At 37.1% G+C, this 128,348-nt stretch overlaps 3 protein-coding genes across 12 annotated transcripts; all 3 read right to left on the bottom strand.

Moving 5' to 3' along the window:
* Positions 1–25,794: 25,794 nt before the first annotated feature.
* Positions 25,795–57,821, bottom strand: NUCKS1 (nuclear casein kinase and cyclin dependent kinase substrate 1). 3 transcript variants are annotated; one of them, XM_026715669.2, is made up of 8 exons: positions 57,573–57,821; positions 46,253–46,302; positions 44,867–44,972; positions 35,592–35,644; positions 35,119–35,268; positions 32,741–32,893; positions 31,498–31,647; positions 25,795–30,541 (listed from the first exon to the last, which is right to left on the bottom strand). In XM_026715669.2, exons 1-8 carry the CDS (start codon positions 57,587–57,589, stop codon positions 30,342–30,344), a joined length of 879 nt encoding a protein of 292 aa, XP_026571454.1. In that variant the 5' UTR covers positions 57,590–57,821; the 3' UTR covers positions 25,795–30,341. The 3 variants fall into 3 exon arrangements, with proteins under 3 accessions (XP_026571454.1, XP_087785527.1, XP_026571455.1); XM_087929401.1 differs by having other exon boundaries at positions 31,498–31,644; XM_026715670.2 differs by lacking the exon at positions 31,498–31,647.
* A 10,831-nt stretch (positions 57,822–68,652) lies between these two features.
* Positions 68,653–82,552, bottom strand: RAB29 (RAB29, member RAS oncogene family). Of its 3 annotated transcripts, none has more exons than XM_026715613.2 (6): positions 82,199–82,552; positions 81,904–82,084; positions 76,670–76,741; positions 74,613–74,794; positions 72,377–72,498; positions 68,653–71,803 (listed from the first exon to the last, which is right to left on the bottom strand). In XM_026715613.2, exons 2-6 carry the CDS (start codon positions 82,028–82,030, stop codon positions 71,683–71,685), a joined length of 624 nt encoding a protein of 207 aa, XP_026571398.1. In that variant the 5' UTR covers positions 82,031–82,084; positions 82,199–82,552; the 3' UTR covers positions 68,653–71,682. The 3 variants fall into 3 exon arrangements, with proteins under 3 accessions (XP_026571398.1, XP_026571400.1, XP_087785520.1); XM_026715615.2 differs by having other exon boundaries at positions 82,370–82,552; XM_087929394.1 differs by having other exon boundaries at positions 69,311–71,803; positions 81,904–82,117; positions 82,199–82,538.
* Positions 82,553–87,123: 4,571 nt separating this feature from the next.
* Positions 87,124–123,887, bottom strand: SLC41A1 (solute carrier family 41 member 1). 6 transcript variants are annotated; one of them, XM_026715541.2, is made up of 12 exons: positions 123,727–123,886; positions 121,004–121,325; positions 120,001–120,898; positions 113,174–113,281; positions 107,502–107,573; positions 106,085–106,229; positions 105,851–105,997; positions 102,234–102,381; positions 100,707–100,786; positions 98,427–98,561; positions 96,093–96,241; positions 87,124–90,257 (listed from the first exon to the last, which is right to left on the bottom strand). In XM_026715541.2, exons 3-12 carry the CDS (start codon positions 120,373–120,375, stop codon positions 90,072–90,074), a joined length of 1,545 nt encoding a protein of 514 aa, XP_026571326.1. In that variant the 5' UTR covers positions 120,376–120,898; positions 121,004–121,325; positions 123,727–123,886; the 3' UTR covers positions 87,124–90,071. The 6 variants fall into 6 exon arrangements, with proteins under 6 accessions (XP_026571326.1, XP_087785523.1, XP_087785521.1 ...); XM_087929397.1 differs by having other exon boundaries at positions 120,001–120,257; positions 123,727–123,885; XM_087929395.1 differs by having other exon boundaries at positions 120,001–121,325.
* Positions 123,888–128,348: the final 4,461 nt, after the last annotated feature.

The following is a 128,348-nucleotide window of genomic DNA, read 5'->3' as shown; positions in this document are numbered from 1 at the left end:
ACAAGGTCATTGGACAGACTCATTTTTGCTGAGAACAACATGATGCCAAGACCTCTGCATAGCAGCTTTTCTGTTTGTTTCCAAAGGAGAAACATTTGATGAAGGTAACATGGGTAACATTTGAAACTCTTGAACTTTGTTTACTTAAGAGCTTGCCAAGGTGTATGTGTAGGTGTGTATGCACACATGCATGAGAGAGGAATGATTAATGAGTGTTCCTGAGAGTGTTCCCATTTTTCACCGTCCAGTCATTTCTCAAGTATTGTGTAGTCTCACAGGCTACCGGCATTCCCATGACATCCCAAACAAAGTCATCCTTCTTTCAGTCTTACTCAGATCAGCCAAAGAAGCTGCACAAGGTTGGATCGATATGCAACAATAGAAACAACAGCAGCACCCAGGACTCCTTTGCAACAATAAAGTCAATTTAAAATATTGCAAAAGTATAGTAGAAAATCACCTTGATAAAGAAGTAGAAGAAGACCCTCTTTTGTCCAGAAAAAAACTTTCAGGAAATTACTAAATATTACCAGTAATTAATCCTAGTTTGAAGTTATTATACAAATACTGATCTGATTATCTGTCTTCTGCTTTTAAACTGTAGAAGTCTCTATTTAGTCGGGGGTTTCTATGTCTGACAAAGTTTCAGTGAGTCAGGCAATCATGGCTGAGACCTCACAGGTTTGAGTCTGTCTTCCAAGTGCCAATTACAGTGATAAATGAGCAGCTTGTTTCAGCTGTATTTAGACTAGCATTGAAGTCAATTTCACTCTGTAGTCCATTTAGATCTTCATGCAGCATGAGTTTGTGTTAGTCCTTTATCCAGACGTGAATGCAGGCATTCCCCAAACATCTGTGTGACGAACTAGATATTTGTACAAATATTCACAAATAAAGACACAGATGTAGAGATGGAAACATCTGTTCTTCAATTAGATATGCATTTGTTGATACGCAACTCATTTGATAATCCAATTTACAACAGTTTATGACAAGCCCCAGACACTTTAGTGACATATGTAAAACTTTTTGAATGTGAAATATTATTGCCCTTTTTTATTCAGTATCACATGCCTTGCACTTTTTATTTCTTTTGTATAGTTGTACAAGGCCAGCCTTATTTGGAACACTGGACACATGTTCCATGCAAACTGTATGTCTGTCTGCCAAGTCAAGTTCAAAATTACTAACATGAAGTTTATTTTCATAAGTATAATGTAGAGAACAGCCTAGTAGAAATCAGAATGTGTATAATGATTTAAAAACTAAAGGGCTATTGTTAATTAGCTACTGCTTTTAAATAATTGCCACATCAGGAAGAAGAAAATTTTTCAAAAAGAGTCCATAACTCCTTCTAATCATGAGTTCAAAAGGTGGATGCTGGCAGGAATGGAGCCAAAGCAATGCCAAACAAGAGCAGGTATGAACCTGCTTGAAAACTTGAGGTTTGCAGGAATACCAAATACCCTAATGTAAATAAATAAGTCCATGAAGTAAAACATATCTTCCTCCTTGCATACACAGCCTGGGTATAAATTATGTAATGCTGTGCATCAACTGGAGAAGAAAATGGCTGAGGAGGTGAAATTAGATGGAATGTTTTAACTTAGAGGTTGCCATAGTTGGCTTATCATCCCTAAGCATTAAGAAACATAACTCTTAAGAGGTGAGATGATACTGAAACATATGTTTCTAGTCTAATGTACAATGAGTAATAACATCACAGTGAAGACACCTGTTCTATACTGTTGTAAAATTCCAGCAGATATTTTAGCCATCTCTATCAGTCATAGTCCAATTGACTATGCACAACTACTTTTGACAACTTTTTTCATGTATATCCTGAATTACGACCACAAGTATCCAAGTTCAATCAGCAGAAACTGTTCAATAATATATTAGGAATCCCAATCTGAGGTAATCTGTTTCTGTTTACTGTTTACCTTAACAACAGAGATGTGAAAAAGAGAACTGTTTCTTTTTCTTATAATTGCTTGTAAAAAAATGATCTGTTGGAATCAAGGAAGAGGAAGGGCAACTGCCACATCAGCTGCATCTCCTGATTAGATTCTTTTACAGATTTTCCTTCTATGATCTAAAACTGAACTGAGATTGAGATCACTTAGCCATCGGTATGACAATGTCTGCAAGGATGTGATAAAGACTGATAATGTCTCAGTCACTAAGTAATCTAGCTTTGAAAGTGTTCTGCAAGAGGAATGTCTGTCTATGGCTTCAAAAGTTCAAAAGCTGGTGCAGTTGAGCTGCCCTTTAGAATATTCTCCATGCAGTTTTCTTGCTCCAAGCAATGTTGTCCAAGCTATATGCTCTGCCAGCCTTCCAACTCTTGGCCATTTGGACACACTAGCTGAAGAGTCTGGAGTTTAAGTCCAACAGATCAGGAGAACATTAGGTTAAGGACAATTGTCCTCCTTGCCACATGTCACAGAAGCTTAACACTGAAAGAGGACAGCTACACCATTAAGGTCTATCTATTTGCTCTTGCTCACTGCAGGAATGGAAATTAATGTATTCAGGAAGAGAGCTGCCTGACCTTCATTTGAAAACATCCAATGAAAGGGGAGCATATCACCTCTTTATATTTATCTCAACCATCATGCTGCTTTATTTGGAAGTTTTTTCTAATGGTCAGTCAGAATCTTCCATTCTTTAATTTTAAACTGATTGATTTATGTCCTATACTCTGCAAAGATTGAAAACAGGTGCTGACCACTTTTGTATGACATCCTTTCCAGTATTTGAATATTAAGGTCATATTCTCCTCTTCTTATGATTATAGTCCCAGCTCCTTCAAGTCTTACCAGTTTCTAGCTTCACTAGTCAGAATGTGTGATTGTTTGCTTGAATCTTTCTTAAACTGTAGTGATACAATATTCTGAATGTGGCATGGCCAACAGATAGCAAAAGGTATTATATGTCTCAAAGCCTGGAAATATCTTCCTTTTCATATATATTGATATTCAGTCTGTCATCAACAATTCTTTTAAGATATTTTTATACCCATTATTATCAAGCCAGGCAGCCCCCAACCAATAACAGCAGATATTAATCTGTTTTCTAAGAGGAGAACTTTTGAAGTTGTCCCTGTTAAATTTCATTCTCTTATTATCTACCTATTTCTTCCACCCTTTGAAGATAATGTTGAATTTATTTTGGTTATTCACTATCCCACTCATATTTGTGTTATCTCCAGGTAGAATAGACATTTATTCTACCTTTCATTGAAGTCATTATTAAAAACATTGAAGAGCACAGATCAGAACCTAGTAACCAAAAACAGTTATCACAAAGCAGATTATTATTTCTTTACTTATGCAACAAATCAACTGATTTATCTGTACTAGTGTATCATGGATCTCAGCCAACTACACAGATGTATTTCCTGTATAAAGATAATACGTGAAGCCAGAATCAAATCATATTAATATTGGATTGCATAAGCATTGTTTGTTTTGAAAAGCTGCCAAAAAAAAAAGGTACTGAAACCCATCAGACTATAGCAATCTTCTCAATCAGGTTGCTTCTACAGGATGATTTTTGAATGCTGATAATATACTGTTCTCTTCCACAAATCAGGCAGAAGCAAAATTAAAAGTACTGCACCCAGAATGTATTTAGTAAAGTATTAAATAGAGCCAGTCTAGTGCAGTGGTTAAGGCACTAGGCTAGAAACCTGGTGAGACAGTGAGCTCTAGTCCCACTTCAGTGACAAAGGCAGCTGACTCCTTGGACCACTTACTCCCTCTCAGCCCTACAAGGAAGTAATGTTGCCAGCAAACACGGACTAGAAGGCACACACACAAAATTAAAAAGTACTATATTTTCCTCATTATTCCAGACATGCTCTACTCTTCCAGCAATATTCTAATATATATTTTTCTGACTGAGTCTCATTCAGAAATTGTTTTCTCAATCCTTATCTGCAGCTTTAGTGGCTTATCTGTGTTCCTGGTGTCTTCCCAACTGTGTGAGTTTTGCCGTGCTTTCAAGTCTGAAATTCTTGCTACTGCCTTGCCAAACTAATTACTTCAGTTTGGCTTGTTTGGACTTAAGTTACAGTTTGTGTTTACCCTGTTTTGGATTTAATTTTCTGCAGTCAAAGGCTGTGCCTGGGAGAGTTTTTTTCCAGCCAGAAGGTAACCTGGACATTGGGGGCAAAGTTGGAGATAATAAAGAGACTCTTATTGATTATCTGACTGTGTTGCCTTTGTACCATACCCCGGGTCATCACATTGCTTCAATATTGATAATAAAAAGTACAACAGTCTTAATTTCCCAGCACACAGGAAAAGGAGAACATTTCATTTTCATGTCAGAAAACATGATAATCCTGATTCTTTGCAAAATGCCAATTAGGATCAATTCAGGCTCAGAGTAAACAAGATGATCAAAATTATTTAGGGGATGTTCCATGACTGCATTTCTATTTCAAGCATTTGCAGAAAGACTCAGTTCAAATCTGAACCACTGTGATGGGAGAAAGAGATTTACTTATTCTCTATACTACTTTTTAAAATTATACTCCACCCCACTGCCAGTGGTTTCTGCTAGGGAAAGCATTATACAGTAGCTACCTAAACAAATAGCAATGGGATGGCAACAAGAGGGAGGATGATTTCATTGCAAAAATGGGAGGGAGAAAAGTAACTATAGCCCTGATCATGTTCTTAAAAAAAAAGAACACTGAACTCTCAACATTTTGTCTCTTCATGTCTTTAAAATTATGTCATCATAAGAGTTCATCTTTAACCTCAATATCATTGATTCCCTTGTGTTTTAAATTTAAAATAAATCATTTTTATTATGATTAAAAGGAATAATAGGAACCATACTTAGATAGCTAGATTTCCACCCGAGGTATTTTTGCAATTCCTGCTATGGGGAAAAATGGGTTAATGAAACCAGGAAATACTTTAGAAAAGCAAATAGAGTTTTGGACACACTGCTCATTACCTCCTGAGAGGATGTTCTAGGCAGGGCTGCTCTGGGTGACTATTTAGGTGAGGAGTTGAGCTGGTTCAGAAGAATTTCTTCCCTTCTCCTGTCAGGAACAGATATCCTGGATCTTCTACTTGCTGATGTCTCTATTAGCAGCCTTTGTGTAAGAGTCACTGGAGACTCATCCTGAATCTTCAGTTTGTTTCCAGTAGCTATTGTGAAGCATATTTATTACAGATGTTCAGAACTGCTCTTTACTGTGATTTCCTTAAACAGCTACATGTATTTTATAAGCTATTTTTAACAAACACACCCCATGATACAGACAGCAGGGAACTTGACAAAGTCAGAGTAAGCATCTGAACTATTAAGCTTATCTGCTCTTGTTCTCTAAACAGGAAATGTAGATACAGTGCAAGAATTTCTCTCCATTACAGAACTATTTGGGCCAAGTGTTCCTAACTTTCCTCCTCTCTTGCCTATTATACACCAGCTCAGTAACATGACTGGGTACTTTTTCTACAATAGCATCAAATACTTGAGGTCATTGCTACCTGAGTATCTGTTTATAAATCTATTTTTAGCAGTTCTTTTTAAAAAGTTATAACCAAGAAGAGATATTCTTATTAAACTCCCGAGCATCCAAAAGAACCAGTTATTTCCAGGAGCTAAATCCAGAAGCTTACTCAGAAATCCCATTGACTTAAGTGGAGCCTACCTCTGAGCAAGTTGCCATGATTACAAACATGGCAAAATCTGAGAGAGCATTGTTGGAATATGCACAGTCATTTTTACAGGTGACAAAATGGAGCAGAGAAATGTGCATACATATAATGCTATATAATGTATAATGCTGGCAAAGGAGAGAATAATCATGGGTGGGGAGGGAATAAATGATTTCCTTCAGGAAGATTTTGACTGGCACAACATACAGCATTTCAAAGCCATTTTACAGTACAGTACACAAAAAGTAAAGAAAAATGTAACATTTTAAATAGTTTAAAAACAGCCTCTGCTTCAGGAAAAGAAAGATGTTTCTTGGAATGGATTCAAGCTGAATAGGAGAAAAGGAGGTTTCATTTTCCTAGTAAGTAATGGATACAGATAATGCCCATTTCTGCCACACTTGTTCCAGAAATCAATTAAAACTATTTTTGAAGGAAGAATCATGAATCATTTTCTTTCAAATAATCTCTTTATGAAATGTAACATTTTAGAGAGAAAAGACTGGCTCTACTATTCAGAAAAAAAATATATACTAGCACCTCAACTGTTCCCCCTTGAATCTTCAAGTCCTATAGATGCTGTGAATAGTGCACCTTTCTTTCTAATTTACTTGCACTGTCAAAATAGGGTCTTACAGATACTTTTTTGTCTGGGTCATAAAGAGTTTGAATAACTTTGTATTAGAAAAAGAAAATATCACCCTTTAAACCTTTTTGACCCCAAGATTTAAATTGATTGCTCAGCAGTGCTTGAACAATGCACACGTGGACCTCAATACACTAACCAACTAACCAACGGCTTCTCCTTTCATATTAAACTGCTACAGCAGGGCATGGTGTGAGCTGGGCTGTTTCAGTTCAAAAGCATGTTTTAACATTTTAAACATTATTATTAAACAAACATTATTATTTTTGGCCAGCTCACAACTTCAGACTAATTTATACTGCAAAGCTGATGTTTTCTGATACATTTGTTTGAATCCAATTGAAGTATGATAGAGCTATTTGTAACCCTAAGCAATACTACATTAATAATACATCACATGTAGACGTAATGTGGATTGTATGGCTTAATAATTTAGTATATTATGTGATCTTACCAATCATACAAAACTGTAGTTTATGGCTACATATTGTGGCTTAATCAAACTATAGCTAAACAAAGCATTTTTTAAACAAGGCAACCTTTTGATGGCTGAAGACTGCCTTTTTTGATGTGCTGAGAGCTGGACAAAACACATTAAATACAACTGATTTAAGAACAGATTTCAGTTGTTCTGCATTATATATGCTTTTTTTTTCTTTTCAGCCAATGACTAGACAGTCTCTTATTCTAAACTGTGTTCAGAACCTGTTCTCAGGTTCAGGGGATGGTACCCATAACAAGCAACTAACTTCATAATTGAGAACCACTTTTACTGTAACATCTCCATTCATACTGTGGGGTTTCCTGGGATAGTCTGCATTCACCATCCTTTAAACCTACAATGGACCTTTGCCAGCTGAACTGTGGAGACTCCAGGGAAATGCAAAAGTTGGCACTTTCTATCAAGTTAAAAGCTAGAGCTGGTTTTCCCTGGGAGGTAAATTAAGTGCTACTGGACCATGGCCAGGCTGAAAAATGCCTGGCAGGGATGGTTGAGAAGAATGCAACAGGATCTCTCTCTTTTTTGTGGGTAGTAAGCAAATTATAATATTGTATTACATGGTTTCTATATTTGTCACTCTTTATTACCACCCTGGCCTTATCTTCAACAGGAAATGTTCTTCCTTGGGCCAGATGATGATAACTTCATTAATCAGAGACCTTTTACATATAAAATATATAAGCACTACAATAAGGAGAAATATAATAAAATTGAAGGGCGTCAAGAGTTCTCTAAGATAAGTTAGTAATTCTGTTTGCCATATGGGAGAACCTATAAAATAAAATTGTTTATTTTGGGTTTGTGATAACCAAACTTCATATTTAATGGGTTGTCCATCCAGTTCTATTGAGGAAAATGCAATAATAAATCTTAGCTAACAAGAACGGAATTTTCTTAAATAAATTCCACATCAAGATCGATGGAGCATTTTAAAAAGGTTTAAAAGTTTGCTCTGTCCAGTTGTGACTGACTCAAGGGGGCAATGCTTATCTCCAGTTCTCAGTCAAGGGAGCCTGCATTGTTCGAGGAACCTTTCTGTCATAGGTGACCAACATGAAAATATAGAACACAGTAACCTTATTTGTGAATAACCTTTAATGGATCTAGCCAAAATTAACTTTAAAAAATGTTTATGGTTAGAGTAATTCTTTTATTGTAGAAATGTAAATTTACATTATGTCTATGTTCTCTCTTAGGTACATCATTCTTCCAGGGGGAAGACGAGAGAGAATTTCAAAACCAAAAGTAAGTACTTTTTATACCTGGTGGGAGGGGAATGTACAGTGATGCATCATGGAACTTGTATGTTTAACATAAGGGGCAGCAGTATCAATGTTTTCTTATGTAATAAAGCAGTTTGACATTTTACCTTAACATTACTGACAAAGCAGTACCTATTTATCTATTTGCATTTGTGTGCTTTTAAACTTCTGCGTTGGCAAGTAACAAAGGCTCATGCCATTGCGCAGTACTAGGATCTTAGACTTGGCTGATGGCTTTCCAACTGACAAGCTCAGCATCTTAAGATCAATTCCTGAACTACAACATGAGGGGGAGAAACCAAAAAGCTAAGATGGCAGCCACAAGCCAGGTAAAAAAGGGTGGGGCTCAGGTTATCTGTTTACGCCCATCATCTTGACCATTTTGTCCTCTCCTGAGGACACCCTAACCTCTAGTGTTAAATGTAATACTAAAATGTCTATAAACTTTGTTTTATCTCATGCCTAATCCTTCCCTTGATGTATCATGTTCCACATATTGTTTGGGGAGGGGGGATGTGATCCGTGATTCTGACCATATTGGGGGGCATAGGGAATCACCAGAACTTTACATTAGTAAAATCCTCCTCTAAATTCACAGGACTTTTTTACACAACCATTTAATCAAAGACAACGACTGCTAAGTAGAGTTGGTTGAAAGGGCATTTTACTTATTATAAAGTTTGGTTGAGGAACACTTAACCTCTGTAAGCAACAGCCCTAGTCTATTGGTCCTATGCCTCTCTGTGAGGTCCCAAAAGATCAGTTGCAGGCCCAGCTTTCTTAGGAGAAACTTATTTTTGTTCCTGAATGTGTAGCAACTCACACACTAAACAGCAGAATGTTATTGCATAACACTATAGAAATACTAGATTTAATAATAGATTTATTGACTAACCAGATAAACCTGCTCCTCTGGCTAGCATTTTTATTGATTGTGGAAAGATGTCTAGCATTTTTGCAAAGACTTTTAAAGAATAAAAGACCACTTGGAAGATTTACTTTTGCCTTGTGGGAGAGCAAGCCTTTTGCATTTTGTCCTTTTGTGCTTTTGTGGGCTGAATTCTTAACCTCCAGGGTTTTGTTTTCAACAGAGCATCACATGCTATGACCCATGTACAAACCCATCTGTCACAGCTGACAGTATTTCAATGAGAGAATGAAGCTAACATCTACTTGCAAAAATAACAATATTCAAAGAACACCTGCTCTTTGCAACATATTGACATATCAAAGCATCAGTGTTTTGGGAAGCTTATTATCTACATGAGCTTTGCAACATGTTGCATGAAAGGTCATATGCACATATTTTAATAAACAAATAATATATTGAGAGGTCTAGGAGCAATTAATATCAGTTAATTCAGAGAAGTACAGCCAACTAGGTTCCTTCCAAAGAGAAACAAAATAAAACACTGGTTATAGAGTGGGAAACATGGAAGAATTATCCATGAAGCTGATATGTTTTGAATCTCTGTAAAATGTAACACATATAACAAAATGATTACAGAGTAAATACCTCATTAGAAGTACTCAGCAAATTCATAATTAGAAGTACTCAGCAAATAAATTCTAAGTAATATCTGTTTTTTTAAAGCGGTCCTATGCAAAGTTGGACTAAGTCTTTGCCAACATAAGGGCACTTAATCTTGTGATTAGACCTAGCATGACCTCTGGATTTGGATGATTTTAATTATCTTTAAGAAGCATCTTAATCATAATTTCAAATGGTTTGGAATCCATTGTAATGGATTTAGTCACCTAAATTACCACCCAGTATGACATCAAATCGAAACACAAGCCTTAATCTGTGGTTAATTTCTGCTTCTGAGATGTTTAGAACAACTATGATAATAAGCTATTGTACTGTAACTGCTGTATCTGCTTATCCCCAATGTTCTGGCTTGTTTTACTTAAAAATATGTTTTTTAAGTTTCAGGAAGTATTGGCTGGCTAGTGCAAAAAGGTGACTGGAATAACAACCAAATAGATGGTTAACCAGCAATTCACACACTGGCCACAGTTTGCCATTTTGTCTGATCCCAAGGCACTGTGTAAATTGTTTACTCATTGTTAGCAATAGACTTGCTTTCCTTTGTTGTGAAACCTCACCCACTGAATTTCTCAAGCAATTATAAGTAGCTTTTTTAAATAGTTGTGAATTTATCAAGTATAATTAAGTCACTATTAGGGCAGATCTGGCAAACAACTTTAGTGTTGAAAATATCTTATTGATATAGAATAACACGAGGAACAGAACAAGACATATTATAATAGTTTTAGTCAAATCAACACTGCATAGTTAAAAACACATAATGTTCCTGTATGTACAGTGAGATCATTATCATTAATTACTATTTAATTGGTTTTAAATACTGTAAAAATATCATATCTTATATAAGAACTTTTAAAATAGTTGCAGTTTTATTACAATAATTTTATTGGAAAGGATGCTGCCATCTACCACCCTCCACCCCCCAAAACCCCCAGCCCACTGAAGTTTAATAATAATAAAAGGCATACTTTGGCTTGAAAACACTATAATGCCTTGCTGGAAGAAATGTTTAAATTTGTAGAATTCAAGTCAATTTGCCAGACTGAGTTGAAAGTATATTGAATAGCAATGGAATTTAGGCTTATATACTGCTCCCTAGTGCTTTACAGCACTCTCTAAGTGGTTTACATTGTCAGTATATTGACTCCAACAATCTGGATCCTCATTTTACCAACCTTGGAAAGATGGAAGGCTGAGTCAACCTTGAGCTGGTCAGGATTGAAGCCCTGGCTATGGGCAGAGTTAGCAGGCAATACTTCATTCTAACCACTGCGCTACTATGGCTCCTGGATAATATCAATGTATGTACAAGAATGCTTTTGTTCATGTTCCTGAATACTTCTGCTTCTGGTTCAATCAGAATTAAAGACAAGGATTCAAGGAGAAAGAAAATATGCTTGTTCATTATTATTTTTTACCAGTGAGAACAATCACCATTGAAAAGTCAAGCACTATCGAAGACCACTTTGAAGCTTTTTAAGGAACTTACATGAAGCATTCTAAAATGAGGATTACACCACCAGTTCTAGTCAGCTTCAAAGACAGCAGATGAAAGATATCTGAACACCCATACCACCACCTGCACACATTCCTACCCACAGTTCATAAGCAATACTCCTACTTTGTTTCCATCTCCCTGCTCATCCTTTGCCATAGAGAGACACTTAAAACATTAGACCATGGAAATGCAGCCATGAATTTGCTAATAAAACTTGAGACAACATTTTTTCCTGCTCACACAAAGCTCTCATGTCTGCTTGTGCTGGCCTGGCATGGGAGAAGAGTTCTACAATCATGGCAAATTGCTCCCCTTGTACCATCCCTTGGGTGGAAAAGGATTATAATGAAGAAAGCCTAAATAAAACATGTTGTATTAGCTATTGGGGAGTAATTTAAAACAGAGTCCACACTGTGCTGGACAAATGACCTTTTTTTATTTTAACAGAACTCCATTCTCCATTTGAAGAGATGTCTAGTCAAAGTCTGACTTGAAAGTTAGGAATTCCAAGAAAGAAAAGAGGAAATTACCTATCAAGAGTCAATAAGAGCAGCTGAAGAGGCACATACTTGACCGGTCATAATTTTGCCAGCTAAATTGAGATGGACTATATTTCTATTTAAATAATTGGAATTATTAGCTTTGATACTATGAATCAGTATCTATCCACACTCTAAACAAAACTATCTTATTTTAAGGTAATCAATTTCTTCTTTATTAATGATGCATTATTGCATTATTGATTACAGGCTGTACAGATGACTGTGTTCAAGGCAAAGGTCCTGGATGCATCTTTTCTTCTCCTGGTATCTCCTCTAAGCATGCGACAGAATCACTTTAATTGTTTCGTGAAGAGCTCTTTTAGTTTCCTTTTTTAGTGGCTTCATAAAATAAAAGGTTAGACTTGGAAGGAAATGTGCCGCTTTCCATGTATACTTTGGGGAGAAACAGACTGTAGGCAGTTCTCAATTTACAGCCATTCTTTTATCGACTGTTCTAAGTTATGATGGCACTGGGAAAAAAACAGTTACAACTAGTCTTCACACAACTGTTACAGCATCCCCATGGTCACAGGATCAAAATGGGAGTGTTTGGCAACCAGCATGTATTTACAATGGTTGCAGTATCCCAGGGTCATGATTCCCATTTGTGACCTTCCTAGCTTGCTTCTGACATGCAAAGTCAGTGGGGGAGCTGGATTCACTTAATGACCATGTGATTCATTTAACAACTGCAGTGACTTAACAACAGGGGCAAAAAGGAATCCTCAACTTACAGCAATAATTATTGGGTGATGGCTACTACAACACTCATTTTCTTCCTTCATCATTATACTTCTGAGTCTCTTAGAACCAGCTAAAGTCAAGCTCTTGACGTGCTTAGAAGCATTAGAATGACATTTTAAACTACTCACTCACAAATAACCACTTGTCCCCCAAATCTCACCCTCCCAATGTGTGAGTAACACCTCTCAGAATTACCAGCCAGATTTGTCATTTTCATTTCTTTCTTTCCTTTCTCACTTGATGTTGTGTGCTGCCCAGATTGGGTGAGTTATAAATAATGAAAAATAATTTAATAATATTTTTTTGTATTTTCAAAACAAAATCCATATCCCCACCAGATAAAATGCAAAGAAATGGAAAACTCTTTTAACTCTTTTCTGCCAACCAATCAACCAACCATATTTTTGCAGCTGAAAGCTGGTAGCCCCAGTAATGTAGTATAGCTATAGGGTCCTACTCATTTCCCATCCCAAGGAGAACATTTCAGGTGCTCTCTTTGCACAGTTGCAATGTTAGCAACAAGGCCCTCCTCAACCAAATAAGCAGGTGGGTCGCCAAGCCTAGCTTTTTACATGTTTAAAAGAAGGGACATAGTATACATTTCCAGTTAAGAAGACACCCTGCTATTAAGAATGACCTTAAATGATCTTAAATGAGTCTTAAATGATCTAACAGTATGTTTGTTTAGCCCTGCAACAAACAGCTGGCATCTATCACAGCCTAAAGAACTAGGTTGGGAACACAGATACCATTTCTCTGCTTTAAAAGAAGATTTACAATTCCAGGACTATTTACTTGCTTCCTATACATTCTCCTGTGAGTTTCCAAAGCAAGATCAAGGTGGCCTGGGTCTGCCTTGCACTGGCCTGGGCCTTGAGCCAATCCCACATGCAGGGACAGGCCTCCTCCTCCTCTTTGCCTTCTCACATAGCAGCTGCACACAGCAGGAGGCAAAACAGGAGTCTTCACCAAGAAAACATATATTAGAGCCAGTGGTTTACTTTGTACCAGGCATTTTATTTGGCCTCTTTTGAAACAGATAGCTAAAAAGAGGCTGAATGCAAGAGAAAAGGCAATAGAGTCACATCCCGAACAATAGCAAACCTCCAGCAAATCAGTTAGCTGTTGCAGCCCTCCAAACTAGCTTGTTTCAAATCCTATCTTGAGGACGCTCCAGTGGCCCATCTGAACAGAACCAGAAAAGCTGCTAAGACTTTGCGTTATGTTCCAACCTGGTTCTTCTTATATGGAGAAAATGCAAGGGGAGAGCTTGCGTTTTGAAGGAAGGTGGCGGAACAAAGAGGGATTTTTCAATCACGGCATCTCACTTTTAAAATGTATTCCATCCACATTTATTTCTGTAGCCTTTTAGATTTGTCAGTTAGTATCACTTGGCTTTAGGCCGATGCCTGGTTTAGCTCCAAGAGATTTTCATTGGTCTGATTGTAGCTGCAATTTAGATGATAAAAGGAACGAGCAGTATTTTCTTTTATGTGGATGGGTGATATTTAGTTGTAGCAATGCCTGCACTTTCCTTAATAAAACAGAGAGGGGGGAAATGTGCAGCAGATACGTGTAATTTAGACCTTAAATTAATTTAGATGTAACTTAGACCTTAAACTAGTCAACTGTGACATAATTATATCTTTTCTTCTCATATTATCAATTATGATTGACGTTATTGTCACTTTGTCTCCAGGGACTGAAGATGGTGTATACATGCATACCACGACTCCTTCCAAGTTTTCCTCACATCAAAAACCCTCTGAAAGAGGTTAGCCAAGAGAGAACAACTGCCTCGGTCATAAAGGAGGCCATCTCACCAAATGCCTATGTCTTCTCCTGTCTGTGTCTGCTTCCAAATGTCATAAAATAAGAAATGAAAGTCTGGATGTGCTTGATGCACTGTAACAAGTATATCAACTCTTGCCATCAATTTTCCTCTTGGGTGGCCTGTCTTCTTCAGGAACCTCTAGAAAGGTTGCAAAATGTTCATAAATAACTGTAGCTGTTAGAAACCAATTAGCTATGTAATGGAAAGTGTGGATGACCTTGGAAAATGAGAGGAAGAAATGCTGCTTAGGAAACAATCAGACAAAAGAGGCAGAAGCCCCCAGTAGCTTAATGGTCAGTAATGGATCAAGCAGTTAAAAGTGGTGGTGGGACGTTTGTATATTCTGAGGTGGGAACGATGGCCCTTTTATGACTTGTGGACTTCAACTCTCAGAATTCCTGAGCCAGCCAGCTGGGAGTTGAAATCCACAAGTCATAAAAGGGCCATCGTTCCCCACCTCTGGTTAGACTTGCAAAATTCTGTTAATATAGCCTCAAAATAAAGTAGAACCAGTTCCTCAAATGATGGTTCCTGTCTGGTTTACCATGTAAAGCTGGCATCAATCTTGCAAGTCTGAAAGAGTGAACTTCTTCTTTAAAAAAAAAAAAATCCTTTATATTCTTCTTACCTGTACTCTTCTGATTCCTTCTATATAGCAGAGACTGAACATAATTATAACTATTAGAATTTATTTGCTGCCATATTATTTTCTTTACTGAAGTATGATGGAAAAAAATATGATTGAACTTTACATTTTTGGAAGCATGAATACAAGAGACAAGACGTATTTTAGTAGCATTCTTAATAAACATTCTTTTTCCTAGAAAATGCTAAAGCATTTCATTAGATTAACTCAAGGACTTGCATGCAAAATTAAAATCTAAATTTGTAAAATAAATACTTTTTAGTTTAGGACTATGTAAGAAGCCCCATAAATAATGGTTGATATAAATGGACAGATGTGTCATGTTTCCAAATGACCTATGCATTAAAGGTCCTATAATCAAACTATTTATGACCTGTACAAGTAAAACACACCCAGGATCATATCCTATTTAGCTGACCATTGATAACATGTTTACATAATTCAAAACAAGAAGCACCATAGGAATCAGGAAGAGAATATATCTGAAGTATAAATTCAGTACATAAAAATGGAAACTGCAATGAGAAATAACACAAAGTAATCTGCATTCTTGCTTCTAATTCTGGCCTTCCTATTTCATTAACCTGAATTTATTCTACAAATTCTGGACACAAGTATAAAGTTTGCTTCAGGTAAATATTACGACTCTGTTTACTTGATTCAGTGCAAACATTTCATAGTATGTTTACCCATAAACCTTTGACCATATAAGTAGGAAATGATTGCAGAAAAATAGGCAGCACATGATTATCAGCATGTTGTTTGGAGCCAATTTTATTAAATCTTTGATGGACATTTTGAAATGAGAGTGAAAACTGCAATAGGCATAAAGAGGTCACATAAAAAGTGGCATACATGTAGTGCCTTTTGTTACATAGATGTGTACATTTTTAAATATGTAAACTGTCAAGTTCTCAATAAGTTTTTATGTTATACAAGACTAAACAAACCACCACCCCAAGTTATTGAGTTTAGAAATAAAGATTTTGCTGGGGTGCAAGAGGAAAAATGAGTGGATTTGCACAGTTGGAATCTGCAAATTGTGACAGTCCTGGCAGAATGAAGGACTGATCTGCTAGCTCGATTAGTAGTGAAATGGATTTTACTTGCTCATAGAACTTTCCCAGGGCAGTTACTGTACACAAAGTCCTTGTAGGTGGAACACTGAATGCTCTAAGAAATTTTTGGACAACAACTAATTTAACTAAATGAACTGGGGATCTATGGCAAGAGATATAATTTAAGTACTTTAAAAAGTCCAATGATTTATTATTTTAGAGAATACCCTGAGCTCAGGTTCATAAAGCACATGTTTTGTTTGGAGAAAGTCCTGGATTTTATCCCTTTAATCTCTAGTTTAAAAAGTTTTAAAAGTATCTGTTGCAATTTCTATGGTTTTGAACAAATAAAAAACAAAAAGAAACCACCCAAAATGGTTTCTCCTTTATTGTAGTATTTCTTGTTCCATCGTCCGTGTTTATTTTTTTTACATATTTCTTCATTACTTACATGTACACTACCTGATGTAGTAATTAAGATGGTGTGCAACAAATTGGGTTCTAGCCCTTCCTTTGGCACAAAAGCTGGGAGACTTAGGGGCAATCACTCCCTCTTAGGCTCTGCAACATGGTTAATAACAAGCATCCTCCTTACAAAATACATTGATAGCTTCATGGAAAGAACTAGACAAAGGCAAGTATAGGAACTAGACAAAGGCAAAAAAAAAAAAAAAAAAAGACTCTAACACCATGGAGAAATGTTAAGGAAAAGCAACAACTTCCTAATCACAGGTCTGACTTTTAATATTTCCATAGATATTACATGCACCAATGAGGAGGAAGGGAAAACAAACTATTCTTTACTTAGTTGAATATTTCATTTCCCCCCAAAAAATTCTTATCTGAAATTATGCAAATGTCCTAATTAAGGCAACTGCTATTTTCATATCAATTGCCTACAAGAAACAGCGATAGCAATGCATTATTATCCCCTTCATCTTTAAAGACTGTTCTGTGTTGCATGGCACCTACCTTTGCTGTGAAAAATATTAGGAATTGTTTTAAATCAATACGTAAAGAACCTTAGAATGAACACTTCATACATTTGTCTGAAACTTTACTGCTCTCAGCCCCTGTGTGTCAAGGTAGACTAGACTAGGAAGGCTAAAACTATTTTTTGAGGTTGGCTATAATAGAATCTTGCAATTATGCTGTATCTCCCCTTCCTTCTATTTCAGTGAATTAGGGAGGCATCTGCCTAAGTCACCACAAAATACAGCATTATCTTACTCTGGGGTTTCATTAAGTAATTTTGTTAATATTTAATTAAGTAAATGATATATTTACTTAAATAATCTATACAGTTAAACTACATCAGTTTTGTCCTGATCCCATTTTTAATTTTTGTAGCTCCAGCATGTTACTTAAATATCAAGCATGGCTTTTGGCATTGTGTGCATGGGGACTGAATGTAGCTTCTGTTGACCATTGTAATCAAACTAAATCCACCTTCTCTCATATGTGGTCAGGGCATTTTTCAACCAGACCTGTTTCCTTGTGCAAAGGGAACTGCCAAGGAAGGGAAAGATTAATATGATAAATAAGCACCAAAAAAAAAGCAACATATTTAATATAACATTGCACTATGAAATTTCCAAAGATTCTGCCCATGCACTATGATCTGATAGTGTAGACAAGCTCCAAATCACCTCAATTAAATAATGTCATCCATTTGTCTGGTTGGGAGAAATCCATTTTGGTCTTCATGTATATGCGCGTTTAGCATTCTTTTTAGCCTGCTTGCTATAATAGAAATAAATATTTTATAGTCGGTGTTTAACAGTGAAACCGGCCTATAATTGTTTATATATCAGGGATCCGAATCCTCCTTCGGGATCAGTGAAATCAATGCCCCCCTCCATGAGTCCGGCATCCTGGCTGCCAATAAAACATCATTAAAAACTTCCACCATAAGAGGTCCAATTTGTTCTGCAATTGCCTTGTACAGCTCCCCTAGAATCCCATTTGGGCCCGGGGTTTTGTTCTTTTTCTGGTTCTCTATTGCTGATTTCAATTCCAACCAAGTGATGTATTTATTTAATAGCTCTACCATTTCTTCCCCAATTGCTTTATCCTTCACTTCATCTAAATAGCTTCTTATTCTATCCTCATTAACATCTTCCTTTTTATATAAATCTTCAAAACACTTATGGGCAATTTCTTTTTTCTGTTCTATCTCCTGCTGTATATCCCCCTTACTGTCTATTAGCTGATATATCAATCTCTTTTCTTTCCTTTTTTTTAGCTTATAAGATAGCCATCTTCCTGGCTTATTAGCTTGCTCGAAATAAGTTTGTCTAGTCAGATTCAAATTCATAATCATTTTCTCTTGTTCAATTAAATTCAGCCTTCTATCCTTCCAAGGTGGGTAAAATTGTTGGGGGAAATATGCTGACTCTGTAAACCGCTTAAGAGAGGGCTGTAAAGCACTGTAAAGTTGTATATAAGTCTAAGTACTATTGCTATATCCTGGTTTAATGCAGCGTTACACCAGTAATAAAAATTCAGGAGATAAAAAGGACAGCAATAAAATTTTTGGCTGCTCTCTTGGAAAAATAAATTATATAAGAGCCCCACAGAACATTTTCAGTGAATGCTGCTTAAAATATATATTTAAATAATCAGTCAGAATAGGCTAATTTTTGTAGACTATGTAATGTGAAGCACTAACTTTTAGGAAATATTGGTATTTGTTGAATCCATTTTTCCTTCCACTTGCACAATATTTTGTGTGCCATTGTCTGACAAACAATCCCTAAAGCCCATCCTTAAAAGTTGTCAAGGTATTTTTTTTCTTCAAATACTTCACCTTTTTCCTCAAGTGTACATGGTTATGGGTAAACAATTCAGTTACTGTTTCATCAGTCTAAAACATGTTCCAAAACTCTCAGATTTATCAAGGTTTTCTTTTGTATACTTTAGACAATGACTTTTGTGATTAAGTTGAAAAAAGTTTTTCTCCATGAAGAAAACAGCATTACTGTACGTGAACCTTGGGTTATTATTCTAGTGTCAGTTAAATTGTTTAGGTGGTTCTTTGGAGTGATCTATAAATTCTATTTTGCAAATCTAACCTGTTTTCAGGCAATTCTATCGAATTCTTAAGAGTTCTTTAAGCTAATGCCACACATTAATTTGGAGTCAGACAAGTAAAGGTAAAGAGAGAATCCTGATAAATAATGATCTAACATACCTCCAAATCTACTCCGGAATATTTACAGAGGGCAAGGGAAAGGTTTGGGGATGGTTTCCAAATATTTGAATATCATTTCACTTCTGTGGGCATATCTCAAACATACAGTGCATGCAAGAGAATTCAAGAATATTTCTGAGCTGTAAGAATTCTGTATAGAAGAATGCAGAAACTTTTCAAGCTTGAAGATGAAGACAAGGCTCTTAGCTGGCTAGAACAAACTTATGGAAGCTTTTATTTCTGCCAAAGGACATACTAAAAATTATTGACTGAAATACATCCAAACTTTTGCCCCTGCCATATTCAGTGTTTTATTTTCAATCTATTAACAACTACTGTATACCTAAATAGTAAGTATGCATTCAAATCAGAAAATTTAACTTGTACAATGTATATGTTTTGTTATTTAGTTCACATAGGGATACAATGAAACATAGCTTAATCAGAAATATGTTAATTATCTTACAAATTTAGCAGTAATAAAAAAGAATATGCCGGTATGTAGCTTAGAGTTGAATTTTTGAGTCCTTGGTGCTCTTTGTGCTTATTTCCTTGCAGACATTTAATTACCCCATTAGGTAAGTTACCTAGTCAGGTAATCAACTATCTGCATGAAAGCAAACAAGCCCAGAGCACCAAGGACTCCATAAATTTAGAGCACTCTACTAATCCTCAGGATAGAGAAAGAACTATGCTGGAACAAGCATTTTACTTCCTAAGGCTCTGAGATTCTAAGTGTCTCTGCCCAAATTTTACATACATCTTTACAATCTCAGTGTTTCTACTACTTCTGCATCTGCATGAAATTGCTCCCAAAGCAAATGACCTTTTCAGATTTGTATTCAAAGATTGGATACATATACCATTCAGAAACACTCTATTGTCTAAAGAACTATTCTCCTATAAAACTAAAAATTGACATTACGATATTACACCAAACAATCATTTCAATACAATAGCTCCAGCAAGTGACTGCATGTTCTTAGTTATAGGCATCTACTTATGCAAGCACACCCATCATCTAAACAATGCTACCTGCTTAAAATTATGCTTATCAGAGGTTGTGCAACAGCAAGGCAGATTGAAACAATGAGCAAGTTATGTAAAAAGGAAGAAAATATCCATGCAGTAGATTAAAGAAATTAAGTGCACAAGTAATTAACTAAAATCATTACCACTAGCAAATTAGGGTAAGGAAAAAACACAGTAGTTGGATTACAATTGTTATATACCATTTGTAATTATACGAGGCACATTAAAATAGGCATAAATTTAGAGGAAAGATCCAGATCCACTTTGTTTTTAAACAATTGTGATATAAATAACTCACAGGCTACAAATTTCTGGCTATATTTTAATTAGGAGCTGTAATCTTTAATTAATTTTCACTTAGTTTATCAGTTATCCATCAAAGACAATTATAACTTACCCACAAAAAAAAATCAGCTCCTGAATCAGCTCTATTTTCAAGACCAATAAAATGCAAGGTTTATTTTTCTGCGGCTTTTGCCTGATATTATAAGGCATATTTCCCCCTCTATTTCAATGTTTGAGTAATCCATTACTGCATGCAAACTTTAACCTAGTGATGCTATATGCATACAGTACTATCAAACATGAAAGGATTTATGATCAAACACAAGCTGAAACAGCAGATGCAAGGAACTGGAATACTTACAGATTTCATGAAATGGAACTAAGAATTTTAAGTTGCCGGAACATAAGCACACACACACACACAAATATATTAGAAAACTGAACTACAGTTCTTGAGACTTTCTAGAGTATGATGATGTTCTGAAGTAGAAGTATGCCCTCTGCTGCTTGATCGGCACACAACCTAGGATGGAAACTCCTTAAGTTGCTTGTGAATGCATGCTCCTACTAACCAGAACAGAAATTTAGAATTAAGTTTTAATTGATTGGATCAAATTCTATTTTTTTCAGTTACCAATTGTTTTGTAGAAATAAAATAGATAAGTCAAAAATCTCCCAATAAATGAAATTTGAAATAATGGATTTTTTAAAATTAATTTCCATGTCTACTTCATCTCTCCTCCCTTCCAGTTCTATCCTCATCCCCACCCCCATAAACAGCTATGCTTGGTCCTTGTTGAAGTATCTGTGGCTTCACTTACCTGTTTTTCTTTGAGGGGAAGGGTTTTCAGTAAAACATCTTGCAGTACTATTTTGACAAATTACGAGCTCACCTTCATTATTGAATGTCAAAAGTAAGTGGTAATCTCATTTTCGACTCAAACATAGTATTTCATGGAACACTAACAGGAGATATTTTATTTCCTTTCTGTTATTATTTCTTCATGGTAGAATTCAAAGTTTGTAATATAGTAAGTTAAATGTATAGTTTACATTTATTTCAATGGGGAAAGAGGCTCTTGTTTTTTAGCTATAGAATCATATGAGGGAGCTTCTGAAAAGCATTGGTTATGCAGATGAAATGGAAAAAAAGAACTGTTCGAAAACTTCTCTGAAATGCATTTACAGAGAATTCAGAAAATTCCCATATACTGTCCAGAAACAAACCATCACCTTTTTGGTAAATGAGACTTTTCGGTAAATGAGCAAAGCCGTTTAGGACAGGAAAAATATACAATTTATCATTTTTCAGCAATTAACATTTTAAAAGAACTGTATGTTTTTCAAAGTGAGGATGGGGTAAAAAGAAAACAAACCAATTTAATATAAAAGTGATATTCTGTTGTTAATGTACACAATTACAGCTATCTTATTTTTTATAATGAAAGTGAGACTATTGAAGCTAATTTCCCAAAGTTGGTTCAGTTTTGTAGGTGTACTTGTAGCATATTAAGATACACAAATTATCTTCACTTCAAATTGTAAATGAAGTGCTTAATAATCTGACAGTTGAGCAGAATATCATGACAGCTTAAAATACAATCTCATTTTATCAGATCAAAGAACAAGGGAACAATTGCATAACTGAAGCATGTATATCCACTTTATTCTAATATGGTTTCAGAAAAATTTAAAATGAAAATTTAGGAACAGGGAGCCACAGGGCTGGAAGGGACCTTAAATCTATGTAAATGAAAATAAATGGCTTAAGTCATGGCTATGAACAGCATGGTTTAAAGAAAGGACGGGCAGTCTATGTGCTGGGTGATCTCTCTTGCAACTCGCTATGGCTCCCAGAATGGATAAAACCATATTTAAAAACTTTATCCCTGTTTTTTGGATGGGAGAGTAGTTTTAACACTTGCAGAACACAATGGCAGATGTCTTAGAAACAGGCATTAATGTCAACCCAATACACATAGTTGTTGGGGTAAAAATGGAAAGTAGGAACTTATTCCACTCCATTTCGAGTTGTACAAAATAAAAGTGAGATATAAATCTAATAAACTAAGAACTTAATAAACAGATCATTATTTTTAACTTCCTCTCCATTAAATTTACAATTTTGCAAGACACAAAAAAGAATGTGGTATACTAGCTACACCAAATCTCAAAACTATATTATTAAGCCAATTAGTTGTTTAACTTGAATTACAGGCATAATCTTGTCACCATACCACTGAGTTACCTCTACAGATGAACTGGATTCTCTGGAAGCTTGCAAAAATATCTTTTGTCATATACAAGCAGAAGTGTCCTGTTTATCAATGATTACTTGATCATGAATAGTATACTGAAATATGCAATAGATATACAGGAATAAGTCCAGACGTATTACCTTTGTTCTTGTGCTAAGTAATATTTATTTTCATGAAGGCTAATTTAGAAAAAAAAAAGATCACCAGAAAAATGATTTGTATACAGGTAGTCCTTGACTTACATTTGAACGCCAAATTTCTGTTGCTAAGTGAGACATTTGTTAAGTGGGTTTTGTCTAATTTTATGAGCTTTCTTGCCAGTTGTTAAGTGAATCACTACAGGTGTTAACTTCATAACATGATTTTTAAGTAACACTGGCTTCCCAATTGACTTTACTTGTCAGGTTGCAAAAGGGGATCATATGACCACAAGACTCTGCAACCTTTGAGTTAGTTGCCAAGCGGTCATATTTTGATCAAGTCACCATAGGGATACCGCAATGGTCCTGTGAAAAAGTTATAACTCACTTTTTTCCCTGTTTTAACTTCGATCTGTCACTAAATGAATTGTTGTAAGTTGAGTACTACTTGTATATTGTAAGATCCTCAAGAAATCAAAGTTGCTAATCTTTCAAGATTTCTCCATGAAATGTTCAATTACACTGATTCCAACACTTTCAAATAAGTAGTATAAATCAAAAGGAATTACAAAAATAAGATGGAACCCTCACATATTTGATTACAGGCAATTCTTTGGCTAGTTCAGTGACAAGTTCAGTGACTATTCAGTTATAATGTCTCTAAAGAAGGGCGACTTATCACCATTCCTCAGAGTAGTGGCCATCAGTCACTATGGTCATGTGATCAAGATCTGGCTACTCAATGCCCAGCTTTTAATTACATCACTGTGAACTGATGTTCCCGACCATGAAGTCAATGGGGAAACCACCAGTAAGTCACTCCTGATGCTTTTTCACCCAACTGAATTCCATAAAGCCCACCCCCAGCACCCTACCTGCCCACAGCTCTCAACCCACTGGCTTGCTTGCCTGGGATTCCTCCCTCTTACGGCTCAATGACCCACATAGTCCTGGGATTACAACAGCAATCGGGACTGTGGGATTGACGTTACTGAACAAATTGGTTACATGTTATACTTTGGTTGCATTGCTTAGCGACCGAAATTCCTATCCCAACTGGTGTCATAACCTGGGACTACTTACACTTTTGAAAAATCTGTAACCCAAAATTCAGAACATCTATTGCAGCTAAGGAAATCAAATTTAAAAAGGCCAAATGATGTGTAACAATGGGCATGCCAATGTAAGATAAGCTTCTAATTTACTGCAATAAATGAATTTAGTCACTAAAATAATTTACTTTTTTGGTTGATAAATTACTCAAATATTGATTAACAGAATAAATAACTCATAAACAAATCTGGAAATGCAATAAATCAGTTTTTCATACTTGATAGCAATCTCATAGATCTCAACAATTTTGAAAGACAATTCAGCTCAGTATAAAACACATATGGACTTGTACAACATCCTAAATGTGGATTTTCCATAACGTAAAGATTTAAAATATTAGATTTTGACTGATTCATTATAAGAGTAAACAAATTAGAAACTCCTATTGTTTATTCTAATTGAGGGTTTTTATCATATAAGTTGTCTTTGCTAAGTATTATTTTCCTTTAAAAACAGTTAATCTGGTTATATAGCAATATTAATTTAATGATTGACACTTACAAGTTTCACACTTGTAAGTGTATACAGTTTGTATATCTTAATATTCTTTTACTTTTTTCTTGGTTGCACTTTTAATTATGTACTAAAATAAAAAAAATCCACAAAAAACCCACAAAATTTAGGTACCCACTATAGCCACAGAAATACTTTCCAAAGGGGGTAGAGTTTTAAGAAGCAAAATACTCCCTTAACTGATGCTTCTGTAAAACTAGGAGAACCAATTGTGCTACTTCAAAAAACAAAACATACATCTTCCCGTTCTGATAACATCATGTTGTGACAACCCTTAGCCTCCATGGCTACACATAAAGAATGACTGACTAATCTTAAATTACACAAAATGCTTTAAAGTCATAGAGATATACTTTTCAAGATACTTCTGTTAAGAAACAGCATCATGGTTGTAAAAACATGTCATTAAAACTAATGGCTTGTATCCAAATGTTACTGAAAGAACTGAAGAGTTTATTATTAAAATTCCAAATCTGTTATTGATTCAGAATTTTTCAGTTTTAAAATTCCAAAGAATGAAACATTTGAATAAGTTGTAAGCAAGTGTTCTTAGATTCATAAAATCTTGTAGTCTCTAGGCAAAAACAATCTTGTAGCTTTTAACAAGAATTTAACAAGAATCAGTTTGTTAGTGGCTGGCTTTGCATCTCCTAACAGTCATCTTGTTTCTCCCTTTGGACAATTTAAATACCATCCATTCAAAACATCAATGGAAAAAAACTAGTTAAATATTTGAGGAATTCTATTTTTTTTACATTTTCTACGTATTTCTTTAAATATATATTTTCAATAGTGTTGACCCCTAAGACTGGTCTATATGTCAATGTGTAAGTTAATGATTTACTGCAATTTCATTTTCAGTTTGATCTAGTTTTTCAGATTATGATCATGTGATTCCCATGGGCAAACTTACAATTGTATAAGTAGTTATAGTTTCCCAAGTATTATCAAATACTGGTTTCCCAAGTTTTATCAAATCAAATCAAAATTATCAAATTTTGATAATTCCAAGAATTATCAAAAAGCCTTAAACACGGAATATAAAAATAAGTGTTAATACACAACTTATAGACTTTTACTGACTTTGAGAAACAAATTGATACCTGGCATATACTAGCCCTCCCCAAAACGGTGTCCTCCAAATGTATTAGACTACCGGTTTCATAATTCCTTAGTCAGCATGACCAGATATTGGGAATTATAGTAACTGAAATACAACTTGCGTAGAGGGTGCCAAGTTGGGGTAGGCTGGTATATACAGTAAAGAGCGGAAAAAACACAGAAGGCATTGGTATGGGTTATAAAAGCCCTTTTATAAAGCCATTTTTAAACAAAACCAAAAAGTTTACAAAAGAAAAAAAGATACAGAAGAATAAGTTGCTTAATATATTCAAAAAACAAAAACAAAACAAAAAAGGGAAAGAGAGAGAGAGAGAGGAGAGAGAAAATAAGGGGGACACAATTCCAACATGCTGAACAATAAAGGGTTCTTTTCCATGTTCTCTTTTAATACAAAATACAAGCCAAGGGTACACATATTTAAAACAGAGCTCAATAATTGATATGCAGTCCTGGGAACCCTTCAATAAAAAGCAAGGCAGGAACTGTTTTTTTTTTTTAAATTGCAAGTACATACAGACTGGAATATGTAAAATTAAGTAGCACGAAAGACTGTCACACAATTCTACCAATGCATGTTGCATCTATAATTCACGAACATGGTCAACAATATCATGTTCACTTAAACCCCCCTCCCTTTTAAAATTCATTTTTATATAAAGCATTACTATTACATTCAAACTGACCCTTAGTACCATGCTGCAGATTTCATTGTCAACAGACTGACAACTTTATTGGTTATCATGACTGGTGACCTCGGTACCACATTTGAATGTATGCTTTCCATTAATCCAGACAGACTTAGAACCCATCAAAGTAGCTAATTCCAAGACAAATATCCAAGGTGTTTAATTCCATCAATTTCTATCTGATATAAATTTGTTTCTTTGTAAAATGTGGGAACTGTTAAGGTTTGACTGTGCCATGTTCCTGATAAACAAATTATGTAAAACTCTTATATACAATTTCTGTAATAATTGTTTCTCCAGCAGTAAACCACGAATTTCTAACACGCATTAAGTTGTTAGGCTGACATCCATGCATGCGTACACACATGCGCTTTCATTTCCACTCATACAAGATACTTGAAGGATTTTTATGTTATTGTGGCTATAGCAAGTTCTGCCCCAATGCTGTATTCTCAATTAAAAAATCCCTACCCAGGTATATAAAATGTATGCACAATGGTATTTTATCATCATACCAGACATGCTCTAACTGATGGAACCATTCCACTGTTTTGAACAGCACATTTGGATCAATATTTTTTTTAAAAAAGGTTAACACATCAAATCAAAATGTAGTGAATTCTTTAATAGACTCAAAATAGAGAAGCACTTGCTTTAAATGTTAGAAGAGTTTTTAACTGAAAATAATGGAAGTTCTTCAGCAAAGCAGTAAATTGAAGAAAGTGGGAAACCAAATGTCAGCTTAGTTTTGCTTATAAATCCTGGGCCCTGAAAATCACTTTAAGAATATCCATACCTAGCTTTTACACTGTGCATTTCACACAAGAGGAGTTAATCCAGATTCCAATTGTAATTAAGGGGGTGGTGGTAGTGGAAAGAAAGGAGAGTTTCGGTAACAAGAGGATCAAGGTTGAGACCAAGCCATTCAGATTCAGAAGTTTAATCAAGTTAATTGAAAAGGGGAAAGAGTTAAATCTCCCCCCCAAATACTAATATGATTTACCAAATACCTAAAATCATGGGAATCGATTTCCTTTTATTTTATAAAATCATGTGTCAACATTATGATTTGTTATAAAAAATAAACACTCCACAGAAAAATTACATAAAGCAAAAGCACCAATTTCTACAGCTCATAAATTTCCAGCATGTTATAGCATTTTTTTCTTCCTTAGCTCTAGTTAAGCTGTCTCATATACTTAAGTAATGCTTTAAAAATCAGTCTAAAAGTATTAACAGTTTCAGTATTTGGTGCAGGCAATTACAATTGAGTATATTCAACATTTATATCACATCAATCACCCAAATGCATATACATTTCTTTCCTTCCCCCCCAATATATTTCAACATGATTTTTTAATATCAGATCAAACCAGCCATTATGCTCCTGCATTTTGTTTGATCTGTGCTAGAATATTATACCTAAGAGAAGTCATCACAAAGAGTGTATCTAAATATTATCCTTTTACGGTGTGCAAGTTATTTCTTCAGTATTATAGCCACAATTACCTGTTCAGGCCTCAAAGGTAATGTGTAAACACAAACCTCTCAAAACTTGACTGAAATTTTATGTATACCCCTGTTGCGATCACATTTATATATGAAGCAATAACTTAGATACACTAAACGTATTTGCTTTTGGTTTTTCAGCAAATGCAAGAAATACTTAATTAAAACTACATCAAAAAAAATCTGCCATTCCCAGGATGCAACTAATATAGTGTGATTAGCACTCACTGGAATATACCTATTTGTTTATCTGGCAACACTTGTTCTATGGAACAAATAAACTAATATAGCTGTTGAATCCCTAGAATACCTCACATAAAAGCAATATGTGCAGAGAGACAGAAGACTGCAAAATAGAATGAAATATTTAAAATATTACTTTGCTGCTGTTATGTGAATAGGGGAAAAATTAATGTTCAGTCTCTGGATTATTTATCAAATGGAAAAAGGCCAAACTATTATCTGAATTAAAAAATTTCAGGAACCTTGAAAATATTTTTGTCCAGGAGTTAAATGCAAGGATCGGTGAAAGCACAGCATTTGATTTTGGATTAAGAAATCAAATTGCCATCATTTATCTTTAAGAAAAATCTAAATGGCAACCTAATTCTTATTACACACAGTTGTATCTGTTAGCGAAAGCACAGAAAGAAAACAAATGCATATTATATAAAACAAATCTGAATCAGCAGCAAAAATATATATTGCTGGCTGACCATAATAATTAAGAGGTAATCACTCCAATACCTGCACATTTGGATCAACTGCATATACTAGGTCACCAAGTATTTAATTTGTAGGATGTGATAAGTCTGTTTTGAACTCAGAATTTGGACATAATACTTAGCTAGAACCATTCAACATTTAAATATCAATTAAATTGGCAAAAATTACTCTGTCCAGATTAGCTTCTGTCCAAGGAGAAACTCAGAGGTGGTGTTCAGCAGGTTCTGACCAGTTCTGGAGAACTGGTAGTGGAAATTTTGAGTAGTTTGGAGAACTGGCAAATACTACTTCTGACTGGAGATTTTACAGTATCCTTCCTCTGCCATGATCACAGAACCAATAGTTAAAAAAATATTGAATCCCACCACTGGAGAAACTCAAAGCATTTTCACTTTCTAGATATTGTTCAAAAATTATGAAGCCAACAAAGGTGTCTAGATCAAAGGTATCACTTCAAGTCAGGATGAGCGTGTATTATTTTGCTAAACAACCCAGATTTATATTTGAAACAATTATAGACACAAGTAGCATTGCTTTAAATAAAAAAGGGTGGATAAGCCAAGTATTTTTGAAAGACAAATTATACTTTGTTGGGTTTATGAGTATGTATGTGCATGTGAGAAAGAAAGAGAAAACCAGAATTATGCATCATTTTCACTTTGGCTTTGTCATACTTATTAGGTAGACCTAGACTAGAAGAGAATATTTTTGGGTTGCTATCCACTTAACTTTTTATAAACTTACAATATATAAGCAGAAATATTACAGTATATAAGCATAAGATACTAAAATGTTAATTCTGGCAGGATTGCTGTATCAATCATGGACTTCCAGTTTACACCCTGTTTCTTGTTTAGCTTGGGTATCCAGCTTCTGCTAACCAAAAATAAGGCCTGGTTATGAACCAGCACTCACTCTTCAGAAAGGGAAGTAAACACGTTATAGAAACAGAGTATTCCAACTTTGTGAAATATGAAGGGAAATATATTTAAATCAATACCCAGTGGTTAAAAAAGATACTGTGTAATCACTCATTCAGTGCATTGCTCAAAAATTTTAAAGCAGTTATTCCAGCTTCCAGAATTTCTCAATGAAATTAAATTTTATGGAAAGAAAGCAGAAAAAGCACAGAAATTTCAGAATAAGCTGGAAGGATATTAATGCATTTTGGCCAATAGAAATGTTGTGCTAACAAAGGATATAAATGGTATGAACAGGTATGACCTTCTCAAAGCCTGGAACAGATCAGACTAAATTATTACTAAAAAAAACCCTTGGCCACTAAGATAAACAGTGGAAGCCAAAAGATTCAAAGTATTAGAATTTGCAATGCTTAATAGAATTCAAAATAATTCAGGTATAAAGGATGGATTTATGCCAACAAAAATGCTATATGCAATAATTATTGGTTTTAAATTCAATTAAGCAAATTGACTTCTCAACTTTGGAAAATCTATTCTATTTGTTAACAATGATCTCCAAGTGTCAGCTTCAATCTTATTGCTTAACAGCTGTAGTAAGCTTTCAAAAATATATCTTTAGTTAGCTGTTAATTTAAATCTAAATGGCTTTCAGATTTGTTGGGGAGAACGGAATGGCCAATAGAGACTGTGACATCAAAACATAAAAGGTCTTCTTTAAAAAACAAAACAGAAGAATTGTACTATTAAAACAACTAAAGTAAAAGTGGCATTTACAGCCCAATAGTTAAGCCACAACCAAAACCATGTTCTACCCCTAAGTATATCCTCTTTTCCTTACTCTCTCTCAAAAAAGTTTCTCTCCCACACCACTGTTTAATCTTCACCAGACGGGACTTCATCTTCAGACCCTTCATCCCCAGATTTGTCTGGAGGAGGACTAACTGATTTCTTCTTTTGTGGAGGACTTTCGGGTTCATCATCATCATCTTTGGGGGATGGTGTTTTTTCTTTTGATGTCTTTGAAGCTGTGGAACGACCTCCCTTTCCTTTGCCCTTTACCGGACTAGGTGTAACTGAAGAAAAGCATCAAAACAATAGTAAAATATTTGATTATTACATCATGTTTTAATGGTTAAGATGCCCATACCCCAAATCAAAGGGATTTGTATTTATTAAATGTATTCATTTATTCAGTTTATAAAGCTGTTCATCTTGCTATTCAAAGCAACTCTAAATACTGCTTTCTAATCATCTTATAAACACACTAACTCTTGAACAGAGCCAGCACTATTATGAAAACATGCAGGATCCTTATTTAGCAAAGAAGTTGAGCTCATACTATCTATATTTTAATAGTAAAGTACAGGCAGCCTGTAAGTAATTTTTCTGGCACTAACTGTTGGTTGACAATATTTGCCTTTCAATTTTCCATAACCATTAGCAGCAAAAATAATGAAAGCAGTTTTGCTACAGTAGGGCTTTCTACTGTAAATAGAAGACAACAGCTTTTTTGAGGATAGACATGTGGTTATAGGATACAATTCTATACATTTTTTCATCCAAGCTGAATTTCTAATAAGCAATATGTAACCAAATAAGTATTGTATATTTGAAGATATATGTAGTTCTGTAGGTATCTCTACATGTCAAAATCAGCAATACTGTTCTCTTTTCAAACAAAGTGAAATAATATCACTTGTGGGGTCTAAAAAACATTAGTATCACTTGTTTTAATCAGCACTGGCAAGTGGTCTGAACATAATACTAACAATAACATCAGAAGAATCCCATCCAAATCCAATCAGAATTCTCTGATTCTTTGAAAAAGGAATCCACAAATGAACTTTTAGTAGCTTATTCAATTATATCACCCACAAATCTGGATTTAACATTGAGAATTTGATTCATATCTTTCTAAGCACACACAAGATGAAGAGCTGAGAAAATATAAGTACTTGCAAACAACACATTTCATTCTGTTATTCTTAATGGGTGTAAAATAAGAACTTTTGAAGCAAGCTAAGCTCACCTGTAGCCTTTAGTCTTGGTTTAGGCATTTTCTTTTCTTTCCTTTCTGGTTTCGATTTCTTAGCCACTTTTTTATTCTTCTTTTTAGAACTGCCATAGTCACTATCATCATCATCTTCCGCAAGGAAGTCTTCATCGCTGCCAGAATCTTCTGTGCAGAGAGAGAGGAATGAAATGTCTCTAAGAAGAGCTGTTCTTGTTCACTTGGAAGAGAGACAGAATGAGGGAGAGAGTCTGGTAGGTTGATCAAGAGATAGGATTCTTGGCTTCTATATCCTGTAACACACTTGCTAGAACTTGGAGAAATCACGACTTCTGTGCCTCAGTATTTCCTCATGTAAATCTGCTTTAGAGCTTGTGATAAGTAGTAGTATTATTTAAAATAGCAGTTGCATAGGCAAATTTCTCTTTCCCTCAAAAGCAATTAAGGCTCAAAGCCTGACCATTTTTACACCAGCTGTTGTAGTTCTACATCAAAGCCCTTCCCAGCCTGTCATGATTCCTTTCTTGTTCAATATGGTCTTCCATCTTGTAGCAAGTTGTAGAAGTGCCCTTTGCAGTCAATATCAGTAACTTATTATATAGAAAGAGTATCTTACTTTTCCTAAAACAGACTTCCAGGTTTTGAATCCAAGTTTCCATGATTCTAGTTCATCAGTTCACAGATTCACTGGGTTTCTGTTTATTTGATACATTCACTGCAAATTTCTCCTGGCTCCCCACCTTTCACCATTTAGAGCAAACGTCTATCAATTTATACAATAGGCAAGTTAGAAAGCTGTACTGCACATATTTTAACACAAATTTGTTTTAAAACTTATGGTTTATTCTAACTATGAAGACAAAGATTTGAAGCCCTTCACTGTATCATGAAGCCAGATAAGATGGTATTTGTAATAAAATTAGACTGTTCAGACTATTGCCCAGTGCTGAAGGTAAAACAGTGGTGAGTGGCATTTTTATATTCTCTGCATTTTTCTAGCAGAATATTACCTTAAAAATTGCCATGGTCTGAAAAGTTTTTTTGTCCTGAATTTTAGGGACAGCATATTTTTAAAATCCTCCTTGCTGCCAATATGACATGATTATATCAAGAATGCAATGAATGTCATAATTAAGATGATGAAATATCACGTTGGTTGTCTGAACAATTAATGTGGATGCCACATCAGACATGGCTGCAGACTGACATTTCATTCTTACTTTCCATATATCTATAACACGTGCCTCTGAATGTCACTTACTTTCCTGAAATGATGTCTCTTCCTCTTCCTGATCTTCCTCCTCACTGCCCACATCATCCATTAGCATTTCTCTTTGCTTGGAAGCAGCCTTGGATGCTGCTTGCCGCTGCTGACGCACATTTTTGTGATCTTCTTTCTCATCCTCACTATCCTCTGTTATAAAATCAGAAAGATCACTAAATATGGATTCTTCCATATACATTTCCAACATGGATCTACCTGGATCTAATAGCTTGCAATTTCTAATTATTCTGAATATGTTTTGATGCAAAATATTCCTAGTAATGCAACATTCAGCATCAACTGTCATCTACATTATACAATAAATCAAAAACAGATATAATTATTACTCTTGATCCATTTTTATTTCCTTCATTTGGCTTTTTGAACTCAGCAAAGCTTTATGGGAAAATATGAACAAGTAAGAATTAAGATACTATACTAAGTAAACCAGAATCAGAACAATGGGGAGAGAGATCAAAATAAACAAAAAGGCAACATACAGTTTAAATTCTATTTTATTCATCTGTATGTTATGACATATTTTTTGGTTACCTTCAATATGCCTCAGATCAAGAATTTGACTTAGTTCTGATTTTACCAGTTTTCATACATTCAGGTGAAACTCGATAAATTAGAATATTGTGCAAAAGTTCATTTATTTCAGTAATGCAAGGTGAAAGGTGAAACTAATATATGAGATACTCATTACATGCAAAGCAAGAAAGTTCAAGCCATGATTTGTCATAATTGTGATGATTATGGCTTACAGCTCATGAAAACCCCAAATCCACAATCTCAGAAAATTAGAATATTGTGAAAAGGTTCAATATTCTAGGCTCAAAAGTGTCCCAGTCTAACCAGCTAATTAAGCCATAACACCTGCAAAGGGTTCCTGAGCCTTTAAATGGTCTCTCAGTCTGGTTCAGTAGGAATCACAATCATGGGAAAGACTGCTGACCTGATAGTTGTGCAGAAAACCATCACTGACACCCTCCATAATAAGGAGGGAAAGCCTCAAAAGGTAATTGCAAAAGAAGTTGGATGTTCCCAAAGTGCTGTATCAAAGCACATCAGTAGAAAGTTATGTGGAAGGAAAGTGTGTGGAAGAAAAAGGTGCACAAGCAGTAGGGATGACCGCAGCCTGGAGAGGATTGTCAGGAAAAAGCCATTCAAAAGTGTTGGGGACTTTCACAAGGAGTGGACTGAGGCTGGAGTCAGTGCATCAAGAGCCACCACACACAGACGGATCCTGGACATGGGCTTCAAATGTCGTATTCCTCTTCCAAGCTGCTCCTGAACAACAAACGTCAGAAGCATCTTATCTGGGCTAAAGAAAAACAAAACTGATCTGTTGCTCAGTGGTCCAAAATCCTCTTTTCTGATGAGAGCAATTTTTGCATCTCATTTGGAAGCCAAGGACCCCGAGTTTGGAGAAAGAATGGAGGCATACACTGCAAGATGCTTGAAGTCCAGTATGAAGTTTCCACAGTCTGTGTTGATTTGGGGAGCCATGTCATCTGCTGGTGTTGGTCCACTGTACTTCATTAAGTCCAGGGTCAACGCAGCCATCTACCAGGAGATTTTGAAGCACTTCATGCTTCCTTCTGCAGACGAGCTTTATGGGAATGCTGACTTCATTTTCCAGCAGGACTTGGCACCTGCCCACACTGCTAAAAGCACCAAAACCTGGTTCAATGACCATGGGATTACTGTGCTTGATTGGCCAGCAAACTCGCTTGACCTGAACCCCATAGAGAATCTATGGGGCATTGCCAAGAAAAAGATGAGAGACATGAGATCGAACAATACAAAAGAGCTGAAGGCCGCTATTGAAGCATCCTGGTCTTCCATAACACCTCAGCAGCGCCACAGGCTGATAGCTTCCATGCCACGCCGCACTGAGGCAGTAATTGCTGCAAAAGGGGCCCAAACCAAGTACTGAGTACATATGCATGCTTATACTTTTCAGAGGTCCGATATTGTTCTATGTACAATCCTTGTTTTATTGATTGCATGTAATATTCGAATTTTATGAGATTGTGGATTTGGGGTTTTCATGAGCTGTAAGCCATATCGCAATTATATGACACATCACGGCTTGAACTATCTTGCTTTGCATGTAATGAGTCTATTTCATATATTAGTTTCACCTTTTAAGTTGCATTACTAAAATAAATAAACTTTTGCACGATATTCTAATTTTTCGAGTTTTACCTGTATAAATAGTTACTTATATACTGTACTTCAAATTAGTTATTTAAATTCCAATGAATTAAGATTTCATGAAACATTACCTGAAATTGTCTGTCAATCAATCATGCATCACATAGATATTAAATGATGTTATTGTTAAACACATTATTGGAAGACATTACCTGCAGCCCTTTTTCTAGATCTGGAAGCAGCTTTTTTGTTCTTGTCAGGCTTCACTTTTTTTCCTTTTTTGTTCTTTTGAGAACTTTCATAGTCACTGTCAGCTTTACCATCATCTGCTCCTATATCATCGTCACTGCCAAAATCTTCATCTGAGAAAAGATAATGGAATAATAATAATGATAGAAATATTCTTAGAAATTGGCTACAGATAGCAGCCATGGGAAGGTTGTGCTTACTCCCAAATACCCCCAATAGGATGGTTCTGTTCAGTGTTAAAGAATGCAGGGAGTTTAATTCAGCAACAGGTATGCTACATAGAAACAAATCACATGGCACTAACTATTGAAATTAAGAATAAGTAGATGATTTAAATAAGAGATCTTTAAAGGTTACAGGCAGCAATAACAGTGAAATTATTGATTACATATTCTGATCAAACTGCCATCAATTTAAAAAAAAATGGTTTAATTACCTGCCGAGTGTGAATCGTCTCTTTTTGTCTTCATGTCCTTTTCTGAGTCTTCACTATAAAAAGGAAAAAAAAGACATTATTTCCAGAAAGATTGCTGTGATGTTATTACATTCCCAGAGATACAATTAAATTGGATAATGGCCATAATACAGAATTATATTAGTTTTATTACTTTGATTAATCAATCAATAGTAAGCTAGTTTTCAATTCTATCACTCCTTTAAGATGAAAAATGGGATGATGAAGGGAACTTGCAATTTAACTGTGAAATCTCCGTTCTAAGGGTTTATTTGTCTGAAGCTCATCAATGTAATAGCTTTCTAAATAGTCTGATTTACAGAGAAAGCAAAAGTTTTAATAACTTGACAAAAACATTTCTGAAAAAATGCAATTTAATAATACCAGTTGAAAATTAAACTACAACTATTCATATCTTATTCAAGAAATTCCAAGTGTGTATCTTATGCATACTACCAGTTTTACATTTTTCTTATTTAGGACAAGAAAAGGAAGTGCTTCTTAATATTCACTTTTTCCATGACTTAAAATCAGAAAAAGAACACATGATCTTGGTATAAGCTATTCTGTTAAGATGGTTAAGTAAAATGCCATGCCAACATGCCAATGACTCTTCACATCCCTTTCATGATTATACCAAGACTAAACAATTGTCAATCCATGATCTGAGCTATCTGCAATTCATCCTAGGTTGTTCCAGTCAATTTTTCTTCACCATGGCTTCTCTGCTGCCTCTACTATTTTACACATTTGAAGATTATAAGTGCTTCTTCCTTCATCTTTCCTGATGTAAGTGGAAGGAACATACTTTAATACAATTTTAATAATTTGGGCAAACATATACTTTATACAAAACTGTCATATCCCTTTATGGTTCTTAAATCTTTTTTTTAATAAAAAAATTATTTGGGTTTTCACAAAACATCATACAAGTAAAATTTCTTTTTTTGAGAGTAGCATGGTCCTGAGTTATCACTTCTCCATACAGACACAAATTCAATTTCATATTCATCTTTGTATTCTATTCCATATCTTATTACTATTTTAACATTTTCTCAATAATTTTTCCCTTCCCTTAGTTTTCTCAATCTTACTTTTAATTATCTCATTCCTTTCTAAATTCAATTATATGTATCTTTTTCTAAGTTTCAATATCTTTCTAATCATTATATTTATACTTTTGTCTGTCCTGTTTCAATTTCATATTTTCTTTTCTCATTAAACAAAATTTTCCCCTGTAATTACTGATTGGAGTATGACACCTTTACATCTTTTAATTTTTATCCCTTCAACTCTTATTTAAACTTCAATTTATGCCTTTACAATTATAACATTCAATATAACACATAACTTCCAGTCTAATTCTGCTTGGTACATTCTTAAAATACGTACTAAGTTCTTAAAGAAAAAGTAAATATATAACAATAATAAATAAAATACTTATTCTCGTCCATGCTACATCGAGAGCTCAGGATGGGTTGACTCCTTCCTATGATGTCATAGCTGAGTCTGTACTAAGATATAAAAGCCAGCTCCTGGGAGAGACCCCAGCTTTTGACTCAGCTCTTTTCAGTCAGTAGCTGTGTCTCTGAAAGCGTTCTGTTAGATAGCAATCACCAGCGATCTTCAGTACCTTTTTCCTCTCTTCAAGCAGCTCCCAGGGATCTGGGCAGCTGCTCTTTCAGGAGAGCCCTGCAACGTTGGGAGCAGCGTCACAGAGCTCTGTGCGGGCAAGCTGGGCAGCGCCTGTAGACCTCCTCCACGCCTGCAGTTTGGAGCGATCGTAAACATGATTGGCAAACTGATGAGAGCTCAAGCCAGCTGATCGTGTAGCTGGTTGCTGTGTTTTTCCCTTGCTGACTTCGCTCTGGGCTCTGTATAGCCTAAGGAGAGATTCTTCAATCTTGGAGCCTGTTTTCCTGTAGTCAGTGGCCATCTTGGATTCAAGCCTTCCACCATAAGGTGAGCGGCCATTTTGTAAGTCCAGGGGCCACTTATACCCTAAGGGGCTTAATAGAAAAATTTCTAAACAGCTTCTTTCCAACGCAAGAGCCTTTATTTTACAAATGGAGCAAGATAAGGCTCTGGCAGAGCTTCCCCCCCAGTGGATCTCTTAAGCCCGATAGGAGAAAAAGACGTAGGCAACATACCCAATCAGTCCAGAGGGAGGTGGCTGCTAAAATCAAAGCTAAGGCTCTAGCCCCTAAGTAGGCAACTCAGGCTGAATTGAGGGCAGAGAAGTGCAGACATGCAGCTCTAGGGAGGCAGTTCAACAGAACTTTTCAACAGAAGGGAATGCAACTGTTTCAGGTGATACTCGTGGGCCCCAACCAAGCCCTCCCAGGGGAGGAGAAGTTATCTATGAGCCTTTCCATCCTCCATCCTGGTCTCCTGAGGCTCTTGCTGTACAGTGAGATCCTCAGGATTTAAGCAGATCTGGGCCTTATTTCCAACAGGCTTCTGTGCCCTATGCTCCTCCCCCTCCCTCCAGGCCTCGAACCTCTAGGCTTGAAGCCACCTTTACTCCCACAGCAGCGGGCCTTCTGCCTTCTGCCTCTGCCTCTGAGCATAGACCAAGGGATATCCAAGATGTAGTCTCATCAGCCATTTATTAGGCAGGGATTGGCTGAAGGCTTCAAGCAAATTTATCAACCTTTGGAAAGGGTTCAGCCGCTTCTCAATCTATAAGTTCCTTGTCTCATCATCCTGATTTACACAGGGCTCAGGGTCCATTCTTCTCTACCAGAAGGAGGAGGTTGATGAGGAAGGAAGGCCTTCACCATCTGAACACAGTTACTCTTCTCATTCAGAGTGTGAAGAGGGTGAGATTTTTCACCAAAATCTTTCAGAGGAAAAGGATTCTCGCCCAGAACAGACATCCTCTGCATTGGTCTTCAAACCTACTCTCTTCAGACGATTACTCAGCAAGGCCTTGGTCACTGCCAAGCTGTCGCCAGAAGAAGCGGCTCCCGAGCCACAAGGAAATCTCTCTAGCCAAGGGGATTCGCTCTTCTCCAAGCCTGTAGTGCATGCAGAGGTTTTGCCTTCTCCCATTTTGTTCCTGGACATGGTCAAAGAACAGTGCGCTTTTCCTTCGGCAGGTCCTCGCCCATCTTCTCTAGATAAGCGTTTCTACAATGTCAGCGCAGCTCTGGACAATGCCCTGGCAGTGCCTTCTGTTGACATTCTGGTTCTGGCCTCGTTCTCATCTTCTGGCACTCCCACGGAGCCAGAAGATATCCTGAAACCGGATGATAAACGTTCCGAACAGACCCTCAAGCGCAATCACCAGGCTGCTGCTTGGGCTGTACGGGCTTCAACAGCAGCATCCTTCTTCACCAGGGCATCCATATGGTGGCTACGCCAACTCCAGAATAGACTGCCTGCTTCTGACCTTCGGTCTCACCAAGACCTTAATAAGATTATTGCAGCAGCGGAATTCACTGCGGATGCCACTCTCAATTCCGCCAGATTTGCATCCAAGGACATGGCATCTTCTGTAGCAGCAATAAGACTTTTATGGCTCCAAAATTGGCAGGCGGAGTCAAGGACGGACGCCTGGGTGCTCAGCACTATTAGATCAGGGTTACAATTGGACTTCCTAACCCCACCCCACCCAAATATTTTGATCTGACCTGTGTCTCAGGACATTTCCAGGCAAGCCCTCATGAATCAGGCCATTCAGCACTTTCTTGAAATCAGGGCTATTCAACCTGTTCCCTCATCTCAACGGGGACGTGGGCTTTACTCTCACCTTTTCATCATTCCCAAAGCCTCAGGGGGGTGGAGAGCCATCCTTGATCTAAAATTTCTCGACCAATTTGTAAAATACAGGCAATTTAAAATGCAGACTCTGCATTCTATTTTAGAGAGCGTTCCTCCCTTCCATTGATTTCATTGAGGCTTACCTCCACATCCCAATTTGGCCTCATCATTGCCAGTTTCTCCGTTTCTGTTATCAGAATACCCATTACCCAGCACTTCCCTTCAGCCTCTCATCAGCTCCAGGGGTCTTCACAAAGGTTCTGGCAGCATTGGTGGCATCTCTGCGTTCTATTCCAGTGAGGATCCAACGCTACTTGGACGACATTTTGATTCTTTCCTCTTCCATCCTTGCAGCCCATCAGGATCTGCAAATTACCCTGTCATGTCTCCAGAGCCATGGATTTTCCATCAAAACCAAAAAGAGCCAGCTCTCTCCTACAACCAAATTGCAACACTTGGGAGCAGTCATCGATACCATGTCGTGCCAGGTTTTCCTGTCCCCAGCTTGTGGAAAGAGCCTTGCAGAGATCATCAGCCAGATCCAGCAACATCAAATTGTCCCCTTGTCGCTGCTGTCCAAACTTCTGGGGAAGATGGTTTCCTGTATTGGCATCGTCCCGTGGGCTCGGCTCCACTCCCGAACCCTCCAATGGTTCCTGCTTGCCTACCAACAAGCAGGAACCAGCCACTCATCCATCAAGGTCCCACTCCCGCCACAAATCCGGAGATCTCTCAATTGGTGGCATTCCCCATCTACTTGGAGGGGACTCCTGTTCAGGGACCCAGACAGGCTAGTGGTAACCACCGATGCCAGCCTCCTGGGTTGGGGTTCCCATATGCAGGGCCAGATAGCTCAGGGCGTTTGGTCCATATCAGAACAGACCCTTCCCATAAATTGGCTAGAGCTCAGAGCTATTTTTCTGGCTCTCAAGCATTTCAGGCAATCAGTGACTGGCTCTCATGTTCTAGTCCTTACGGACAACATGGCCGCAAAGGCTCATGTCAACCGGCAAGGGGGGAGGAGGTCCAAAGCCCTCATGAGAGAGGCTCTACAGCTGGGGTCATGGGCAGAGAAACACTTGTTATCGATCTCAGCAGACCACATCTCCAGGGTCGACAACTCCCAGGCCGACTGGCTCAGCAGGAGCCTCGTCAACCAGACAGAATGGTCCATTCCTCCGTTTCTATTCAGAGATCTTTCCCTCAGATTCGGAACACCGGAGGTGGATCTTTTCTCCATTCCTCAAAACACCCAAGTCACCAGATTCTTCACCAGGTTTCCTTGCCAGGGAGCAGAGGGGACCAATGCTCTTCGGTGCAGATGGCCCAAGGGTCTCCTCTACGCCTTCCCCCCGCTTCCCATCATTCCAGCAGTAATTCGGAAGATGTTGGAGGAACGTGCGGAGCTCCTCCTCCTGGCACCCTATTAGCCAAGGAGGCCCTGGTTTGCAGACCTGGTCAACCTATCGGTGGCTTCTCCTTGGAGGATCCCTGCCCATCTAATCTCCCTTCACCAGGGGGCCCTGCTCCACCCAGAGCCCCAGTGGTTCAAGCTGACTGTGTGGCACTTGAGCGGCAGCGGCTAGAGGAGGCTGATCTTCCAGAAGGGGTCATCCTCACTATCCTGGCTTCTCGCAAACCTTCTACAAGGCACATCTATGATGCCACCTGGAAGGCTTTTTCCCGATGGTGCCTCAGAGAGGGTCTTTCTCCTGCTTCAGCCCAGTTGGCAGAAGTTCTTAGCTTTCTTCAGCATGGGCTGGAGAAAGGTTTGGCCCCCAACACCTTACGCAGGCAGGTTGCGGCCCTCTCCTCAGTCCTTTCATGGGGTTCGCTTCCTTCCTTGTCCCATCACACTTCAGTCAGGAGGTTTTTGAAGGGGGCTTCCAACCTGCACCCTCCGGTGATTCACAGGTATCCTTCCTGGGACCTTCATTTGGTCCTTAATGCCCTTACAAAGCCCCCCTTCGAACCCCTTAGAACAGTGTCTCTCCATTTCCTGACTCTGAAGGTAGTGTTCCTTGCTGCCATCACTTCTGCCAGGAGGGTTTCCGAGCTTGCTGCTCTTTCCATCAGACAGGACCTTTGTTCCTTTCACGATGATAGGGTTGTTCTTCGTCTGGACCCCTCATTTATTCCGAAGGTTAACACCTGGTTTCACAGGTCCCAGGACATTGGTTTGCCTGACTTCTGTCCTCTCCCGCACCATGACTTAGAGTGGCAGTGGCACAGGCTAGATGTAAGAAGGGCTCTTAGAATATACATTAAGTGCACTTCCTCCTTCAGGAAGTCGGAAGCCATGTTTGTTTCCTTTTTCCCTTCTCACTTGGAGCACAAGGCCTCTTCTCCTACTATTAGCAGGTGGGTCAGGTCTTGCATTGAGCAGGCCTACAAAGCTGGGCCCTTCCAGTTCCCCGAGGTCTGACAGTGCACTCTACCAGAAGCGGGCGATCCAAGCATCCTTGGAGATTTGTCATGTGGCCACGCGGACATCCCCATCTCCTTTCATCAGGCACTGCCGTCTGGATGTTTTTGCCTCGGCGACTGCAGCCTTCGGCAGACGGGTGCTTCCAACGAGTGGTTCCACAGTCGGTGGGATGAGCCAGACGAGGACCCGCCTGTGGACATGCAAGCTTTGGTATGTCCCATCCTGGGCTCTCGATGCAGCATGGAGGAGAATGGGTGTTGGTAGAAGTTACCGTGAATGCCCTTTCTATCTATGCTGCGAGAGAGCCTAGCCCCTCCCTTGATTCGTCCGGAGAGGGTAAGACATATTTCTGTATTTATTTTGGGCTTTCAGAGACACCTTTCAGTCTGTCAAGTATCTTCGCCAAAGCTGGGGTCTCTCCCGGGGGCTAGCTTTTATATCTTAATACAGACTCAGCTATGACATCATAGGAAGGAGTCAACCCATCTTGGGCTCTCTCGCAGCATAGATAGAAAGGGCGTTCACGGTAACTTCTACCAACACCCATTCTATTCCAATTCAGCTCTATGATTAATGTTAGTTACAATCTTTCACGTCTTTAACATTTCTTTTCAATAGGATATCATACTTCTAAGAACACTTATAATATTTCCATAATTTTTTTTCATATTTCTTTCATATTCTTCACTTAACACATTATTTACTTTACTTAACACATTTAATTAACATTATTAGCATTTTAATAATTAAAATGTTCCCCTCCTTTCCTCATTCCATTCTCTTATTCTCTTTATTTCATTTATATATTAAACATTCCATTACATTACAATGAGTATTTTATCTATCCTTTTAATCACACTTGTTTCATATTTTCAAAGTTCATTTCTATTTCTAATATAACAGTACTATCTTATGTACCCTTGCAGAATCCCCCTTTCAATTAAATTAAGCCTATTTAGAAGACACAGAGATAATGGGTGAAATATGGTTCTTAAATCTTGAATTGATATAATGTGATGTGAAATGGAAAAGGTTAAGATATATAAAGTTACAGTATATAAAATAAAAATGGTATTTTGGCTGTTTACTTATTTATTGATTTTCTTTTGGATTAAGTAGTTCCAAATGATTTTGGATTGCCAGCACTTCTGCTTACAATAAGAAAAATAGAACAGAATTAATACATTTTTCTAAATCTCCACACACAACCTCCATGTCTATTATGCTTTAAATACCATTCCCTAGCCTTATGTTGTATTAGCAGTACAGGTAGTCCTTGACTATAACCATTCGTTTAGTGCTCATTCAATGATCTGCTGAAAAAGCAATTTACAACTGGTCTTTGCACATGCAACTATTGTAGCTACCCATGGCTAATTGATCAAAATTCTGGTGCTTGGCAACTGGCATGTATTTACCATAGCATCCTGGGCCATGTCATCTCCGTTTACAACTTTCTCAACTGGCTTCCAACAAGCAAAGACAATGGAGGAAGATAGATTCACTTAACGTTGGCAGTTAAAAAGATCATAAATTTGGACACAACTCACTTAATGAACACCTTGCTTACCAATGGAAGTTACAGTTCCAATTGTGGTTTTAAGTTGAGGACTACCTATATAACCCATTTTAATAGCAATAGCACTTAGACTTATATACCGCTTTATAGTGCTTTACAGACCTCTCTAAGCGGTTTAGAGTTAGCATATTGCCCCCAACAATCTGGGTTCTCATTTTGCCCTCGGAAGTATTCACTATAAAATACACTTTGGATGTCTCTAGGGACAATGTTTGTTATCTTTAATACTCCTTAAAATGTTATGAATGATAAAACCACGAGATGGAAACATCATGATTGCTTTGGGTGGTACTAAAACTCAATAAGTGAATGCTATTTTCTTCCTTCATAACATAGGAAATTATTGTCTTCTATATTTTCTCATCTTAATGTTTATTTTCTAAATGTACATTTGGCAAACACTCATTTCTTCTATTGATTTTTCACAATCAACTCAAATAATTAAAAAGTAGAATCATATTATATGTATAGTATATTAGGTTCTAATTACACTATATAGGGATACTATATACTATAGTATATAGTACTATACTATATATTTCGAATGCTGTGTCCAATTATGGAAATCTCACTTAAAAAAGATATTGATATGGTTGAGTAAGTCCAGAGATGAATAATAAAATGGTACAAGATCTGAGGGACAGATATATCAGGAGAGATTGGAGGAACTGAATATGTACTGTCTGGAGGTCAAAAGGGGAGAAATAACTGATATCCTAAATATATATTACGGATCTGAATAAGCTTCTAATTTTCTATATAAACAAACATCAAGAAACTGACAGGAGGAAAGTTAAAAAGTAATGTTTGAAAGTATTACTTCACAGAAAGAACAGTAGAAGCTTGGAATCAACTTCCAGCAGAGATAATCAATTATCAGTAACTGAGTTTAAACATACTTACGATGAAGTATGTACATCCAACAAAAATAATAAAAAAAACCCAAAACCCAAATAATACCTCAAAAGACAGATGCAACCCAACTAGGTCTTTTTCTATCATCAGTTTTCTTTATTTTTACATGGGTACACACACGCACACCCCAATTCTAAAAAAAATGTAAATAATGCAATTGTGCAGAAATAAATATCCTAAAGCTCAAAGTATGCTCAAAGTGTTATGATTTTGCAGGTCTTTGATATCATGAAAACAAAACATGAATTGGAAAGATATGCCTTATAGATGTGATGAATTGTTGCACACAGCAAACTGTTATAAACATTAATAGTAAAGAAAACTAGGAGCTGTAGTTTAACAACAAATAGAATATGCTATCCTTCCACGTTCAATGTTACAAAACTTTAAAATTCAAAATGTTCTAATTGGACACAATCTGTAGGCTAGTGAACATTGTTATAAAATTCATACTTTTTAATTACTGTCTTTAAGGTAAGTTAATAGATTATACAACCTCTAGATAGATACACAAGCACACAGACAAATAACACACAAAATCTAAGTACTAGAAATCTATCTCCAGCTTACCTGTCCTCCTGAGAATTTTTTCCAGACCTCCTCTTATTTTTTGCATCTCTTGGTGATGAACGTATTTTCTTTGCTGGAGGGCCTGAATCCCTACCATATTCTTCATCTACACAGTAAACAATATTAAGCAGAATTAATAAACAAGTGATTTACAAGCCTGTCAGTTTAACTTAAAAATCACCATTAAATATAATATTCTATTAAAAACAAATGATTAAATTTTGATCAGAAGTACTGAAAATCCAGGGTTGCTATTTTTTAAAATAGCATTTTGTAGTCTCTGCTGTTATTTATTTTGTGTAGTTTTAAATTTGCTATATTTTCTTGCATTTATAAGTGAGTGAGAGTGTGAGTTGGAAAGAATACTGAGAATGGCAAGCAACATTCTTAAATCTTCAATAAAGTAAAACTCAACCAGTCACATTGAGAGATAAAACCTCACAGCAGCCTTCAAGAATGCAGATATTCTATCTCACAAATTTAACTCAGTAGTATCAATAAGACCAAGGTTTTTGATGAGATTATATTATTTAAAGATATTCAGAAATTTAAGTAAAAAAGGATAAAAATAACATATGTAAGCAGAGGTGAAGTGAAGAATGCTGAGGCAAAAAACCAAAGAAAAAACCACATACACACAAAACAATGAACACCAAATAAAACAAAACAAACAAAAGCCTACGAAACAAATAAAACCTTAAACATACTTAAATTGGCAGTTTGAGATTGAGCACTGAATGAATGAAAAAGTGTATTAAAATTATGACAGTTAGATAAAAATATTGACCCAATATGAGCAAATGTGAAAAAAAAATCACGTTGGACATCATTAGGAAAATAATTAAAAATATATGCCAAACTTATAATACTTGCATGCAATCTGTTCTGATTACCCTGACAATGAACTGAAGAACTAAACTCAAAGAGCATCAAGGATTCATTCCATAGTTCATCACTGAGCGACATATATTTTGTTTTATTATTACAGCCGTTTCTTATTTTAGAAAAATATAATATGATTTATAATGAAATTGAAAAGGTAACAATAATATGGAATTTTACCATGATTTGCCCTTACTAATAAATACAGTAACAATTCTGGTCACTATGAAGTTACAGGAGCATGCCATCTTTCTAGCCAAGAAAGGAAGTAAACTGTATTGGTTCCAGAAATGTTAATGGATTGCCATTTCTGAGGAAATAGAATAAACTTTCTAGAATCATAGAAACTAAGAAACTTTATCTAAAAAGATAAAGATTCTTTGGGCAAACAAAGAATCACTTAAGCACAGCCCCTGAGTAAAATATACAACTAGTTTTCAAACATTTGTTGCCCATTGCTCTTCATAATTGTAGAAAAATTTTGCTTCGGAATTGATAACTTACCTGCGTCATCTGATTCCTGAAACTGTGAGTAGTCTACTACTTTTCTGTTCCTGGAAAAGAAGAAAAAAGCATTAACTTGGAGATACTGAAAAATTACACTATATAGATTTGATTTTTAATAGAAAGAAAACACATAAATATTAATTACAGTTGCTATGATTCAGTAATTCCATCATCTGAGATTTTGACCAAAAGACTTGGTCATTAAAGGTAAACATATGTTTTGGAATATTTCAATAGCTTTTTTTCCTCCATAAATTCACCCAAATAGAAGACTTGCAGGGAATTTAGATGATGTAAAGCAGGGGTCTCAAACACAATTTACCTGGGGGGTCGCTGGAGGCAGAGTCTGGGTGAGGCTGGGCCGCACATAGAAGTGTTCAGCCAGCTAGCGACGCATGGAGAATGCACTAATGTTATACTTTCATATCACGTTGGGGGCCACAATATATCGTCCTGCGGGCCGCAATTGGCCCGCGGGCCGCGAGAATGAGACCTCTGGTGTAAAGGGAGCATTTTCCCTAGTTCCTGCAGGATGTAAATACACGATATACTACCTTAGTGACATTTGTCATTACTCTCCATATTCAGAAATGCCTGAATTACCAGTAGTTGATCAACAGAAACAGTTTATTATAATGCAGCTAAAGCTTGCCTCTGACTGATGCTGTAGGTCTAATTAGCAACACTAATTTGCATAATCAGGATTCCTGGATTAGATTTGAAAATATTTAGTCTTAACAATATGACAATCAATAACAACTGAAGAGAGCAGAAATACTGTTGTATTTTAATTTCCTATAGCTAGGAAATGAACTATAGTGTATCAAAATTCCAACAAACTTCATATCATAATTAAATCTTCAAAACAAACATGGTTGAAAGTGAAAATAACATATTAAACACTTGAATATTCTTTCTAGAAATATGACCATTCTAAAACAAAACAAAATGACTTACTCTAAGGTATAAATGCATCTGTTGTAAAAGGGGTTATAATTTGTAATAGGTGGCAAAAAATATTTTCATATGCTTTATACATATTCCCTAACTATAGCAAAAGTTCAGGTATTTAAAATTCAGGTAACATTCTTAATTCCAAAGACATTACAAAAAACAAACTTGACAATTTATCCAGTGACTTTATTTCACTCTTATTATGTACATAAAGTGCATTCTCATTAAAAACAAGTATAATGAAATTACAATCCAATTTTAGGCAAAACACTGGAATATATTTTGGTACAAGTTATATGAATGCATCTTTAATGAAAGAACATGCAATTTCCCACAAAAGACTAGATTCTGGATTAATATAGAATTCATCTATCATCAGAAATATTTTAATTAGTTCCTGAATATACCTTCTAATCACGAATGAATGCCTTTGTCTAGTTTCTACTTAAGGTTCAGCATCATTTGTCCATCTAGATTTATATTTTCGATACATAAAGGTAGTTTTCAATTTACAACCACAATTGTGACTGGAATTTCTGTTGATAAACAATGCAGTTGTAAAGTAAGAAGTCACATGACCATATCACTTAGCAATTATAATCTCAGCACTCCTGACTGTCCTGGTTAACTAATAATCACTGAGTGAAGGAAGTCCTAAATAGGGGTGTGGAATGTGCAGAGGGTTGAGAGAATCAATGGCCTTTTGACTTCCCTTCAGTGGCACTTGGCAGCTATGCCAGGGCTAGAATAGAGGCCTGGTCTTTCAGTAGTCTCTGGCAGCCGCCAAACTTCAGCCCCAGCATTACTACTGAGAAATACTGCTTTAAGCCCCACATTGTGGCAAGACACACCAGCACCTCTGTGCATAATCACAATTGCTGCACACCTTTGTGCTCCCCAAATTCTCCTGCACCTGGATGACCTTTACCAGTTTTTCTTGTCATCATGAGGTATACAGCTGTATTTGAGGGAGCTGCTGGCCCTACCAGGACTTCTTCTTTGTCCAAATTGCACAACCCCATTCTCACAATCTTTCAGAAACCTTCTGGTCTTTCCCAGGTTATTTGGAGAATAAGCTTTGGACAATGGAATTGACATGGTTGGCTATAAGGAAGGCAACTAAGTAGGACTGCTGAAAGCCTTGAGCCTCTTTCAGTCCCAGCCTTGGTATGGTCACCAAGGGCCACTCTTCAAGGGTGACCAAAAACATAGCTGGGGTTAGGAGAATGATTAGGGGTGGGGGTGGGGGTTTGCAGCGCCCCTGAAGTCGTAAGTGCAGGCTGGCTGCCATTTGAATTTCGATCACATGGTCACGGGTGCAGCAACAACTGTAACTTTGGGCACAAGCTATAAATCCTTTTTTTCAATACTGTTATAATTTTGAATGGCTGCTAAACAAATGACTTTAATTCAAGGACTGCCTATACACAATGGTACAAACTAGGGATAGGAATTATTTTTCAAAGGGTAGTGTTTGGATACAGTGAATGGACAATTAGGTCAGAGTCATCTCACCCAAATGTTCACAGCCATGACTTTCTTTTGGGGTTGTGTATGATCTTGCTTTGTTAAACTGTATTAAGCTTATTAGAGTCAAAACTTATAGAATTGCTCTAGGTGTTAAATAGTTGTGTGTATAGAGGATTTTCAGTCTAAATACTATTTGTCTTCTTCACACCATTTTTTTAGTGTCAGAATGTTCAATTCTTTCTAAATTTCTATTAATTTATAGACTAGGTGAAATTTTGAGAAAAGGACCGGGAAAATACAAGAACAATTTGTTTTCTGATAGTAAAGCAGCTCAATTTTAAAGATAAAATTAATTTTCAAATGCAGAATAGTTTGTAGTTGACTCCTAAATATTTTTCTTATAATTATTTACATTGAGATTTGCATCTTCTAATTCAGACTATCTTTATGAGTTTGGTGTGCTTAAAATGTATTAAGAATTATATTATATAAAAATCATAACCATTTGGTAAGGTTTTTTATATAAGCTTACTATAAAATGACAGAACATTGTAATTTAATGATCATGTCTTCTCCAGCATCAAAAACCTAGCAAATTAAAAACAGGTTTTAATATATGTACCACACACTCTCATATACATGTATTCACAAATGTAGTATAATTTAGATAAGATAGTGAAAAACTAATGATCATAATAGTACTAAGTAAACTTTTTAAAAATCTGCGAATTTAACACAATGATGTGTGGGTATATAACATTTGTACTTCTAAGCTTCTTTTAACTCTTTTCTACATAATGTTGACTTTATGATGTCACTGGTGCTTCAGAAGCCAATAAATGAAATGCTGGAGTTTGTAATGAGCTATGCACACATTTCATAACTGTGCTATCTTCTGAGTCCTCTTGTTCTCATAACTTTTGGGAGAAGCCCAGAGTTTGTTATTACCAACCATTTCAAAGCAAACCTGTTCTCCCTGGGATATAGGTAGTCCTCGACTTATATTTCATTTAGTGATCATTCAAAATTGCAGACACAAAAAATGGGTTATGACTGTTTTTCAAACCATTACAGCATCCCCATGATCACATGATCAGAATTTGGATATTTATGATGGTTGCAGTGTCCCAATATCACTTATAAACTTTTCGACAAGCAAGGTCTAGGGAAAGCCAAAGTCACTTAACTGTGGCAAGAAAGTTCGTAAAATGGGGCAAAACTCACTTAACTGTCTCACTTAGCAACAGGAATTTTGGGTAAATTGTGGTTGTAAGTCAAGAACTACCTATACTAGGGACGAGAGGCAAGTTTCATTTCTTCAGCAGCCTCATCTTGCAAGAAATATACGATGAAAGTTATCTTTCCTAAACTGATTCATTTTAAATATCAATTTAATGATCCAGAAGAAAAAGGAGTGAACAACTGCTTTCGGAAACAAAAAATTGTCACCATGGAGACTAGGTGTTCCCTCAGTCCCCAATCTCATACCCCAGAACAAATTCATACAACCTAGATTTCAATCCAAAACATGAGATAATTTATATCGCAGCTGTCAATTCTATCCTGCTATTCAAATTCATAGATTTAAGCTTGACTGTTGCTGGCTAAGGGCTTTACATTTTCTTCAGCCGGTTATGGAAGATGAAATATAAATCCACAAAGACAAAGTAAAAAATGGAAACTGCCCCCCACCTTTTAAAAGCCCACTTGGTGGGGAAAATCTCTAGCCCTCCTAAATACTTCAATTTCTAAGGCTTCTCTATCTTAGATCAAGTCAAGTAATTTTTCTTTAGTCCTTTCAAGTTTCTGCACCTCTTGATGTGGAATTTCCTCACATCTGAATTGCACTTTGCCAATCAGTGTCAAGAGGAATCACATTTGTTGCCCTCCATGATTTATAAACCTGTTCTGTATTTGAAAGAAGGGCACTAGACAAAATTAATAGGCACCCCAAAATTGTGGTTTCCAAAGTTCTATATATCTTCCCTCACTGACTGCAGATTTCCAAACAGCAAGGAGAGATAAGAAAGCCTTCTTAAATGAACAAAGCAAGAAATAGAGAATAAATAAAATGGACCAGACTTGATGATGCCTCTTCAAGAAAATTGGAGATATCAAGTGAACGTTTGGTTCAAAGATGGGCATGATAAAGGATAAAAATGGTAGAAACCTACCAGAAGCAGAAGAAATTAAGTGGCAAGAATACACAGAAAAAATATACAACATCTTAATGTCTCTGATAACCATAATGGTGTGATCACTGATCTCGAGCCAGATATCCTGGAATGTGAAGTCAAGTGGGTTTTAAGAAACATTTACCAACAGCAAAGCTAGTGGAGGTGACCCTGTTCCAGCTGAACTATTTAAAACCCTAAAGGATGATGATGTTAAAGTGCTGCATTCAATATGCCAGCAAAGTTGAAAATTCAAAAGTGGCTATAGGATTGGAAAAGGTCAGTTTATGTTCCCATCTCAATGGGCAATGCCAAAGAATATTCAAACTATGGTACAACTGCACTCATTTCACATTCTAGCAAGGCCATGCTCAAAATCCTACAAAATAGGCTGCAGCAATATGTGAACTGGTAGTAGTGGAAGTATAAACTGGTTTTCAAAGAGATAGAGGAACTAGAGATTGCCAACATTTACTGGATTATGGAGAAAGCAAGGAAGTTCCAAAAACATCTACTTCTCCTTCACTGACTATGCTAAAGCCTTTGCTGTGTGGATCACAACAATGGCAAGCTCTCAAAGAGATGTGAGTACCAGACCACCTTACCTGTCTCCTAAGAAACTTCTGTGGGGGTCAAGAAGCAACATAACCTGACATGGAAAAAGGGATGGGTTCAAAATAGGGAAAAGAGTACAACAAGGTTGCATATTGTTCTCTTGCTTATTTAACTTATATGCAGAGTATATCATGTGAAATGCCAGACTGGATTAATCAGAAGCTGAAATTAAGACTGCTGGGAGAAATATCAACAATCTCATATATGCAGATACCACTCTAATAAAATCAAATGTTTATTGTCAATGTACAACATGTATACAAAGATATTGAAAATGGCAGAAAGTAAAGTGGAAGTAAAGAGTCTCTTGATGGGGGGTGAAAGAGGAGAGTACAAAAGTTGGCTTGAAACTCAACATTAAATGGAAGCAGTGACAGATTTTATTTTCTTTGGCTCCAAGATCACTGCAGATGGTGACTGCAGCCATAAAATTAAAAGGCACTTGCTCCTTGAAGGGGAAAAGCTATGGCAAACCTAGACAGCATTAAAAAAAAGCAGTGCTATAACCTTGCCAACAAAGGTCTATATAGTCAAAAGCTATATTTTCCCAGTAGTAATGTGCAACTGGGAGTGTTGGACCATTAAGGTAGAGTGCCAAAGAATTGATGCTTTCACATTATGGTGCTGGAAAAGACTCTTGAGAGTTCCTTGGACTGCAACGAAATCAAATCAGTCAATTCTAAAGGAAATCAACCCTAATTGTTCTTTGGGAGAAGAGATACTACAGCTGAAACTCAAATACTTAGGTCACCTATTGAGAAGAGTCACTGGAAAAGACCCAGATGTTGGGAAAGACTGAAGGCAAAGGAAAAGGGGACAGCAGAGGATGAGATGGTTAAAGGCTAGATGAGATGTCACTGATGCAATAAACATGAATTTGAGCAAACTGAGACAGTGGAGGACAGGTGAGCCTGGTGTGCTATGGTCCATGGGGTCGCAAAGAGTTGGACACAATTTAGTGACTGAACAATAACAAATATATCTCTTTTTTCTGGCCTTGTTTGAAGCTTACCTCCTGTAAAGCGTAAACAAACCTTAGACGGTTCTTCCACCTTGTTCTTCCTTGGAAACTTTTATTATCATTGCTGTTACAGTTCCAACTCATTTAACACTGCATCTTGTGACATCTGTTGAAATTGGCTATATGTGAAATATGCTTGTATCATAAGTTAGACCAATTCTTTGTTGCAACCTATCTAGGTAGAAAAATGCATTCAATCCTTTTACTCCATAACTTAAGAGTAAAATGTACTTTATATTTTCCCCATCTATTTTGGATTTTTTTGCAGGTTCTCTAGCAACATCCTACACAATACTTTCTCAAACTTGTGAGCATGGTAGTGTCCCATCTGCTTTAGAAAGAGTATTGATTATAATTCTAGAAAACAAAAAATCCTTTTCATGAAATACCATTCTCATGAGATGCCTTTACAGTAGTTGATGCTTAACAAGCATTGTTCAGCAACTGAAGTTAAATGGCACTGAATGAATGGCATTTTATGCCCAGTCCCTGATGTTTGTTACAGCACCCTCGTGATCACATGATCAAAATTTGGGTTGAACCCAGGAATGGCAGGAATTTGTGTGTTCTTGCCTAACAACTGGTGGGATTTGGTTAACAACAGCAATGGGAAGTGCTGGGATTGGTGTTGCTAAGCAATGCAGTCATGTGACATGATGACCCAGTATCTAGTAACAGAGATTCCAGTCCCAATTACTATCAAGGACTACCTGTACACATTTTTGCATTTAACATGAAGTATTGTTTGAGAAAACAAGTTGCACAAAGCTGCTAATAAAAATGCAGGGAATTAAAATAATTTATTTTTCACAAAGATATAAAGGGATATCTTTCTTCTAAAACTAGCATTTGCTCTGGAGAAGAAATTAAATGAACTAAGTTACCTACCAAACACACTGACTTAGAGGAGACTATTCTATATTTTATTTTCATTTTCTGTCAATCACAAGCATTTCATGTGTGTTATACTTGATTTCGGTCAAGTAAAATAAACACTGAAAAGAAAATAACTGATTGTGGATTATCACAATTTGCAATGTTTTTTGCCCATTTTGAGCAAGAAGACACCCATCTGGAAGAAATGTGTTTAATTAACATTTTTACCAACTATTGTGAAAAATGACAGAAAAATGAGTCTGGTTATGTGGCTACCTGGACTTATGACCTCAACAACTTATGGCCAGATTTTTGGTCCCTCTTTTATACCTATTTTTTTCTACAAGGAATCTTTATAGAAGTTAAAAACATTTTGGAATTGCTCTTTCCATTCTAAACTTTGCTTTGTATTTGATTAACCAAAACACAGTAAGATATACTTTATGTTGACAAATCATAATAAAGCAATAACAAATCCAAATTATGCCAGATGTTGGAAAATAAGCTACAGAATTGTTGTCTGATGTAGAAAAAAATACAGAAATAAATTTTAACAACTGAATTACTGAGCACCTTAAACAAAATTCAGTTGTTAAAATTTATTTCTGTATTTTTTTCTACATCAGACAACAATTCTGTAGCTAAATAGTATCAGGTATTATGTAATGACATTGCTAAGTAGTGTTTACTCCATTTGTGATTTGAATCACTACAATGAACATGTTTAGACTTACAAATGATGATTTAATAAATTACACATATCAGGTAATTTAAGTTCTCAATCTTTTCTGATATCAACCCCTAAAGTTACAAATTTATAAATAACAAGTCAAATTGTATTAATTCATCACTTTTCTTCAGAAGAGCTTATTGTTTAAAATTTTAAATCTTTAACAAGTTTGTCAATTAAAAGTATAGTATCACACTTAATTCTAGGTGAATTAGAATATGAAAATATAATCCTTACCAGCATACTTTATATCTTTTTTCAAGCGTGTAAATAATCACTATCTTCTTAATAAAAGGCTTGCATTTTCCAGGTTTCTTATTTTCATTTTAGAAAACATCTGACAAACTATTTACAGCTGTATTTTTTTCTTCCTAACCTACATACAGATATTCTACTGAGGATGGACATAAAGAAGCTTAGTGAACGTTCTTTAATCTTTTTTTCTTTATTAAATTTTAATTCCCAAAGAATTCATTCAAAGTGCCCTCCAAATTCATTTGAGAAGTATATCATATCCAGAAATTATGGATTAGGAGGAAAAAAGAATCCCACTTGAAGATTTTTACAGGATTTGGAGAAATGAATAAACGTATTTCTTCTAACAATAATAGTACATTGTATCTATCTTAACACTAACTGCCCTATTTGGTAATGCTATGACATTTAAAAATGTAAATACCTTATGGTTACAAATTTTAAAAATGGTACAGTTAAAGTTACATATTTGTATCTTTGTTCTGTAGGTAGGAAAAACATGGAAGAACTGAAAATGAATGATTTAGTAAATGTTCATAAAATGGATCTGAAATGGATTACATTTACTGGAAATCTATACACAGTACTAGCCATATAATTTATTTTTCTAAGTAAACAAGTATTTGAAAAATCCCACGTTTGATCCTACTGCCAAAAACTAGTTTACTCTTCTGCTTGCTTGTTTTTAATTGTATGAATTTTCACTAGAATTCATTTCACAAGTAAAAGAAAGTAAAGGAATCTGGAGTTCATTTCTTTCAGCTGCCAACAGATACGTCATTACGACAGATCCCATCATTACATTACCAAAGTGGGCCTAAAATCTCATTTTGGCTTTGGCTCAAATTTTTAGAATTTACTCTAGGATAATATGTTGTGTGATTGAAATTTAAAGATTCTCGAAATACTGAAGCAATGAAGGATTTTCCAAGTTTTGTTTCAAACAAAAAGAAAACCTCTGCCCTACTTTTTAGCATTATATCTACATGTGACTGCTATAAGTTTTAATCATCTCAATGCTTTGAATTTTAATTGAAAGATAAACAGATGATCACCAAATTAATACTCAGGAAGAGTAAGCAAGCCCATGAACAAAGAACAGAATTCTTCTCTTGTGAAATTAATGACAGTGCCCTCTGCAGGAAAAAAAGACATTTAACATATTTAAAAGTTGTACAGCACAAGACGGGGGTCAACATCCTTTTAAAGATATTATGCATCATCAAGCAATTTGGCATGGTAGTACAGATATTTTTTTCCATAATAGATATTTTTTCCCATATATATGTTAGAAAAGGGAAACATCACAAGAATGCCACATTTTGAGATTCCAGCATTCTCATCTATGAAGTCTTGCAGGACAATGAACATCTAACACTGAGATTTGACACTTTCACTTAAGGTTTAAGTTAGGGATGTCCCATGGACATCATTATACAAGATAAAGTGCCAAATCTGATATAAATATCTTACATAAGTCTTCCTATTACATAGCTTTTAGAAGTTACTTTGAAATATAAAAGCTTTTTGTTTAACGTTCACTTATCCTTAAATCAGAAAAAGCTATAAGATTTGGTAATCCTACTTTTTAACTAAATACTTGCTAATATTAAGTAATCCCATGTTTTAGAATCTGCAGAGGTAACAACCAGCATGAGAAGAAATTAAACACGGAATACATTTCTGTAGAGAAACAGGACACAAAACTAAAAACAGAGAAACTGTTGACTTATAGCAATTTCAAATTTTCATATTCCAGCTTTATCTAATTATATATTCCATAATACTCACGCATCACAGCTATGGTACAGTTTGATAAGAATTACATTACAGTAAGCTGTAACCCAGTGTATGTGTTTTAAAGCTTACATAAAAGCTACCATGGTGTACTAAGGAGTAAATTTTGATTGCAACAATTTGTATTTAACTTTTAAGTCACAGATTTAGCAGAATTTGAGACAAGTCACTTTTTTTAGTCCTACCACAACAAATGACAGTCAAAAATAGAATCTCAGGTTTCCATTTCTTGGCTGGCTTTAAGAGCCAAATTAGAAATATAAAAAATTTCTTCCTCTTTTTACTAGACTGTCTTTCATATATATCCTTCAGGAAATAAAGGTGGGAAGCATTCTACCCTGCCTGATTGAGCTGAAAAGCTGTCCGAAAATCCCCTGAAAATAAGAGAATATCCTGACATGCTCAATTAGCCTAGAATAGCAGTGAAAAGGATGACCAAAGTATTCTGGCAAAACTGACAAGAAAACAAGTTAATGAACTATATACAAAGGGTTTGTAATCAAAGGCAGACAAAAATTCCATACTTCTTTCACCATGCAGGAAAATGTAGATTCAAACTTTCAATCAGCCACAATGCTGACTAGAAAGCTCATCTTCAGTCCATAGGATTGTTCGAAAATCTAATTTTAAACAGAGCCGCCACACACGTCAATTCCTTGGGAAAATAGCAAGATTTAAACACAATGCACAACAAAATGTAAGATTGATCCGATTTTGCCTCGTCTGAAGAAACTGCACCCTTTGAATTGATAGGAAGAAAAATTACCTTGCTTCTCGATCAGTCCCGTTAAAATAACCCACTTTCCCTCCCTCCCTATCGGGAAATCCTTTTCCCTACGAGCTGCTGCTCACTCTTGCCAAGAAGCTGCGTCCCAACACACATGTACCAGCAAAGCTGTACAAAAAGGCTTAAGAGAGACGCACACGTCGACTCTGGCGTACTTCGTCACTATCAAGGCGCCTGGCTTTTTTTCCGGGGTGAAACCGCATACAAACCTTCGAGACCTCCGAGCTATGCCGGATTTGGCCTGCGTTCGCTCCTCGCTGGCGATGCGCACTGAAAGAACTCGAGGAGACGCCGCCGACGCTTCTTCCCAAGTCGAAGCACGATGGACTTTGCTTGCGCTAACCTTAAGGGGCAGCATTGCATCCGGTAAGGAGGGACCTGCAGGGCGGCGGCAGCAGCGGCGTGTGCCATACTGTACTGTAGTCCCCCAACTCTAACGAGGAGCAGCAGCAGCAGCACGCTGCATGCCTGCACACGCCCCTCCCCTCTGCTCTCCCGCCATACCTCCTTGGTCCGGGCCGCCTTCCCTCCCTCGCGTGGGACTTCCTGGCCAGCATATTGCTTGTGCCTCGGATGGCCTCCGAGAGGGAAAACCGAAACAACCTCGAGGGCCCTGTCTCTCTTTGAGAAGGACTCACCTGACAGGCCTAGACATCTTGGCTGGTTAAATCGAAGCAAGGAAGGGAGGCGGGCACTGGCGACGAAGACGACAAAATAACCGAGAAGCGTTGGCACTTGTTCTGGCTCGCCTTCCCGGGGGAGGGGCGTTAATCCCCGGGGATCCAGCGACTCAGGCCGCCGTCCCGCGCCCCAAACCTGCCTCTCTTGCACCGTCAATGGCCACCGCTTGCAGCTCCCCCCCTGCAAAATGGTCGCACTTCGTCCAGTGGAGGGGATGCGCCGAGCTGAGAGGACAGCGCAACCTACGCCACTGGTATCTCCTCCCTAATTGTTTCATTGGTCGCTTCACGGACTCGCCGGGGCCTATTGGCTCATTCGAACGATCATGGCAGCGACGGCCCGCCCCTTTTTTGCGAGCGGGAGGAGTGAAGAACCTGGAGAGTAACCCCCTCGCTAAAGCTAATATGAGAGCTTGAGTATCTCTGAGAAGCCAACAACAGCTACAAAAAAAAAAAAACCTGGCGGGCTACGACGTTGACAGATTCGCCAAGACCCCTCTTGAATTCCCCTTTGAGAGTTCAGAAGGCCTAGCGCCCTTTGCAGTCGAGATAATTTGTTTTAATAGGTATTTATTAAACGAGATCTTAATCTCGGAGCTCGATCAGCAGATTCGATAGCAAAACTGGGCAAGGATTTTGGAGGGAAAGGAAAGTGAAATCCAATCAGCTCTCTGGTGTATACAACGATAGATTCTTGTCCTCTGTTTTGAGCATCAGCCCTACCACGTACTGAGGAGGGCAATTGATGGCTCTTTTTCTCGTAGGCAAACTCAAAAAACAAGTAAAATCCTCAGTTTGGCATGTGCTAAAATTGTAAGTTCAGTACTGCTCTGCTGGGTAGCAAACATTACATTGGCTCAAGGACTAATGGATGGTGCTTTAAAGTGACTCTGGCTGGCTGGCTCTTAGAAAGAAATAATTCTTTCAGCTTCTTTGAGTAATAACAGTATTCCTAAAGGAGCAACCACCTCTTTCTTTTTCCTACTTGTAAGCCAGAGTAATAGTGGCTGAGAAAATAGGCAGAATAAGTAACCTATTTTTCCCAGGGAATAGCCCTCCATTCCATCACCAAATGAACAAGAACAGGCCTTTTTGTCTTTTGAGTAGGTCAGCTAAGCAAAAAGAGGAAATGGATTACTGTATCATGCTTGAAGCCACAGTATGATGTATTTGGCACCAATGTAATATTTGGTTCAATTTTTATTATACAAAACTTGGCTTAATTTTTGATCCTAATCAGAATCAGAAAATTGAGTGTTGTGGAAGGAGAAAACAAATTAGTAACCACAGTTATAGACCAAAATATACAGTGGTGACAAAGCACCTTTCTCCCTCTGGGTTGCATAAATAAAGGATTTGGTTCACTGAGCATATATACCATCAGAATTCAAGTGAACAAGTAAGTGAATGAGGTGCTTGTTGGTAATTTTATAATACTCAGGTCCATGTGCCTAATCCACTGCTACTTCACTGAAAGAGAATTATCTTTTCTCTTTTCAATGTTCTTGTCTTACTATTGGAATGATACTTTCCTGAGATATAGAAAAAAACAAGAGGAAGCCACAAAAATAGAGTTGAACTGTACAAGTTACAGATCAAGATGAATTCAGGTGAAATGGAAATGTTAATTGTCTTTTATTTTCTTGGCAGTAGAATTAGATGGGTGTTACTGCCTCTTCCAAATTCTCACCTAGATTCTCTTCGCAGACATATACTTGCTTACATGTTCTATCTGGGAATGCAGGTTTAGCTATGCAGAGGGGAGCGAGAGCAAGTGTGATGACCCAGAGTATCTCAGAAATATAACAAAAACCAAAACGTAAATAAAAGTCCTTTAATGCCTTCAACTTGGCTTCACTGTTTAATTGTTCACAGTGGAAGAGTAAACTATTTTCAAAATAACATTTCAAAGGCAAGAAACACAGTTCACATTCAAAGAGCCAATAACGAAGCAAAAACCAAAAACAAACCACATTGAATAAAGTTCCTCGACAGACCAGGATAGATAATTGCCAACTTCAGGAAGATAACCAGGGACAGTCCGTTGGAAGAACGCCAACCAAGATAAATCTTCTTTAGAAATAAAACACTAATTGTCTCCGGCATGCGGGTCCAAACTCTTATGCAGATCTCACACCTGCAACCCATGAAGAGGATCATGGCCCTCTCCTGAGTAGACCACATTTTACCCTGATCCTCTCCTCCCAAGTAGACCACATTTTACTCTGATCCTCTCGTCCCTGCGTGCCCTAGGGTGGATAAGGGATGGGCCTGGGTCTTCCACTGACTGCCCAGAGTCGGTCTCCACCAGGGGCATGACAGAAAGACAGCTGCTCCAAGAAGGATCAACTTTGCCCATACACTTTTACCTTTTCTGACCAGATTATCAACAGATCGATTCATTGCCTAAGGCAGTCCCCTGTTCAATTCTGTAGCCAACCAGAAGTCCAGTTCCCCCACCATAGAGTCTCCTAGCATGGCATCCTTTTTCCTCTACCTGTACTAACTGAAAGCCCTATCAATTGTGGAGCTGACCGGCAACAGGGAGCTACAGCAGACAGATGAAAGAGCCACATGTGGCTCCAGAGCATGGATTGCTGACCCCTGGCCTATGGTAAAGCAACAAATTATCCCCCCACAAGCCAATTGCCCAAAGCCAGCCAAGTTAGTATGGCATCCAAGATAGAAATATCCAGTGGTACATTTCTCAGGCTGCAAATATATGTACTGTAGATCAGGGTCGCCAACCTTTTGCACCTCAGGGACCACCAAACTCATAATTTTAAATCACAGGGACCACTAACCGGTTCTGTGGGCATGGCCTAATTTGTGGGTGTGGCTTGGTAGTCATGTGACTGGCTGGGCATGGATAGTATGTAAATATAAATATTTATATAAATATTGATTTTTTTATAAAAACAACTGTTACCCAAAATCAGGCAAAGCAGGCAGGCAGATTGAGTTGCTCACAGAATCACAGATTCATTCAGAAATCTATCTGCCATTGACTAGCTCAGTCTGTCACATAAAATTTGCTTGCAAGCAAACTCATAAAATTAACTCACAACACACCATGTATGTAAATGTTGAATTTTTTATAAAAAAGAGCAACTTTTACCCAAAATCAGGCAAAGCAGGAAGGCAGATTGAGTTGCTCACAGAATCATTCAGTGATCTATCTATCTGCCATCGGCTAACTCAGTCTCTCAAATTTGCTTGCCGTGAGTCTGCACTGAATTTGCTTACAAGCAAAACTTCAGTCCTAAGGGAGGTTCGGCTGTGCTTAAAAGCAGAGCTGAAGATCTGAAGACTAGCTAGAAAGCAAGAAATCCAACCATTTCCTGCTTCCTAGCTAATCTAAATCTCCTGGCACAGCAGAACAGATGATGGTCGGAAAAAGGAAAAATAGCAATTTAGCAGGCAAGTTTGCCGGGTAAGGAGTGAGTGGGTGGGGAGGGTTCCCAGGGCCATGTGGGCTGCGCAGCCTTGTGTTTCTGCGCAGCTTGGATTAATTGCTTGGGGGGGGAGTGCTCTAGGGGTGAGAGTTCTCTGTGGCCCACCAAAATTTTCTCACGGACCATCGTCTGGCAACTGCTGCTGTAGATGAAATGTATTCTTTCAAATTCAACTCGATCAGGGGTGTGAAACTCAAGGCCTGCAGGCCGGATGCTTAGATCTGGCTTGTGGGACCAACCTGGAAACAATGAAGGACCAGCCGGCTGTGCCTCTGCTATCAAAAATGGAGCTTGGGAGGACTGCATTCAGCCCTCCTGAGCTCTGTTTTCATTGGCAGCGGGTTGCAGGATCTCAGCCGAAAACAGTTCAGGAGCCCATTTTCACTGACAGAGCCCTTGGGCCACCACAGGCGCCCCGTCATGAGTGATGTTGAGCTAGGCACACCCACCCTGGCCTCAACCCTGAACTAGATGATGGGAAAAAATATGTAAAGGGACCTGTAACTTTGTTCATCCCGATGGCAACAGTCTAATTCTCTGAGAACGGCAAAGAACAAATTTGATGGACTGAGAAAGGTCAGCAAAAGAAATAGTATATTTCAAAATGGGTCAGATTTTTCTGGAGCTTCATAGGAGCCTAAAGGAGAGGTAATTGACCAGCAGCTTAGAAGAGTACTGACTCACCATTCTAAGCTCTTTTTTCTCTTCTGAGTCAGGTGACCCAGAGTGGCTATTAAGAGGTTGCAAAGAGTTCATAAACTAAGCTTTCAGTGCCTTTCTGTTATTCCTTCCAGTTCAACAGAATGTTGGATTCTGTCCACCTGCTAATTAGAGGGATAACTCTACACAATCAGATCAAAAAATATGGTATGGGGAGGTAAACCAGCAAAATGAAAAGCAAGTTAAAATTAGTCAGATCTAGCCATGAGTTATAGGAAAAACACTCCAGGGAGAAAAATGTCACAATCCATCTCTATGGGAGATGCAGTTGGGTAGCAGCTTGAATTGCTGTTGATTCCTCTTTTCTAAGCTTCCCTCCTGGTTATAAATGCAGCATAGAGCTTATGCATCCCACTCAGTGCTTCCTAGTGTGTATGCACAAATATACATGCACTGGGAGAAGATAACAGAAACACACAATTTTAGTTTGTCATCTGTAAGAAAATGAAGGACATACCATACTAAGTCCATTGCATTGTGCTTCTATTGATTAATTGAGTTTTGTATATTTGTTATCAAGAAACACATTGTCATTTAATTGTGAGTAGCCCAGGAATGTATGATTTAAAAATATTAAACATATGAAAAATACGATCCAGTCTCACACCTTGACTATGCGTAGAAACTTTTCCCACATTCTTGAGTAACCACCTGGAAATCATTAAGCAGATCTTAGGATTGCAAAGCAAAATTTCCCAACAAAGCTTCCGCTACAAAGCTTCTCAGACTGCCTTTAATTGTAGAAGCCTAACTACTGGGTTGTTAACCCTTGCAACATCTCCAAATCATACAATCTTATGAGATTCATATCTAGTAAATTGAAGCCTTGATCATAATCAATCAGAACTTAAAACATATTCAGCCCACTCCTACTTACACATAGTTCAAAAATCATTCTAACCATTACAGAATGTTCATTTAAAGTTAAGAACACACAGATTGCTAGCATCCTTAGAAACAATTCTATTTAAGAATGATATTTACCTTTCCTTCCCCAAAGTATGACTGGATGCAGGATCTGGACTACCGATACTACAGATAAGTTACCCACCCTGGTAACGAAACGTTCGTAAACCAACCCACAAGCTCGGAGAACGAACCTTCACCTTCATCCTACACTCGAGTTACAGATGTTTGCCACTATTGCAAATCAGATTAACAGAGCTGGAAGGGACCTTGTAGGTCATCTAGTCCAATTCCCTGCCCAAGCAGGAGACCCTACACCATTTCTGACACATGACAGTCCAATCTCTTCTTGAAAGTCTCAAGTGATGAAATGCCCACAACTTCCGAAGGCAAGCTGTTCCATTCGTTGATTGTTCTCACTGTCAGAAAATTTCTTCTTATTTTCAGGTTAAATCTCTCTTTGTTAGGTTTCTATCCATTATTTCTTGTCTGGCCTACAGGTATTTTGGAAAAGAAGCTTGACCCCTTCCTGTCTGTTGGCAGCCCCTCAAATATTGGAACACTGCTATCATGTCTCTTTGGTTCTTCTCTTCACTGGACTAGCCAGGCCCAGTTCCTGTAACCGTTCTTCATATGTTTTAGTCTTCAGTCTCCCAGTCATCCTGGTTGTTCTTCTCTACACTTTTTCTAGAGCCTCAACATCTTTTTTATAATGTGGTGAACAAAACTGGATGCAGTACTATATAGGTGTGGTCTTACTAAGGCTTTATAGAGTGGTATTAGTACCTCACTTGATCTTGACTGTATCCCTCTGTTAATGCAATTTAGGATTGCATTGGCTTTTTTGGCTGTTGCTGCACACTGATGACTCATATTTAGCTGATGGTCCACTAAGACTCCAAGATCCCTCTCAGAGTTACTGCTATTAAGTCTGGTTCCACCCAGTCTATATGTGTACTTTTGGTTTTACTTGCCTAAATGTAGGACTTTACTTTTCTCTACATTGAATTTCATTTTGTTAGATATGGCCCAGTGTTCTAGTCTGTCAATGTCTATCTGGATCTTGAGCCTGTCATCTAGGGTGTTAGCTATTCCTGCCAGCTTAGTATCATCTGCAACTTTGGTGAGTTCCCCTTTTATTCCCTCATCTAAGTCGTTAATGAAGATATTGAAGAGTACTGAGCCTAAGACGGAACCTTGTGGCACTCCACTCCATGTAGACTTAGATCCATTAAGGACTACTTGTTGAGTATAGTTTGCCAGCCAGTTGCGAATCCATCTGGTGGTGGTGCTATTTATCCCACTTTTTACTAGCTTACCAAGAAGTAGGTTGTGTTCTACTTTGTCAATTGCCTTGCTGAAGTCTAAGTATATTATGTCCACAGTATTTCACTGGTCTACTAATTTAGTTACTATGTTGAAAAGTGAAATAAGATTGATTTGGCATGATCTGTTTTTAACAAACCCGTGCTGACTGCTAGTTATTACTTTACTTGTTTCTAGATGTTGGCAGATCTGTTTTTTTAAAATTATCTTTTCCAGTATCTTCCCAGGTATTGATGTTAGGCTGATTGGTCTGTAGTTTCCTGGGTCTGTTTTTCCCCCTTTTTTTGAAGATGGGAAAGAAATCTACTGATATCTCCTTTGAATAAAAGGAATCTTGAATCCACATGGCTTTGCACAGCTGCTCCTTGTGAGTAAACTACAGGAAATTCTGTTTCACAGTTTGCTTATGGGTTAAGTGGCTGGAAGTTGAGGGAGGGACCTCCTTTGCTCAGAGTCATCAGTGCAGTCTTTTAAAAAGATGTTGCATTTGACTGAACTTCAATACTTAATTGCTTTGGATTTGTGTTTTGTTGTTGCTTTAGAACAGGGGTTGCATCAATTTGATTGAGGGCCACATCAGGGTTGTGTTTGACTGGGGGGGGGGGGCTGGGTGTAGCTTGGGGGCATGGCCAGCATGATGTCACTCATGTCAGGTGGCGCCTATGGTGGCCCAAGCGCTCTGCCAGAGAAAACAAGTTCCCAGGTTCCCATCATCTGGGACCGCCTCCTGCAACCCTCTGCCAGCAAAAACAGCTCAGGAGAGCCATGCGCAACCCTCACAAACTCCATTTTCACTGGCAGAGGCCCTGAGGGCTGATCCTTCACTGTTTCCCAGGCAGCCCCATGGGCCAGACCTAAGCACTCCGCAGGCCAGCTCCAGCTCCTGGGCCTTGAGTTTGACACCCCTGCTTTAGAAGGATAAAGACCATTTGGAATAGCAAGTTAATATTCATTCACTAGATGAGTTTTCTTAGAGAAAATTAAATACTATTTTAAAAGATTTTTAAAAAATATTTTCTAGATTAAGCAGCAAAAGGATGCTTAGAATTTGGATTTTAGAAAGTTTAACAATAGATTAAGGGCTCAAATAGTCCTGGAATTATAATTTTAAACTTTTGGAAGAATTCTTCCTATGAGAAAATGTCATTGTTTATCCTCTCAACAGTCAAAACAAGATAATGAGACTTTAAATGATGGACACCAGAGGGAACTAGAGGATAACAAAAGAATGGAAGGAACTGTTCTAACAATGATCTTTTTCATGGGTAACTATGAAAAAACTATGAAAATTTATGACAAATACCCTGGGAAATGATAGATACATAGACAGTTAAAATTGCAATGAAAGAAGAACAAGATCCTCTAGATATGTTTGAAATTAATTTGAATGTGGTTATAAATGTGGCAAGTAATGAGAAGGATGTAGAAAAGGATGTACTGGACTTCCAAGTGAAACTGGATAATGCTTCAATGTCTAAAAGAGATGCACAACTATCAAACAAAAAAGATGGATTTTTTTAAATTGGGTGTACAAAAAGATCTGTTAAAGAATTTGAAGAATTCTTTTTACTAGATGTACAAAGAAGTCTTGCTAAAATCCTGAAATAATTTTTGGGAAAGTATAAAAACAGATGACAAAAATTAAGTTGGAGGACTCTATTTGAATGGTTTAGAATTAACATCATTAAAAGTATAGGAAAAGAATACAAGGTGACAACACTTACTGGACTTTAGCTAATAAGGAATAAATGAAAAGGATTTGGTATTTTTTTAGTTAAGAGATGAGTTATGAGGTGAACAGAGAATATGTTATAACTTAAGAAATGGCAATACATTTATTTAAATTGTGTGTGCTTATTGGGATGAAAGGAGAGGTTACTTTTTTTCTTTTTCTTTTTCATATTAGCTTTTTTCTTTTTATAATTTTTCAGTTAGAGTAGTTTTTGTTCAACTGTAATATCTAATACAATTATTTGAAAAACTTGCAAATATTTGGTTTGTAACCCCTTATTAAGTAAGTACATTTATATGACAAAGGAATTATAATAGTGCTATATGTTAAGTATCTTCCCCAAAATGAACATTCATAAAATGCATATTAAATTTGTCTTACATTTGTATTATTTGTAAGCCTTTTAAGAAAGTTTCATTAAAATATTGAATGAAATTTGCATAAATATGGAGTAGTTGGAGTCAATAAAAAATTTCATCCATATCTACCCAGATGTAAACCACATAAGTATGTGTAGGAACAGAGCTTTTATGCAAAGTTGGGTGATACATGTTTACTATATTCAGTTTACACATGCCATTCTTCCTATTTTCTCCCTAACTGTTGAAACTAACAGCACAATCTTATGTGTTTTTTCGAAGAAGGAATTCAGAATGAATTCCTCTACCTGCTTAGAGGCCTTTCAATTGTTTACTGTATTCCATTGAATGAAACATTATTTCTATTAATGAAGTTGCAATTGATGATCAATTCCAATTATGCTGCATCAGGCAGAACATTTTATACAGAAATAGCCACTCTAGAATATAACTTCATGAATGAGCTCTTATTTCATTCACACCATGAGTTTTTATATTCTGTCTTATGCAAGAGGCAAGGTAGTATATATAATGCTGCTTCTTATTTTTCCCCACAGTAACCATCTTAGAATAGATGGACTGAATTGGAAGCTAAATTACAGGCTTGGTGAGTAACTGGATGGAAGACTACCAGAAAATAGCACAGCTGAAGGCTAGACTTGAAATTTGAAAAGCATTCTGAAAGAAAGCAATAGTAAACTTCTTGTTGTTTGCAATGCACATGTGTCCAAGAAATTGGGAATCATGTTCAGCTTCAAGGAAGCTTTTCATGTTGAATATATTAGAAATATACAGGATATATCTCTGTGTTATTTGTGATAGCAAAGTGTGATGTTTGTCCATGGTTTTGATAATAATAGTAAATTGTGTATGGATTTTTATTACTTTTATACTGAACTGTGTTCTTATGCATATAGAAGTATAACCACCTATACTTCTTGGAAGAAAGCTCGGCACCCTGGGGCTTAGATATTGCTCTTATCCATTTTCTAATCCATAGAAGAGGTCCAGTGGAAGAAATTAGTGGAAGAAATCTGATTCTAGCATTGTTGTTTCAACTTGCCCACATGACAGATGATTGGCATGAAATATGAAATACCGATTGGCATGAAATATGAAATAGCTGTTTCAGGTATCTTCAGCATATCTGAAATTGTCAATATTTCTCTCACCATTTTTAACTCCTTTCAGCAGTTCCAAGAAGGATCCACACCCATTTGCACTATTCAGGTGACCCTGAGGGCCCAGATAAACCTCCAAATGGCCTTAGTGACTCTCAGAAAGAATGATAATGACTGAGAGGAATATAAATTCTTCAGTCCTTTACCATTCAGTCTGAACTAAAGAAGCTTCCTAGATGAGAAGCAAAATGACTTAACGGAAAAAACAAAATCCAGTTGCCTTTTGAAAAAAGCATATTTGGCACAACCATGATCTGGTAGACTGAGAATCTTCACAGACACCAGTCATAATGCTTTTTGTAATTATAATGGGTTATTCATTATTTGTATGCTTTTATAATTCACAGCAGAAGTTCTGGTGCTCTCCTGATATGACAGGTTTCCAAGTGATAAAATCCATTTAAAAAGAAAAAAGCAAAGTCCATCTTCCATAATAATTTGTTTTATTTAGAAAAGCATCAAATTGGCAAAGTCTGTTGTAATTCCGGATCTGACACAACCCAGAATTACACCACATAATATTGGAAGTTAGAAACAACCCCTAAAAGTCACATTCTCCAATAGAAGTAAATCAACGTTGTCTGGTATCATCATCTCCACCTCCAGGTCTCAGCAGGGTCAGCTTTCATTCCTATGGGAAGAAATACCACCTAGCCTAAACAACTCTATCTTCACTCCTCCCACCTTAGGAATGTGGCAAGCCTGAAACCCTTCTCCCCTTAACCAGAAAAGAGAAAGAAAAGGAATATATAATAAATAAAATGGCTACACATATGTCAATTTCGGGCTTGACAGGATATGGATATTTTAACTGCCTTCATGAGCCATTAAGGTATGGGCAGAATTTTATTTAACACACAAACACGGAACCTGTCTTCTTGTAAGTATTTGATTATGGTAATTACTGGAAGATAGTTTCTCAATTTTTCTCAGAGGTTACATGCAGAATAGCCATTACATGTTTTGTGCATGTATATAAACCCCTGGTCTGTCTGTCCCCACAAGTGGATGCTATATATTTTGTAAGAAGGAATGAGAAAACAATGATTAGATCATAATTTTACTGTATCTAAATTTATTTTCCATGTGACATCATGTAGATAAATCAGGAAAAGTGAGCAAATAACATTTGGATATTTCCAAATATTCATTAACTGTGGAAGTATGGATGTTATTCTAAAACTGATTTTGTAACTGATACTGTTCCTCACTCTCAAATCAGCTGCAATACCAGCTCAGAAGTTTGTTCCCTCCACATTATATAGAAAGTAACCTCCCTATATAAAAAGCAACCGTGTCTTACTAATGGGCAATGGAATCTATCCATAGATAAAATAGTTTCATTTTTAGAGAAGGCATAGGATAGTATATAATGTTTTATCTCATTTTCTTTTAATTCTGCAATATCAGATGTACAGAAAGTGCTTATAGTATAAGCAATCTTGAAAGACAGAAGAGAAATCTACAAAAGGCACAATGAGTGTATAAGAACAAAATGATTTCATTATCAACTCAAAGGCCTTTTTGTGCACTTAAAGCTTTACCCATTGATGCAAAAATTATTTTTTTCTTTAGAGAAATTAAAAGAGTTATTATCATTGAAGTTAATCTCTTGAAGGCTTTCCTCTTCACCTGCAACCAACGAAAGAGCTTGTACAGAAGCTCTTTAAACAAAGTGTAAGCAGCGTATGTGCTGTTTTTGAACAATTGCTTTAAGTATATAGCATAAAACATTTAAACAAGTAACATGTTATCTATAAGACTAGCACAAAAGAGGGTTGCAAATGATTTATGATCAAACCAAACCAGAATTAATAATCAAACTATCAGTTATTTTGCAAAGCTTTATTTTAAAATCTTGTAGCTTTGTTTTTAATTATGCACCTTGCATTCCTGTTGATCCTTTCATGATTGCTCAAAGCAAATTTGCTGGTTCCCTAACCACTGAGGCTTTCAGATAACATATATGAGCCAATAAATATGTGCAAATAACAATCTGAGATTTTTGTTTATTTTTAAAAAGCTTATTTATTGTCTAAAAGGGCAAATTGAAAAATCATGTGATTAAAAAAAGCACAGTGCAAAAGTCCAGACAAAAAACTCTATACATGTTCCTCTCACTATAACACAGCATCAAGCAATCTTATATCATTTCCACAAAATTCCCCATTGTGGTCAGTCAAAGTAGCTGCAACTGAGTTTACATAAGATGTAATCCATTAAATTCCCATGTTTTACTGTCATCAAAAGGAAATGATGCTGTGTCAGAAACCCTATTTGAAAAAAAACATGTGCAACCTGCTAGAATATCTTCAGACCAATTAGTTAACAGCAATTCCTTTTAGATAGACATTCAGTTTTGCATCATATATTGTTTCCCAAAAATGGTACAAGAACTACTTCTGTCTTTCAGACAAACAGTATGATTGTCTCATAAGGATTCTCTCCAATGGATGTTGAAGAGAAATTTTCTACACAGTTGTTTGCTGAATTTTTCCCAATATGTTAACGCAAATAGGCAGAATATTTGTATTGTTTGTATATTGTAGGAAGAATATTATGCTCTTTTGCCCTTCTCTGTTCAAAACAGGGCTGAGTAATGCTATTCCCAAAAATAAGCAAATTTTGGGAGCGCAGTTCACCTGCTCAGCCACTCTCAAAAGTGGTTCAATTCGATTTGCTGATTGCTACAGCATGTTTCTGATACAGTACAAAATTGCTTTAAAAAGATAGAGGCAAAGAGGTTGTTATTAAGAAAGGGATATAAATGTAAAAATCTTGTCATTGCAGTTGTAACAGAAGGCCCCTGGAATTGGTATCATCTCTAGAAAATGCACACACTTATACATAGAGAAGCTGATATAGAACCCACCCACTACACAGCTTAGAACCGTTTAAAAGAGCTGAATTTAAGTTCTTAAGTGCAAGAGCTTTCCCAATTTGTTAGTGCATAACTTTGCTCAGATTGACCGCAAATAAAATGGCGATGGATGCACACATAAAGGGAGTATGGGAAAGCCCTTGAAACAGTCATTGGGAGTCTTCTGGAAGGACTGGTTCAACCTTACAAAGTACCTCTTTTAAGGCTTTTCAGGCCTTGCTGTTGTGTTAGCAGAGCCAAGATGGAAACATTACAGATAACAAAAGATCGATTTGCAATCAGTCCTCCCAATAACTTTTGATCTTTTTCCTCCCCAGAATATTTTACTCTTAAGCACCGCAGTTCCCTGAACATTTTAAAAATGAGTATTAAAAATTCAAATGCTTCAATATTTATGACAATTTTGCAAAGACAGCCCCTTTGAACTATGAACTGACCAACTTATAAAAACCTAAGTATGTTCACCAAAAACAGAAGGCTGCCAGCTAATAATCCCAGCAAAATTGGGTTAATTCCTACTACTTTTTATATAAAAAAATAAAAATAAAAGCCACCGGAAATATTTTAACTTTAGCTTTTGTCCTGCTATGCTCTTTATTTTGTTTTGTCCCTCAGATCACTAAACCAGTAGGTGGCCTTTCAAACAGCCTGCCATGCTGGCTATCTAACTAAGAAGTTGGATGGCTGAAGACAAGTAATTCATCAGAATCTGAAAAGAGGCAGATAAGATCTTGCAAGAGAAAGGGTTATAAAGACGAAAAATATGGCTGGTGCATTAAGTTGTATCAGTGTAAGTTAAGGTGTATCAGTGCAATGAAGTTTACGGCTTTAGCCTCTCTTCACTGCTGGCTCTCTAATAAAATAACTTCAAGAAAGAGCTTAACAACTGCATGCCTAACATAAAAGCAGAGACAAAAATGGTCAGAGTTCATAGAATTTTCCTAGGTTTAGACATAACATTATTGGTGAAAAAGACAAAAGTACCAAATGATTTCTCATGGGCCGAAAATGGCACTTCAAGAAAAGCTGCAGTAAGAGGATTCAGCAGCTGCGTCACAAGGCAGTCCAAAGCCTCTTTCCACAAAAGACTTGTGAAAAGAAGTCTGTGCTAAATGTGAGTAGAGGAAGACTTAGTGGATAAACTGTCAAACACAAGATTCTTCAGGCTGGGCTTTTGGATATTTGAAAGATCCCAATACCCATACTCCCTGCAGTGGTATTTTTGATCAAGAGTAGTGGAGATCTTCTTTTAACTGTCAGGAGCTGAAATCTGCCGAAGATCCTTCATCCTTGAGGAAGCTGATGAGGCAATGCTTAATGGAATGGGGAAAGTGTACATTGTAGTTCATAAGTAGCTAAGACAGTATTTTCCATTGTCCTGCTAGAATGAGGATTGCCTTTTCATTTTCTCAACAGTGCAAAGAGAGAATTTGTGAGTGCTTTAAAAAGTATATAGATTTGTCTGAATGGCACTTTAGACTTCTGGTCAGATGAAGAAGCAAATATAGTTAGCAGCAACCCCAGTTGGATGTGGATTCATCTTTCAGATTGATATAGTCCCCATGGCCTGAAACAGACATGTCTTTATCACCTGGCCAAGTTGCGACCATCATTTTTTCAATAAGGACCCTAGGAAGAGGGAAAATCGAGTTACCCACAAAACTTGCAGCAATCATTTGATAGCATCTCAAAAAAGAGTAAGTCTCCATTTATTTTTGTAACCTCTCTATTCTGAATCTCTTCCATATGAGTAAATAATAAAAGTGTAATTTACTGTTTATATAACATCTTTAATAACAGAACTACAGGTCAGATATCCCATAACTCTGGGATACTCACTGACTAATGATAGGATTGCTGAACACTAATGAGAGTTAAAAATCATTCAAAACAAGTGCATAAATATTAAGACTAGGCATATACTATTGTTTTTGTGTTATGCTGTTTTTCAATTTATTGCTTCTTACTGTTAGAGATTAGACATTACACTCCAGCCATAGGCTGTAGCAATGGCAGTCATCTCAGTATAAATTAACCTTGATCTTTGTGATAGTTCTCATTCCAATCTTAGCTGCAATATGTCCTACTTGGAGAAATTAAACATATCTGTAGTACTACTTGATACTACTACTTAACACAGTCATAAAGGAACAATATGCTCAACTTCTTTTGACAAACATTTATACATTCAATTTTCCCTACCTCATCGACTCATTTACATTTTTGTTTTCCTTGACTGATGTCTCAGTCCAACCAGTAAAGCCATTCTCTTTGCTGAATTGGTCAATTTCTTCTCTAGTCATAGCCCATGGATAAAGATCACTCTGAAAAAGAATTCAGCAATGTAAAACTCACTGTGAAAACAATTATTGAGCACAGTTTTTTCTCTCTCACTATTGTTAAATTGCAAGATATAATTACATTTAATTAAATACATTAAATACACCTCTTTAGTTCAACATTGCACCAGCAAGGTAAGCTGTGAAGTATTCATGTCCATTCTGCAATTAAAGAAAATCTGCCTCTTTTTAGTGATCAGAAGGGAAATTATCTAATTTGTCAAGAAGAGAGAAAATTGCACCAAAAAATTTGAAATCAATGTGTTGTGGACAGATTTAATTTATATTCTGTGAATATAAAACAGCACTCTAATGTGGCTCTATCGTGGTATACAATGATCCCAGAATCATATTAAACAACACCATTAATGTACTAAATTATTTCAACTGAATAAAGAAAACATGTAACCCTGAGAGCATTTCTCTTTTAGCTGTAATTCAATAAATAGCTATTGTATTTTGGGGTATTTTAGTGTTGGATAATCAACTCTAATTAAGTTAGAGTTTTGAAAAATAGCCAAACATTTGCTTAAAGCAGTCTGTGATATTAATTTGGCAAGAAAATTAAACTTAACTAAAATTAAGCAGGAAATTTGTACAGTGCGAGAATGTTTCTGTGTGCATCTTTGATTTAAGGATTTTGAACATAAAACACTTATATTACCAGTTCTTTCTAACATATAATGCTCAAGATTTAATTCATAGACTGTATGCTTTTCTGCCTGTGTTGATTTAAAAATTCAAACTGAAATTTAGTTGCGTTATAACATGAACATCCCCAATTCAGATCTCCATCCAGACATTAGGCTATAGTACCTTCTCTTAGCCCAAGTTATACTAACTGGCATAGAACCCAGAACCTCATTTTCTAATTGGCATTAACCAGTTTAAAAGAATGACATCTATGGTGAATTATCCTGGCTGTTGATAGGTTTCTAAGCCAATTCAAGATGCTGGGTAAACATCTATCCAGTCCTTTATCACTTGGGCCTTTAACTGTGGGGCCAACCTCTTCACGTAGAATCTGCCTGACCTACATAAGGGAAGAAAACCCTTTTTTAAAAAAAGGTCTAGGACCTGGAGATTGATTTTTAGAGCTTTAGTCCCTTTCTTCTGGAATAGCTTCCCCTTTAAGGTTTAGTGTGTACCTACTCTGATGTTTCAGATCATAAAATAGTCCTCTTTCAGACAGCATTTGAACTTTTTGATAGCACCTACCTTAGCAGTTTGTTTATAGCTTTTATTATGACACCATTTGGCTAGTAAGTGCTAAGCTTTGCCTAATCTTATGATGTATTCCTGTACATAACATTCTTTTTGTTAGTTATAAAATCTATTTCGCTAACCCTTGCTCAGTTAAATTCCAACTCAGGAATGCTCAAACACACAAAATGCTTGAATTTCCAACAAAGCCCAGATCTGAGATGAAGTTCAAAAGTTCAGAAAAAAATGCTGCCATGCAACACAATGAGCAGGACTCAGCAGGACTCCCAACTTGGCAATTGTAACTTACTGTCCACTTGCCCAGTCACAATTGAAGCATCTTAGAAGATCATTTCTACCCCACCTTTCCTGCCCTGGAACTGCATCCCACTGAGAGGATGTATCCCTATCCTTGCCCAATACATGCAGCAAGTTAATGCCAAGTCTTTGAGCAATCCAGTTTTACAGACCCAGGAGTGCTTTGCTCAAGAATTTACCTATCTATGTGGATGCTAAGAACTGACACTGAGTCACTTAATCATCCACAATTTTTACATTACTCCTTTAGCCTTTAGTGTTTAGTCTAACATCACATCATATCTGCATCCTCCACAGGTGGTTGCTTTTTTTAATGAAATCCTTTTCTGATGGAATCCCTTCCTTGACTCATCCACTCACATACTCTTTTTTTATCTCTGAACAGTAAAAACACACAGACACACACACCATAGTGATACACAGAAAAACATGGTAACCTCTCTCTCTCTTTCTAAATGTATGCATCTATTTGTATGCCATCTCCTCAAAAGCTTATATGTTTCTATGATGAAGTAACAGTGCATACCTATAGTCTCTTATAGTAATCAACAAGTTCTAGTAAGTCAGTATTTGTTTACCTTATTAGCCAATAGCAGACAAGGGACAGGACTTCCATCTTGCAGTTTCACCTTGCTATCCAAATCTTGTTTCCATTTCTGGCAACTGGTGAATGTGCTAAAATTGGTAACATCAAACATGACGACACAGGCTGCTGCCTCCTTGTAATACAGTCGAGTCATTGATGTGAAACGTTCCTGACCTGCATGTTAAATGAGAAACCTTGAATCATTATCTTAAAGCAAATATTTTCTGATTCAACTGTTTCAGGGTTTTAGCTTTAGTATTTCACATTAAACTTTTCTCAATCAATCCAAATATAATCAGAGATAATCCGAAGAAAAATGGAGGCTTTTCATACTATTAAATGTGCTTTTATTGGCCCATAATGCATAATGTGCTAAATGAATAAGTATTATGCCTGCCAGGCTGGGGAAATGATAGATTATGATCTACTGAGAAATCACAGTGGTTTCTAATAAATTAAAAGATTGTGATTTCTTATATTGGGCAAGGGCATTTGACTTTCAAATTTTCTTTCCCCAAAACCTAGAATCAAAACCAATTCCTAGGCTAAGCATTTGCTTCAAAATATACTTTTATGTTAAATATATGTCTGTCTCATTGGATCACCAAGCAAAGATGCTTGAACTTCAAGGTCACAAGTGGCTACTAGAAACCTCTCACAGACCTACAAAACTTGTCAAAAGGAAGAGACTCTCAAATCAAGCTTGACACTTCACAACTACATGTATGCATGCATGAAATTTTCACACCAGTTGTGCAGAAGTGGCTTGTCTCCCCCCCACCCCCCAATTTTTGGAGTTTATCTAGATTCTGTAATTTTCTGATGGTCTCCTATCTAAGTATACTTACCTTTTTGAAACAGCCATATTGCTTTAGCTGCTTCCACCTGTTCTAGGCTCAAAAGCTATACTTTGATGGCCATTTTTAATACAAGAAAAAGGAAATTCTAACTATGTGTAGAATAAACAAACATACATATAACATGGGAAAAGAGCCATGGTTTTACATATTTACAGAAGGCCAAGAGAGTGGAGGCCCACCTCACTTCTGGGGGAAGAATACTGGACAGGGCAAGGGCAATGGTAGATAGAGAAGGATAGATTTTTGTTTGTTTGAACAATACAGGTAGTGCTTAGCTTGCAACCACAATCTGGATCGGAATTTTGGTCACTAAGTGATTCAGTCGTTGAGTCATCACCTGATTGGACCTGATTTTATGAACATTTTTATTATGGTCATTAAGCACTTGTTAAGTGAATCTGGCTTCCCCAATTGACTGCTTGTCAGAAGCTGCCTGAGAAGGTAAGAAATCACAGTAATCTATATGCAAGCTGCTTCAAACTTTGTAAATGTGAGCTGAATTACAATCAAGCAATTGTGGGGGTGATACAATGGTTGTAACTTTGAGGAAGGGTTGTCAGTCACTTTCTCTGAGGCCATCATAACTTTGAGCCACCGTTAAATGAATAGTCAAGAATTAGCTGTAAAGAACATTCCTGGAATCCTTACTGTAGCTATTTCTTGACTTTGTCTTTTTCAAAAAGTTTACTCATATTTAACTTCAAGTAAGTGCGTATGAAAATAAAATGCAATTAAAAAAATGTCCTTTTAGGCATGAATGCAGCTGGTGACCCTGAACCAGTCACTCTTTCAGGGACTTCCCTGGGTAGTCATCAGGAATCAAAACTGACTCAAAAGCTCGCATGTGCATATACAACCTGCAAATGAAAATGAAACTCTCTCTCCCTGGGATTTGACCTCCCAAGTTAGACTACAGTCTATTCAATCCAGTTCTCCCATCCAAATGCTAACCAGACCTAAGCCTACTTAGCTTCCATAGCAGTCAAAATTGGTCAGGTGCTGCCACCTACAGACCTCAAAAGAGGTACAAGACATAAACATTTAAGTGGAATATTATATGATTTCCTCCTATAGAATAGTTTAATTGTTAGGTTGTTTAAGAGAGCTGAACAAGCAAGGTAAGTACAGTTACTCTAAAAAAGGCTGAGAAGCAACAACAACAAAAAGCAGATAACTCCTTGAAACTTACCAGCAATGTCCCATAGCTGTAACCTCACTGTCTCAGACTCTGACCATTGCACCACCTTCAGAGCAAAATCCACTAAAAGTAAATACAGAACATGAGAGAGGAAAAAGCAAATGACACTTATTGCTTAGAGTACTTTCTTTCACACTGTGCATCAATGCTGATCACCCTCTGTGTACAGACACTCTAAAATACATTGTGTATTGCATGAGCCACAGCACTTCTGAGTTCATGGGGAAAACCTTTGTAAATTATACTGAAGAACAGTGAAAACAAACAGCCCCTAACTGTATTTCCTCTTCACAAAGAGAGCTTTAAACTGTATGGGCACTGTTCACTGCAGCACAACCATCTGGTTCTTAAAATTACTGGAGTATAGTAAGCAATTTTTACAGAAAGGGATGTATTCACCAAATAGAAATAGTTTGAATGGCACTGATTTTAAATGGAATACATTTGAAAATGACCCCAATTATTGGCAGCAGCACATATTTCTGATTTATTTTGAGGTAAAAGCTGCACATTTCTCAAGACAACTTATTTGGCATTGCAACATTCTTCCTCCATCAGTACACAATAAGTGTAGCAATGCAATCTTATCTGCTTTAAGCACCATTGTTTCTATGAGAGATTAAATAAGTCTTCTATTTAAATATTAACACATGAATCTTTCCAGAAAAACTTAGGTCAGCTGTGACTTATGTTTGTGACTTGTCTTATAAGACAAGTAAAATTTAAAAACATTCTAGTGCAGAAGCACATTTCTTTCAGAAGTGTGCTACCTCTAATTAGATAAAGAAAAATAGATGAATAAGTAGGTAGGAAGGATTCAGCAAGCTGATTGAATGTTCCTAGGGAAAATTTATACTATTTTCCCAAATAGTGGTAAAAGTTTATACATATTATGTGTTTGATTTATATAAATACTCATCTCACTTTTGTGTGGCTGTAGCTAGCTGCCGGCCTTACAAGTTAGACCACATAGGGAACATGATCAGGGGTGGGATTCAATTTTTTTAACAACCGGTTCTGTGGACTTAGTTGGTGGATGTGGCTTGGTGGTCATGTGACTGGGTGGGTATGGCCAACTCGACATCACTCATGCCAAGGGGCACTTCTCCTCTCCTGGTCTCTCATGACAGTAGGGATACTGCAACGGTCATAAATGTGAGAAATGGTCATAAGTCACTTTTTTCAGTGTCATTGTAACTTTGAGTGGCCACCAAATGAACTGTTGTAAGTCAAGGATTACCTGTACAAAAATACAAAAAGCTTCTTTGCTTGCAAAAAGCTGTCCTAAATATCAATCATTAGATTAAAAATACCCGCAATCCAGAATTACAAATCAGGCAGGGTGCCAGAGCATCTTGAAGAATTAAAATAGTTAAATTGCAGTGATAACTATCAGCAGCCAACTCTTGCTCGTAAAGTGAAACCCTTTAGCAGAAGTCATTTAAGCTCTCCAGAAAGAGCACACCCAGGAGAAGCAATCCTTAGATCCATTTGCACCACTTAAAGATTCCAGCTGGTCTTACTCATCTCACAAGATAACCTAAGGAATCATCCAGATTTAAAGAAAGGTCACATATCCCGCAGAAAGGCGATAAAAAAAATCAGTGCCAAGCTTGTATCCTGCCTCTTGGAAGTACATCCCAAAAGGACAGTGCCAGATACCTCTAAAGCAGTGAAGGAAGACCCCCCTCCCCAGATAGAAAAAGAAACCATGAAGCAGGAAAAAATTCAAGTAGCTGTTGCTTGTTGAAGTTGAGTAGGGAAAATTATCCCATTATTAAACACAGGATTAAACATCACCAAGCACAGAATTAACCTTCACCAAAAACCAGTTTTAGACCAAAACTCAGAAAGGGTATGTAAACTCACATTTGAATGTCAATCTTTCTAGCTAGCCAAGAAGCCTTGCTGAATATCACTCAACTTGGTTCCCTGTCATTAAAAGCTGCTTTCTGATAGCTCTGCTTCATTATTCAATTATTTCTTCAAAGTGCTGATTGTCCAGGGAAGTATTTCCTCCCAACAGCAGTGTAAAAATCTTAAAACAACCCTTCTCCTTTAAGAAACTCAAGCCCCAGAAGCTCTGGAGACAGGAAGTCTAGGCATACTGGCAAGAATGTACTAAGGGTGGAAAAAAACAAAAGGAGATTGCTTAGGGGTTCTATAGAACCGTTCAGAACCAGTAGAATCCCACCCCTGAACATGATCAGATGACCTAATTCTAGTTTATTATAAAGCTTCATTAACAGAAACTTGCAAGTCTGAAAGTACTGCACATCTCTCCCCAACTCTGTCTCCTTTAAAGCTCAAGATATTAGGAAGGGTCTTCTCTGAGCCTCTTGCCCCACTCACGGTCCTTCTAAAGGCTCAGTTGTGTTTTATCTGACCATTTCCTTGGTTGTGTTTCTTTGCCCCATCTCCCAAGTCATCCCCACATATCATTACAGTGGATTGCAATAAAATAAGATACATAAAATAAATAATATTTAAAAATAAAACACATAGCTGCCAGGCATAGTCCAACCAATTGTCCACAGAGCCAGGAGATTGGCTCTATCACATGCCCACAATCAAGTTTTCAAGACCTTACAGAGGGCCAACGGAGAGAAGGGACCAATCCAAACTGGGGGGGTTGATGGCAGGGGCCATGGGAGAAAAGGCTCTCATTCTGGGGTCCATCAGTCAACAGTCCTTAGATGGATATACCTGGAATATGTCCATCCTGCTAGTATATACTTTGTTATTGTGACTGTGTGAGGGCTACACAGTTAGCTTCTTTGATATTAAATGGCAGTGCTGATCATAATATAAATGTAAAGAATTCTTTTATCACACCTCTCTACTACCCTTATCTGTCTATAGTGGTCTGTGGGAATGATCTTCAGTTGAAGAGCTGTAGCCTAGGTAATGAATTGTTGAAAGCAGCTCTGTGAGCAGGTAGGGGAAAGCATAGGAAGCGACTCTCTCTGGTTTTCCAGAGACTAAAAGAAAGAAGAGGGGAGAAATACTTTTGGACTTTCAAGATTGATGTCAGCCGTGCAAGGTAGTCCAGTCAGTCAGATGAACTAATTCTACTTTTAAGCTTACATTAGCAGAATATTGCAGGAATAGGAAGGGAGTACTCTGGCAATTTTAAAAAAAAATTTTTTTTTTACTGGCTTTATTCAATTTTAACTGTAGGCTGTCCAGAGTCATGAATGAGATGTGCATCCCACAAATTTACTAAATCAATCAATGCACTGGAACTCATAAGATTTTATAGCAACTATTTTGTAAGTGGATCATTCGCCATTTTGCAAGAACACCTATTACCGGGTCGGTACATGTTCTCAAAATTCCAAATCCAACTACAAACCCAACTCTACTGGAGTCACAAATTTCTGTGATCTTTTCCCTCTCACAGATTAAAACAAATATATTTAACTGCAGGAAGTACACTTTTAGGATGCCTATTAACATCCTGCATTTCCCCCCAAAATTCAGGGAAAGCAACACTTAACTGAGCAAAGACTATTATTTAAATGTAATATTTCAAGTTCAAGGCAGTCTTGGGAACAACTCCACCCCACAACTTGCAAAGTATACCCATTTTAACTGATCAATATCTATTTCAAGAATGAAATTGGGCTCTTTATCATGTCTTCAGTGGAGCTCTTTTTACTGATCTCCGTCAATTCCTCTTGTATAGCAATTCTGTGGCATAAACATCACTTTCAAGAAAGGAATTTGGGAGATTTAAATATTAATCTGGGCCAAAGATGAATTATAAGTGAAATGTGTTGGATGACAGGCAGAGAAGCCAGAATATAAGGATATGTATGCACTATATTTATTTATGTATGCCTTGAATTCAATGTGGATTCCCGATGACTGCCTGGACAGTCCAGAATAGCTAAAAAGAAACTGATGTGATCATGGATGTGCGTCATACAATGTGTTGGTATATTGTGGTGATGTCCCTCCAGTTTTCTTGGCAAGATTTCAGAAATGGCTTGTCACTAGTTTTTTCACTGCTCACAGCAGCAAGATCACACAGCTGGCTTTGTACCTAAGGCAGGCCAGATCTCACCTCTCTAGCCTGCTGCTTTAACTGTAGAAAAGTTTGTCAGCAGCTATGATTACATCATTGATTGGAGTGGGTGTTAAAAGTATCTTCAGGGCAAAGATTTCACTTTGAGCTATAGTCTCCCAGGAATACGCTCCATGTGTGTTACTAACCAGCACATAATTCTGGTCAAACAATTTGATTTCATTTGCATCTACTTTAAAAAATAAATACTCAGCCACGTTAAAAATTTGGTAGCTACTTTCAGAAATCTCACAACTAGCTCTTGTGCAACTTTGGTATAAATCATCACATATTCTTGGCAATAAAGCTTGCACACAAATCACTGATACTGATAATGCCTGAATAACAAACTTTAAAAATAGTTAATGCCTTGTTTCATTCAATATGTGCACCCACATTCCGATGTCCTATTTACATAGGTAGCATTAAAGGTGTAGTTTTTTCATTATTAGCTTCACTAAAAAGATACTATTTTAATACAAACATACATATCACATGTGTAGCCTGCTCCTATTGCTCCTCACAGTAGAATTTGTGCTGGATTAAGTGGAACTGACGAAAGTACATACTGAGATTATACACCAAGATTCTATATATGTAATAGATATTTTGATCTGAATTATAGATTTTAAGAAAACATGTAATTCAGGATAATTAGAAATTAGAAGAACAGAGCAGATAGCCCATTTTAACATAGAAAATGTTTAGTTTATCTTTTCTGCAATAAAACACTGCACAATCACAGGTTATGAAGCAGACTAATTATTTAACAATTGACTGCTAAGACTATGAGTAAGCAAGGTCACATTTCACTATGATAGTTTAGCAACATAGTAATTTCCAAATTGAGGAAAAATAGGGTTTCATATCAAGGATGGAAAACCCACAACAAAGAGGAACTAAGTTTTGTAAAACAAACATTCAGATAAACAGGAATTACAGAAATAAGGGAATATCTTCAGCAGTAACTTCTCTTGCAGTAAAGCTTCAATGCAAGTCTTTTCATCAGACAAATTTTTGCAACTGGGAAAGAACTTAGTGCACAAGAACAACTCTGTACATTAAACCCTTTCCCGGCCACAGCCTCCCTTCCAAATATTTTAGGTGTTTCTGTAATTTCCTTGCTGCAGCCCTGAGAAAAATACAGAAAACTCACCTCCTACGGTAGACTTGTAGTGCTTGTTGAAGCTGTCATTGGCATATCGCTGGACTAACGAGGTCTTCCCAACTGTGGCATCACCAATAATCAAGACTTTGAACATGTGGTCGTGATGGCCCACCATGACTGGTCACCAAACCCAATTAAAAGAAGCGGGTGTTGTCTCCTCTTCCCTTTCCTGAGGGGTCAACCAAGTGAAGAAAAAAACAAACTACAATTCATGTTATTTACAGGGGGGGAGAGAGAAACAACTCCGCACATCCAATTGTAGTTTCTGTAACAGGGAACTCACGAAAGGGTCGCTTCCTGGTTTTCCGTTTGCAAGGATACCTCTTTCCGTGCAAGCACACCTCTAATTTAGGGTCAAGGGGACCAAATATACCACTTCCAGAAGCTTTTGCTCAGTCATATGAACATTGGCGGTGCGGCGGTGAGAACTCAAGAGAAGATTCGTCCGCCCTACCTTGCTTTCTGAGAAAGAAACAAGGAAAGGCTCTGCACCCGATGATGCACCAAAGTGAGACAGCCGCACCCGACGAAGCACCAAAGCGCGTTTGCCGGAAAGGCAGGCAAAACTTAAAGGGGATTCCCGCGCCCGCTTCCTTCTCTCGCACGGCTTCTGACTCCGCTTCGCCAACTCTTTTCCGCGTTCGCCTTGCTGTCATGTGAGAGAACCAGGCGGCGGCTCTGCCCCTTTAAAGCCCCAAAAACTACATCACCCGGCATGCATTTGCGGTGTGCGTCTTGATTACTTGGGAAAAGTGCAGTGTTTTAATCTACTCCGGTGGGCGCTGCAGCAAGTGATGTTTGGTGTTAAATGTATAAAATCATGTCCTCAGCATTTTTCACAGATGAAACTAGGAAGTTCTGTGAAAAAAACTCCTTATTGAAGTGGCCTGTCGTTGGTTCCCCTCCCCCTTTATTCCTTCTGAAAAACAAGGCCTTTCCTGCGAAATGTGAAATGGATAAATACGGGTGTAAGAAAAGCAAATTGAAAACGGATTTAAATGGGTTTTCCATGTCACTACTTTTGAAAAGGGGGAGCATATAAAATGGTTTATAGGCAACCGCTAATTCCATTGCGGGGGCACAACATTCTACAGAGAAATGGCATGTGAAACTAAAAACACAAAATAAGAGATACCTAACATTGGTTTACTTTAGGGTTACTAGATATCAGCAACAAAGAAGAACCCAGACAACTGAAAATGAAGAAAAATGAGGAGTGGGAGAGAGAATGATAGGGCACATTAGCTTTTAACTTTCTTGACATCTGCCACAAAATTTTCAATGAAAAGCTGTTAAAAATGTACTTTGGACTAAATGTGAAAATATTTTCTCCTGTAACAGACTTGGTTTTGCAAGAGCAGGAATGTGCTATGTCAGATTAAAGAGGCAAAAGCCTTCAGGTGTAACTGATTTAAAGTCAGTTGCTGGAATACAATCAGGACAAACTGGCTGCAGGATACAAATCAACTAATGAACAGAGTGGAGCTTGTTAATTTGTATTAGGGAAGCACCTCCAGAAAAGCTGCATACACAAAAGACTGATAAAGTTTTATTTTAAGGCTATGCCTGCATACCAAGATAAAAAGGAAGTCATGTCCTCCTGTTGCCCAATGTCCACTAATCCTATTTTATATCAACTTCATTAATTATACTCTCTACCTTTTTATGTTGGCAACCTCTATCTTGGCAATCTACAGTATTCTTATTTTCACCACATCCAACTACTGCTTCGTCCTTATTCATCCTTCACCCATTTTCTTTTTTCTATACTTAAGTACCCCATTGACTGGCATATTTTTTGAAAATTTCTCCTGACATCAATTCTCATTTTGATGTAACTAAGTGGTGGAATCCTACTGTCATTCACAGCCATGTTGTCTATTTTTTTGATAAACCTTTTTTCACAACACCAAACATTTGTATTATTGTTTGTATTTTCCTGTTTTGTTTATTTAGGTTACAATGATTATAGCCTGACCAAAGGGGGGTACATTAAATGTATTTCTTTCATTAGTTGTCATGCTTCTACCTTGTCACAATCAAAACAACCCTCACCTTACAGAATACATAAGCAAAATGATCTCCAAGTCAATCACACTTCTGTGAAATCAAACTGTCCACTTAGGTAGCAACACTGATTGACAATCAATTTCACATGTTGTTGTGCAAATGGAATAGACAACAGGTGGAAAGCATAGGCAGTTAACAAGACATCCCCAATAACGGAGTGGTTCTGCAGGTGGTGACCACAGACCACATTTCAGTTCCTATGCTTTCTGGCTGATGGTTTGGTCACTTTTGAATGCTGGTGGTGCTTTCACTCTAGTGGTAGCATGAGACGGAGTCTACAAGCCACACAAGTGGCTCAGGTAGTGCAGCTCATCCAGGATGGCACATCAATGTGAGCTGTGGCAAGACGGTTTGCTGTGTCTGTCAGTGTAGTGTTCAGAGCATGGAGGCGCTACCAGGAGACAGGCCAGTACATCAGGAGACATGGAGGAGGCCGTAGGAGGGCAACAACCCAGCATCAGGACTGCTACCTCTGCCTTTGTGCAAGGAGGAATAGGAGGAGCACTGCCAGAGCCCTGCAAAATGACCTCCAGCAGGCCACAAATGTGCATGTGGCTGCTCAAACAGTCAGAAACGGACTCCATGAGGGTGGTATGAGGGCCCAACATCCACAGGTGGGGATTGTGCTTACAGCTCAACACCGTGCAGGACGTTTGGCATTTGCCAGAGAACACCAAGAGTGGCAAATTCCCCACTGCCGCCCTGTGCTCTTCACTGATGAAAGCAGGTTCACACTGAGCACATGTGACAGGGTCTGGAGATGCCGTGGAGAATGTTCTGCTGCCTGCAACATCTTCCAGCATGACTGGTCTGGCAGTGGGTCAGTAATGGTGTGGGATGGCATTTCTTTAGGGGGCTGCACAGCCCTCCATGTGCTCACCAGAGGTAGCTTGACTGCCATTAGGTACCGAGATGAGATCTTCAGACCCCTTGTGAGACCATGTGCTGGTGAGGTTGGCCCTGGGTTCCTCCTAATGCAAGACAATGATAGACCTCATGTGGCTGGAGTGTGTAAACAGTTTCTGCAAGAGGAAGGCAAGCCATGCTATGGACCGGCCCGCTTGTACCCCAGACCTGAATCCAATTGAGCACATCTGGGACATCACATCTCACTCCATCCACCAATGCCACATTGCACCACAGACTGTCCAGGAGTTGGATGCTTTAGTCCAGGTGTGGGAGGAGATCCCTCAGGAGACCATCCGCCACCACATCAGGAGCATGCCCAGGCATTGTAGGGAGGTCATACAGGCACGTGGAGGCCACACACACTACTGAGCCTCATTTTGACTTGTTTTAAGGACATTACATCAAAGTTGGATCAGCCTGTAGTGTTTTTTTCCACTTTAATTTTGAACGTAACTCCAAATCCAGACCTCCATGGGTTGCTAAATTTGATTTTCATTGATAATTTTTGTGTGATTTTGTTGTCAGCACATTCAACTATGTAATGAAGTATTTAATAAGAATATTTCATTCAGATCTAGGATGTCTTATTTTTGTGTTCCCTTTATTTTTTTGAGCAGTGTACATGGTTAGCTTAATCCAACAAATAGTAGGAATAACTGTCCTGCTCCTCTAAAAACTTAGACATAATAGCAAAAGGTTTCCAAAACACTTAAAAGATTTTTAAATTTCTGGAAAACCAACAAAGAAGGGAATGGAAGAAGTCAAAAGTATAAAGAATAGTAGTAATAATAAGTCAACTCTTTCCCCAAGACAAATGCCAATAAATCTTAGCCAGTGTTGAAGGCCAGTTGAAATAAAACTGTTTTTTAAGATCTCCAAAAAATGACAAAGGATTCAGCTCCACAGTTCCCTGGAGTGAGATTTCCAAAACTTTCCATAATTCAAATCTATTTCCTAAACTAATCTAGCAGCTGGATCATAGAAACACAGGAGTGTGTTGCCTATCTTTAGTTTCTGAAATATTTGTAATATACATAATTCACAGGATTTAGTGTGCAACACTTTTCTTTTGAAGCTTTATATAGTGAAATCCCCTACAGGGGAGCAAAGTTGTTTTTTGTTTAAACTTTTTGTTCCTTTAATGGTAGATGGCTGAAGCATAACCATTTTTGGCTCTGAGCATGGAGACTGTGTGAGAAGATTCTGAGATGTTGTCGCTGGAAACAGATCTAAAGTTCATAATCCTTGGTCCTTAGCAACAAAGTCAGAATCATGCAAGCAATAGTTTTCCCGTTGTTAGCCATACATTTGGCAGGTCTGTTATCCCTATATGCCTTGCCCAAAGAGATTCTGAGCCACAAAGGTAGATTAAATTTCTCTTTATTTATTACATAAGTAGAGAGAGCACTTCACTGGCCACTGTTAAAAGAGGAGCAGTATATAAAAGGTGGAGACCTACATACAGGTCAAAACATACTGGCTTTGGAGTGAGTTCTTTCATTAAACATTAAATCATTTGGCACATCTCTTGATGTAGTATATATGCACAATAGTGCTAGCATGTAATATCACATAATTTCTTAGTATGAACTTGTTAATGCTCATCTATTCAGGAGGTGTGATTTTTCCATTATAATGTGTTTGCAAATCAGCAAAGTTCAAAGTCAGTGTCATTGGCAGCTTTGAACCAGTCCTTTGGGATTGTACTTTTCACATTCCTAGCTTGCTTTATTCTAGAAAAATTAAAGAATTTCCTAGATACTAAAAACATTCATTAAAGCCTGCCCACCTCCGCTACTGCCATCACTGTGACACTATATAGGTCTAAAAATTCTCAACTCCCTTGAAAAAATCCATAATACTAGGAAATGTGAAAAGAGGTCAGCAAGGGGACCTAGTTGGACAGATCTATGAATATGGTTTTTAAGAGCTGACACAGACTTCATGGTATATTACCACTCAATCATACTCTGAACAGAAGGAAATAATCTAAGCTATGTAGATTAATTTGGATAAGGCGTATTTTTCTTAGGCCTTAAACAACAGTCACATGTGCCTCCTTCTTAAAGAATCCCTAAAATGAGCATGTAGTTTGAAAATAAAGGACAAAGGGACAATGATTAAAACTGGAGGAAACCGATGTGGCCTAGTCTGTTTTGCTTATTAATATGAACATCAGCTAAAATGTCAGCTACAAATTTTTGATAAAATGAAGGACCAAAAACCATATAAATAAATGCAAATATTTATTTTACCAAATATAATTTATCAGTTAAATTTGCATATGTCAATTCAATTACAGCAACTATAAATAAGAAATTGTTTTCTTTGTTGAGTAAAGGTATAAACCAATAGCTTAATTTTCATTTGCAGCCAAGTTTAAATATACATGCATTTGAGTGCAACTTGTAAGTATAAAATTATTTTTTTTACAACATTCTGTTTATATACTTGCACTTTGCTTCCCACCTTACCACTTTCAAGGCAATTCAGGGATGTCACCCAAACAGCACAAACATTTCAGTTCCTGGATGAAAGACTAAATTTAACTAGGAGACATATATCCATTCATGAGATTTAGTGACATAGATATTAATCGGAGATAAACAGTGAAGAAAAATGCTTATGTGGTATATACATATATAAGAAAAGTGCCTAGAGTGTTAGATTAAAATGAATGCATCCAACTGGACATTTACATAAGGCAGATGAAAGTTCTTTAAAGAGCTTACAATTTAATGCTTAAGATAGGATGAAACTGTAGACTTTTTTTTGAAAGTAATTAGTAACTTACTTGGAAAAAGTTCATTTCTTAAGAAGAAACTAAGCATTTGCACCTACTGAAATCTGAAGAAACAGTATAAATACTTGTATCCACAGAGGGCAGGCAAGAACAGCATCTTCAGCCATATCCATTACTTCCAAATTACTGAAGGCATCATGCACATAGAAGGATTAATTCACAAACAATTGCAGCATGAATTTGAAACCTCCCTTGATGACATATTAAAATGTGATTATGGCAGCACCCAGGATGTAAAACTAAAGTAGGTAACCGGATTATCCTAAAAATAGTTGCAGTCTATATAAGCTCCTGTGGAATATATTGAATACAATATATTATAGTCACTTCCACTCCAAATTTTAATTTTGGTAAATAGCAATCATATTGTTTTTAAGGAAAACTTGCAGGAAAGCTGATGTCACATTCCAGATAACAGCTCGCTTCCAGCAAAAAAGAGAACACTTTTCTGAAAGCCACACGCATTCAGTTTCATTACTTGAACAAGTTTAGGACTGCAACTTCTAAGGTAACCACAAGACAAAAAAGAAATGCTAAGAAGTTTAAATGTTTGTTGCCATCTGATGGTTCTGGATTTCTGCAATCCTTATCTGGTAGCCCTATGCATTTTGAAAGTAATAAATCAAACCTAGGACGCAGCATTTCCAAGGGTCGATACTGATTCATCCCTCCTTACTTACTTCAGCTTTATTGGTAATTAAAACTATTCAAAAACAATCCTTGGTTATAGAGAAGCCGAAACATAAGAACTTTTAATAAAATAAGCTGAGGAAATGTATATGATTAGTGAGTCATATACAAAAGAGGTAGGTGTCCCAGCAAATTTGGTTATATTGTTGAGTTCAATATCAAATAACTTTCAGCACAATAGGCCTCCACTCTCTCTGGGACAGCACAGAATCTTAATTTGTATACCTGAATAAAATGAAAAACATCCCCCTTTCACATCTTGTTTTATGCAACGAATTTGGCATTCCCTATTTAAATATTCTGAGCTACTATGCTCAAGCTCCATTTATACAAGCAATATAGTGTGAGAAGATAAATTCTAAATAACTCTATAGGAAGAACAATGTCTTTCATACCAAAACTCCCTGCTTACAGAACCTGATATGTTGTTGCTTTGACAGATTCAATTGCTGTCCAAAACATCCAAATTATCTGATCGCTGTCTGGTTTTTACAATTCTAAGACTTAATGTCTTCTAAATGTCTCATTTTTCATGAAAAAATAAAATAAAATAAATGTCATTTCTTCAGATTCATAATAATCACATTTATCTATTGAATGCAAGATGTTCTGATGTTTGACCTAGAAGACTGAACTTATGGTGAAAATATTGGATCTCGCTACCATGCAGGTAGTACCTGCCAGTTTTTATAACTATACTATACAGACACGACAATGTTTGTATACAAGTATAAACTTCAAGATAAGGTTGTGAAATACATATGTGTGAGGAGCTTTAATTTCTAATTGTGTTTCACATGAAGGCTTTTCAAAAGAACCAACTTCATCTTGATGTTACAATCCATCAGGTCAACTCTGGGAAACATCCCACAAATTACTTTAATAATTTTATTTGAATTCTGTAGATCTGAGGAAGTACTAAGCACCTAGAGTTGCCTTCAACTGTAGTATCAGGATTTGGCATCAAAACATTAAGCGTCTCAATCTCATATATTGAAAGTTTTCAGATCCATAAAGACCTGTCTTTTGGTCAATTAGATTTATTATACTATGAAGGATAAGCAAGGAGGGGTATGTGTGTGTCCAAAACACTCCATCTATTTGCTACTACCTGATACCAATTATGGTAACTGATGAAAAATATCAGCCTAGTTTCAAAACAAACCAATTACGAGCTGCATCTTAACTATTCACATACATATGTTACACAAGGGATAGCCTTGTATACCTAGTGTAGTGTTTTTCAAACTTGATAATTTTAAGATGTGTTGGCTGGAGAATTCTGGGAGTTGAAGTCCACACATCTTGAAGATGCCAAGTTGGAAAAACACCCATCTATGCCTTAAGTGGGTACAGATGGAGGAAGGTGGATTTCTTTAAAATTTGTTGTTCAATTTTCGTCTATTATGTCTATTATATATAAATAGTTAACCATTTGAAATTGCACTTGGTGATTGTCTTTATACATTTTCTTCTTCTTTTGTCCTTCTTAAAACTAATTCTCCTGTACACACTTGGCTTGAAATATAAACCACATAAAATTTCCCATTGAAAATAATGAGAATCTAGTATCAAAGTTAAAGTCCCAAAGAATGACGGAGGCTGGCAACAAAGCTTCATGGGGGCAGGGGAATGTGACTGAAGGAGATGAACTGAGGACTGAAGAAGCTGAGGAAGGATGCTGTTAGTCTCCAACATCAGTATCCCGATCCCCAATTAGCCAGAGGATGTGGAAGCTAAGTGCCAGGAGACCTGTTCCAAGCAAGTCACCCAGTGCTGTCAAATAAGGTATAGAAAAATTGTCCGGGTCCAGGCCTCGACCCCACATCCAATGAACCATCCAGTCAGCAATGTAAAGAAGAATGAGAACCTGAAAGGCACAAGCATAATGGTCACATTAGCAATGACTAGATCCAAACACCAAGACAGATGTAAAGACTACTTCTTATAGCCCTTTATATTACTTCAACAGTGAGAAAGCACCTTGTAGAATTCAGGGGTGTCAAAGTGGTGGCCCGCGGGCCAGTTGTGTTATGTGCAAGCCATACCCACCCTGGCTCCGCAAAGGCAAAAAAGTCACGATGTGTCATGATAAGACACATGATGAGATCTAATTTGGCACCTGTGTTGTAGATGAACCGTAGTGGCACAGTGGTTAGAATGCAGTACTGCAAGCTACTTCTGCTGGCTGCAGTTCGGCAGTTCAATTCTCACCGGCTCAATTTTATCCATCCTTCCAAAGTGGATAAAATGAGAACACAGATTGCTGAGGGCTATATGCTGTAAAGTGCTTAGAGAGGGCTGTAAAGCACTGTGAAGTGGTATATAAGTCTAAGTGCTACTGCTATTGCTAGATTTCTCCATTAATGAATAATTCTGTCTTCTCTGGTAGAAGGCAAAATTATGGAATAAATAATTATTATATTACAGTAACAGAATATAGTTTAAGAAAAAATGCAAAACATGCATTTCTTACTTTCCTTTCCTTTATGAAGAAGTACAAAATATATTTATTTTTTCAAGCTGTTTAATAGTGCTAGTTTCATTTCTCTTTTTTATCAATGATATTTAAAAAATAATAATTGTATTGTACGCTACAGAAGATTTCTGAACCTCCTGGTCATGGGGACTTTTCATCATTAGTGCTGGATGGTGTGACACTACAATCGGTGTCACCTGGGGGTCCTTCTGGACTCATGGCTGCTGATTTATAAAAATACGTGCAAATGTTTATAGCATTGATAAACTTGAGAAAGAAACATTCTGAGTTATTTTAGATCAGAACTTTGGATTATATATATATAATATATATAATCCAGTACACACACACACACACACATACGAGTAGTCATTGACTTACAACAGTTACGACACTGAAAAAAAGTGACTTATGACCGTTTTTCACATTTACAACCGTTGTCACCTCCACATGATCATGTGACCAAAATTCAGATGCTTGGAACTGACTCATACTTGCTGGGTCCCAAGGTCATGTGATCACCTTTTGCAACCGTCTGACAAGCAAAATCAATAGGGAAGCCAGATTCACTTAACAACCGTGTTACTAATTTATCAACTGCAGTTGAATTTATCAACTGCTTAAGAACTGGAGCTAGAAAGGTTGTAAAATGGGTCAAAACTCACTTAACAAATGTGACAAATTAACAACAGAAATTTTGGGCTCAATTGTGGTCATAAGTCAAGGACTATCTGTAAATACTACAGTGAAGAGTATTGTACAGTACATGGAACTGTGATTTTTTTCTCTCTTTAGTAGTGGACAGAGAGATCTGCTCTTGGAAGGAAAGCCCAACTTCAGATGTTACCTCCTAGATGACAAAGATGTTTGCACTCCTTGTTTTTCTGACAATAAGGTAATGACAAAAAGGGTTCAAGAGAGATACTATATACATGCCCTCACCAATAGGTTAACTTAAGAGCTGATGTTTGAAGTTGCTTTTCTCATTTTTCCACCTATTCTTTTTCTTTTCCATCACATCTTTGGGTTGTAAGCCTGCAAGACGGAGTTAATATATTTTTTTTCACCTATTGTACCTAATCCCCTGGGGACAGATATTTTTTGGAAAGATAAAAATTCTATAAATAGATACATGCTGTGAGGCAGCAATAATAGTTGTATTCAACTTGCTATTACACCTCAGCAGGCACTATCTAAAAGTTGCTATAACACTCTTAAAAGTCCTAATCCTTGCAGGCAATTGATATAGAAACAGCAGTACTGCCCTAAAATTATACCCTGGAATGGGCTATAGCCCACTGTTCCTATTTTTCAAATGCGAGCACAACAGAATCCCTGGACGAGCTGTGTTTATTAGCCATATCTACTGTTTTTTTAGAAGAGCTATACCTTGCTTTGTGAATTTTAGCTCAATTGTATATTCACTTCAAGATTTAACGATCACTTCCACAGACTCGGAAAGCCAATTTCAACCAGAAACGTCTTGGGACAATATCACAGCCCTCCCGTATTGATGAAGAATCATGCAAAGCCAAGATCCTACTGAGACAGATCAAAGTGATTGGCCCCTCCAGCATCCATTGTGCCTTATATATTCTATTTAATGTGGCAGTTTACTACCAGGTGGACAAAGGAAGGCATGATCAAAGAGAGAAGCAATTTATGTAAGATTGCACTGTGGGCTTCACATCCCTTCTCCCTGCAGGCAATCAAATTTTTACTACCATATGGCTATGAAAAAGGGGGAAATGCTTTCAGTACAGGAGTATGGAGCTCTACTTCTAGTCTCACGCATATTGTACCACATGATATATGCAGTTAACTTATATAAGGAATATTAGTGCCTTAGAACAAATTACTCCTTTAAAAACTTTGATTGTAATTTTATTGCATGGTACTTCTAAGCTTAATCGACACAACTTCAGATTGTACTAACATACTTTAGCCTCATTTCTTGTAATTCAACTTTCTTTAGTTTGTTTACAAATAACTCAAGCTGGTGACCATACCCAACACACTTTTCTCCTGTGAGGTGGGTTGATTTAAGAGTGAGTGACTGGCCCAAAGTCACTCAGCTGACTTTTATGGCTAAGGCAGGACTTGAATTCCTACTCTCTTAGCCTGGTGCCTTAACCACTAGACCAAACTGGCTCTCAAATGCGTTACAAATTATCTTGGGGACTTCCAGTTTGGGTTTCTTCAGTGACAGACCGAAATCCGCGATCATGCGTGGTTTCGATCTGTGCTCGCCACTGGACCGCCCCGACCCTTTCGATTCGGGGCTGAAGCCACCCCATAGAGATGGTGAAGAGGGGGGAGATTGCTCGCCGAGTGAAGGGGAGCCGAACTCTCTTTCCCGAAGGTGGTTGCAGTGGAGGTCAGAAATGGCCACCTCAAAGAAGAGCCCAACTGGATAAGATTGTGCAGGAGGAAGACAAAGAGGAAAGCAGGACAGACCGGGCTAAACAACAGAGAGCATCTAAGCAAGGTACCCTGAATCTAAAAGTATTTAGAGGGATATTTCTGAAAGAAGATTTTTAAGCGATGAAAAGGGAGGTAAAAAAGGGAGGTAAAAAACTCTTTTTTTACCTTTATATTGACAATTACAAATGGTATGGAAAGAAATTTATGTTAATCTATTTTGACACTAATAGGCAACTTTAAGCTGAAATCTAAGTGTCCAAAGGAGAATAAAGATTTTTTTTTGGTCATTTTAAAGCCCTAAAAGGGGAAGAGTGGAGGCAAAAGGATGGAACTTGGAATAATGAAAAAATGGAGTGCCACCTGGAAAAATAAAAAGAGGATTAACTGAAACTATTAAAAGATGCAGTAACCCATGGAAAGGAAAAGTAAAGGAAAGAAACAAGAAGGAACAGTCTGGGATCATTTGGTGATTTAAAAAAAAAGTTTTGGGCATTGGTTTTTTTTTTCTTTTTCTGTTCTTACTTAAAGTTAATCAGGTGGTTGTTCAAAAGTGTTTAAAATGATATCGCTCCTGGAGGAATTGAAGATGAGTCTTAAAAAACAGAAAGAAGATTCAGAAAGGGGAGGAAGATCCTTTGGCTTCGTATTTGAATTTTTTGAAATGGCGATCCTGAGCTATGAAAAGCAAAAGGAAAAGCTTCAAGAGCAAGAAGAAGGGCGGGACAAAGAAGAAGCCATTTTCAATGATCAAATAATGCAAAGTTTGGTAATAAGGGGGAAAAGAGGGAAAGGAGTTAAAAGTTTGAGATCAAAGGGAACAGCCAAAAAGAAAAATAGTCTGAAAAAGAAGTATAATAGCAAGGAGAAGCAGAAAAGAAAACTACAGAAGGGAAAATTAGAGAAGGGTATAAAAAAAGGGATGAGAAAAAGGGGAGGGGGGTGAGATAGAAAGGGAAAGAACTTATGAGGGACAAAAGCAGGAAATAAAGAAAAAGGGGAAATGTACTAGGATTAAAGGTATTTGCTCAGCTAGAAAACACAGAGACAATGGCTAAATTAAGTTAAAAGGAGGATCCTGCAAAGGTACAAAAGATAGTGTTGTGACAGAATACTGTAATGAGTTAGAAATGAAATAAGTAAATAATCTATGAGATAAAATTGTTATGTAATGGTATGTTTATAATTAATGCAATAATAAAGAAGGGAGGGAAACATCGTAATTGTTTCTAAAGATTGATAAAATATTGAAAAGAAATGTGAAAGATTTATAAGGAAATTTATACCAGTTATTAGAATGAATTTGAATAATTACTTTGCTTATTAATAATAATTTATAAGATTAAACTGTATGACTATCCAATGGTATGTTATTAACAACTAATGTAATAATGAAGAAGGGAGGGAAATATTTCAATTGTTCTCAAAGATTAATAAATATTGAAAAGAAACGTGAAAGATTTACAAGGCTCATACCAGTACTAGAATGAATTTGAATAACTATTTTGTTTACTAATATGTGTATATATATGTATGTATGTATGTATGTGTGTATATTGTTTTTGCTATGTTTTTAGAATTTTTCTTTTTACATTTTCATGGGGAAGTACCAAGCAGAATCTGAATGATGAGATTTACATGATATAAAATAGATATTAGAAATTTGAATGTTATAATTTTAGAATGCATAAATTTAATATTCAATGAGATTTCATACAATAATAATAATAAGACTTAAAGGTGTTGCACTCCGATTGGCAATCACAGGGGCGATTTTGCTTTTTAAGAATGTTGGGAGAGAACATATGAAATTGTAAACAAGACAGATGAAAGTATAAGTACAATGAACAAAAAGATATAGAAATTTAGGTAAAAGAAATACAGTTGAATAAGAAGAAAATGAGATAACCATAAAAGAAAATTAAGAGAAGTAAAGGGAGAAATAGTGAGAAGTTGGAAAAAGAGTGATAAGATATTAAGTTGAATACATAAGATGAATATGCATATGAAATTGTGTCTGTATGGAAATGTGATAACCCAGAACCACGCTGTACTCAAATAAGATGTTTTATTTGTTTTGTTAAAACTCAATAAAACTATAAAACTTTTTTTAAAAATGTGTTACAAATTACCTTAACTTATTCCAAGCAAGTTTTGCTATTTTATTTCTGTAATTATTTTAGTTAATGTGTAACTCTTGTCTCTTTAAGAGCTTAAGATGTTGCAAACAGTACTTCTTCCCTTAACAGTGCACAAGGTATATCCAAGGTACATACACAGAGTTGTGAAGAACAATATCTGGTCCAAAGATTCAGTGAGTTGCATGCAGAACATGGACTTGAATTTGGTTCTTCTCAATCCTAGTTCAATACTGTAACTATACTACTACACTGATTCTCTTTTTTACACTGCAGTGTAATGGCTGCAATGCAAACAATGTTGTTACCAAACTTAGTGAAATCTAAAACAATCCTTGAAACCCATGATAGACTAAAAAAAAAAGTCTATTGACAGGATGCTATAATGCACCAAAGAAAATGGATAGATGTCACTTTCTGGAAAAAAAAATGCCCTTCTGGTTATCCCCAAAGTGAGTAGAATCATGAAAAGCCCCCTTCCCCCACCTGTGTGAAAATAGATCAAAAACATTTGGCCCCACACTCTCTGACACAGCAGGGGGAGAAAATCTGGCTCCTGAGTCAAAAGAGTTGCCCACGCGTGTGGTAAAAGACCCCTTTCTTTATATCTTGTCTTGTCTTTATCCCCTCTGACAAGATAAGCCAGGCAACTGATGACAACTCTTACCTGGAGAAGTGCTGCAGTCATGTAGAAAACTATAAATATCAGAGTGAGGGTAGTGTGGCCTCCCTGCATGGAGCTGATGGTGTAAAGGAAAACCAAATGTCCTGGCACAACCAGAAGGAAAAGCACCCGAGCAGACCGGGAATTCACATCTGCTGACAAAATGGATAGAGTTATGCTACTTATGAAGGGAAACTTCTCTACATTGTTATGCCAGCCTCTGTTTTAACTATAAATTGGAAAATGTACATTTGTTGTTGGAACTATTTGTCAGAATTGTATACTATAAAGTAGTGGTTGCCAACCGGTGGGCCATGGAAAAATTTTGGTGGGCCGCAGAAGAAATCGCCCCTGAAAGCAAATAATCTGGGTCGCACAGTTCTCGCGCCTCCCAGTCGAGGGACCCTGGAGATGCACATGCCAACCAGCTCCCACACATGGTGGGCAGCAATAGTCTCCTCCCCCAGCACCCACTGTTAGCTCTTCCCATTAGTTCTCTAGTTTTGAATTGCTCCCGCCTCTCTCTCTTTCCTTTTCCCTCCCACCCACGCCCACGTGCAGACAGGCAAGGAAAGGGACACGGAGCTGTGCACAGCTCTCGACTCCTCCAGCCCTCGCTGCCTATTCCAACATCAAAGCCTTGGAGATGCAGGCAAAGCCACTACAGGGGTAGCGCCTTGAGTTGCCTTAGCATGCTGGGTTAGTTAAGAACTGCCCTACTCAGAGGTGGTGCTAGATGAGGAGGAAGCAGTAGTGGAGAAGCAACTCAGGGCGCTACCGCTGCAGTGGCTTTGCCTGCATCTATGAGGCTTCGATGTTGGGAGAGGCAATGAGTGTTGGAGGAGCAGAGAGCTGTGCATGGCTCCGTCTCCCTTTCCTTGCCTGCCTGCATGTGGGCACGGGAGGGGGGAGACGGGGGAAGGAAAGAGAGAGAGGCAGGAGCAATTCAAAACTAGAGAACTAATGGGGAGAACTAACAGTGGAGGCTGGAAGAGGGGATTGTTGTTGCCGCTGCCATGTGTGGGAGCTGGTTGGCGCGTGCATCTCAGGGACCTGACTCGGGGTGCCTCGAAGAACTGGGAGGCGCAAGAACTGTGAGTGGGAGCATTTGATGATTTCAAAGAACTCCTGGAATGTGGTAGATTGGTGTTTTGTAGGTCTTGGTGAAAGAGTGAGCTTTGTTTTACTTCCTTTCCTTGCCTGGTAATGCGAGAAATGCTCTCTCTCTCTCTCCGCCCCCTCCCCCAAATAATCACTGGCTGTGGCTGGGTTTGGCAGCAAAATGCTAAAGCGAGCAAAGTGCCCCCAGGGACACCTTTCCTTGCCTGTCTCTGGGTGAGGCTGGAAGAGCCCCCAGCTTTTCCTTGGCTACAGATCTGAACTCTCTCAATTCTCCACCCGGGATCTCACTTTCTCCCACTCCCCTCCCCCCAATTAATCACTGAGGGTGGCAGTCCTTCTATAGGAAGGTGCCTGCTGAGAAGCCCCTGGAGTGGCGGCTGAGGGGCGCTGCCCCCCAAGGAGAGCAAAGCCCCCCTTCTGCCTCTGCTTCTCCCAGAGGCAGTTGCCCCGAGTGCCCTCAGTTCAGACACATACACACACACACACTGCCCGCTCTTCTGTCTCTTTGGATGGTGCCAGGTGGGGGGAGGCTTCCAGCCTGGAACGTTTTATTTTATTATCATTAAGCATTTACATTTTTGTTATAATTAAATAAGTGTGTGCGTGTGTGTATAATTAAATTTATATTTAACATAATTTTTTTTATATTAAATATATTAGCTTTTTAAAAAAAATCATATTAGTGGTCTTCGGGATTGAAAAGTATGAGTTTGGTGGTCCCTCAAGTCAAAAAGGTTAGCTATCCTTGACATATAGCACTTAATCTTAATCAGTTGGATTTAAATTAGGTTTACTCAATTGGGTTTAAAGACATTGCATTCTATTGTAGCCAAGTACTGTTCTTGCTATGTCCTTCCTAACTATAAAAGCAACATTGTTCCTTGTTTTTCATGTCTTATATATATATATTCTAATCAGTGTGATCTTTTGACTAAAGGGTTCAATTCCAATACATTTCAACTTGCTAATGCCTAAAATGCCAATGTGTTGTTGATTCATTTCATCTTTCAGTGAGTTGAGCTTTCCCATGTTCATGTTTCTTACTTTACATGTTCGTATTGTAATTGTGTCTTCACTTCTTGCACGGCAACGTCAGCAACTACATGTCCCAAAGGTTTTAATCTAGCCATGATAATAACATCTTTCCTTCCTGCCTTCCCTCCCTCCCTCCTTCTGATTCAAAGGGAAGTATTCAAACAAAGCAAATTTAGCTACCTGAACTGAAGAAGGTGCTACAGGGACTTGGACACTTGCGGGAGGCTATCCCTGAATTCTCTCCAGGCACCCCACTCATATGGAGATAAGTGGAGATGCGGCTAGCCTGGACAGCCACCAGATTGCCACCAACACCTGTAAGAAAATAGAGACAAGATATGATTAATTATATTACTACCAATGATTCCTTAGCATCAATGCATCCAGAAATTCCTTCCATACTTGTGTACAGCAGACGATTGGCACAATCTGAAGTTGATCACCATCACTTCATATGGGAAGAGCTACAGGAGATCTTATAGGTGGCACATCCAATTTCTACTGTGGTTCCAACACTGTGAAGTGCAATACTGTATCAGTGGTGGACAGAATTCATGATCGAGAGTTTCAAAATAATAATGTAATTGAAGAAGGGATATGTTTTACCACCATATTATGCCATTCACATGAAGAGACTACAAATAGACCCATAGAAAGAGAGTTGGAGATTTCTGTACAGTGTATTAATATTCATTTCCTCTTATTTAACTTTTTGAGTCTGCCAATAACCAATTTCTCCCCAAATAGATCACACTTCTACTAAGCATCTGTTTAAAACACCTAGACTACCACACACCTTCAGACTGGCACTTTAACATATGAATACTTTTCTAATGAGTTAAAGCTCATTAGACCAAATCATTTCACACATAAATAACAATGCATGTTATGATACAAGCCATCGGAAGAAGGAGAAAACTCCCCAACTTTAATGCATTTTAGAAGATATTGATAAATTTATGAAGGGTCCTCATTTAACAACCACTCTTTCAGTGACTGTTCAAACTTATGATTGTACTGCACAAGTACAATTCTACCAATCCCCTGACTGGTCCTCAGAGTTCCAGCGATATCCTCCTGAACACATGATTGCGATCCAGGTGCTTGGTACTTGGCTCGTAATCATGTTACAGCAAGCCACATTTGGACGATTATGATTTCTGATGTTCCCTACTGGCTTCCTACAAGCATACGCAATCAGAAAGCTGGCAGAAAATCAAAAGTCAGTCATTGGAGGTCCTCACTTAATGATCCATATGTTTTTCTCCTAACAATGACAACTAGGACTGCCATCAATAAGTGGTCTCGCGTGATGTCACTTTTTATGACCGCATAGCTTAGTGATGGCAATTCCAGTTCCAATTTGCATCATAAAGCAAGGACTACCTGTATTCACATTTTAGTACTGGTCATTCACAAGTATCAAACTGTTATATTAAGCTAAAACAATTAATCAGGAAACTATATTAAATTTTCCTGGCCAGGTATACTGTTATTCAACATGGTAACTTCTTATATACCATTTTCTTTTGATCTCTTTCCTTTTTTCCCCAGACTTTTCTTGTAATATTTTTGATTTAGTTACAAGTTAAGTTCTTCCTCCCATCCTGCCTCCAATACAAATCTTTCTGCCATTTAAGAGTATGAGTTCAAAATTATGTGAAAAACCATTGTTACACAAAAAGTGTTATATCTGGCATATAAATATAGGATCTCCTACTATCTCAGCAATGTTCCGTCTCTGGTCCCTGTTTGTTACATTTATATTTTTCATTTCTTTTAGGAGCAAAAGACAACATACATAATGTTCAGAAGTCCATGTAGACCTGATAGTGCTGCAATTTAATAACAAGTTAAAACTCCCTTTATTCCAAAATGCATTTGATCCTAGCTGATAGTGTCTATCTTGATTTTTATCTTTGTTTTTTTGTATATGGTTAATTTCTGCTTTTGATGTTCATTTTTATTTATTTATCGTCATGTTTTTCTTTGATATTGTATATCTTCCGAGTCCTTTAGGATAGGGGTGAGTTATAAATAGAATAGAATAAAAGAGTTGGATGGGATCTTGGAGGTCTTCTATTCCAACCCTCTGCTTAGGCATACTAAACATAAGTAAGTAAATATACCCTCGTCCCTTTTTAACTTCACAATAACCCTATAAGGTAGGTTGGGATTAGACATCATGTCTGCCCCATCACCTAATAATATACAGCTAAACATGGATTTGATCCTAAAGCTTCCCAATGCAGTTCAGAATCCTAACCATCATGCATCACTGGCTGGAAAGTTGAAGAAGTTCCTAAACCAGCAATTTCTACAGTTACCCATGGACTCGACGCAAGATTAGTCATGTGAGTTTTCATTCCCACAACATACAGGAATTGAGTATTTAATATTCCACTCTCACCAAGTATTAAATATATTGAAGTTGGTTGCTTAAAACGAAGAACAGCTCACCATTTATAACAGGAGTAAAGACTGCCATTCCTGCAAAATTTGGATCTGACACTGTTTTATCCAATATCAATCCTCCAACACTGCAAAAAGAAACATTGAAAAAAATGGAAGATATAATAGTCAACTGCATAAAAGAATTACTGCTACAGCCTCAAAAACTTGTTTATTTTTCATAATGCTTGGAAAATATTGATGCATTCTAAAAGTACACATGCATTCATAACATACAGTAATTTTCTCAAATATTTGTTTCTTTCAAGCACACCCTGTAAAATATTTTTGAGAACCTACACACCTGTAGGTTGTGTCTAGGTAAGAAAAAAAGAAAAAGACATATTAGAAAATGAAGTTCATTAGTTCATTTCATCCCAATACTGGAGCATTCCATCTATTGAAAGGTGCATCTAGATTTCTTTTCAAACAATTGTCTTTTTAAAATCAAAATTGGGGAAAGTATTACAAATATGTAACTCTAGATTTGTTTAGTTTTAAAATTTGAATAAACTTCTAAAATCATTTTTCTGAATTAAAAGAAAAAGGTAAATTCTATCATTGTATTAATACAGTATTAACACACAACACTGAACAAGTTTCTTAACAGTTTAGTGTAAAGTTTAAGGAAGGCAATTTACACTTTTGTGAGAGAAGAGGATTCCATTACATTTAATCAAGGAGTAGCAATATTGTGATTGTTAGGATAGGGTAATTACTAGTCTATATACTCCTAAAACACTTGTATTAGTAATCTTTAACTGGATGAAACAGTGCATCCTAGAGCAACACTTTTTGAACCAAGGTATCCCAAATGAGCTAAGTTAAAGAATAGATGCAAAATCTGGGACCCAGGATTTTAGAAAATGTCATAAAACTTTTTATGACATAAAATCATAAACCATTTTATGAATAATACAAAAAGTCAAAAAACATTTCCTATTGTCAACTCATGATGTTTGACTGTTAAACATTGGCTAATTTGAAAGCAGATACATATCTGAATATCTCCCTGAATTTTTAAGAATTTTTCAAGAACATTAGGTCTGCCATTGTTGAAGGCATTGAGGAATCTGGTTAAGGAAATATCTCTGAAGTGAAGGGGTCATGGGTGATCTAGAATACAATACTAATACTGAGGTAGGTTAAGTATGGAATTGAAATAATAATTACATATCTAAGTGGGCTTTTTAACACACTTCAGCCTTTGAATGGACTCAAGTATGTTAAATAAAAAAAAATCAAACATCTGTTTTGCCTTTTCAATTTTATTTGGCTCATTGAGCCCAGGGTACCCTCTTCATGAGCTATGTGGCACAGTGGTTAGAATGAAGTATTGCAGGCTAATTCAGCTCACGGCTAGGAGTTTGATCCCCACCAGGCTCAAGGTTGACTCAGTCTTCCATCCTTCCGAGGTTGGTAAAATGAGAACCCAGATTGTTGGGCGAAATATGCTGACTCTGTATAAACTCCTTAAAGAGGGCTGTAAAGCAGTATGAAGTGGTATATGAGTCTAACTGCTACTGCTATCCATACCTGCTAATTGCCATGGCAATGATGACTGGTTCCCAGCCAGAGTATAGTACCTCCTGGGTTGCTGGATTCCGCTTAGCAATGATGATCCAGAGGGGTAGCAGCGCGACAAAAAAAGCACACACTAAGGGATTCACATAAGGCTTGTCTTCTAGATAGAAAGAAGAAAAAGAATTTGAATGAACAACCAGTGCATGGCAGATACAGCAGAACAACAAAATGGCAAGTGAAATATTTATCATATTTCACCTAAAGAAGACAATCATTCGTTTTTAGCCACAGGCAGAAGAGTTTAAGGTGAACACACAAACTATCTACAATTTGTTTTAATGAATACAGATTCCTAAGTCTATATCCCACACCTATATCTTAGAACTTCAAATACTGTCCCTACAGTGTATTTAAGCAAGATAGTTAGGTGGTATAATTGCTATTCTTTTAGGTGACATTGCAGAAATAGTACCTATTTTGCAATTTTTACAGACAACTTTCCACTTTATTGCTAGGAGATTTTTGTTGTTGTTGTTCCTTCAAGTCAGCATGGTCTCCTAGTAACTGCTTGGATAAGTCCCTGCAGTTTTCCTGACAGGATTTCAGAAGTGGCTTGCCATTGCTAGTTTTCTGGGGCTGAGAGAATGACTGGCCCAAGGTCACCTAAGGTGGGACTAGAACTCAGTCTCCCACCTTCTAGCCTGCTGCCTTAATCACTACACCAAATTGTAATTTTTACTATATACTGCTATAGGGTGGCTATGCAACATGTCAGATTTGATTCCAAAAAGCATGATGTTTCAGAAAGCATGATGATGGGAACATATTACTCCTTAAGTTGCTGTGGATACTCCGAAGATGCTGATTTACAGGCAAGTGCTGTTGTGCCTCAGCACATTCCCTATTTCTCCAGACAGGTGAGTAATGCTAAGATTGCCCCTTAATCTGCAAATAATGTGATCTGGATAGTTCCTTTTCTCTTTCCATTAGGGAAGATCCCAGAAGTGAGAGGCAGGCAGGCAAACAGGCAGAGAACATTTGCTTCAGTTGGACTAATCCTCCTGTCTAAGATCATTACTATGGTACCAATTGCTCAATGAGAAGAATCCCAGAAGAGACAAAGGGTCAATTGTTCTGCACACACAGAAACAAATACCCACATTTGTAATAAACCTCCATTATTAAGACTGATATTACTTGTGATATACACATTACACTATTCCCTTTAGGGGCAAGCAACATCCTGTCCAAGGAGTAAAAAACAAATAAGGCATGAGATAAGAAAAAGAAATTAAATAGATTTATATCAATATGTTCACCCTGTTCGTATCTATCTTTGAAAATAATACTTGCTTCTACCAAGTATGTGGTTAAAGTGGTGTAGTGGTTAAAGTGCTAGCCTAGAAACCAGGAGACTGTGAGTTCTCATGAGAAACGAAAGGCATGAAAGCTGGCTGGTCACTATCTTTCAGCCCAAACTACCTCACAGTATTGTTGTTGCAGAAATAGGAGGAAGTAATATGTATGTTTGTCACCTTGAGCTACCTATAAAGTAATAAAGGCAAGATAAAAATCTAATAAATTAATTAAATATGCCACTTCCTTACCTTAAATTTGTCACCTCTCATTTTTTTAAAGAACTAATCAATTCTATTCATCAGTTCCAGCTAATTATAACTTTCTCAGTCTTCTTCCTCTCAATGTATTCATTCTTTCATATATTTGTTTCATGATTTGAACACATATACATTCTCTCTAAATGACTGAACCAATTCAACAAATGTCTTTCATTTTTTTTATTTATTCATTCAGAATTCCTTCCTTCCTGATCTTTTTGTTTTATCACACACACACACTTCTAGAGTATCCCATTTTTACTGCATTCAACATACTGTTATATATCTCATGACATGTACTGGAGTGACAAACAATTCTATGTGGCTATATCACCTAGATATTTCCATAAGTTCACACACCTAGTCAATGTAGCTCTAATATCAACACAAACCTGCTTTAAACATTTATCTATTTAGAAGAATAGGCATATATATTTTAAGAAACAAGGAGTCTTTTTCCCCCTTCGTATTTCTCAGTGGACTTTCTAAAGAGCAAAAGTCTGGTCGGAAGACCCCCTGCTTAGCATAAAACCACAATGTACTTTGCGAAGTTTCTTCACAGCCAGCCTTTTCCGCTTATATCCTTTTCAATCAGAATTTTGCCAAATAGTTTTTCCAGGTTCACTTAACAAGCTAATCCACTGTAAATTCAGCTTTCACTCTTGCTGTTTTCCCTTTCTGTGGGAAACATTTTGCCCTATTATACAAAAAGAAACGACAGAAAAACTGCCACAATATATATTCAGGTGATATATATATAAAAAAACCAAAATAAAAACATATACATTGCTATGCAAACATAAAAGCTACTAGATTGAATAACAAGAGTTAGAAGAGTTTTTAAATCTAAATTGAACCTTGACCACAGAGAGTGATAATTGACAGAGTAAATTCAAAGAAAGAGAGGGAGAACATGTCTCATAATTTAAGTATGGAATGGTAATATCTTTCTAGTGGAGAAAAACAATTTTTTAAAGTTATTGTATACTCCATGATGGAAAATTCAAAGTTCTTCACCAGCAGATAATCTGGTACATTACTATTTCATTAATATCTTTAAAAATTATTACTCTACTCAAAGTCAAAAATCACAAAAATACCAAAGCAGAACAAACATAGGAAGACCAAGATATTTATATGAACAATGCTAACATTCTGCCTATCATCAGACATAGATGCATATACCATTGCCCACTACTCAAACTATACAGCCACTCCATAAGAAAACTGTATTTATTTTTAGCATTTTCTAGTTGTCCCATTTATACCTGCTATCTTCCCATTGTTCACTGTTCTCACATTTTTTCTTGAACACTAGCATTTACAGCATTCACTTCAATTACAACTCCAACATAATACTCTTACTTCTATAGAGAACTATTAAATTGTTCTTTCATCATTCCCTTACTTCACTTTAATCATTTCATCACATTTTTCATTCCAATCCCTTTGCTAGACCCCTTTCAACTCTTCACCCACTTACAACACATTTCTTTATTTTCATCAACATTACTCTGCATTCTCTCTGCCACTTTTATTCATAAGTGTACCTTGCTCTTTTTGGTTACTTTTTTTGAAACTACTGGTAGCTTTTTTTAAAAAGACACATCATACAATATATTCCATCCATCTTTTTTTCAGCAACCATTTTCTTATATGCATTTTTCTTATATCCTGCCTTTTTTACTATCACACAATCCTTTTTTTATACTGTCAACACTATATTCTGCATCTTAATTGGCATATTGGCCCTAAAATGCCAAGACTGACTGTTTGAGTCCTTATTGTTAGCTGAGAATACTGCATGTGGCACACGTGTAACTAATATTGGTAATGTAGTCTGTACCTGCTCTGTATTACTAAAAAGGATGATGTGAAAGTATTACAATGATACAATTAGAGCTTAAAACTAGATCAATGGAAATGAACTACAGAGTTCAAGACATTTAAATACTCCAAAATTTTGGCACATACAGTATTTCCTACTCAACAATGTACTCTTCACAGCCTTACCCAGTTCTATATAGAGGCCCCAGCTTATCCCAGAAAGCAGAGCCAGAGTAATGAGGTCACCAAGACTGGCAGCAATAGGAGTAGCCACATTGTCAGGATTGATACCCATCTTTCTGGAACCAATGATTACGCCAATCATGATCATGCCTAGAGCCCATAGAAAGGAGATGTTAGTGTTACTACACAATGAACTGCAGATGAAATCTCTTTCTCACCGAAGCTTTTGTTTCTTACCCAGCACAAGCGAGGCAATGAAGGCAGTGGCCACACTACTGGCACAAAGGAGAATGGCATGGCCAACGCTGAAGTGTCCATCTGGGATCCAGCCAAATATCACTGCAGCAATTGAAGCCAGAAAACCAACAACTGTTGCTTGAACCTAGAAAATGCAGCCATGTTTATTTGCAGGGGGAAAAAAATAAGTTTGCTTAGATTAGAAAAATATGCTGCCTGATTAATCACACTAGCTAGCTTACATAAATCATAACCATTAATAATAAAATATAAAAGACAATACAGGTAGTCCTTGACTTACAACAGTTCATTTAGTGACCGTTTGATAATGGCACTGAAGAAAGTGACTTATAATCATTTTTCAACTTATGACCATTGCAGCATCTCCATGGCCATGTGATTTACATTTCGATGCTTGATAACCACTTCATATTTATGATGGTTGCAGTGTCTTAGGGGTCATGTGATCATCCTTTGCAACTTTCTGGCAAGCAAAGTCAATGGGGAAGCCAGATTCACTTAACAACCATGTTACTAACTTAACAACTGCAGTGACTCACTTAACAAATGTGGCAAGAAAAGTCATAAAATGGGGCAAACCTCACTTAATGAATTTCTCACTTGGCAACATAAATTTTGGGCTCCGTTGTGGTCATAAGTCAAGGACTACCTGTATACAGTATCCTGGTATCCAGTTAAAACTCATCCATGGAAGAAAACTGTTTCACTGATCTTTTAAAGGAAAACTGGATGAGGCTCAATCTGATTCTGGGAAGCAAGCCATTCTATTGCAAAGCTCATCCTTGGAATCCCAGGAGGCACTGGAGTTCACCCTCTTATCCAAACTGCTTAAGACAGAGAAATTCTACTCATAAAAAATGGTTCCCAACATAAGAAAGGCCCAGATTATTTGAACTGCACCTGCTTACCATCTACTGGCAATCAGTGCTGATCCTGAAAGACAGTTGTTACTCTATGGAAATAACGGGTCCAGCTGCAGTTTTCAAGTGATATTCAGTGGCAGCCTCGTGAAGAGCAAACTGTATTCACTCACATGGAACCATTTCAGAGACTAGCAAATGTCATTCTAATTGTGGTGACAAGAGGACAGAAATAATTGGGTGTCCTAGGTAAGTCTGCCTCTCCACTGCTTCAAACCAGTACTTCCTCAGGTTCCTGCCATCACTGATAAATCCTGATTCTTTTGCTGAGTCACAGGAAAGGACTCAGAACGGTTTACTATTACACTTTAACAGGTTGTGACAGTAGTGACTGCCAAAAGACTGCTTAACATTCTTTGGAATATGACAGATGTATCCAGAAATTGCCCAGTAGTAGAAAATTGCGATTTCCCCTCCCCTACCAGCCTTTTTCCCTGCCCCCATCAGGAAATATTGTCAGATTCTCCAAAATTCACCTGTATCAGAGCCATGTTCCCTATTATCATCTTCCAGAGCTCTTTTGCTGTGTCCATTTGTCCTATGTTAGCCTACAAAACAGAGAAAGAGATTAAAAATAAATAGATGAAGCAATGCTTCCCGAATTATTTAAAATTTATTTGGTATATAACCACAGAAGTATTATGAACAGGAAGACAGGACTCATCATTACAATGCTAGATTTACTGCTTCAGCAATTGTCTTGCCCATCATATTCTTTTTTAATATAGCTTTTTATTAATGTTTTTTAAAAGATTAAAACTAATAAAATTAATATAAAAGAAAAAAAGAAAAAGGGAAAAAACCAAGAATACAAAAAAAGAAAAGAAAAAGAAAATAGAAAATAAATACAGTCATGAATGCTTCTGACCATGACTAAATCGTGTTCCGACCAAACAATTCACAATTTTTTTTTTCTGCAGCTGATTTCCCCTTCCGCGCCATTTTTTTGTAAGTGCCAAATTTCTAAAATTAGTTTCAGGTCATGACCAAAGTTATGGAATGAATTATGGTTGTGACTGTACAAGTACTGGTAGTTTCCAATTTTTTTTACAGCAGTTATAACAACAAGCAGAAAATTACCTCTTACTCTATGGTTACAAATAGAACTCTTTTCTATAATTATTATTTTCTAATCATCAAAAGCCATAAATCATACATTCATTTTTCTCTATTTCATGCAAGATGTGTATAAGGCTTTTCCAGTCAGTAATAAATATATTACCCTTTCTCTAATCAAGGAATTTAGCCATCTCTGCAAGTTTCATCATCTTCACCAACCATTCCTCCATTGTAGATAATACTGAATCTTTCCACCTTTATTTTTAGACATGACAACTGCAGCAAGATTATTATAGCATAAAGTTCTATAACTTTTTTCCAGCTGTTTGTCCATCAATCCAAAAAGAAAAGCCCTGGCTTTCAGTTACATATTAATTTTTAAGATCATCTGAATTAGTGTATTCATATTCAAAGATCTCTCTTTTTTCACTAGTCCAAATATATATACATACATTTTATGAACATATGCATGAAATATGTATATGTGTATTTCAAATACAGGTTAATTACTGCTATCATTATGGCTATATTTATTCAAAATTATGAATTCCATAAGTGCTCCCTACCTCTAGAGCCATCAACCTAACGTGTTCAACCTAACCAGTAAAATGCTCCTGTTATGTTATTGCTTTTAATGGAATATAGGCTAGAAATAGATACATAGATAAAACCAATCATGAATCACTCTACATTGGCATGGTTAAGACTTAATATAGCCATAACAGCTTGTTATTGGCTCAGCTGGGTGAACTCACTATGACTAACAAGCCATGATAAAATATAATGGCTTAAACACATAATCTTAAATCAAAATATAATATGAATGTATGAAGATCATCAGGACAGGAGCAGCAGTTACTCATGGCAATGGGATAATGTTACATCAGTGACCTAAGAATGATCACCAGACCTTTCTATAATTCCCCTTTTCACATTTACGTTTGCCCGTTTACTAGGCAAATTGGCTTTTTGTCTCATTTATGCTTCTTTCATGTTTCACCAGTACAAACAGAAAGGAAAACATCACCAGCAACAGAACTGCTTCAGAGAAAAAGACACATAAAGCTGCTGGCAGTCCCAACTCTGGCAAGGTCCAAAGAGAAAGATAGGACACAAGTCATTCAGCTTACAAAATTGTATTTAGTTCTACTGTTGAATTTGGCTCAGGAATTCCTTGTTCCCTTGCAATTAGATTAGTGATCCAAATAACTTGGCTACTGGCAAAAACAAGTGTTTAATCTCCTGCACAGAATGAATGTGTTCTCCTTTCTTAAGTAACACAAGAAAATTATTTTGGAAGATTTAATGCACATCAAATAAGAACCTGGAAGCAATTCTAAGCTTCTTTGTCATACAGCATAAAGATCAAGCAAACTGATTATTAAAAGCCACTCCAAAATATTTCCTGATGAGGCTTTTGAGTCTCCCTTGGAAGGCTTTGATTAAGGGAGCTCATGTAATTTCAACATACATGCTTAAGTCCTTTCAAGAGAGAAGGGATACTCTTTGAAGTCACAACTTACTGCTAGCTCAAACTTACAAAACCTTATTGTGAGTAAGAGCAACATTTTTGAATCCCACATGATGCAGTTTCAGTGTAATTGGTAAGCTGGACATCATTCTTCTTGCACAGACGTCAACGCTGAGGAAGCATTCATGTAGGTCTCTCTATGGGGATTTCCCTCATACAACACTTTAATGCAGTAATAAATAGCACATGCCTTTCCCCACCCCCCCAAGGCAGAGGCAGAGCAACAAGAAGAGGAGGAGAGAAAATAAAAAGCTTTGTTTCTCAGCCAAGCTCCTCTTGCTGCCAGCATCTTTCAGCTTTGCTGGAATACAGCAAGAGCTTCAGTGATCAAACTGTGACTCGTGCTCCATAGAAGCACAGCTCCAAAGAGGACTGAGGAAGAAAACAGTTCTCAAGTCAAGGTCAAATAAAAAACAACTGGAGAGTTCTATAGTAGGTTTAAGGTTATGACATTTGTACAGGGAAAGCCAAAGCCCTCCCCATAATGGGAATTTGGTAACTGCCAAAGAAACAATTGCAGAAAGTAGCAATAGCATGATTATATGAAGGAGTCTTCAATGTTGGGGAATATTTTCTGCACAATAATAACTTACATATATAAGTTCATATGTATTACACTAAGCTGTGTTTACTTTTAACTTCAGGCAGTGTAATAAGCCATATTTGACAACTTTCATATGTAATATTAAGTGATAAACCATACTTTATCAACCACAATGGTCAATATTCACATTATACTTTGCCAAAATCAGGCAATCTATGAAAAATATGAACCTGTTTTCACATCCTAGAATGACCATTCATAGATTTATGCAATGTTCAAACCATGATTAGAAATTGAGGATGCATCTCAAAATCAGTGTAAATTTATCTGCTAATTGGGATCATTATAAATAGGCAGACAATTCACTGGCTGGGTTCACACATTTCGCTTAAACTATAACAGTTTTTAGTTAATATATCATATGATGCCAGTCCCCATGGCTTACTTAACAAACCACAGTTTAGTAAAATTATAAGCCACAGAAAGTCAAACATCATTACATTTCTACTACAGTTCTCTTATAACGTATCTTCAGAACTTTAATAGGCCAGTTGGTATTGATTGATTGCCCTTCAGCATTGGTGTTCATTATCATTGACTCATTGGTATTCCATTTGAACCAAGATTTTGTCCCTGTGATAAAAGAATTCCTGAAGCAGTAACCAATATTTTGCTAGATCACTATTGTACAAGTGTGATTTCAGCTAATGATTCCCCATCTAATCAGCTTTTTCTGAATCCAGCTAAGTTTATAGCTATACCATAGTTTGATTATATCAGCATTAGAATTATTAAGTTTTACTATGCTTTTTAGTCTCAGAATTTATCTGCTTTTGAATTGGCCAATTATTGTAATAAAGCTTACTATAACTGCTACTTAATGTTAGGCATGGCGGTTTCATTCACAGGTATAGTATATATGGTACCTTGCTCAATAGTAGTAACTGTAGTTACAGTAGTAATAGTAATAACTGCGAAAGGGATCTCGGACTCCTAGTGGACAACCATTTAAATATGACCCAGCAGTGTGCAACAGCTGCCAAAAAAGCCAACACAGTTGTAGGCTGCATAAACAGAGGGATAGAATCAAGATCGTATGAAGTGTTAATAGCACTTTATAATGCCTTGGTAAGGCCACACTTGGAATACTGCATTCAGTTTTGGTCGCCACGATGTAAAAAAAAAGATGTTGAGACTCTGGAAAGAGTGCAGAGAGGAGCAACAAAGATGATTAGGGGACTGGATGCTAAAACATAAGAATGGTTGCAAGAACTGGGTATGTCTAGTCAAACGAAAAGAAGGACTAGGGGAGACATGACAGCAATGTTCCAATATCTCAGGGGCTGCCACAAAGAAGAAGGAGTCAAGCTATTCTCCAAAGCACCTGAGGGCAGGACAACAAGCAATGGGTGGAAACTAATCAAGGAGAGAAGTAACTTAGAACTAAGGAGAAATTTCTTGACAGTTAGAACAATTAATCAGTGGAACAACTTGCTTCCAGAAGTTGTGAATCTTCAACACTGGAAGTTTTTAAAAAGATGTTGGATAAGCATTTGTCTGAAGAGGTGTGGGGTTTCCTGCCTAAGCAGGGGGTTGGACTAGAAGACCTCCAAGGTCCCTTCCAACTCTGTTATTCTATTCCAATTCCAATTCCTATTCTATTCTATTCCTATTCCTATTCTTCTAAAGAGTCATAAAGTAGATTAACCTAGCAAAGATATAATTACATCTAGTATTTGCTGAATGCAGGAAATGGGAGTGAGGGAGAAAAATGGCAAAAAAATTGGATTTGATTAAGAAATATTTAAGTCCTCCGGTGTCTTACAGATGTTTGCCGCATCTCCCCCACCTCAACTTTTTCTTTAACAAAATAAATCCACTTCTAATTTTGATTTTTGTTTTGGCTGACCAAAACCATTCCTTTCAAAGTTATTTGCAATCTTGCAGTCTGTGTCATACAAACACAACTTTACATTTCTCTCATGATTCCTAAATTTCTTTTATATGTCAGCCGTTCATCCTTAAAAAAATAGACTGCCGCTTTAGTTGTCATAAAAAAAAAATATCCATAGTTGAGAATATTTTTATTAGAATCCCACCTTTCTTCAAGTAAGGCAATTTTCATCATAAAGAGATACTTCCAAGACCAAATCATCTGGCACATCACCTTGGAATCACCCATTATTCTCAAGCAAGAGGTTATTACAACATTTCTCTCTATTTAGCAAAGTAACTTTGTTTTCCTTTGCATCTTAAAAATCAGTTTACTCTGAATTATGCAACCTTATAGAATTGAATAGGCTGAGATATTAAAAAATAGAATCTGCTTTTGTATGCTGAAATAATGGCAATTAAGAAGTTCTGGAAAATTATAAAAATATCAAATCATTCATCATATCTCAGAAAAAGAGGTAGTCATACAACCAGTGATCTTGGAACTTGACGTCAAGCACAAAAGTAAAAAAAGAAAATAAGAAAGGATAAAAATTAGCAAAATGTGAGCTTACACTATTTCTTTTTAAAGAAACAGATATGTATTCCTCCATGCATGCCTCCATGGTTTCATTATCAAACTCCTCTAACTATATCTTATACCTTCCATAAGAATTTCTAAATTTTCATGTAGGTTTTGCAGTAACATGGATCAAATGGGAAGGCAAGAAAACATGAACAACAATGAATTTTTGGTGGATAATTTGGAATCTAGGACAGTTTTTATATTCTGTCCACATCTGGAAAAAAAATGACAATACAGTACCTGTTTACACACAGACTCTGTTCTAATTGTCTAGCAGTATTAAGCTATATCATAACAAGGTAGAAATTATATTGTGATTCTAAAACACTGGCCATTATGCTTCATTAATCAAACTGAAAACAGTTGCCTATACATAAATTCCAAATGTAGATAAATTTTGCTTGTAATTTAGCTGCTTCATTTTTTATTTGAAGTGGTTGATACTGCTTGAAAATGTGTTCACATAAAAACTTTGACAGATGATTAAAATACTCACAGCAGTAGAAAGGCGAGAAGCTAATGTCATCTCCAAATTCCCTTTCAGCCCCAAAAGAGCTGGAACCAGGATAAATACTTCAGTCACATACTTGAAGACATCCCAGTGCTATAAAACCAAGGAAATCATCAGGTTCTAGTAAGAGATTGTTCAGCAAAGACTTATTTTTCAAATATATCATTAAAATTTCTAAGATTTTTCAACACTTACCAAGAGATTCTGCCAAAGCAGACTGGCTATCAGAAAAAGAACATGTCTTGTTATTGATGTTCTGCTACTTTGAACAGAGGATATTTGGCTATGCTTGGACAATAGAATAAATTATTTTTATGTTGATATAGGGCAATAGAATATACATATTGTGGAATGAGTCACAGAATCCTTTGCAATGGGCAAGAATTTCATGACCAAAGATTAAGGCTTATATGGCTTTAAAGAATTGCAATTGCAACAAATGTATAAAAATGGCCACTAAAAATTGTCTCCTGCTTAATGGAGAGCAATCACCTTCTTTTGAAGGTCTAGATATATCTATCAGAATTCTATAAAACATCTAAAACTTTTAGAACAGAGAGATATGAATACCGTATACTATGGCATACCTTGTGTGTGAAGTTTTATGTGGGAGCATGACGTAATGTAACATCTGTGTGTCTCTACTTTGAGAGCTTAAGTGAAGGTAGAGTATATATACCATTCTAATAGATTCTATATATTCTTTCCTGCAATAGCTCCTTAAGTTAATACAATCTATATAAACACCTAAAGTTCAAAGGTTCATGAGTTCAATTCATAGTAGAAGATTAAAATATCACAGAATAACACCTGGCTACCAATGTCTCATGAGTTCCAAATAGGACAAAATTGGTCACATAATGCCTGCTTGTTAGTCAAGGTGTAATTACAGAAATTAAAATGATTATAAAGTTACAATCTTGTCTGCAAGGTCCTGGGAGTAAAATTCATTGACCAGAGTTGAGCATATAAACACAGATAAAATTGAAGCTTTTGAAATTTATCTTATGTAGGTAGGAGTCAAACATGGTAATTCAGAACTCTAGATCAGGAACAGCAATAAGAAGGTATTTTCCCCCACATTCTGCATTATTTTCATTATATTTCACCTTTCTTCCCATAAAGAGATTACAGGGTCGACCGTCTGATTAAAGCAAATACACAAATATGGGCAAAGGAAAAATTGAGGTAACTAAAAGGCATAAACTCATTTCCACTCATCCAAAGACTTGTAAACATCCTGTCCCTTCCAGGATACACTTGAACACTCTATATAAAGGGCAAAACATGGTTTTCTTCAGCAATGATAATTACAGAGCAAAGAGTTTTTGGAATAGAAAAGAAAGCCACAAAGGCCACAGAAAAGGCATAAAGCTTTCAAAATAATACAAAATTAACTTTCCAGTAAAAATGGATGTCTGAGTTAAGAACCCAAGAGGAGCTGTGCTGGACCTAATCCAGCATTCTGTATCCCCCACAGCCAACAGGATGCTTATGGGTAATGCACAAGGAGGACATGACACAACTGTATTCTTCGTCAACAACTACATGGAGTAGCCCAGGGGTCGCCAATATTTTGGACCTCAGGGACCACCAAACTCATAATTTTAAATCCCGTGGACCACTAATATGAATTTTGACTGATGGTGGCTTGCTGACTTTGGGGGGAGATGGAGAGAGAGAGACAGATCCAATCTAACCTTGGAGGGCTGGCGGTGATATTTTCTCTCTCTCTCTCTCTCTCTCTCTCTCTCTCTCTCTCTCACACACACACACACACACACACACACACACACACACAGAGATGTCCCTCACACACAAAAACACCCTCCAAGGCAGCCACATTCCTTCACTTATTTGCTTTTCAGCTCCGTTTTCAGGAAGGGAGGGGGGGGAAAGGGTATCTTGCGATCCCAAATAAAGAACAATCGATCGATTGGAAAATGGGGTGGGGGATTTTACTGCAGACTTTTTTTGGGATTTTACCTGGGTTTCTGTCTGCAGAGACAGAGCGGGGTGCTTTGGGGTGACATTTCTCTGGGGACGACCAAAATTTTCTCATGGCCCACCAGTGGTCTGCAGCTCACTGGTTGGCGACCACTGGAGTAGCCTATTGCCTCTATCCTGAACTACCTATAAAGGCATAACCACTGATATTTCTTAGATTTGTCTAAAAAAATCTTGCTTTTAAATCTTCACCATTCGTTTCTATCATAATGGCTTGATTCATACATTGCAATAAACCACTGTTTATTTAATCATGGTTGATTAAGCTATAGTTGCTGAATTTACATAACACCTTAGCAATAAGACTTCCACCATGGACTTCTTTTCACGTTGGTGTTTGCCAGGTCAGGATACATCAGTACTTTCAAAGTGAAAATTTGTTTTTACTTTACACACACTGATATAGAGGTGTAGATATAAAAGTATAGCTTTTACAGATATCTTTAGTTTTACTTTAGTATTACTTTCAATATTATCCTGTTTAGCTCCGATGCGATATCTATGGCCCAATACCTACTTTATCTGCCACACAGGTCAGTTGTGCTTGGATGATAAAAGATGATCAATTCACAGCTGAACATACGGAAAGCATTTGGAACCGAGAATAACAATCTCAGGAAACCATTCACTCTTTTCTTTCAAAAAAGAGATCTGTTCTTTAAAAATATAGTTTTCTCAGTTAAAACTAAAAAACATTAAAAGCTATGAAGTTTAGTGTTACTTTTTACCCATAGAAAAGGGATATTAAACCATGACCTGTAACAGATATTTTTTGACTCACTGTAGTGCAATCTTTTAAAAGTCATGGACTGAGGCCAGCCAACATGTTCTTCTGTCACAATGATTATTTTTAGTGCTGGCTGGCAGAGACTTATGCAACACTACAGTGAAGACTTCTTGGGTTGAATATCTCAGTTTCTACATACATGAAAACACTGTGGGGTTACATCTGACAACATTTATGTGCATACTTATAAATCTGTGTGCTACTGAATCCATTCAGAATCACAATGCCTTTCAGTTAAAGAAAAACAATACTTTGGTGAAAGAAAAGGGGGAATTTCAACTCTTAGAATGCATTGTTATATTTGTTCAATTTACATTTCATGTTTTTAAATCATTTGTTATTTCTAAGGATATTTTAGAAAAAAGACTTGTCTTAGATTGAAAAGGAAGCAAAAGATGTATGGCCTTTCAATAACAAGTCCATATATTTTAGGCCCTTCCTTTATCCCTATGCAACTTTTAACTAGCTAAAGTCAAATCTGTTCAAAATTATGCATTTTCTACTGTAATCTTGAACTATAAAATCTCAAAACCTCTACTCCAGGTACCATCAACAAAGGCCAAATCATCCATCAACTACTTTTGCCTCTAAAGGGAATCTAAATTATCTGACACATAAAAATCCATCTATGTCAATATCCATGCTGGTTTAAGAGGCTGTACTGGCCTATTCTGAAACTTATCTGCTTGAAATGTTTAAATGAATAAAAAGACATGGATCATTCTGAACCATTAATACTTGTTACAAGACTTGTTACAATAGTAATTTTGTATTTTTATATTAATTACATCCTATTCCTGTAATCACATGTTGACTCTCATCAATTCTGATTCACAGAACATTGCATTTGTTCCATGAAAGGAAATCTGTTCTGATTTCAACATCCAAAGACTAGACCAGTCCCTCAAATCACCTCCAAAGGATGGAAGGGAAGGGAGAGAATATGAACTGCACTTATTCTGCCTCAGGCAACACATTATTTACAGTTCACCTCCCATGAGTGATCATTACAAGCAAAATGAGGAAAATTACAACTATTAGGCAGTAGTTCAGCTTTGTGTCTCAGGACAATTAGATAAATAAGTAGAAAGATTCTGTAAGTGATGGAAATATGAAAAATGCCGTTCTTGCATACTTGGCACACAAAGCTGTAACAGCAGCAAAACAAGCTTTGACATAACTTTAACAAATGCATCTACCTTTAGTTATGTTACCTGTATTTTCACAGATCATTGTAAATACCAATTATGTATTTTTATTTGGGGAAGAGCATTTCTGAATAGCAAATAACAGTGAAATCTGATATACCCAAAAGACATGACCTGTGAAACCATAGTATAGATTTCTCAGTAACCATTCCCAAGTAGGTGTTAATGCAGACAAATCTGCTGGATGGAAATTTTTCAGTTCTGAAATTTAGTGTCTCACAATCCATTAGCTTCCTGCTCTTGAACAGTATTAGAACTTCAGCTTGTCCAAAGCAGTTTTAACCTTTTATCTATAAATACGCATGCTTTGGTGATCAAAGCAACTCACCAAATACTATAAAATCTGATCAGAGGTTAAGTAGGATTCTGGGTTACTTGTAGATAATTTTAAAAAATGATCAAATTTGTATATTATAGTTCAGAGAACTTCCACATCGCAATGAAAAACTGGTTCAAATTGAAATGATAAAAACACTGGATTCCCATGCCCATTAAAGCAACCAAAATATGCCTCAAGAGATGTTTCACTGTATGCAAAACAGAAATACAATTCACTTTACGTAAACAGTACCTACTATCCATGAAGCACAAGGAGGTAGTCCTTTTACATAAAACAGTGACCATTCTTCTTTCTGCATTTTTCAGAATTATGCAAAACCATCTTAACTTATGTCTTTACCACACCCCTTTAGCAAACCAATCATTTGATTAGTACCAAGAGATACTTGAAGAACTTTAAATGGCTAGGGGGTAACCTGATCATCATTACAGAGCCACTGTTCATCCCGGTGCCAAATTACTATATTCCATCAAAGTGATCTTTTGCCCAGGATTCTCTCCATTAAGTATAAAATTGTACATATTTCATAACACCAGGAACATTGGCTTCATAGAGCTGATGAACAGAACTGTAGAAGCAGAAAAAATAGCTGTAAGCATGTCCCCCCAAAAACTAACCACCAGAATTTAATAGTTACACTTGTATAGCCTAATCTACTTTTCCTAAGAAAAAAAATCTCATGTTAGTTTAAAGTCCCCACCCCCCAATTCCTAACATATCTCTTAGACCTCAAAAACTATGACTTAATTAGTTGATATATTGGAATATTATTCATTATACAGGCTTTTTGGCAGCAGGTTGTTAGGGCAGTCCACAAGTATAAAATAAAGAAGCACCATAAAAGAAATAACAGTTTAAAACCAAAATTTGTTTCACACAATGGCTACAGATAGACCACCTAAACACAGGGGTTTTCAATTCAAAATGCTAATTTGAAGCATACAACATTTCATTTAGTGACTGTTTGAACTTACAATGGCACTAAAAGAAGTGACTGTTTTGCATACTTTTGACTGTTGCAGCATCCCCCTGGTCACAGGATCAAAACCTAGACACTTAGCAACTGAATCATATTTATGTTGGCTGCAGTATCCTGGGTTCATGTGATCAACTTTTGCTAGCTTTTGACAAGCAAAGTCAATGGGAAAGCCAGATTCACTTAACAACCGTGTTACTAATTTAACTGCAGTGATTCAAACAATTGTGGGAAGAAAGGTTGTAAAATGGAACAAAACTCACTTAACAAATGTCTCACTCAGCAAAAAAAATTTTGGGCTCAATTGTGGCCCTAAGTCCAGGACTACCCGTAAAAGCATTTTTGAAGTAAAAGGACAGACAACAGCCGTCTCTTTACCTAATTTAAAAAAATTAAAACTGATATATTAATGGATAAATTTTCAAAGTTATGTATCATTGGCCAAAAGCACTTTTTTTCTGAGTATAATCATTTAATGCTGGCTCAGATGAATAGGTGTTGTAACAAAAGGAAATGTTATAACTGCTTAAGAAATAACTGTTATTCCTTGGACATAACACTTTAAACCAAGACCACTTGATAATAGTATGCCATTGCCTATTTCCTATAAAAGCCATAAATTAGATTCTGCAAATTTAAAGATCTATTCCTGAATAAAGGAATCAAACAAGTTATAATCCTGAACTTTAATACAACCCAGTCACACATTCTCACTGCAAAGTAATTCAGAGGACAGTGACATTGGAATCTTAGAAATTCAGTTCCTCTATTTGAAAAATGGTTTAATTTCACATGTCAGCTAAGATGTCAACTAGTCTGCTGGAAGCCTCAATTGTCTTAATATCTATTGCACAGGAGGAAGAACCTGAATTTGGGCACAGCCAAATCAGGACTTAAGACTGCAAAACATTAGGATGCTTCTGAATTCTCAACTATATCTTTTGGCCATCTAGCAATTGCTCTGATTTATCAACATTTAAATCTTTACCAGTTTTGATCATTGGGTACTTAATGACATATTACTGCAATTAGAGTCATCCCAGATGGACAACGTTGAAGATACAAAGAAAGTACTGAAAACGTTATGGTGAATTAGAACGTATTTATTCTATTTAAAATGAGTTTTGAGAAGAATCCTGAAGATATTTTAAAATGCTCTTTTGATAACAAGAGATAGAAACTTATTGGAATTGCTTAAAATTGAAAATCATAAGAAAGATCTTGAACGGATAGGAGAAGAGAATGAACAGAGTTTCATTCAGGAACTGCAAACATTCTTTCTCCCTTAATTTTTAAGGTGGGATTCTTATTTAAGAATCAATTAAGAAATAACAATATGTCTGACTCCAGAATGTGCAATTTACTAACTAAAAAGGAAACTTTAAGACTTCTAGAGACACATAAGTGCTTGTTTAGTATTTAACTTATACAAGGAGTAGAGTTACAGACTCATAAGAATCTCATACCATACTTTGTAAAAGAGTTCAGTCTTACCTGTACAATATCCAGCACCATTCCAGCAGCTACTGTTCCAAACCCTGCCAGCAGGAATGGAAAAAGGACTTGTAGACCAATAGAAAAAGAAGTCTCTTTGAGAGGAGAGGTTGGTTCTGGACCCCGGTCTGTACTAGTATCATCGCTTTCAGTAGCTTGGCTGCCATTTTCCAACAGGGCATCCTCTTCACGCACCCCTTTTGCATTGGCTCGGGATTCTATCACCACCACTTCCATGCCTCCTCCTTCTTCTGGTTCTAAAAAATCAGAAGACTCAACAAGATGTTCTCGGTCAGGGCTGGATAGACAGTCTATAGGCCCAGCCACAATGGGCAGCACCACTCCATTGGCATGATGAGCCTCTTTTAGTTCCATCTTAGATGTTATGTTGCACAATTATATAGTTCTTCTTTATGTAGCACTGAAGGCAACTGTTAGGACAACAGACTTCTGTTTGGGGGTTAAGCTGATATGGCTTTTGGCACATAGAAGCCAAGTCCCCCAACTCTAATATTCTGTCCTTAATTGAAAGGTTGGCACCCCTAAGAAAAACCCCCATCAAGCACAATTCAGAACTGGAGTTGAGTTCAGAGAGCAGAGAAACTACAATGGTTTCCAATCAAATCAAATCCACTCCGGTTTACTTTTCTTGTAATTTAACCTCCAGAAAGGAATATCCAGCACACTTAAAACACAATATAAAATGCCCAGATTATTGATTTCTTTGGTCTGCAATTTTCAGAACATAATCCAAAGCGGTGTGCTGATTTCAGGTTATGTTTCACCGTGACTGCTAGGAACAGTTCGGCTGCTCTTCAGAGTAGAGAAAAGAGATCCTTCAGTAAGGCACTTTGTATAATAGTCTTTAAAAATAGCATGAAATGAATTTGGATCCAAGCTTTAAAAAAACAAGATTAACAAAATAAAATCTGAATTCAGCTTTGCAGTCAGTTTCTATAATCGAGACTTTTAAAGAGAAAAAAAAATCAAGCTCTTATATTACCTCTTTCTAGAATGGAGAATGCTAGTTCGGTCAGAGCTGACATGCTGCTATGTGACTCTAGGTGATTATGAAAGGCTTGATTGACATCTTGCCGTCTCCCAACTTCAAGTTCATGTTCTTGTAGGACAGCTAGGTTATTGGTTGCCCGTAAGAAGAGCTGCCCTTTTCTCTGAAAGGATATCTTGCACTTTACAACCCAGGGCAATTAAGATTTTTATTTAAAGCAGCATGAAGTCCCTGGATAGGCTTACACCGCCAGCTCGTCCAATGTCAGCAATGACAAAGTATTTCATAGACTCTTCAAGGATCATACTGGTCTCACCTTAAATATAGAAAAATGGAAAAGACATACTGTATTTTTCAAAAACTTAGAAAAACTTTCATTTTGTTCTTCCTCCCTGTGTATTAGCTTTACTTTCCCTATGCTAGTAAAAAGCCAAAAACTCTATATGCACACATATGGAAATATAATAGCAGCTGCAAAGGAAGAGGGTCATATGTTTCCGCTCTCACCATCACATCTGCCCAGCCCCTACTTCTCTCTTTTATGTTAAATGTCATTTAAGATTGTCATCAATAAGAGTCACAGGATATATTGCATAAATGTATTTCATGCAGAGGATGAGACTATTATAGTATTTGTTGTTAGTGACCTAGTGTAACTTCAGCCAATGAATATTGTTGATGTAGCTGGTAAGCTACATCTTCGGAACATTTTGGGGACACGAAGCTAAATCGCTGACAGTTTTTCTCTGGAATAAGTATAGAAATAGGGAAACTTACAGCAGAAACATGAATGTGCTAATGTATGTACATTACTGCCCTCTGCTGTGCTGTGTGTTTGATGCTTTTTACTCCAACAGCTAACAAATTTTGCTTTAGAGCATAAGTTCCACATTGTTTTCTGACTCTGATTACAAACACCCTAATCCATATTTTATTGAAATAACCTTCTCTCATAAGCTCATGCAACACACTAAAACATAGATAGGCCACACTAGAAAGGTTGTACCCAAGCTTTACACTGCAATACACTGAGCCACAAATTATCCAACCTCATTTTTGATCAACATGTGCACATAACTCAGCTATTACCTAAAAGATGTAACCCATCCCACCATTGCGTTTTGTGGCTAGGTATGCTGTATTAATTCATCCACAACAGTGACTAAATCATAATTAAGCTAATGTGATCTAGTGCACTATGTAAAAACAGAGTTTCATTACATCAAGAGGGCCAGGTAAGAGTTTCCTTGAGCTGTAGTTCTCCAACATCTCATGTAGGTGCACTTCCCCAAATTCTTACACAATTTACCGAAGAAATTTTATGAGCTAGTTTTATTAATGTACAAGGAATCCTACAGGTAACAAGTCACTTCAACACACCATATCTCAACATGTTTTTAACTGCTTTATACTAAATTCTAAAAGCAATTATATTGTCATTAGGTAGGCAATGTTGTTATGTGAATTCTGGAATCATTCTGAAGAGTTTTTTAAACCCATTGAACATCAACCAGTCAAAGTTCTGTAAGAATATATGAGCTCCCACTAGTCCATGAGCATATTTTTGTATTAAATGTGGAAACTATCAAGCTTCCTTATGTTCTATTTGCAGTTGGCCTTATTGATTTATGAAACAAACAAACAAAAACCTGGAAACTTGCTATGTCAGTATAAGCAATAAATAACATGTTTTTGAAAGAGGGCCTTCAAGAGCCTTGAAATCCAAGGCTGAAAGTTCATGCATAAGGAATGAACACTGGGCAGAGACTTGCTCTCAGACAGCTATGTAATCCATGCAACTTTATATTCAAAGAAAGTTGGGATGTGCTATCTTCACCTAGGCTTTTAAGTGAGTGCTTGCTGTCTTTTGTCTAATGTCTTTTATTTTACCATAATAGTTGCGAGTCGCCCAGAGATGTGTAGTATACACATTTAATAAATTATTAGGTATGAGTTAAGCAGTGGCTTCTTCGTCATTATTACATGAAATAAAGATAATCTAATAAGCTACCATTAAGTTTCACAAATACTTTCTGAAAGTGATATTCTGTCTTATCTCAATGCATCTCCTTTCCTTCCTCCCTTAGTATCTTTTAGCAGACCACATCCTGTGGATCCATCCACAGGCCCCTGATATTTGTGATGACCTTATATCTCCTTCAGAAAGTCAGATTTACTTTTACTTTTCATGCATGATTTGGTTAGAAACACCCCTTAATGCTCCTTATGGCACTCAAATCCATATTGTCAGCATCCTATCAGACAATCCAGGGAAAGAATCCAGTTACTCGAAACACACATCCTAACCTGCTTATCCTTCCCTTTCCCTCGGCCATCAACAAAACCTCCCCTTTCCTCAAAGATCTGCATCCCTATAAGTGATACCCACAAGTGACTGTAACCCTCCGACCCCAAAGACGAGAAAGAGCAGTCTACTTTTATGGGGACTCCATTTCTTTTAACCAGCATCTACAGCCATTGTCCAGAAAAAAATCAATCTCCCACCATCACCGAAACACAAGTCCTGGGTGCAAAGCGAAGACGACTGAAGAAAAAGAGAGGCAAGCAGGAAGGCAGGACAAAGCCCACCACTTGAATAGGTACCCCCACCCCATCCCCACTGCTTTATACTTTTAAAGCCTCTCCTGGAAACTGCATCTCTATTCCACCACCTACAACCTTGCCTTAGTTCCACTTGAGCAGCGAATGAGACCTACCTGCATCCCAATTCGGCTTCCTTGGTTCCACTGCTGGATTCCGTTATCCAAGCTTCCCCCTCGACCCACCTCTCCCGACAACCGCTGGCTTCCAATTAAAGCTGGGACCGAGAAGCCGCTGCTGCGAGCTGAGCAGGAGGGGAGGAGGCGGGTTAAAAATATAAACCCCACCCACACTCGGTGGAGTTGACATCAGCCGCCTCCAATGCTCGTCCGCCTGTTTACCGATTATTGGTTCTACACCGCTGACACGAACGACAATTCCGAACTCCTGGAGCGGATTGGTAGCAGTTCCAGCCAACCGCAGCAGGGGAGGAGGCGGGACTTTGCGGGGACGCCTTCCCTTCTTGCCGTGAAGAGAGGCGGAAAATGGGCTGCAAGGCTTGGCGGAGTGGGAGCCAATCACGTGTTGCCTGCGAATGCCGCGGCGTTCCTTTCCTGGGGAGTTTCGGCAGCTGTTTCGAAATGGGGTGTGCAAGGAACTGGCGCTTTAGGGAAGAGCAACCACCTCCCCAAGCCGGAGACCCCCATACGATTGCAGTCAGCCTCTTCTTGAAAGCTTCCAGTGATGAAGTGCATAAGCGCACCAAAGGGAGTGTTTACATCTCTCAGTGAGTTTGTATTTTTCAACAGGTAGCCACATTTGACAGACCTTATTAGGGCCCAGAAGCAGGCAGGGTGGCACCGTGTTAAGACTTGGACCACCAAGTAATTTCAGTGTTGTAAATTACTTTGGAAAAAAATCTTTAGGGAAAAAGGCAATGGCAAAGCACTCCAATAAGGCTGCCAAAAAACATAATGACGTGGCTAGTAACACTGATCTTTCGGTTTACATTTGCAATTACTATAAAATGATTCATTTTTATCTTGAAGTAGAATGGCCCAGTGTGCAAATGCTAGTCTCATGTTGTAACACATGTACAACCAATCCTGGAACTCTTAAAAAATAAAGGAGTTAACTGCTAGGGGTACAGATTTCCATTTATTTCAAGGCAAAGGACTTCCAAGAAGAATGCTTAAAAATATAACTTGAGAGGATCAATGAAAAGATTTACAGAAAAACTTTCAAAACCTCCACACCTATTTTTTTTAATAACCAGCTTAATTCATGCTGCATATGCTAGAAGAAAGAAACACCAAACTCTTAGAGCTAAAAATTGCTATTACCTTATTAGGGTATTTAGGCATTGCAAATATTTTTAGATCAAACCTGATAAACTTAGAGGAACTAGCTTCCCCACCACCTTTCCCCCTTCTTCCCCTCCTCTTAATAGCATATTTTATTGTGGTTTTATATTCTGTAAGCTGCCTTGAGTCTCCATGGGCGAATAGGCGGTAATATAAATTCAATCAATCCATCAATCATATTCTTTTCAAAGCAAAAATACAATAGGTAAAGATTATATCTTACCAGTTATTACCAGAATTGTAAAAACACCAAGGAATCATTGGGAACCTGTCCAATAAAGGTATGAAGATGTGGTACTAAAGTTTAATTAAGACTGTTCTTCATTTGCAGAGTTACGATACAGGTAGTCCTTGACTTGAGACCACAATTGAACTCAACATGTCTATTGCTAAACAAGATAGTTGTTCAGTTTTGCCCCGTTTTATGACCTTTCTTGCCATAGTTGTTAAATGAATCACTACGGTTGTTAAGTTAGTAGCATGGTTGTTAAGTGAATCTGGATTTCCCATTTACTTTGGCCTAGGGGCACACGTAGGGGAGATGTGCACATATGCGTGGGAGCAGAGTGCATGTGTGTGGGATGTGCGCATATTGCATTTTGGGGATGTGTGTGCTTTGGGCGCTCAGTGCCGAAAAGCTTAGCCATCACTGCTCTAGAATGTTCCACTACCAGGTCAACAATTTTTACATATCCTTACTTTATATTAGGGCAACACAGTGCTCAGTAGTTAAGATGCTGAGCTTGTTGGCTGGAAAGCCAGCAGCCCAGGTTCAAGATCTGATCGCCATGCAATGGAGTGAGCTCCTGGCCTTGCCCCAGCTCCTGCCAACCTAGCAGTTCAAGAGCATACAACATAAATAGATAAATAGGTACCACTTTGGTGGGAAGAGTAACAGAACTCTGTGATGTCATGCTGGGCAAATAACCATGGAAATTTCTTCGGACAGCGCTGGCTTCATGGCCTTGAAAAAGATATGAGCACTGCCCCCTATGGTTGGCAATGACTAGTGGAGTAAAATAAGTGGGGACCCCTTTATAGTGGCATTTAGCCATTGCTCTGGTGATCTGTACATTCCTTCCTGATATTACTCATTGTATAGTATGCATTAATATTTATTATACAGTCAATATTTATTGAGGAATATATGCCTTTCTTGATATCATTCCCAACTCTGTTTGCTGATTCTCATAAGATTTGTGTGAGACATTAAAATCCAAACACTATGTGGCAAGAAAACAGTCACTGGGATAGCAGGGACTCTCTCTAAGTTTAACCTAATGTTAGCCCACCTGCTTGGTGTCTCTTTTTTGCACAAATAGGCTACACCTTCCTGATTGTGGTGATGGGAACAAATTCATTTATTTACTTTATTTTTGTCCATCTTAATTACTTTATAAGTAATTTAGATTGGGAAACATACATCATTTTTCCTCCTCTTATTTTCTCCACAGCAATAACCCTGTGAGGTGGGTTGGGCTGAGAGAGTATGACTGACCCAAAGTCACCCAGCTGGCTTTCATGCCTAAGGCAGTCTTCTTGTTTCTAGACCAGCAGCATCTTAACCACTACACCAAAATCCCTCATATTCATAAAGCACTGCAGCAAATAGATCTATGTCAGAGTTAACCTAGAAGGAATGCACTCCTATTATTAGCTGTCAAATATAACTTGGAACTGTCAAATATAACTTGGATCTGCTTTTCTTTGGTCAAGCAACCAGATTCAGTGAAAGATTATATAGTCCTAGCAGTGATTAACCATTGGCTATCTAAAGTGTAGCTTTGAATGAACTTTCCTAAACTTCAAATGTGCAAATAGCTAAAAATGGCTAAAAATGCATTTCTTCCCAGAGGGACTGACCCCTCTAGTACTGACTGATCCCTCCCCCTAGAAGCAGGCAATAGACCACAAGCTGGGCTGCTATGGACTCTCACTACTATTCTTAATGTCCCTAGGCTTTGACCAAGCAAAGCAAGTAGTAATCAATAGAATGAAGGACGTGGAGTTCCCAGAAGAATTAAATAGGTTGGTTTGCCACATCAGGGACAGAATCAAACAGGGAGTGTGGAATCAGCAAGATATCTGAATGATCTGATCTTCCCAAAACAAAGAATAGCATTCTTCAGAGCCAGATTTAATATTCCCCAATCAGCACTTCTTCAGGGCAGGTATAAAAAAACACCAACAGCAGAACGGGTATGTATATGTGGTAAAGGAATAATTGAAGATATCTCACATGTTTTATTGCACTCTGAGTTATGTAGAGTTTATAGGTTATTGTATATTCTCCCCTTACTAGAGAGATTGCCAGGGAGGGCAGACAATTTTTATATAGACTTTCTCCTTGAGGATTCAAACCCAGCTATTACGTGTGCAGTGGCAAAATTCTGTGTTGCTGCAATGTCTACTAGAAAAAAATTGGTTGCAGAATTATAGCTGTCAATTTGTGACAATTTTTGGAGATAGAACAAACTTTGGAAAATGATATTTACACACATACTTATTGGCTCTCCACTCATATAAACCAGGGAGTGCCCCTAACTGTTTGAGAACATGTATTTTCTTAATGGATGTTTTTATCCACTATTAATGTATTATAATGGGTCAGTATTTTTTATGTATATTGTAAATAGCATCACTATTTACAATATACATAAAAAATACTGACACATTATAAGACCATTGTTATATTCATTAATTCATTCAATGTGCAAATATATCTGTCTTACCTGTATTTTTTGTCTGGATTACTTATACTGTATCTTGCTTAACTGTACATTATTGGTTGAATAATAATATAAGGGGGGGGAACAGTATACTATAAACCCATGGTTTATAGATGACAATGGCTGTGTTCATACAACATGCTAAGTCCCAAACAAACCACATGGTGGCTTAGAAGAGCATGGGGTCTCTCCTGGCTGTTTAGTATAGTTCCATTATTTCAGCCTTTCTTCTATCCAGCCGTGTATTTTGGTTATGAGTGCAATATATTTACTAAGCTTGAGCCCAAACTTTTGAAACAGTTGAAAGCTCTAAGCTTTGTATTGCTGGACTCCTTATATATTAATATATAATATGTCCCATCATGACATTTTCATATGCTTGTCTTATGGTATGTAAGATAACCCACCATTGTGAATTCAGTTGTTCCCTCAGTGGGGATTAAAGCCACAGCTGAGATTAAAGTGTCCTCATATCCTGTGTAATGGGAATAGATTCCTATGCAGCTGCTGTTGTTCAGCTGACAAAACACCCACCTATCAAATAAAAATTCAGGCTTCCTCCTCCAATTATATTCATTGAGAATATATTGATTTAATAAAATACAAAAATCATGTTCATTTTCTTTTGATTTCATTGAATGGAACTGCTTCTCTTTTAATATTATGGGTACAATTCTAACATGAATCTGGTGGGAAATCAGTCCC

Source organism: Pseudonaja textilis, chromosome 3, assembly GCF_049901715.1.
Source record: "Pseudonaja textilis isolate UNSWEBS1 chromosome 3, rPseTex1.2, whole genome shotgun sequence".
NCBI classification, from domain to species: domain Eukaryota; kingdom Metazoa; phylum Chordata; class Lepidosauria; order Squamata; family Elapidae; genus Pseudonaja; species Pseudonaja textilis.
This window is presented reverse-complemented; position numbering and strand designations above follow the sequence as displayed.

Coding starts and splice junctions, on each gene's coding strand:
- RAB29 (XM_026715613.2), bottom strand. CDS start 82,030: ATGGTGGGCCATCACGACCACATGTTCAAAGTCTTGATTATTGGTGAT. Junction 74,795..76,669: donor ACAGCTATGGGACATTGCTG/GTAAGTTTCAAG, acceptor TTTAACATGCAG/GTCAGGAACGTTTCACATCA. Junction 71,804..72,376: donor AATGTAAATGAGTCGATGAG/GTAGGGAAAATT, acceptor CCCTCTTCCTAG/GGTCCTTATTGAAAAAATGA.
- SLC41A1 (XM_087929395.1), bottom strand. CDS start 120,375: ATGGAACTAAAAGAGGCTCATCATGCCAATGGAGTGGTGCTGCCCATT. Junction 113,282..120,000: donor TGGTGCTGGATATTGTACAG/GTAAGACTGAAC, acceptor TTGGTTTTATAG/CACTGGGATGTCTTCAAGTA. Junction 106,230..107,501: donor GGAACATGGCTCTGATACAG/GTGAATTTTGGA, acceptor TGCATTTTCTAG/GTTCAAGCAACAGTTGTTGG.
- NUCKS1 (XM_026715669.2), bottom strand. Junction 35,645..44,866: donor AAAAATTCTCAGGAGGACAG/GTAAGCTGGAGA, acceptor TCCTTTTTATAG/TGAAGACTCAGAAAAGGACA. Junction 30,542..31,497: donor ACCAAGACTAAAGGCTACAG/GTGAGCTTAGCT, acceptor GCTTTTCTTCAG/TTACACCTAGTCCGGTAAAG.